This window comes from Ictalurus furcatus, chromosome 24, assembly GCF_023375685.1.
Source record: "Ictalurus furcatus strain D&B chromosome 24, Billie_1.0, whole genome shotgun sequence".
Lineage (NCBI taxonomy): Eukaryota > Metazoa > Chordata > Actinopteri > Siluriformes > Ictaluridae > Ictalurus > Ictalurus furcatus.
In genome coordinates this window covers 14,787,305-14,906,660 of record NC_071278.1, presented here as the reverse complement: position 1 = coordinate 14,906,660, position 119,356 = coordinate 14,787,305, and the positions used below count along the sequence as shown (strand labels likewise).

Genomic DNA, 119,356 nt, shown 5'->3' with positions numbered 1-119,356 from the left:
TTTACATAAACTCATGTGCCTGGCTAAGCTGCAACAGCGCTACAGAAGCCATGCTGGTATCTGTTTAGAAAACTGGAGTTGCTGAACTATGACAAGTTTATAAAAAATATATATATGCTTATCTGCTACAGTATTTTCTCAGGTACTCAGCCTGCTCCGCTGAAATACTTTGCTGGGTCTGGCGGTTGATGACACCTGTAGTACAGTTTTTCCCAGATTTTACACTGGAATCAGATCTGTATAGTTAAGTGATTGAGACTGACATGCAACGTGTTGTTTTATGTATCACAGTGAAATGACATTTCTTCAGTTATTTATCTTGTCCAGTGTCAGGTATTTGTCAACACCAGTCCTTTCCAGTACACTCCATCTGGCCTGCAGAGTTTGAAGTATTTCCCAACATAACTATGAATCAAGGGGAGTTTTACAGTGTGACATGCCATCTCAACCACCCACCAACCCCCTCTTCATCCCCATCCCTAACCCCCCACCACCCCCACCACCAAGGCAAATATTTTATGACAGTTCCAAGTGTTCCTGAGTTTGCTGAGTTTGTGGGTGGTTAATGTAACACGCAGCTGACTATATACAGTCCATGTCTAGCAGTATTGCCGCTGATCAGGATAGAGCAGCTACTGGAGATGAATGAATGTTTGTTTTTAAGCCATACAAAAACACAGAATTAAAAGCTAAGTTCCTGGTTCCTTCATGCAACTTGTATCTCAATTGATTTTTTTTTTACACCAACTATAGCAGAGCCAGCACGTTTCACAATGCTAAGATGAATTTCGACTACAATCCCCCTTTGTATTGGAAAATGAGGAACTCGGATATGGTGCTAGTTGTCTGTATGACAATAGACGCATGTGTGTGTGTGTGTGTGTGTGTGTGTGTGTGTTCTTTCACATTATCACAGTTATGCTACTCGAGGTGTTAATTAAGAAGTCTGTCCTCAAAGCTGTGCATCAGTAATGGGAAAAGGAAAACTTGCATGGGCACCTGGAGTGAGGAAGAGACACACACAAAAAAACATCCAGCACAGAGAATCTTGGTATCCTGAAGATGTTTAAAGGGTTGTTTTAAGGAGAAGAGGTCATCCAAAATCCTTCATTATTATTACTGTTATTGTTTTCAAACTAATGTTATAACTGAGTGCTTCCTTTATGCTATCTCTTCTGGTCAATGGACTGAAACAATGTGTGTGTGTGTGTGTGTGTGTGTGTGTGTGTGTGTGTGTGTGTGTGTTTTACTTTTTAAAGTGTGTTTCATTTATAGCCATTTATTATTTAAAAACTGCACATACAAATGAGTCGGTTGTATTACAATTTGTGAAGAACAATCCAATCTAAATGCTAGCGGAAATCTTTCTACTTCTTTACCACAACCCAGAACTTAGCTTTAACTTTAACTGTAACAGTCTGCGTAGTTATAAAATGTAAGTAAGGAATGTCAAAATTTGTGTGTGTGTGTGTGTGTGTGTGATCACACACAACCCTACATAACAAATTGGCATATTAAAAAGAAAGTATTTTGACTCTGGTTGTGATGAATCTGTTATTCTATCTTCACTGTAGTGTGTATATTCAAGGATCACTCACTGCCTTTAGCTCGAGGCTCAAAAGGATACGTTGACAAAGTGCACTGAATGCCATCTGGTGCCTTCAAGCCCTGAAGATATAGCATAAGAGGTCAAACCAGAGGTAATGTCTCTCTCAACCTCATTACTCCATTTGATCTATGGGCAACAGGAGAAGTTCATATCTTCTTTTCCCTAAACCCCAGATTTAATACAAACTAGCGACAAGTATATTTACTTTAATTATACATTTAATTAATAATTAAGTTAATATTTATATTTAACTCTTATACCCTCCTGTATAGTCATATGTACAATATACATAACCTGTATGTATATGTACATGTATATGTGTATAATGGTTTTCACAAGGCTACAACCAAGGAAGCTGTCCTGGGTCCAGGCTGGGTGAGGGGCCCAGGAGGGTTTAGTAGTCCTCTGCATTGACATGCAGAATGAACCCATCTGAAATATGCCTGTGCATTGTTTGCACCTCATTAGATAAGTTAATATTTCTCCTGTTTTGTGAAATGATTTACTCTGGTGCACTTTTACAGTCAGAGCTTCCATGTCCACCGAACTTTTTATGACTATTTACAGTGTGTAACTAGCTATTAGTTACTATCTTTCGTGCAAGTGTGCTAAGATGTTGCGTAAGACAGATGCACCAAAAAAGAAAATAAGAAGAAGGACTGGTAAACTCAAGGGACTGCATGGCAAAGTTCTTAAAGTAAAATTGATTATCACATTAAAATGAGTTATATTTTTATTATGCATTACAGCCATTTACATTTCAAAGATTGTGTATGCATGTTTCCTTGGGGGCAGTTTTTAAATGGTTTTTCCTAGACCCAGGCAATATGTATTGTGTATCTTTTTCAGTGACAACAAATACAACCATACGATAAGTACACCAAACCAGCATACCAAAATCTGATGATCCAGCTCTTTTACTTTTTAAAAGATCTATAAGCATTTGCACATGCATGTCGAGTGAAGTTATTACAAACACATTTACCCAATGAACCCAGTGTCAGCTGATCTGCTGTCAGCTGTCATCAGAACACACTCTATCCCTGCTTTTGCAACTCAGTTTCCTCACAGACCCATGGATCCACCCAAAAAAGCCTGCAACAACAGTCATCCTCTTAACTTACTTCTCCTTCTCCTGCACTACAGGACTGAACAGATGGGTGGGGTGGGGTGGGGTGGGGGGTTGCTGATTTCCAAAAGCTGGATATTTACAACTCTTTTATCACTATCCAAAGTATGTTTGTACCATGCGTTTTTGTTGCTAATCCTATGTAAAAGAACTGTGTGCTTATGTCTTCTATGACCTGAAATGACCGGAATATCTACCTAGACATGCCACAAGATCCCAACATCCTCACTCTGTCTTCATTCAACCAAAAGTATCTTTGCACCTCAGCAACATCAATGTTAATTATAGCACTCCTGCATGCAACCTAATCGTCATGCATCTATTTCAAAGGAAGTGTAAATCTACCACCAAGAAATGTAAATCACGGTTAGAACTAAACTAAAAACTTACACTTACCTTACAAATTAAGATGAATGCATGTTCTGCCATTTGCTAGCATCTAAATGTGTTTTAAATAGCAAATATAACCTGACACAAAAGTTCATTAACTTGCATATTGGTTCATTTTTAATTTTGTAAATGTTTTCATTGACAAGGAATTTTATTTATTGATTGATATTGTTTGTTCATTACAAATGCAATTAGTAATCACTATTATTAGTGACTACCATTAAGTATGCACACAAAATGGTCCCATACTCATTCAGTCCTTTGGGGAAGCTTCTCCATGAGTCAGCTGGGCAGGGTAATAAGATATTTGTTACCACACCAAAGAACAAAGCAGAACCTATCATTCAGGATCTTGGAATTATTTGTGATTATTTTGTCTGGGGAAAAAATGCTTTAAATTAAAAATTGTTACTTTACTGAGCATATTAGTCAATAAGAACAAACCATGTACTTCAGCATTAATATTCCACACTAACACTTGTATTAATTATTTGCAATAATGAACATTTACATAATCCAATATTCAGACAAACGATGAATAAAATTAAACCCACAATGGCTGATATGAACCAACACCTTAATACTAAAAATTGAAACTGAATAGAAAGTTCCAGTATTTATACCTCGAGTTCAATAAGTTCTAAACTTTTACGAACATATAATTCTTTGCTAATTTATTTGGATTTATTTTTAGACATGGATTCAATAAATATTAGTCATTAATAACCATTAATCACATCTTTACTATGTAAACAAATGTCAGTTAATACAGTGTGTTGACTTTGTTATTTTGTTAATATTATTATTAACAAACAAATTATCCATCCATCCATCCATCTTCTACCGCTTACTCCTTTTCAGGGTCACGGGGAACCAGGAGCCTATCCCAGGAAGCATCGGGCACAAGGCAGGGTACACCCTGGACAGGGTGCCAGTCAAACAAATTATTATTATTATTATTATTATTATTATTATTATTATTATTATTATTCATGCTAATAATACATTTGCAGCAAATAATGTTAGTTAAGTGAATCTTAATATAAAGCATTACAACTTATCCTTGTAAACATGTCAGATTCAAGATGACCCCCATGCTTTGGAGAACGGAGAGATCAGGCACAGTGTATTTACAGTGTACAGGCAGGTGGAAATGTTATGTAACCTTGTCATATTACTCAAATGAAAGTCGAATCTTAATTATCAACAATCCTCCATGCCTAATTCTGCACCACTCTTACTACCCCCACTGTATCCAAAACATTCAAAGATTACAATGACTAAAATGCAAAACGTTATCCAATAGGGGAAACAATGCAGTGAGTGGATTACAGACACTTTGAAACAATTCCTTCTAACATGTAAACATAAAACCAAAGCATTAATCATAACATTAGGAACCTTTTGATAACCTTGTACATGAAGTACATGAATATCATCAAAAATTCACAGCCCATTAAAGTTGATGAGATGCAGAGAGTAGTTTGAGCAAACCCCTTTCGTGGCCCCTACCAGACACACACATGCGCGCACGCACACACACACGCACACACACACACACACACACACACACACACACACACAGAGAGAGAGAGAGAGAGAGAGAGAGAGATAAGCCTCCTCCTGAGTTGGGTGTGAATAGGGAGCATTGGGGGTCCTTCAGCTCCTCCTCCTCAGGAGGTCATTGCTGTTTCTGATTGGTTGACTTTTAAAAGATGCACAGCTAATGGAGACCCCCTTATCCCTTCCAATGTCCAAATGCAAATCAATAGTAATCCTGAGTGTATGGCCTTCTCTGCAGGAACAATGGCATCTTCTATATTCTCTCTCTCTCTCTCTCTCTGTGTAAAACACAACAACTGGAACAACTGGAACAGATGTGGAAGGTGAATTCCAAAGTGGTCCCAGTGGTATTAGGAGCATTAGTGGCTGTGACCCCAAAACTGTGAGAGTGGCTCCAGCAGATTCCAGGTACATCTGAGGTCTCTGTCCAGAAGGGTGCAGTCCTAGGAACAGATAGAGGACCCAAGCTTGATGAAGACACACACACCCCAAAAAGAGAGGGAAACCACCCATAATATATACACTACCAGTCAAAAGTTTAGACATACTCATTCTTTATTTTTATCCCCCCCCCTTTCTAGGCAAAAAGTAGACGCCTTTTTTGCCTAGAAATTCCAGAAATGCATTCTTGGCATTTTCTCAACCGATTTCTTGAGGAATTCCCCTGAAATGCTTTTTAAACAGTAATAAAGGAGTTCCCGCCTACACTGCACCCTTATTGGCTGCTTTTCGGAATTTTTTACTCCAAGTCATCTGCTTAAAAAACTATTTTTTTGTAAATAAAATGTTGGTTTTGAAACTAACATGAAAGAAATGAATATGTTATACTGTATATATATAAGTCAGTACACTTATAAAGATGGGTATATTACTGCATTAGTAGCAAATGCGTAAGAAAGTATTTTTAGCAACCTCTGTGACTATTCCAGATTCCAGAGTAGTGTAGCTGGCTGGTCAGCCTTTTTTCGGTAAATGAATAGATGTTGCTGGCTTTCCCTTTGCATGTGTTTCTGTATGTGAGATTTGGAGAGACAGATTGAGAGAGAGAGAGAGAGAGAGAGAGAGAGAGATAGGGCAGGGGGGTTTGGGGGAGGGGGCTGCATAGTTGTGCTGATCCGTCACTTCAGAGGTAATGCAGAGCTCACAGCTGATGCCTGATCTGATAAGACACTCACCAGGCCCAGTGTCTGATTATTGTGGCAACACCAAACAGCAACCTCACAAGGCAAGCTTCTCATCATACACATGTAGTTCTCCCCTCATAGCATCCTGAATGTCTACACAACAGCTTATCAGATCAGTGCATGAGATTTACACAAGGTGTGAAGCATCACTGATACACACCCTTCCTGTGTGATAAAAAAAAAATGTCTGCAAATTGCACAGTTTCACTTTTCCTCCACATACAAAATAAAAACAGTGAAAATGGAATCTTTTTCTCTTTCAGATTTATCACAACGTGTGTTTTTTCAATCTGAGGGTGTGGTCTTTGTGTTTCATCTCCTCTGAGTATACAATTTACAGGATGCCTCAGAGGATTCTCTGTGAACTGGAACAGCGGTGCTTGGTAGTGCAGTATTGAATCGATATTACTGCTTATGAGCCATATTTAGGACAGGATTTTTTGCAAAGTGACTGATGTCATCTAGGGGTGGAGAGCATGGACTATTGACCATCACAGAGGAATGTGAGTGGGTTAGTCAAGTGGCCTGTTTGATTGATAGATCATCATTAATCCTTAAAGCTGCAAGGTCTGTACTGCATTCTTGGCTGAATCAACCCTGAGAAAGAGAGAAAGAGAGAGAGGGGGTGGGAGAGAGAGAGATAGAGAGAGAGATAGAGAGAGAGAGAGAGAGAGAGAGAGAGAAAGAGGAGGGTGAGCTCAGCTCTATGTACAGCTTGTTCTTGTTGCAAACTGTGCCTTGGCAGTGACAGGGTGAGAAAGGGTGTGTAAGAGAAGAGAGAGAGAGAGAGAGAGAGAGAGAGAGAGAGAGCGAGAGAGAGAGAGGGAGCAGATACAGATACAGATTGACTGAGAGTTGGAAGGGAGGTGGAGAAGGAGGTGGTGTATTTCACAGCAACAGACTCTGTTAAAAGATTTCATAATCATTTTCTGGTGATGAAAAATTTTTTTGTGAAGACAGAACATGCAGTGTTGTCATGTCATTATGTTAAACATGCCAACTGTACAATTACTTCTTATGCTGGCAGCATATGCATTTGTACTTATGGCTGAGAAAATGTAAATGCTTTATGATATCCACTAATGACAGATTTTCACATGGATAACATTAACAGCAATGGAAATGCTGGCCACCTGCTTTTCTATTTTACCAACACATCACCACAACTATACTACAGCTGCTGTGTCCTGTGGCCAGTGCTCAGTGAAATGAGCATATGAATTTAAAATTATTCTTTCGAATAAAAACTGTGAGACAATAACGGCAAAATTTCAAAAAGACAAGTAACAAAATAAAATAAAATAAAAATCTTCTAACCAGCTGTGATGGTAAACAACAAAAGTCCACTGCCTCAAATGCTAGATATAAACGACAAACAACCAACTGCCCTCTAAAAACAGGAAACATGGATTAGCATGAAATTTAATACCAGTCACAAAAAAAAAATATCAATGTCGTGGATGTATTATGTGAACGCAGACTATATGCTGTGTATCCAGTACATGGTTTGTGAAATCTAAATTGCATTGATAATGTATTCAGTAAGGAAACCTGCAATACATATTTGTGTATATAAATTTACATACATTACATTACAAATTACATACAAAAAACATTTTGCAGAGTGTAATTGGAGAACATGTGCAGTCAGTGTTTCCTGCTAAAGTAGCACATTATAATGGAGCCTAGATACACTTCTCCTTTCAATCAAATACTAAGACAGAAGTTCAGCTTTGTGAGCTTCTGAAGTGGGAGGAAAAAGAGAGGGAGGCTGCATTGAGAGTGTACTGAAGATGAAGAAGCCGTTATTTGTCACATACAGTGTACATTTCAGCGACATTCTTTTCTTTGCATATCCCAGGTTGTTAGGAAGCTGGGGTCAGAGTGCAGGGCACAGGCCATAATTCAGTGCTCCTGGAGCAGAAAGGGTTAAACGTCTTGCTCAAGGGCCCAACAGCTGCAGCTTGGCAGGGCTGGGGCTTTAACCCCCACCCATCTGATCAGTAATCCAGAGCCTTAACCATTGAGCCACCACTGCCTACAGGAATAGTACTTTCATCATCCCCCACCCTGTCTTTCATGCTGAGTACTGCTTTAATACACACCTTTCCTTATTTTATCCTGTGGACTAGGCCAAGTGAGCCAACATCTGCCACTATCCCTCACACTCTTCCCTGTTTCTCTTCTTGCCCTGATTCTTTCCTCATCTTCTTACTTCTAACCTACTGGTCATTCATGTTCCTTCATCCCATAACTTCAAATTTCAGGACTATGCCATATTTACTACCAAACGTAGACGAGGACTCCTTCATCCAGATTTATTATCTCCTGCAAAATTACACAGAGGCTGATGTTACTGTTCTCATCTTCACCTTTGGAAAGTGTATACTTGAGCCTTTTTGTGTACTTGCTCAGATTTCATTCTCCTCACTGGCAAAAGTTGTCAACATGTCATGTGAGAGAAACTATCTCTGTATAAATGAGAGAGACGAGCGTGTCTTCGTGATGTATACATGGTCATGAATCAGAACATTCCCTGAATAGTATATACAGATCATAGTAATACAAATGGATTGTTTTGACCTTTATAATACAGTAAGCCGCATTGTAGGGCTTGTGGCTGTGCTTGATTATTAGTAGGTTGTTTGTGTATAAGCTATACCCTTAGGAAAATTAACCATGGTTTTTGCAGTTGTAGTGAAATCATGGTTACCATAGATTTTGATGCTTTACCATGGTTACTACACAATTATTTTCAGCTGCTTTATCCTCCTCAGGGTTATGGTGGATCCAGAGCCAATCCCTGGAATACTGGGTGCTAGGCGGGAATGGGACGCTAGACCTTCACAGGACACCATATACACACATTCACACCTAGGGGCAATTAAGCACAGCCACTCCCATTTCCAGCATCTTTTTGGAAGGTGGGAAGAAACTGGAGATCTGAAAGAAACCTGTGCAGACACAGGAAGAATGTGTGAAACTCCACACAGACAGTTAATCTGAGTTGAACTAGGGATCCTGGAGTTGTGAGACTACAACACTACCTTCTGCACCACCACAGAACTCCATGGAGCACTGTTTTACTAACGGGGGTATGAAATGCGAAAAGAGTAAATACTAAGTGTGAGAGATTACTGCATTTACTGAAGATTATTGAATGAGTCAAGCTGTGGTGAAGTTACACTTACGAAACATGACAATAGAAATCCCTGAAAGCCTCATTCTTCAATTGGAAGCCATGTTGTAAAACATAAATATCAATGTACAGCCTTGACAGCAAGTCTTAACCAGCACCAATAGCCTGATGCACATCTAAATACAGTGCCACTATGCTGATTGAATCCTCAGCATTGACTAGGACACTTTTTCTTATTATTTTTAGAACAGGCATGTATGGAAGCCGATTGAGGGACTGTTGCTGCTAAATCTCTTGAAGATCATTTTGCTTTCTTTTCTTCACAGGCAGATGCTAGTTAACTGTCACACTATGGGAGTCGTATTTTGACACAATCCCATTTTTTTCTGACAATCACTTAGCGCCAAGGAACAGTGAATGAACAATATTGGAGCAGGTGTGTTAAGGCTGTTTAATACAAGGTGATTTAAAAATTTTAACACATATGTGTAACATCAGTGTAACACTGTAATGGTCACAGTGGCAAACTGAAAGACTTAATCTATTCCGCAACCTTTCTTCAACAGTACTGTTAAGAAGGGAAAAGTAAAATGTGAAGGAAGAAAAAGTGATTTGATCAAGGTTTGGAGCAGGGACACCCAGTGGCGGAGGAATACAAATACATCCTGCATACTTACATTCATATAGTAATTCAAATCAATCTAATTTGCTCATGTTTACCTGATCCACTAATGTAGGCTGATGTTATTTTGAAGTTCATCTTTTTTGTTGTCCAAAAATTCAAAAGAGCAAATAGTTTTGGCAGCACTCAGAAGACTGTACATTCAGTCTCTTTGAGTCACAAAGCAGAAGCCTACTACATTCACCAAAGAACATTTACATTTCAATACCCAGCTGAGCTAGCAATGAGAGGCAGACTCTCTTCCCACTCACTCTAATAGAATGTCCTTGTCATTTTGTGGGTTTTCTTTTTCTTGAGAGTCTGTGATCATGGTTTAACCTGTATAACTTATGTGTGTTTAGACAGAATTGTACAGTCGGAAATGAACTCAAAGCCCCATGCACTGTAGGATCAGTGTCTTGGCCTTGCTTCAAGGCCCCCTTTTATTCACACCCACTCATCTGTAAACTTCTGCTGCCTCTGCAATCATTGTTCAATCAGTCTACCGCACCGCTACACACACACACACACACACACACACACACACACACACACACACACACAAACAGAAAGAGCTCATCATACCAATGCAATACATGTGTAGTTTATTACACATTTATGCACCTCTTTTAAGCCCACTTTATGCACAGTTTTTTCAAGCACTTATAAGAACATTTTAAGCATATCATGTGTTTACTAGGGTTACTAAATAATAATAATGCTGAAATGTGACAATAATAGAGCGCACGGTGGCTTAGTGGTTAGCACGTTTGCCTCACAGGTCCAGGGTTCGAGTCCCGCTGGGGCCATGTGTGTTCTTGTGTTCCATGTGTTGCATGTTCTTCCCGTGCTGCGGTTTCCTCCTTCCAAAGACATGCATGGTAGGCTGATTGGTGTGTCTAAAGTGTCCGTAGTGTATGAATGGGTGTGTATGTGATTGTGCCATGCGATGGACTGGCACCCTGTCCAGGGTATACACTGCCTTGTGCCCAATGCTCCCTGGGATAGGCTCCAGGTTCCCCATGACCCTGAAAAGGAGTAAGCAGCAGTAGAAGATGGATGGATGTGACAATAATTATTATTACTATTTATTCATACTAAGACACGGTGATACGGAGACATGATGATGTACCTGCAGCCAAATGAAACTATCAAACGTTTTATATTCTTATACAGAAAAGTGTAGTTGGCTGGGAAAACCTTTCACATTGTCAAAATCTTGACATCTTCTACTATGTATAGCTGAAAACTACAGGGTTTCCTGAAATATCTTCTCTTTTACACATATCTCATTCAAAAGTAAATAATTTTAATGTCTGGTTACCTCCAAAAGTGTAAAAGGAGAAAATGTATTTAAACATTCCGTTCGGACTGTGTCACCAGATCATTGTGGACATTTTGACAGACGGTATCTGAGTACAAACTGAACTGATTAGGCTGATCTGATCTGATTAGGGTTGTCTCCATTTTGCTATCACCTATAGCCATCGAACAACTTGATCAAAGCCTGACATTCACTGTGTGAGGAAATCACACTTGGCTAGGCAGGTTTTAGACATCTTCAGGCAGACTGATGATATTATCATGTTTGTTCAACTGGCCCAACATAATCTTTGCAGGAACATAGCCTAGGCAAGATTATAAAGTAAATAAAACACGTTCACGTTTTCATGAAATATGTTTAAGGTGAGTTGGTAACGTATGTTAAAGTCCTAACATCTTCAGACTTTTGCATCACAGTTTTCTTGGCAAACTGAGTCACAGTTTTCTTGGCAAACTGCTGTTTATCAGGTGAATGAGTGAACTATCCATGTCCTTTGCACTCCGTCAAGCTTTTCAGCAATGGCCTGATGGAATGTGATGCTCGTTGACAGAGGAGGTGTACATTGTGGTCTGTTATCTGGTCAAGATCAAGATTAGCAGGCCAGCACAAAGGGCCATGTTGAGTCAGGAGGTCCAGGTGACCCACCGTGACCTGCTGCCACAGACGTGTTCCCTACTTCAAAGGGCTGAACTCTCAAAACTCAACACCGCAGAAGAGGAAGGAATGTGAGTGGAACTTGTGAGGAACGAGGTATCAGTGTGCATAACAGAAACCGGATTATTTAAATTTGTACAATATCAGATAGTATCAAGTGCTACAGATAGTGCTACTCAGAGACATTTGACTTTTTTTTTTTATCCCTGTCAAAACTACTCATACTTGAATGCAACGCCATGCTCTTCTAAATTACAAATCAAACTAAAAAACTGACAAGCCACTCAATGCTGTTCATTTTCCAATTTTTTTTTTGCTTCAGAAGGGTCAAGCTGTTTGTTTGTACCAGCTTGTACTCTATTTCTCAAATTATATTAAAAAAAAAACCCAACAACCTAGTAGCCTCATTTAACCACTGCATCCCTGTCCAGGACGTTACTAAAGATGAATGAAAACACGGTCTTTGTTTGTTTGTCCCACAAGCTTTTAAAGCTTCTACTCACGTGGCTTTTTTGTAGTGGCCCTGTCTTAGTTAGCGTAACTAGCTGTTGTCATTGTTAATGTGATCAGTAACATCTGAGAATTGTTTAGAGGGGTACTGTGGCTTTTTCATAGTGAATTTTGACCCTAGGTCAAAATGAATCGATGACCACTGCTGTATCCTATTGACTAATACAACTATTTCTCTCTGTTTCTTTCTTTGTTTGTTTTTTTAACCTACACACAGGTCCTGAAACTGCATTCATACAAACTCTAAATGTTTACTTCCACAGCTTGAGGATTAGAGAAAACAAGAATCAGCAGTCTTTTATTGATTATTTTTTTTGTGAGTATAGCCTGAGTATGTGGAGCTCTGGTGTGACATGAATGGTAATGTCTCCTTGTTGCCTCTTTCCTTTGATTAAGTAAGACTCCACCTTTGTCATGCACAGTAGAGACCCAGCTGTGCCTAAGAAAACAGCTGTAGTTTTGTGACTGGTGCTAAAAGTCTATTGCTTCCTCTGTGTATACTGCTCCAAACAGCCTAGTTGCCTCCTACTTCTCTGTGGGACGGTGTGTGTCTGTTTGTGTATATGTGGGTGTGTAACTCAGAAAAAAAAAGAGATCAAAAGAATCAACGTTAAACTACGATTATTGGTATTTGTTGTTACTTGTAACAAACAAGACATTCTTAGGTTTTAAGACTATACAGCGTACATCAAAGATTTGCTGGGAAAGCGTGCACATTCAGTATGTTCCTGTTTATCCCCTAGTTAAGTAATTTAACAAAAGAAAGGTACAAGGGAATCTGTCATCAATAAAAGCTGCTCAGACTTATTTAGAGGAATAGTCTTGCATTTTTTCAACCTATCTGCATCTGTAGCATATGTGCAGTTACCAAAGGCAGTAATTTTGACACATTTCCCTATATTGAGAAAAAAACCCTGCTTACCAGAATTCCAAAAAACACTTATAGTAGAGATGTAACTGAATGCATTATTCAGAATTAACAGATAAATTGCTCTGAATGGATACACATACAGAGACAAATAGGCAGCAAACAATAAGAAAAAAAAAACTTATTTATGGTGTACTGAGTGCCACAACAAACAGCATTCACCCTAATTTCCAGAGATTGTGAGTTCGAATCCCAACTTTGTCACAGACATCTGTGGCCGTGAGTCTAAGAGCACAAAACTGACTGTGATCTCAGAGTGGGAGGGATGGCATACACTCTCTCCCCTGTCAATCTCAGTGAAACGAGCCAATCATGGACATTTGTGAGCTCATGCATGCAGAACGGGGTGGATAGCACTTTCCTCCAAGTGTGTTGTGCCGCTCCATTATGCAGTTTGAAAAGATGTAGTTGGAAGCATGTGTTAGCCTTCTCCCTCCTGAGTTGGTAGCGGTCGTATTATAAGGGAGAGCTGGCTGGTGGGTGGGAATTGGCCAAGACTACTTTTAGGGAGAAAAATCATGGAAAAGCTCCTTAAAAAGATAGTTTATTTGCTTAGCTTGCTTGAAAGGTCCATAGGGCATCTAGGGCATCACACTAAGGGTGTGTATCATGACTGGGATTCTGCAGAATTCAACAAAAAGTTTTGCTAGTGGGAAGTTTTTGGTTTCATGTGAATGCAAGCTAGCTTTAAAAAACTTCCCATAAATTCAAATCCAGAGACATATATGAATATTTGAGGCACTAAATAGATACAGATACAGATAGTGGCATTGCATTACACCCTTAACTTTTATTGGACGTCTAAGGGCAGTTATTGTGATGAATGTTAAATTATCTTTCAGACTACTTTTTAGGTGGGAAGAGCTTGTGGTTAGTAATTACCAGTGTGGTGATGAGGGTTTGACTGCACATGGATACCACAAATGCTTAAGTTAAGCATCAGAAACCAGAATAACATTTTACTGTGTTGTTCCAGAGTTCAAATATTGGATGAAACTACATGTCATTTCTCATCCTCCCATGTCCCATGTCTCATCTTAAGACCTAGCAAGTAATGACCTAGGTCTAGATGATCAAGACCTATCCAATTAGAGTGTAATGTCTTTAGTTTTACGTTTTGAGTTTGTGTTGCATGGCTTTATTTTAAATGATTATTGAGATAATTCAACAATTGCTCTTAGGCTTTCATTACAAGTAAATATGAGTTTTCTGTTCATTCTTGGCACAAGAAAAGGTGTCGAAATCTTTTGTCTATAGCAATAGCACATATGATACAGAAGTAATGGACAGACGTTAGGCAGAAGTTAGGCAGTCCTTTAGGTTGAATTGGTCCTTTAACCTCCTCTTTGTTAACAAATTATGTCTGTGTTTTGGATTCCAAATTACCAAAGATTCAAAGTGTCAAAATAACAAATCTATTAGCATAATAGCGTGTAAATAAACCAGCCATTCCTTTGCTCCTAAACTATTGTTGTGTTTTCATTGTTAATGTCATCTTAACATTCATGTGAGTTTTTTTTAAGTTGGCCATTCTCAGGGGAAGAAGAATAAACCTCATGAATACCACTCTGCCTTTGTTGTAGCTTTGCTAGTCAAGTCCTTTACATCGTGGCTGCATTTGTCTTTAATACCTATTGTCTTATGAGACAATTTCACTGTTTTGGGGCCACCCCACAAGCTGTTGCTCTTATGAGGTATTCAGCAGTGGCTAAGAGAAAAGCAGACCCTATGGCATCTTGTCCACCCACACCAGCCATTCATCCTCTGCCAACTGTAGCTCAGAGCTCCGATCATTGTGTTCCGCCATTCACACTTCAGCCACAACAATGCTCAGGACAATTCTTGTTTTCACCCTGAAGAGCTCTACAGGTTAACTGAAGCTGAAGATAACTCAACTCATCCTCCTCACGCTGCATCCCTTCACACCCTTACACCCTGTCTCCTTTGTGTCTGAAGCATATGTTGCAGAAACAGTGAGGGCCAGAGGGCATTGCTACCATTAGGGAGAAGTCAAGCAGGGCACATTAGCACATTAGCAGCCAGTCACCCCAGAGAGATGGACCACTACTGAGTCTGCATGCGGTTGGGAGTGAGGGGGACTGGAGACGCACCACAGGAATTCAGATCATTCAGAGAATTCTTCTCATTGATCCATTGATCCCACCCCTACATTATTCACTCATGACAGCCCCCCACTACCAAAATTCAGCTTTTTTGACCCCCAATCACCTCTTATATGCCTCTACACTAAAGATGCAATCTAGAACAGATTGAAGAGAGAGAAAACTCTTATTACTGACAGGGAAGCACACTGTCTTCCTTTTAATGTATGCAGCTGACAGAATGTCTGTTGAAGGTTTGAGTTAAGGGGTCTACCGAGTCAGTGCCTTCTCTGGCCGTTCTGGTGGGAAGAACGAGAGAGATATAGAGGAGATAGAAAAGGAAAAAGAGAGAAAGGGGTGAAATAAGAATGCCAGACATCGTTTTCAAGAACATGTGTAGTGCCATCACTTGCTCCTGTTGTCTTGGAACACAGAAAGGCCATGAGGGAGGCCATAAGGCATATCCATGAGGCAAAGAGATGGACGTGGTTTGTCTTGGAGAACACTCATCAGTCACTCAGCTCTTCATGCGTGTGGAGAAAGAAGGAGTAGAATACATCTGTTTCTTACATAACACATGAAACGGAAGCCTAGCAACAGTCCATTTACCATAATTGTAATACTACACATAGTCTGTGTTATGATACATTAGATACATTAGAATTAGGAGGGCAGCATGGTGGCACACCGAGTAGCGTTGCCGCCTCGCTTCCAGGGACCTGGGTTCGAGCCTGAGTTCAGGAGTTCATGTGAATGATCTCTCTGTGTCTGTGTGGGTTTGCTTTGGGTTTTTGGGTTTTACCCCACTTCTCAAAAACATGCTAGTAAGTGGATGGACTAAGATAAATTGCCCTCTAGGTGTAAATGTGTGTGCATTGTTCACTGCAAAGGACTGGCGTCCCATCCAGGGTGTTTTCCTGCCTCATGCCCTGTTCCCTGGGATAAGCTCTGGAACATCCACAGCCCTGATCAGGATAAAGTGTTTATTGAAAGTGATTGAGTGATCCTTCCACAAATACAGCAGATTGAGCAGTCCATTTGGTCCATTCTGGTTGAATCGCTAGCCCAGGTGCCTGGGACATGCAGATTTCATGACCAGGCTATTGAACACTACTCCTTCCAAATCCCACCGCCTGCTGCACTACATTGGCTACATCTTTCTGACAGTAGAACGGTTTTTACTATGCATAATAATTAGTGTGCATGAATGACAGACAAACCTTTCATAATATGTGGAGACACTGACAAAATGTGAGTCCAGTGCAAAGCCATCATTTAGACCTATATTCAGTCTTGGATTTAACTATTTATCAAGAGAAAATAAAGAAGCTAGCCAGACTAGATCTTTCATGTGCAATGAGAGCAAAGAAAACTAAAATGTATTGCCAAAATAGTGGTCAACAACTTACACAAACACAAGGTGCTACATCAATATTCTACATGATCATACAATTTCCCTTAGTCTGTATTAATGCACTTAACTAGCTAATAAGCTTATAAAACATTATTACATTATGTTAGCTACTTATTTTTCCCATGTCAGTTCATGAATAATTGATCATGATTGAATAATGAATAATTCACACAAATGTAAATGAGTTTGTATGTCTCTGTATAAAAAAAATTGTTAGATACTTTTGTGCGATTATGTATGAGTCAGGAACAACTGGATACTAAATGCCTTAAATAGTCCAAGAATAAAATATATGCTCTGAGCTGTAATAGGCATTTATTGAATGCTGATTATTATTGCCGCTGTGACTGCTGAGTTTGGCCAAAGATGAAATCTTCACTGTGTGTTCACTCGATTTGAGTCAATTAGCTGTAATGAGTATGGATGAGTCACAATCCATCACAGTCCAGCTTTTCATCTTGGCCATGGCTTAATAGGCCATCAATCAGGAGTCTTTAACGAGAATCTATGCACTGTAGCCTTGTGTGGTGATAAAGAATTATACTATTGTGTAGATGTTTCCAAAAGGCGCTGGCCATTGTTTAACATTTATGACATTTCCTCATCATAATAAATAAGTTACATTTCATCACTGTTCGCTGTGCTTTCATGATATTGTATGAAACGCAACAAAAGAATTAATACATGTCTCACTGAGCATCATCACTTCTAGTGTGCTGTTCTACTGTCACATCAACCTCTATTCTTTTCATGTTAGGTGTTTATAAGTAATTTTTTTTTTAAACAGTTTATGATTGGAGAGTTAACTAGCTTGCTGCAGTAGATTTTACAGCTCCAGTAGGACTTGTAGCAGATTGTGATAGCAGGTAACATATGTAGATTGAATGTAACAAACTCCTACTGAGTTTCGGTTTTCTGAGTCTTGTCTTTGTTCCCATTCGTAGGTTTCTCTGGTTTTGACTCATGTCGGCCTGTTTTTTGTTGTTTTGTATTTAATGGTCTGACTGATTTAGCCAACCCGTGTTTTGGTGAACCAAGACAAGTACTTGGATAATCCAAATAAACAGCCTTTGAGTACACTCTTGAGTACAAGCTTCAAATTGCTTCCTCACCCCCACATTAGTTTCACTGCTGGCTAGTTGATCAGATGAGCTTTTAAAAATGAGAGTTATTCCTAAATTGAAAAACCTTTTAAGTACTTTACAATGGCTGAGTTGAGAATATTGTACCTGCTGCATGTGTATCATATATAAGGAGTAAAACACAATGGGGTGTGCTGTTATAGCAAAATAATCAATGACAGGGTGGTGTGTAACAGCCTGTGTACCACATCAATACTAACACTAAGCTTTTTTAAAAATTAATTAAAGAATGACACGTTGCAAGTTTTATTAGTTTATAGTTACGTTTATGATTGTGGAACATCTGAGAAAGTTAGTTCCTGCTATCACTTACGTTTATAACAGCTATAAACGGTCATTTCCTCACCAGACTCTCTTTTTCCCTCTCTCTTGAAGTTAATAAAGGGAGAAAAGTGAAAAAACCTAAGGTTACAGGTTTACCTCTGACCGTTATAAAGGGCTGATACTGGAGACTCCTTTGAAAAATGCTAATTAAATGTCTCCTCTTTTTCTAGACACCAATAATCTCATGGTGTGTGGTGTTTTGTGTTGTGTGGATAGTAGTGTGTGTTTTGCATCTAGAGTGCTAGTAAATCGGATTGTATCTGATAGGAGTGTGCGCATTTCTCCTGCTCTGACAGTTCCTTCAATATTACGGCGTCAAAAGAGGAGGAAGGAAAAGGAATGGGAAAGAAGTGGTTACAAGTGTTGAGTCAGCAGGATGCTAAACACACACCATCAGCTTCTTCTTCCTGACCACAGTGATCGAGTGGAGCATGAGCTCTCTGGGGAGATCTGGCCCTTCTGCTCATCCTGAGCCCCATCTTGAAAACTAACACACATTTGGGTTCTGTTTCTTGTTTTTCTTTTTGTTTGTTTTTTGTTTTCAAATGCGCACACACAGTGTGTGTAAAACTGCTCATCCTTTACTATCTACATGACCTAAGCATTATTCACTGTGAACAGGAAAAGGGGGGTGGAGGTAAGGTGGGGAAGAGACGCCTTCTGTTCTTTTAGAAAGCTGTAAAATGCTGTCGTAATTGCACTGCGACACCTCCTACAGTGAGACACTTGTGAATAATCAATCGCTTGAGCCAATGCAGTCAGTTGCAGATTCAACAACACTGGTCAGATGAGCTGAAAAACTGAAGAAGAGTTTTACATATCATTAAGATGGTGAGATGAGAGGGAGATAAAATCCTTGAAAGATAGGCTCTTATTATGTGCTTCAGATTATTTTGATAGAAAAAAAAGGGAGCCCATAAGTTTTAAAATGTATTGATATAAAGACACCAGAGCTTCTTTGCATCCATTAAGATTATATAAGCTCTTGTGGGATCTTGCACAGAATGTATTTAGAGCTAGCTGTACTAAAACATACTTTGCATATGGGTCGTTCCATCTCAAGTGGTCCAACAATTGCAAAGTTGTTTGCGCGACCGTTTTTTCATTTTCTTAATTGTTTTGAGTGATTACAGTGATGTATTGTCATTGCAAAATCACCCGTTTTTAATTTTTATTTTACTTGGTTTAACTATGACGGATATCTTTGTGTCATGGCACACAACAAATTTTGGTTATGCAGCTGTTTACAGAAACCTCAATATCTCAGATCAGGATGCTCCTAGCTCCTTGACCCAAAATAGATCTAAAATAGATCTTGACCCAAAATAGATCAAAATAGACACAAATAAATATATATATATATATATATATATATATATATATATATATATATATATATATATATATATATATATATATATATGTGCACGCAGAACATTTCAGGTTTGTGACTTCTTTTATTTTTTTTTTTGGGGTGAGAAAATGCAATTGCTTTTTTACAACCCCAATTCAGAAAAAGTTGGGACAGTATGGAAAATGCAAAATAACAAACAAAAAGAGTCATTTGAAAATTCATTTCACCCTGTACTTTATTGAAAACACATTATTAACACATTATTTGATGTTTTACTTTGTAAATTTCATTTATTTTTGAAAATATACACTCATTTCAAATCTGATGACTGCAACACACTTCAAAAAAGTTGGGAGAGTCGACTGTTTATTACTGTGCAACATCAGCTTTTCTTTTAATAACTCTTATTTAGCGTTTGGGTGCTGAATGAAGACAGCAGGTGGTTAAGTTTAGCAAGCGGAATTTTCCCCCATTCATCCATTATTCATTTCTTCAGCTGTGCAACTGTACAGGGCCTTCATTGCCTTATTTTGCACTTCATAATGCACCACACATTCTCAATGGGAGACAGGTCAGGACTGCAGACAGGCCATGCTCGCACCCGCACTCTCTGCTTAGGCAACCATGCGCTTGTAATCTGGGCAGAATGTGGTTTGGTGTTGTCCTGTTCTGCATGGCAGCATATGTTGCTCCAAAATGTGTACATATCTTTCTGCATTAATGGTGCCCTCACAGATGTGCAAGTTACCCATGCCATGGGCACTCACACACCCCCATACCATGACAGACACTGGATTTTGGACCTAACGCTGATAACAGCTCGGATGGTCCTTTCCTCTTTGGCCCGGAGAACATGACGGCTGTTTTGTCCAAAAACTATTTGAAATGTTGACTCGTCAGACCACAAAACGTGATTCCACTGTGCTACTGTCCATCTCAGATGAGACCGAGCCCAGAAAAATCAGCGGCCCTTCTGGACAGTGTTGATGTATGGCTTCTGTTTTACATAGTAAAGTCTTAACTTGCATCTGTGGATGCAGCGGCGAATGGTGTTTTCTGACAAAGGTTTACCAAAGTATTCCTGAGCCCATGTCAGGATATCCATTACAGACTCACGATGGTGTTTAAGACAGTGACGTCTGAGGGATCGGAGATCACGCGCATTCAGAAGTGGTTTTCGGTCTTGCCCTTTACTCAGAGATTTGACCGGATTCCTTGAATATTTTAATTATACTGTGCACTGTAGAAGGAGAAATGTACAAAATCCTACTGATTTGTCTTTGGGGAATGTTGTTCTCGAAGTGTTGGATTGTTTACTGATGCATCTGTAGGCAGATTGGCGACTTTTTTGGAGACTCCTTATATTCTCTGATTAGACGATTGTCTCACCTGTTTCACATCACCTTCTTATTTCAACTCATCACATCATTATTAGTCCTAAATTGCCCAGGTCCCAACTTTTCAGGAACGTGTAGCATGCATCAATTTCAAAATAAACGTTTATCTTCAAAAAACTATGCAGTTGATTAGGTAAAACATCAAATACCTTGTCTTTATATGTTTTTTGTTTAAAACATTTACAAATCACTCCTCTTTGTTTTTATTAACATTTTCCATACTGTCCCAACTTTTTCAGAATTGGAGTTGTAATATCTCTGGTGGGAGACCAGACACAAACCTGAAATTTTCACAGAAATAAGTCCTCTATAGTAGCATTCTGCTGTAAAAATTGTGAGTTTGAGATTGGAGGTAAACTCCACAGTGGACCTCGACGGGCAGATGTGAAGAACCAGCCTGATTTACCATGTTGGTACTGTATGCGTGAATAGATTTTATCCAAATATGGATGTACAGTGTTCATTTGGGTGTTTTACAAATGAACAGTGTCATGAACAGAGCTGTGGTGTTATTTCTCCTGTGATAAAAGCAGTAAGTAACTTCTGAGCTGTAGTCACTTACTGCGTTTATTACAGGAGAAACAACTCCACAGCTCTGTGCTAGTTTAAAAAAAATATTCCACTTAGAATTTTAATCTACTTTGGACCTTAGGCTCCTCCAGGAAAACAATCTAAAGAAGTGTATGTGTGATGGTCTGGGAATACCCTTCAATTTTAGACTTTTTCTGCTATATATATAATGATGAAAACTAAAATGAAAGAAAAAAATCTTTCGGCTGACTGACTGTTAAAAAAACGAATTATTTACTTTTTTTTTTTTTTTTTTTTTACCACAGTCTTTGTTACATTGGCTCTTTTATGAAGATAAAAACATGTCCAGCTTATTTTGGTGAAATATATTTGTGGTTTTTAAAAGTTGATGTGGCAAAATATGTTATAGCCAAAACATGATTCTTCATCTTTGAATTTTTTTTCATTGTCTGTTTACTCAAAATAAGCCACAGATCCAAAACCCAACATGTGATAGGTTTTAACAGAATGGCAGAATGTGTAGAGTCTCTTCACCTGAGGAAAAATATAATTTTTAAGTGATTTGTAATTGTTTCATGTGTGACCAAGCTACTACTATTATTATTATTATTATTGTTGTTGTTGTTGTTGTTATTATTATTATAGTTAAATGTGTACATCTGGTTATCATATATATATATATATATATATATATATATATATATATATATATATATATATATATAGTGCTGTGAATAAGTATTTCTTCTGTTTTTTGTATATCTCATACTAAAGGCAATGCGAGTAAACACAAAATACGGTTTTTAGATGATAATTTTATTTACTGAAGCAAAAAAGTTATCCAATACCAACTGGGCCTGTGCGAAAATATATTTGCCCCTGTAGTTACGAATTCCCCAAATCTATGAAACTACATTTATAATTCATAATCAGCTGGTCTAGACTCATCCAGACCTGATTACTGCAAACCGTGCTCAATCAAATCAACACTTTAATGGAACTTTTCAACAGTATGAAGTTGGTTAAAAGGTCTTACCCAGTAACACACTATGCCAAAGTTGAAAGAAATTCCAGAAATGATGAGGAAGAAGGTTATTGAAATACATCAGTCTGGGAAGGGTTACAAAACTATTTCAAAGGCTCTGGGACTCCAAAGTAACATTTCCACCGAAATTACCCAGAACAATTAGTCCCAGGAACTTTTTTCAAGAGACCATTTGGTTCGTCTAGACCTTTCTTGTCTACATTTCCATCATGGTCTAAAGTACCGTGAAGATTAGGCAGATTAGTCTTGTGACGTATGATTGCGCGTGACAAGCCCTTGGTGAGGATATGAAGCCTCGAAGTAACTGATTATTGACACAAAGTAAGCTGATTTTAATGATGTAATAATGTCAAATGTTTGCTCAGCTCATAAAAACACATAACAGGCTCTGATTGGAACACAAACCTTTGAACAGTAACAGAAGAATTTGCTGCCATCAAACTGGTGGTCTAGTGGTTAGGATTCGGCGCTCTCACTGCTGCAGCCTGGGTTTCATTCCCAGTCATCGGATGAAATTATTATTTTTTATCTTTGGATAAAGGTTCATGGACAGTCTATTTTCTGAAATCTGATAATGACACTGCAACAAGAAGCATGGAGGAGATTCAAGCTGTGCTGCTGCTGTATGTGATGTATTGTTTTGCTAAAAAGGTCATTGAGAAAACGCTGGAAAAGACACGAGCAGTGGTAGTAAAGCGAATTCAGAATGCTCCTAATGCTAGACTTAAAGTAAGCAAACGGATTTTATCAGCTATTTCTGAGATGACTGAGACGAACGTGTGCACGAGGTTCTCTCTGCACTGTTTTCCTGTGTGAACAATGCCCAGCTCGCTTAACCCACTTGATATGTTTAAGTATACTTTTTCATTGCAGGTCGCCGTTTCCAGTTCCCGCTGTATTTCGTCCTTGGCATAAATACTTAATAAGGCTGTGGTTGAAAAAAAATAAAAAATGCTGTGTGCACTCAAACAATCAGTATGTTCAGTGCCCAAGTCCCACCCCCAAAAGATCCCCCCAAGTAGGGACTTTCTGAGGGGAAAATATTTTACCCGGACCCTGGTACCGAGTGCCTCCAAAAGTCCCTAGTTCCTGGTGAAAATTCCTGCAGTTTTATATATATATATATATATATATATATATATATATATATATATATATATATATATATAAATATATCTTCTCTTCTCTTCAGCCATTCTCAGCCCACTGCAGGGCGTAGGCCTCTGTTGAATGCCGCCACCAACTACGATCCTGTGCCCTTTGTTGCCAATTGATTCCAGCGAACTTTCTGATGTCATCAGCCCACCTGGCCTTAGGTCTTCTTCTTGGGCGTTTGGCTTCCAGTGGAGTCCAATTTAGGACTGCAGACGTCCATTTTTGGTCTTTCATTCTTGCTACGTGTCCTGCCCACTTCCACTATAATGTTTTCACCCTTTTGATTATGTCCATTACTTTGGTTTGACTTCGCACCCACACACTAGTCTTGTGGTCTAATAGCGATATGTTTAGCATGCGGCGTTCCATGCTTCGTTGAGTGACCCTTAATTTTTGAATTATTTTAGTATTTGAGGTCCAGGTTTCACATCCATAGGTACAGAGCAGGGAGAACGCAATGATCAAACACTTTTCTTTTGAGACATAGAGGAAAGTTGTGTTTGAAGATGAAATTGAGGCGGCCAAAAGTTTGCCATCCTGATCTTGCCCTCCTGTTGACTTTGTCAAGGCCATTCAGTTCCACTGATATGTTTTGTCCTAGATATATGTAACTGTTTACTTGATCCAATAGTTTTCCCTGTATTTTAATTGGTATTGGTTGAACCCTATTGTTGAACATAACTTGGGTTTTTTGTAGGTTAATTTTTAGCCCTGATGATAAATGTTCAAAAAGAAATCGATATATATATATATATATATATATATATATATATATATATATATATATATATATACACACTTTTTATATATATATATAAATATATATATATATATATATTTTTTTATATATACATACACACACACACACACACACAAACACACACTGCCAGTTGTCTCAGCATTTTTGGTTTTTGGATTTATTTAAACACAGAATGTACATATATATTACATGTAATATATAATGCTCTGAAAATGTATACTCTGAGAATGAAGAAAACTACAGAAAAATAAAAAAACTTTTTTTCTAATGCCAAGGAGAACACTCTTACTGTACGGTCTCTTTTAAGAAGCCCTCAATGACCTCAGTAACACAAAAAGTAGCTCAGTGTCTTGATCTGAGGCTTCCACATGGATATAGTTTAGGAGCAGGGAGATGAATGGATCATTGTGTGAACAGCGAGGTGACAGAGCTTGGAGACTGACAGCAGTGTAGTGTGAAGCTAATGGAAGCAGGCCAGTTGCCAAAAGGCTGGTGTAACACTACCGGAACATATGTCCAAACTACCCAACACACACGGCATACTTATGCTTTGGGCAGCTGGAGTGGCGAAGTGCTTCAAAAAACATCGAGCAACTGGACCTGGGTCCAAACAAAGAGGCTTTCAGAGGAGAGGATAGAAGAGGATAGAATCAGCTGTTGCCTTTCAGTGTGTGTAGAGGATGTGTGTTGGTTATTTGAATTCATCTACACATTAAAAACATTTATTCCAGTAGTGTTTGCAGCTCTCTGGGTGTGTATACGATCCAAAATCTGTGCAACCTTCTAAAGTTTCACATTTTGTTAGTGTAACAATCAAAACCAAGACAAATCATACCAGACTTCAATTTGATCATGGAAGCTTTTCTTTCAGTTTGTTCATGGTGATTGCCGAGGATCATGCAAGTTTAACCAAGAAACCTGCAATGAAAGTCTACAAGGATAACAGATTTTTCAGGGCTAATAACAATCAATTAAAATGAGCAATTTTACCTTTTACGCAATTTGCCCTTTGAGTGCTTTTATCTCAGCACAGATACAATATGACGCAATAAAGGCTATAGACTCTTATGCAACCAAGTCCTTGAAGACTTCTTGTAATTTTTAGAGCTTGCAAAAGCAATATGTTTCATTTTAATGCATATGATGCAGTTTTATTAAGAGCATTGGCCTTGACATGAACAAACTCTAATGTTTTCATAAGTAGATGTCCATCTGTAGACTTTTGATATCCACAGTATGTGAATTTAGGCACTGCAGTGTGTCCATGCATGTGCATGTGTGAGTTTAATATGAACATATTCTGTATCATATGCTAAAGGAACCATGCTCTATGCTCCTTTTGTTCCTGTCTCCTGAGGGAGACTTTGAGGCTTCTGTAAGCTGATTCCATGACGTTGTGGACAGTTGGCCTGGCTCATCTGTCCATCAGCTCAGTTCAAAGAGCCGCTGAGTCTGCATTTACCCCAGAGGAATTGCCACGGCCAGCCTTACAATTTCAATGTACGGGGGGTCCAAGCCACTTTATTGATCACACACTGCAAGTGAGCGGGAGTTACAACGGGAGTTCAGGTTTAATGACTGGATGGATTTAAAAATGACCATAGTATCAAGAAGGAGCATTGATGTGAATGAGCTACTGCATACTGTACAGTTTACTGTAAATTACTGTAAATACTGTACATTTGTAAAACCTCCACACTTATTAGTATAAGTATATAACTGTCAAAAATATTGTGTAATAATAATAATAATAATAATAATAATAACAACACCACCACTACCAACAACAATACTACTACTACTACTACTACTACTACTACTACTACTAATAATAATAATAATAATAATAAATAGTAATTCCACAGTTTTTTAAGCTTTGTTAAGGTCAGGCACCACAGCTACAGTATTTTCTTTTTTCCTTAACTCACAGCAGACCTTCGAAATATACAAATGAAGGTTTAATTGTGCACGCACGTTTTTCAACAAAAGGTTTTAACTTTGTTTGTCTGTTTGTTGTCAATGATCATATTAACTACAAACAAAGTATCAGTATTACTTCATGATACATATGATATTATATAAACTATGCCTAAAATCTGGCTTTAAGGCCTTTATGAAACAATCTGTGAGATTGTAGTATGTATGTGTGGCTTCTTTGAAATTTGAGAAAAATTAATTGGCACATTGAAAAGACAACATTTTGAGGAAAAAAAGCAGATAAATATAATGCTTAATGCTAAGAGTTGTCTATTCCTTTTTACCTATTGTAGAATTGTGTAAGTTATTGATATAAAATAAAATAACTAAAATAAACTGTTGCCTGTGGTGCAGCAGTAACTACTATGTTTAAGAGTGAATTATTTCTATTTATTATTTACAATTAGATTAACTTTTTAAATTGTTCCAAAAGTAAGTACACCTTTATAAAACTTGTGTGAAATGATCTTTCTACCACCACTTGTTCCTTGGACTCTTTTGTGTGAGCTTGTAGCTTGTGTAAGGTCCATCTGTGCTGTTTCACAGTCAACAGAGTTGCACCAAGATGCGTGAAGGGTCTGAAGAGGATAGTGTGGGATATGTGTGTGTGTGTGTGTGTGTGTGTGTGTGTGTGTGTGTGTGTGTGTGTGTGTGTGTGTGTGTGTGTATGTGTGTATGTTTGTTGTGTGAGTATGTAGGTGTGTTCATGGGGACATGGGACGAGTGTCAGTGTTTGACCTGCACCTCAGTACCCAATAAAATCCCAGTTAAATGTGAAGGAATGTAAGGCCTTGTCAGCACTAAAGTCGATGGTATCAGTTTGTCTGTGCCACACTGAGCTCCTCAACATGATGAAGTTGTGAGACATTACACCATTTAGGCCATATGAGCTTCCTTTTCTCATGCCAGTGGGAACGTGCTGCTTGTACTGAGGCATTGGGGAACAAACATCAATTCTAGCCCAATGTCTACATCTTCAGGCCAAACCACAAATTACAGCACACATTTTCATTTCACTTGGAAAGCTTTCCTGTAGATCAGTGGTTCTCAAAGTTTTTCAGCATGAGATCCCCCTTGTGTAGCGTGTATCCCTTAGATATACATATACATGATATACATGTTGCAGCATATAAATATACATGTGGCCCCCTAGAGTCGTCAAATTTTCGCAATTGCATTTTTTTATTCACGCTAGGCTCTTCAGTGTCCATTTTAAATAGTCTTATGTTTTTATCAGCGTGTGGCTGGCAGTACTGTACACTAGTATATCAACGTACATCTCTGTTTGGTGTGTGTCTTAATGTGCTGTGTATAATTGATTTAATTGATTAATATTTTTAATTTGTATGTACAACATAGTTCAAAGGTTGACAATCCTGACTTACATACAGGTAAAATTTTATTTTTTTTAAAAAGTGGCCCCCGGTTTGAGAAGCACTGCTATAGATAACCGGTGGGAAAAGTACCAAGAAATCATACTTAAGTGAAAGAACAGATCATGTGTCAAAATGTTACTCACTCAAAAGTGAAAGTATCCAGCCAAAGGTGTACTCAAAAGTGTATAAGTAAATAAGTTGCAGCCTTTAAATTTATTTATTACATTTAAATGTATTAATTTACTTATTAAAACGTCCTCAGGAAAATAAATAGGTGTATTTTTATGTGAACTTTTATTACTTATCTAAACTGTTATAAGCAACTGTACTGTTTTGGCTGAAAATACCAATCCATCTCTGTATGTTTGCTGGTCATATGCATGAACAATGGTACATAATGTGCTACTTATAAATAAAATACCCTGTAAATAACCAACATTTACCATTAGCTAGAATTTGACTTGCTTTCTAGCCAATTAAATTAGCTACTGGAATCAAGTTAGCTACTGGAATCTAACCTGGCATTAGCAAAGAAAACAGATTAACCTAGTTAAATATAGCCAGTCAATGTTAGCAAATTAATGCAACTTACAGTACCTAAATATGTGTTTTCAAATGAGATGAAAATTAAATGAGTCTTTACTTACTCCAGCATACTGAACCATTTACTGAAGTAGGGCTGGACACACTCATCCTCAAGCCACTCTGCAGTCCATTGGCTTTATCCGTCTTCAAAATGCTGACTACACTATGCAGCCTAAGACAGTCACAGCAGATGATGAATTGGCATGATGGTTGTAATTGGATTCTTTAAACTGACATATTGCATATAGTCGTTGGATAGATGAAAGAAGAGACCTTCACGTTTTATAAAGACTACACTGAAGGCCTAAATCAGGGGTGCAAAACATGCGGCCTGCCTGATGATTCCATGCGGCCCGTAGGCCAAGTAACGGAAATGTAATGCTGTAACGTAATGGAGATGTAAAGATTTATCCACACACAGATGCAGTTACTTATATATCTACTAGAGGACATCTTGTCGACGTCCTTAGGCTATATGTGGCATTCCTGAAGTGGTGGTCCTCAAATAATTTAATATTCGATCGCATTACGATACAAAGCATGTGAACAAGTACAGCCAGTATACTGGCCAGGCACGGACAGACAATGTAAATGCACTTAAAAAGCAACAGTTAGTTTTTACTCATAGTCGGGAGCTTAAAGATGCTGCTGTGAAAGCCAGTTATGTGTGATGTGGTGAAATGATAGGTCTGGTCTTGTATCAGATTTATTCTTCATGTTGTGTGTTAGCCTAATCCTGCCTATTATGGCTGTTATATGAAAATTTACCTCATTTAACATTTTGGGTGATAAATAAGTGTCCAGTTCAATTTTAACTGTTCTGATTGTTCTCGGCCCACCTAAGGTGATATTTTAGCCAATGTGGCCTTCTACTCCAAATGGATTCCCCACCCCTGGACTAAATAAAAATAAGGACTAAAAAAAATATTTAATTTTTTTTTAAATATATGCTCGTTTTGTTTTTTTGTTAAATGTAAGTAAGTAAGAGTACAAGTATTCAATTTCAATAACAGCAAGTAAAGTAGCTGTTAAGAAAACCCCAAAATAATACAATATAAAGCTTTTACACTTTCTGGTTATTCAAGTCAATTCCCTAAACTGTCATAATTGTAGAAAAAAAAAAGTTTAGGGTGACTTTAAACAATACTGCTGTTGCAGTTAGAAAATTCCAATCTTTTTATATTGGCCCAGAAAGCTGTGATAAATTAAAGGGAAAAAAATGAATAATAATGTGTTGGACCACCACCGCAAGCCACCAGAAGAGCTTAAACGTGCCTTGACTTACATTCGACAAGTTTGTGAAACTGTACTGGAGGGATGAATACCATTCTTCCAAAAGATATTCCCACAATTGGTGTCCAAACTCTCCATAGGTTTTCAGTTAGGTTGAGATCTGGTGACTGTGGAAGTCATAGTATGTAATTTACATAATGTTCATAATGTTCCCCATCAAACCATTCGGTAGTCCCTGTGCCCTGTGGACGGGGACACAGTCATCCTGAAAGAAATCACTTCTAAAAGGATAGAAATGTTTTAACATAGGATGGGTGTAAGTGAACCCAAGTCATGCCAGAAACATGCTTCCCACAGTATAACAGAGCAACTGTAATTGTCACAATATGTCTATTCAACAGGGGCATGGTGGTTTAGTGGTTAGCATGTTTGCTTCACACCTCCAGCTGCCACAGGAACTCTGCAGAGGTTATGTTTTCCCCATGCTTTGGGGGTTTCCTCCAGTTACTTCAGTTTCCTCCCCTAGTACTAAGACATGCCTTGTAGACTGACTGGCATCTCTAAGTTGTCTGAAGCGTGTGTGCAATTGTGCCCTGTGATGGATAGGCTCCAGTCTCCCTGTAAGCGTGTGTAGGATAAGCAGTTCAGAAAATGGATGGATGTCTACTCAGCACACATATACATTAGAAGGTGTATTACTTTCCTTTCTTGTTGGCTTTATTCCTATTTGTTCAACTAATTTTTGTTGTTCTGGGATTTCTAGATGAGTTGGCTGAGTGCATAATGATTAATCACACCTTCTTTATTTATCATGGCCACGTTCCCGAAGACTAAATTGCTAAGAACAGTTTACAATCAATCACTGAACACTTGACAACATCAGTTATCAAGTTAAAACTCGAATGGTGCTCGTATTCAAGTTCCTTTTATAGTATACAGTTATAGAAGATAAATGATTTATAATCACACGATCCGGTGTCATGATGAGAATGGGTCCCCTTTTGAGTCTGGTTCCTTGCCAGGTTTCTTCCTCTTGTCACCGCAGGGTGTTTTTCCTTGCCACCATCACCTCTGGCTTGCTCATTAGAATTAAATAAAATAAAAAATTTATATCTGGATTTCTGTAAAGTGGCTCTGTGATAATGTCCATTGTTAAAAGCGCTATGTAATTAAAATTTTACTGAATTGAATTATAGTCTAGCTCCATATTTACATTGTTATATGATCGATTTATATAGTTATAATGTTTCTGATACCTGAACTATCATCACTGGTGGATTGAATGCTGGTTAATCATGCAAGCAGTAAACACAGTGCACTTAAATATTGTATTTTTCAGAAATTTTCAGTATTACAGCTTCATTGTGTTTATGTGCATCAGTTATTAGCCTAAAAAGAAATATTGCACAGGTCTCCTGAAGCATCCTACAACTGTGGTATAGCATGGTGAGTGGAAATGCATTCTGGAATAATATGCAGTCTTTAGCTATAACAACAATAAGTGGCAAAAGAAGCATTAGCCAGCACCATCTACAGGAAGTCATCGTAGTCTGCCAGGTGTAAATATAGGTATTTGTGTACATCACAGTTCTAAAACAGCTTGCACAGCTTGTCCATTTGTGTGTGTGTGTGTGTGTGTGTGTGTGTGTGTGTGTGTGTGTGTGTGTGTGTGTGATGTAGCTACACTTTCTTTGGCATTTTGTGTAATTGAATATAGCAGATGTTGCCTTTTAGTTACCTTCAGAACCTATGCATGGCTATACTGTAACTATTATGAGGGCACAGAGATCCAGACCTCTGTAGTTTTGGAAAGTTTTATTTATTTATTTAATTTAAAAAAAATAATTAATTTTTATTATTTTTTCCCGCATGTAGAGAGTTGAAATGCTTCCTTTCCAGGACTACCCATTCAGCAGTCCAGCCTGCTGTTCAAATGACCTCAGAGCATTTTACATTTTAGGTTTGCCCATAAACCTCAACTTCTTGCTAAGAGGTGTGCAATGCACAATGCTGCTTGAAAGTTTGTGAACCCTTTAGAATTTTCTGCATATCTTTATAAATATGACCTAAAACATCATCAGATTTTCACAGAAGTCTTAAAATTAGACAAAGAGAGCCCAATTAAACAAACGTGACAAAAATATTAAACTTGGTCATTTATTTTTTAAGGAAAATGGTACAATATTACATATCTGTGAGTGGCAAAAGTATTTGAACCTTTGCTTTCAGTATCTGGTGTATCCGCAGCAATAACTGCAACTAAACATTTCTGGTCATCGGTGATCAGTCCTGCGCATCAACTCGGAGGAATTTTAGCCCATTCCTCAATACAGATAATTCTCCACAAGGGGGAGATCCAACATGAGCTTTGGTCATTGAAATCTTTTCAGAGCAGAAAGAATCACAAGTGCTTGAGTCAGTCTCTGCTTTGAGGAAATATTTCAACAACTAAAGCTCCTTTTGTGTGTCTCATTGCCGAACAGGTGAAACTGGCATGAAGTTGTACCAGCCGGTTCTAAGCAATGCAAGGCTGTTTGCCCTCATCATGGAATGCATAAAACGTAATGCTCCCTCCTTAAGATTAACTAGCTACTCATGTGTAGGATAGTTTCGCACACTGTAGACACATCTGTCTTTCTTCGAGATGTCTTTCTTAGACATTTAACAGCTTCCTTTATTTTATCAGTGTAACTTTCATTACAGTATTCCTCCTCCATGCTTGACTGATAAGCTTGTATGCTTTGGATCATGATTAGATCCTTTCTTTCACTACACGTTGGCCTTTCCATCACTTTGGTAGAGGTTAATCTTGGTTCAAGAACTTTTGTGGCTTATCTCTGAATTTCTTTGTGAATTCCAATCTGGCTCTCTGATTCTTACTGCTAATGAATGGTATGTATCTGGTGGTATTGCCTCTATATTTCTGATATTGAAGTCTTCCCCAAATGGTGGATTGTGGTATCTTTACCCCTGTCCTTTGAAGGTTGTTGGTGATGTCACTAACTGTTGTTTTGGGGGTTTTCTTCACAGCTCTCACAGTGTTTCTGTCATCTTCTGCTGCTGTTTTCCATGGACCCATTCCTTGTCTGGTTGTTAGTACACCAGTGGTTTCTTTCTTTATTCAGCACACTTCAAAATGTTGTATTGGCTATGCCCGTTGCTGTTGCAATGGCTCTGATAGATTTTCCCTTTTCTAAGCTTCAAAATGGCTTGCGTTTTTCCAATAGGCAGCACTCTGGCCTTCATGTTGGTTTATCCTTTTTAACAACAAATTCAGACTTCACAGCAGAAACCTAGGTCACGAACCAAGTATAGACATTCAGAGCTAATTAATTCTTTATACAATCAATTTAACAAAGCAGTATGAAATGTCTTTGAGTCACATGCTCAAATATTTTTTTTTAAAAATGGGTTGGTCCATACAAAAGGTGGAATGTTCTAAGTTGTTTAACACATCTAGATGTAAATATAAGAAAATGAAAGGTGAAATTATGATCTATCATCTCATATTCATCTTTTCATCTCAAACCAAATTGTCTTCACTGTATAGTGAAAAAATAGAGTTGGCCTTGTGTTTCAATAGTTTCAGAAGCTTTGTGACTTCTATGACTTGTCTAAACTTGAACATGCTTCACAGTATTTCTATCTGTCGTTTTTCAAGCCACCTATCAGTACCAATACCTTACATAGCATGCCATAGCACTGACATAGCTCAGTGGTTAAGGCATTGGACTTGGCACCAGCAAGCTGCCTCTACATTACTTTCAGAGGTGAATGTAGTCTGTCACAAATGTTTGTGAATGTAGCTACTCCCAAATCAGATTCCGATGACTGTGCGACTTCTATGACTTGACATGCTACTACACCCTCAACTGCTCAGTTGTATAATTGAGATAAATGTAAGTAAAATGCTGTACAAGTTGATATATTCACATAAAGGCATATAAAATGTTCAAATGGATGAACTTGTAAGATATCCCATGTAACTTATCTGAAGTCAAAATTAATGCCTCTGCCTCATTGGTCATACAGAGAGAGATACTTCTGTTGGCAAAGGGTGTGTGACATGGCAGATTTTGATCCAAGAAATCAAAGGGCACACACTGGAGCAAACAAACATCCTGGTACGTGCAAAATTCATTAATCTTCAGTAACTTTATCCGTATCAGTAAAAGTAGGTGATCTAGTCGATCTCAACACTGCACAGATAATGTATAAAGAATAAAATCATTTACTCCCTAAATGTATTCAGTTCAATTCAATTCAATTCAGTTTTATTTGTAAAGCGCTTTTAACAAGGGACATTGTAATAAAGCAGCTTTACAGAAATATATAAATTTCAGATCTAAATTTTAAACACATGAATTTATCTCTAATGAGCAAGCCAGATGCGACGGTGGCAAGGAAAAATTCCCTGAGATGATATGAGGAAGAAACCTTGAGAGGAGCCAGACTCCAAGGGGAACCCATGCTCATGTGGGTGACACTGGATAGTGCGATTATAAATAATTCCTTTCTATAACTGTGTGCTACATGATAAAAACAAAAAGTGCAACTGTGCAATCAGGAAATTCACCACAGTCTCAACATGAAGTCTATTCCATTGAAGTCATGAACTGTCCATCGATGGAGACCCGAGCACAAAGTCTGTTTGTGCAATTGTTTTTGACAATTGCAGTCCTAAAACCGTCACCACAAACGCAGTCCAGACACCACACCAAAAATGCCCACATCAATTGCAGTCCAATGTCATCTCCATGGCTTCCAAGTGTGTCCCCAGGCTGTCCATATGGGACCATCCTCAGCAACAGGAAGTGGCCTCCAAGCAACGAGAATTCCAGAAGCAGGGCACCAGGACGGTGCAGGCCGATCCAGAGAGCAGAACGGGTCAGGCCCACTGCTACCCCAGGAGCAACATGTGCTTGTGATTGTGAAGATTAGACGGTGGTATCATCCAAAGTCTTTGCAGGTGCTGGAATCTTCGTAGAGGCTGTTTGAAATGAGAGAGAGTCAGTATAAACTTAGGGGAATGTGCATGTTTAACAGAATAAGGGCGAGGACAAATATATATAAAATATCTATAAAAAATAGATGTACATCTTTCAAAGGGGTTAACTTATGGAATAATTGTGACAAGGAATTAAGAATATGTAGTTCAATTATTCGTAAACATGGAATTAGCTTCCACTGTCATGCTGATGATACACAGCTGTATGTTTCAGCGAAGCTAGACGACAGACAACATCTTAATAAAGTTCAGGAATGTGTAAAGGACATTAGACGTTGGATGCTTATTAACTTCCTCTTACTTAATTCTGATAAGACAGAAGTACTTGTACTAGGACCACGTGTAGCTAGAAGTAAGCTTTTTGATCTCATAGTTACTCTGGATGGACTTTCTGTTTCATCATGTACAGCAGTAAAAGACCTTGGAGTGATTATTGACTCCAGTCTTTCATTTGATGATCATGTAGATAATATTAATAGGATAGCCTTCTTTCATCTCAGAAATATTTCTAATATAAGAAATATAATGTCACTACATGATGCAGAAATATTAGTTCATGCTTTCGTCACCTCTAGACTAGATTACTGTAATGCTTTACTGTCTGGATGTTCCAGTAGGAGCATAAACAAGCTCCAGTTAGTCCAGAATGCAGCTGCTAGAGTCCTAACTAGAACCAGAAGATACGCCCATATCTCCCCGATCTTATCAACACTGCATTGGCTCCCAGTGAAATCACGCATTAACGATGAAATACTATTATTGACCTATAAAGCACTAAACGGTCTCGCACCACAGTATCTAAACGACCTCTTGGTTTTCTATGATCCGCCACGCCTACTTAGATCAAATGGGGCAGGTTATTTGTCGGTACCTCGAATAGTGAAGGCTACAGCAGGGGGAAGAGCCTTCGCTTATAGAGCCCCACAGTTATGGAACAGTCTTCCTATTAGTGTTCAGGACTCAGACACAGTCTCAGGGTGGGTTGCACCAATAAGGATTAAATTAAGCACAGTTCAGAGCTAATCTAGGATTTGTTGATCCAGGCTTTATTTTAAGTTGTGTTGCACCACTTAATTTTAAACACAGATTAACAAATTAGAATTCTAGCCTGATTAGAATTCTAACCTGCGATTAAAACCTCCATTTACAATTAATTTTCTCCATCATGAAGGATTTGCCATTACAGTATTGCAGCAATGCATGCGGATTTCATAAACATGGAAATATACGAATTCTCCAGTGTAACCAAACAACAACAAATGTAAGAGATCGTGAACTTTAAACTTTGGATTTAAAAAAACATTGGCTCATTGGTTAAAGGCTCTGGGATACTGATCAGAAGGTTAGAAGTTCAAGCCCCAAGACTGTTGGGCCCTTGAGCAAGGCCCTTAACCCTCAGTTGCTCAGTTGTATAAATGAGACAAACGTAAGTCGCTCTGGATAAGGGTCTCTTCCAAATGTCATAAATGTTAAATGTTAAATATGGGAGAAAACCAGCGAACCCGGAGGAAACAGGAGAACATGCACATCACACCAAAATGAGCTCAGGACTGAACTGGGGAGCCTGGAGCTGCATCATGCAGCCAAATGCCAAAATGATGCAGAATACAAAATTAAGCAAACACCACCACAAACTCCAATATAACCAAGCAAGGAAACACAAGACCTTGTTGCCTAGTACCAGATAAAGAAACCTAATTTAAAATAAACAAAAGCAGAAAACGGTCACTTTAGGATGCATTTCTACTATTATAAATTTTATAATGTTATTTACACCTGAAAGTACACTGTCTTGTAATCTGATGTTTTTTTTGAGGGTCAAGTTTTATTGTTTAGTAAATATGGACTTTTCACTTTAAGCCTTATATGCCTTTCCATCACTAAAGTGTACAATTTCATGCATGCCTCAGGTTTATTGCCCTGAAGAGTTTCTGCATTATCTTAGTGTGCTTTAAATTAAAGTATTCCTTATTTTATACTTAAATTGTTTACATTCTGTATAAATGTGTCAAATATTTTTTTTAAAAAATGGTCAAACAAAGCTTTTTGGGGGGAATTATGTCATAAGCAGTATTCCTCAAGCTATCTCACATCTTAGTTTGGTCAATTGCCACAAGCTACTAGAAGATGATGCTAAGCTAGTGTTTAAGTTGCTAATAACTCAACAGTTCTGCAGTAACCTTTCACTATATTGCTGCATTTGGCAAAAAAAACACCTGTCAATTTATAATAAACACCGTCAAAAGTTTCTGAATGTTTGAGAACCCCTGTTCTAGAGAATGCACTCTTTATATTTATAGAAATCCTGAGAATTTAGAGGATCTATCTCAGTTATACAGAATAAGTATGCTTGAGCTTATGTTAATTTACATTATGCAATTGCAGCACATTCCCCATCTAATATTCAGCAAATCCTTAACCCTTAGGATTCAGTAGTTTATATACGGTTCAAGAATGAGTAACCTAAGTTACTAAACTAGAATGATTGCTATAATCTTTGGTAGAAGTGATCCAGCATGAAATGATGAAACCATGAAAGCTCTTATCTGCAGAGACATGTTATTGCACTAACAAACAGGGTGACATCATTGACTCTCTGTGGTCAGACTGAACATTTTATGGGTTAGGCTGCATCGGTTTGGCTCACTGGGTGTGTGTTTGACCTGCAGCCACATAGACATGCTGTCATACTTTGATCCCATCACCTGAGATGGGCAAGGTATAAAAAAAAGTGTGCGTATATCATCTGACTATTCACTGTCAAATATACAATGAGGTGGCAGTATATTAGATGCACCTATATTTAACCTACAACAATTTGTCATTGAATGAGGTATGTTTATTATATTATTGCATTATGTAGGTATACAATTACTGATGCTGACTATGTAAGTGTAGGCGTCAGCCATGTCTACTCCATCCATCAAAGGATATTGTAAACCCTTCTATTAGACTCTTCTACCTTATTTGTCCACCCTGTAGGTGTACAGTTAAAGACTACAGCCCAGTTTGTCATGCACGACGTATTTAAGCCAGTAGTGCCTGATACATTTGTACACTAACTGGTCACTTGACCCTCACACCCATATGTGCTTGTTGAACATCCTATTCCACATGGGCATTAATATGTAATTGATCTCCTCTTTGCTGCTATAACAGCCTTCACTCTTCTGGGAAGGCTTTCCACTAGATTTTGAAATGTGGCTGTGGGGATTTGTACTTATTTAGACACAAAATAATTTGTGAGATCAGCTGAGAAGGCCTGACACACAGTCTGCAATCCAAATTTATCCCAATAGTGTTGTGGTGTTGAGGCTCTATGTAGGCCACTTGAGTTCTTCCACACCGACCTTGGCAAAACATGTCTTCATGGACGTCACACTGTCGTGCTGGAACACAATTGGGCCCCTTAATTCCAGTGAAGGAAGATTTGAATGCTACAGCATACAAAGACATTCTAGACAATTGTGTTCTTCCAAATTTTTTTGGCAACAGTTTGGGGAAGAACCACGTATGGGTGTGATGGTCAGGTGTTCACATACTTCTAGCCATATTGTGTTATTTATATTGTTATGCTTTGACTTATTTTCCTTTGTTACATGTTAGGCAGTGGAACAGGTGCCCTCAATTGCTTTTCTGGATAAAAGAGTTAGGTTTTCTCTTTTCAGCGGCAGCTACACCTTGAGCTTGGTGTGCGGAATATTATTATCTCTATAAAGAAAAAGTCTAAAAACTATTTAAAATAAACCAATAAAAAAAATACCACTTTAAAAAAAAACAGTTAAATGAACAATATTTTTTCAATTGCCAAATGAAAAGCAATATGTACATACGGTTCCACATAGTATCAAAGGCAGGCAGTGCTTTCCATGTGGTCATGCTGGGACGCAGTGCACATATCCTGCACACAGAAACACAAACCTATCCATGTGAGTTTCCATAACACCTGTGTCTATGTATAGTCTATGTTTGACCCTTGACTCTCTGACACACACACACACACACACACACACACACACACACACCTCCTCACTGCTATGCTTTGCCCCTTCGCTGTGTGTAGGTATACAGTGTGCTTGTGAGTAAAAGCAATATAAGGCACTGTGTGATAAAAGAAGATTACTGTTATAGTCATAAGTCACAGTGACTGGCACAGTATTTCATGAGTATAATTCATGAAAATATTAATGAATGAAAATATGAACGAATTTACGAATGAATGAATGAATGAATGAATGAATTCAACCAATCATTCGTTCATATTCAGTAACGGCTTTTTCATGGTCACGGTCACTATCAATAAAACAAATACAATTTATATAAATATAATTCAATTGGTGTATTTTGTAAGAGGAACTCTTTTATGGTACAAGAGATTTGTACCATAAAACTCCTTGACTCCTGAACAGTCCTATTTCAACCACTGTCTTTTGCAGAAATGTTAAACGCAACCATAAACCATATAAAGATTAGTGGATTATAACTGTCTTGAGTATATTGACTTTCTCTTATTGTTTTATCTTTCATGGGTTTAATTAATGTGTGGATTGCTATTAATGTTCTCCTTTTTACTGATTGTATGTCTTTTATGGCTTCAATTGTTTGTATTTTCAGGTCTGCCTCAAAAATCCCCTGTAGGAGTAATTTAGCTTAATCACATAAACTCTCAGGACCTGTCTAGACTTAAAATGTGTAGGAATTTAAGTCCAGACTTAAATCGCTCACGCTTGTAAATACATACACTAAAGGCAAAAGTTTGCATACCCTTAGGACAAAATGGAAAAAGGTCTAACAAAAAAAATCACCTAAAATTATACGAGTTCAAAAATGTGTGTAATATAAATATTTTCTAATAATTGATATGCCCACATTTGGGGAATTTTGCTGCCTCCTTCTTTTATTTTCCTCTCAGTTGTAATCCACCTCTTCGTTTTGACATATCTGTTATAATTCTGCCATGTATCAAGCCAAATCAAATTTCAAGTCAGGTTTGCTGGTCGAGAGGATCATTTAAATGCCTTCTCATCATTTATTTCAAATGATCTTTCTCTTAATTGTGCCATATCCTGTATTTTGAAATGTTTTCTTGGTGGATGAGCAATGCAAACATTTGCACTTTACTGTACCTTTCCTAGCTTTATTGGCACAATGTTATTACAAAAGAAGCACTTGGATGTGAAAGTGTGAAAATGTTTTTCATGGTCAGGCCTAATGGGAATTCTTTTTTCTTTTGCATGTTCTGTATTCATATCCAAAAGACGAAAAATAGTTGCATTTCAGGGGAATTTGCATGCTTGGCCTCATGGGGAGAACATAGTAACAATTCATGGTTTATTACATTAAAGGTCAATAATCTTTAACTTGTGAATTACACAATGCAATGGGCAAATATAAAAAGAGTAAACCTGTTTTTGGCATTTACAGCTTTAGTTCCAAGCAGACTGGTTTTGCCTGTAACTGTGTTGCTTTAATATTTTCCAGCACAACACAAACACATACCATGTGCAGTGCATTCTGTCTTATATATTTTAACTGCATGCCTCAAGATTTACTATAGGACCATGACCAAACTGCTGTTGTAAAATTCCTAATGGCTTCAGTTCCCTGTTGGCTTCAGATAAGTGCACATAGCGCTGTTTCATTAAGCTCTACTTACTACACTGGAGTCAAGTGATGCTGCTTTAAGTGCTACTGCAGTTTACTGTAACTTGGACCAAAACCTCATGGAATCTGCCAAGTCAATTAAAGCCTGAGTGGTAATTATTAAAAGTTTTTATTGCTGTCTTTCCTTAAGCAGTCTGAATTAATAAACAAATACCCAAAGACAGTGAGGCAATATTATGACCAAACATTACCATTATCAACACTAACAGACACTCTCAATAAACTTATCTTATCTTCTGTTGACACACATTGATTAGTTTGGTCTGCATGAACTTGACTTATGATCCTAAATCTTGAGCGACATCAGATAGTAACTCTGAGATAGGAAATACTGCCACCTCCACGTGGACATCTAGGCTTTGCCTAACACTGGCGCCCATTCAAAGCTCATTCGAGGTTATGTACATAACTAAAATGGGAACACGTAAACATTGTGGCTAAGGCTAATTAAATAAGATTTGTTTTTAGTATGATTTTGTATATACATTTATAAAAGGTTTAGTAACTAATTTAAGTAGATATTAAAATTAATTTCTGAGAATGTCATCTCAAATATACTTCAATATCAGTTATTGTGCCTGTTTGTTCTTTCTTTTTCTTTTTAAAAAGATCAGTTACTGACCACTATCATACATCTAAGGTCACTTAGTGTGTAAACGTAATGTATGGATGGAATTAAAATGATGATTTAATGTGAATATCTTTATCAGCAAATAACATTGACTTCTTCTGGTGATTGCTATGGACTTTGCTCCATGAACATTAATGTTCATTGTCAATGTAAGTCATCATTCAATTGAATGGTCCTGTTATTTTTTGTTGTTGTTGTAATAATAATAATAATAATAATAATAATAACATGAAGTATTAGTAATAGCATCTGACGTTCACATTAGAAATGTAATTATGGATATTGATGGATCTGTGGAAAACAAAAAACACAATACTCGTAGCAAAAGTAAGCCAATATGCCATCTGTGAATGTTGTTCCAAAAAATGAAAACAAAAATTCACATTATTCATATTTGCTTTCATATTATTTGCTTTGAAGGCAATATTTATAATTGTAGTTTAATTGCTGTTGTTGTTGTTTTTTTTTGTTTGTTTTTTGTTTTTTGCATAGCTTTAGCACACTTTTAACGTCCTTTAGTTTTTTGTGAACTCTAATAATCCTGCCTTTTGAGAATGGCCTTGCAGTCAGTGTCATGCCAGGTAATGTAACTCAATGTCAAATGAAGTAATACAGTTTAAATGTGGTTATGGATAAATGTATTTGGAGTCGGTAGACAAGGCTTGGACCCTGGCATGTGCAGATGCTGGTCTAAAAAAGTAAAACAAACAAACAAACAAACAAACAAACAAACATACAAATAAATAAACATATAAATAAACAAACACATGCACACACACACACACACACACACACACACACACACACACACACATATATATATATATATATATATATATATATATATATATATATATATATATCTTGCCCGACACATGACCCTCCTAGTGTACAATGCCTGGGTCAGGGCATGGCCAAATTTTAGTCAAAAATGCAAACAAACAAACGAACAAACAAAGAATCAATAAATGAATACTGCCTCAAACATGCTAGTGTAAGGATTGTTCAGGGCAATTGTTCAGTACATAAATAAACAAATAAAACAATTGTTCATTAAATAGGCAAAATAAATAAATAAATAGATAAATTAAGGAACAAACAAACAAACAAATAAATGCTGACAAGGACACCATCTTGCTACTGTATGAGGCTCAGGCACAAACAAACAAATAAACAAATAAATAAATACTACCACGAACACCCCCCTGGTAGTGTATGAGTCTCAGGTCAGGACACACCCGGATTTCACTCAAAATATTGAATAAGACTAATAACAAACAAATAAACAAATAAATAAATACTGTCACGAACACCCCCCTGGTAGTATGAGTCTCGGGTCAGGACACACCTGGATGGTAATATATTATATCATACATATATACATACAGTGCCCCAAATATGACTCTGCTAGAGTGCTGTTATGGGCAATAGGGGGTTTTGGACCTGACCCCATGCTGAATTTCGTCTCATCACATCTGAGTTAAAATCCTTCCGCAGTCTCGCGCCTCTAAGATTCATTACGTTGCATGGCGCGATGTGTGAGTGGGCGGAGCTACAGCTACAGGCATGAATGGAGTGGAGTGACTGACTCCAGTGTGTTTCAATTGGCCGGCTCTCAGGCGTGTGGTTTAACGTATAGTCGGTTACAAACGGCGTTCACGGCACAGTTACACTTCAAATAAACACCCAAGACGGTAGAGTTTTATCTGTTGGTTAGCTGTGTTTACCACATTGTTTTAGAACACTAGTAGTTTTTTGGAGAGCGTCGCGACATGGCCAGAGGTGAAGGAGCTGAGCAGTACTCCAACGCCAGCATGCTGAAGAAAACCGAGCCTAATGAAGTCAGAACCGGTCATAAGGTAATTTCATAAACAAAAATCTTCATGAAGATTGATTCATAGCGTTATTCTGAGTGAAAGTACATGGGTTTAATCCGGGGTTTGTATCTAACAGGATAGCAGGGAGACTCCAGAGGTTGATCTAGCTCTGTACTGACGGGCGTGGGTTTAGTCTAGTGACTGTACAGTATTTACTCTGGACTTCAGAGGCAGGAACAATAAATCATCTTAATACAGGTCCGATTAGTCAGATTTTAAAATAAGGTTCATTTATTTATTTACTTGTTTGTTTGTTTGTTTGTTTGTTTTTTATGATTATTATATGATCACTGGAGGTTTGAACTTCAAAAGTGCCGCGCTTTCTTGATCTCTATCAATGAACCGAAATGCTTTTATTTATTATTAAAATAACTATCTTTCCTATCTTGCGTGTAACTCGTCTTATCTAAAACTATAAATATGTGTGTGTGTGTATATATATATAAAGCGAACCACGTCATGCTCTGTGTCCATACACTGGGCGCACATGATGTGCTACGTGTCATTTGCCGGTGTGGCTCGTGCTTACGTCACCACATCATTCTATCTCCCAATCTGTCTCCCCATTTCTGTCTCCCCATTTCTGTCCCCAGTTTCTGTCTCCCCATTTCTGTCTCCCCATTTCTGTCCCCAGTTTCTGTCTCCCCATTTCTGTCCCCAGTTTCTGTCTCCCAGTTTCTGTCTCCCAGTTTCTGTCTCCCCATTTCTGTCCCCAGTTTCTGTCTCCCCATTTCTGTCCCCAGTCAGCCAGGAAAGCCAATGACTTGAATGGGCTTCAAGCCCATTCAAGTCAAGAATGACTTGAATGGACTTTTAATAATCGGATCTACTTCTTGCACCACCTTGTGCATTTTTTTTAATCAGTGGAAAGTAATCGCAAGGACGTTTATCAAGTTTAAATGAAGTGTGTACTTTTTTTAATCATGGAACTCGATAGTGATGTGAAGGTGTGACTGCACATGATCAAACCTTTCCACGTAACATGAAGTGTGTACTTTTTTAAATCATGGAACTCGATAGTGATGTGAAGGTGTGACTGCACATGATCAAACCTTTCCACGTAACTGAAGCTTTTCATGTTAATATTCCAGTCCAAGTTTATCAGTATAGGTTTCATGTGTTGTTGTTTTTTAATGTGTGTGTGGTTTTGTCCCCATTTTGGTGACAGTTGTGTGTTGGATGTGTTGTTGGTGGTGTAAATATCAGTTTGAGTGAAAGTTTAGGTTGAGTTGTACATCACTGAGATCATTGTAGACGTGCTACATAATGTACAGTCGCACCCCATTGCAGATTAATTAGTCAGAGTGGAAATCATTTCATGTTTTTTATTTATTTATTTATTTATTTTTATGATGAATGATGCTACATGTTGTTGTTGTTGTTTATGTATTGGTTAATATTTTTTTCCATTACCATTCGGTGTTTTCTTGCTGCCAGTAAATTATGACAATTCGATTATCTAGTTTGGACATTTTGCAGAAGTGAGGAATTTCCAGTGTGAAAACGCAACCAATGACACAGAAGGATGAGAGTTGTCCATTGTAAAGCACTGTGTTGAAACTTTAGATCAGTGGTCACCAACCCTCTCTTCCTTGAGATCGACCTTCCTGCATGTTTCATCTCCAACCAAAATCTAACACACTGGTTTTAGTTGATCAAGAACTTCTTAAGGCAATGATTAGATGGTCAGGTGGGCACCATTATAGCTGGAGTTAAAGTCTTTAGGAAGGTAGATCTCCAGGAAAAGGGTTGGTGACCAATGCTTTAGGTTAAGAACACGAGAGAATTCACTGGTTTCCTTTCTGCCTTTCGAATTTTAGGTCCAGTTCAGTGCACCTTAAAGATAGACTTTAGTGATATATTTTTAAAGCATTATGTTAGTTTTTATCCGTGCTGATATGTTCTGCATTATGTTGGATCACGTCCACCTATTTTGTCAGCCTGCTCTTGATTTTCGAACTTGATTGGCTGTGCCCCCAAGGGTGTATGTTTGTGTACTACGTGACAGAACGTGTGTGTGGTCTTTGCCAATCAATATGAGGTCAGTAAACGGTCAGGTGTATGCACACAGGTTCTAGTCAGTACAAAATACAGACACACCCATAAGCTTGTACATGTTCACCCCTTTGACTAACACTTACAGCATTATAATTCTGATTGAATAGCATGATTATAACTTCATTTGGCTTTTTTACAAAAGTATTTTGCCTTTCCACTTGTCAGTTATTTCTGACAGTTATCCTGTCAGATCCACAAAAAAAATGATGTGTTTCTAATAGCGAACCAAGCACTTGGCCATCGTTAATCATTAATACATTAATACAGTATTATATATAATTCTTTCCCACAAAGAAAGAATTATATATAATAATTAAATAATTACAAATAAGTCTTATTTGTACTTTTTTTTTTCTTCTTTTTTCATGCAGACTTGAAATTTATTTGAAATGTGATGTCTCTTTTTTTTTTTTTTTTTTTTTTTTCCAGAGTGAAGCGAATCGTCACTTGTCGGTGTGCAATAAGCTGTGTTATGCTGTAGGAGGAGCGCCTTATCAGATCACAGGATGTGCCTTGGGTTTTTTCCTCCAGATCTATCTCCTAGATGTTGCTCTGGTGAGTTTAATGATCCTTTAAAGCTTTGCCATTAGTTACTCCAGAGAGAATGGATGCATCTCCATTCGTTACTTTATGTGGATATGGACATGCTGAGAAGAAGCATTAAGATTGACCACCTTGAAGCACCCTATCCTATCCTAACACTTCACATTGAATAATGACATGATTCTCATGTGAAGTTTTCCACATTTTCCTCACATTATTAATTTTGTACATGTTCATATTTCACATTTGGGGTGTGTGGCTTTTCAAACAGGATCACTTATTGTTAAGAACTTCTGACCAGGTGTGAAATGTGTATGTTTCCAGAATTAGACTCAATCAGCTAAGCATTTAGGCCAATGTTGACTCCTGAGGTCAGGCTAAGATTTACATTTGCAATGTGTTAGTTGGTGCATGTGCTAATACTAAAACCATAAAGTTACACGTTTATGATACAAAAGCCAAAATACAATAGATTGCACGCAATACACCTCATTAGCTCTTCATGGACTTCTGGACTTCCCAATGGCACTCATACTCCAGTTTATGAGCTTGTATTTTAACTTCAGGAGCCAGTGAGTTTGTGCAAATAACACCCCACTCACAACAAGGTGACAGCCACTACACACACAAACGCAACAGAGGCATTGTCTTGGACTGTAATAGAGTTTGACATTTATTATGTTTCTAAGGGCGAACAAGCAAAGCCCTCCTACAGTGTGAGTTACGATTGTCCATTCAGGATTTTGAGAAACTGCTAATTACGCCGTACCGACTGATAAAATGTTTAACCTTAGTCAATCCTGTCAGTTTGGCACTCTAGACTGGGAAAATACAATGCTCACAGAACTCAGTTGGTGAACAGTTTTCAAGGCCACTTTGGTGCTTTGGGTACTTTCTGACTTGTACAAAAGGTCACTACAGTTCATTTATAGTTCAGCCTTGTACATCTGTGCCACAACATTCAACCAATCAGAGCTGTGCACTGCGACAGTATAGTTTCACGTGCTAGGAGAAATTAATGAATAAAGCATACAAGATAGATCAGTCATACCCATGTGAAAGCACTTGGTGTGCGAATGTGACTCCGTGTGTGGTGTTCCATTCAAATTAGTCCTTGTGCTCATGGTAGTTATACTTTATTAAAATCTTCATCATTTTGTCTTTAAATTTCACTTGGATTGGCACTTTAGAAGTGCTTTTATGGGCCATATATCTCTCAATACAGCTCAGGTTATTCGTGTCACTCCTTTTACATACAGGAACTCAAATTTCAAAATATGACAAACCTTTTGTTTTCTTAAATGATAGTTCTATGATTGAGGGAACTAACTTCATTTCTTAATTAGTTGCACTGGATCTGATATCCAATTTCAGAATATAAAACTTAAGGTTGTTTCCTGTATAATTAGCAGATAGTTATTTGCAGCACACCTAATCATTTTCAGTTGGTAACAGGCGCCACACCTTTCATGCATGGGAATTTCAACTGGAAATGACACTTGATCTTTTTAAAGCATTTCTCCAGAAAAATCTGATGAATCCTTGAACAAAGCCATGCTGTTCAATTGGAGTTTTTCTTGTTGCAGTAAATGCTAATAACTGTTAAATTCTGGTCAGGGCTACAGTTGGATATTGTATGCGATGCTGTGCCTGCTTCTGTTATGCACAATTGGACATTCCTTAAAAAATTCCTCCTAAATTAGCATGTTAATGTGCTCTGGATTATGACCAGTGTGCTGTCTGTTTTGATTATATTTATTGATGCTGAAATGCTCTGTTTGTGTAAGGCCTTGATCATTCCCCTCTCTACTCTTCAGCTGGATCCATTCTATGCCTCCGTTATCTTGTTTGTGGGACGAGCCTGGGATGCCATCACCGACCCCACTGTGGGATTCCTGGTCAGCCGGACTCCGTGGACCAGATTTGGGAGGATGATGCCATGGTATATAATCTTTTTTTTTTAAAAAAACTTCTTTTCCTGATGTTATTTTCGTTACCACACTATTTGCAAATAGGCCATACATTATAAATGAATTATATCGGTTTTATTGAAATATCTTGGGTTTTTCTAACCCTCATATTGGTGTTTGAATAAGATAAAAATTTCCCTCCCTTCCTGATTCAAATTGGTGTCTGTAGAAGGATTCCCATGTGTAAAGCCAACTAAGTAGGACTTTTTCTGGGATGAGCCCATGCTGAGGCTCCTGTTTTGAAAGATTGGTTTACTAAGTTTAACACCATCCCCCAATAGCCTGGGGTGAGTAATAACGGAACTCACCCCATGAGGCTATTTTAGTTGAAGAGGGAATGAGTTGTACCTAGTTGGCATTGCAGGATCTCTCACATGATTCTGTCCAACTAGACATTTGTTCCAGTGGGTTTGAAATGTCATGGGAGATTGTTAGCTCGGTTGCCAAGTCAGCTTGGCGGCCTTGATTGTGTGAAAAAGACTAAAAGCTCATTAGAGGCTGATTTACAGACTTTGGAAGGTTGAGAGGACTGGGGATGGGAAAGGGATTTTTAATAGTGATTAAATTCCATTCAGGTAAACAAAAGTTTTTCCATGTCAGTGGGTCTTGCCAGAACGTTTGGAGCTAAAGTAAATAGCTGCACCTGATACTTGCGTGAGAAGATTTAGTGATTGGATACAGCCCTTTCGTTATGGGTGTATTTGTCTACTATAACTGGGAATGTGGCAGTTAAACAAACCTTGTTAATTTCTAATCCTGCGGTCATAAAATGGGTGGAAAGTCATGTGTCAGTGTGGCATCTGGAACCCTGAAATGCTCCTGGTACATTTGAAAGGACTGTCTTGGCTTTGTAAGTTGGATAAGGACAGAGCTGTTCGCTTGGGTTGATGCTGCTTCCACATTACTGCTTCCAATTTTGTGGCGAGGTCACTGCCCTTGGAAGTGCCCATCCCCCTTTCTTTGGTTCATTCTAGCCACAGAAACACGTCGGTTTCATTAGCAGACTCCTGGTATATATAGCTGGCTGTTGGCGTGCTAATTGTCTCTGAGGAATGGACGGGCATAATATCACATGTCCATTCATTGTTCCATAGGTAGGACAAGGCGATTTTAAAACACACATGGGATTTTCTTTCCTGTTTTATCTAGTCACATTTATGGTTGTAGGCATGACCGTTTGAAATTAATGCAGTTTAAATAAGGGTGAAAAATTCTCTTTAGATAATTTGTAATATTAAAGTATTTAATATACAGAGAGAGCGTGAGAGAGAGTGAGAGGGAGACGCGAGAGAGGAGAAGGCGGCATTTGGAGGGGGGATGAGGTCTATGACGACATTCAAATTCCAGAGCCATGAGTGGTCCAGCCTACAACACGCCACTCTTTCTCCTCCAATCAGAGGCAGCCAAAGGGTTACTTTAGTTCAAATAGAATAAGACACTCAAATGTTAGTCATCAAACAGCTAGTAGCTGTAGCAACAATTAATTATGGTTCTGTGCCTTTCTTTAGGGTAGGATCTATTAAATACTAGGTATTTGTTTAATGGTTAATGAATTAATATTGGAAAAGAAAACTAAAAATGCACCATTGTGCTCCAACCTACTTGCTGCAATGGAATTTGAGGAGAGAGGAGCACAAAACAGTGGATGTGTGTGGGGTTGGATATGCAGATATAATGCTTCAATTTTTACACAGAATGTCAGGACAATATCTGAAACTACAGGGGCTGTAATAACACAGTGCATTCAATAAAGCAATAATCAGCTTAACACATGCTTGGTATTTTAAGTGAGACTGAGGATAACCGCATAGTTGTGCTAGACAGTACTGTCATTGTGGTTTATCGTGTCTGTGTGTATTAGCACACACGCAGCTAGAGAATATAGTTTGATCCTTTTTTTAGCAGTTGAGTCACATGCTTGTACATTATTTTCTGTCCCTGACCTAATACATCCATGTGAATATAAATAACATTACCCTCCCAAACCTGTTCGCAAAACCAGTTTCTTATACACATACATTGTATAAGATTATACATTCTAAATTTTTGTTCCTCATAGTGAAACTAGTCCAACCTTCCCTTTAATTTTACATCCTGTACATGTGAGATGAGTATTGTGCCATCGGAAATTTGTAGCAATTGCAGGATGTGACCCAAAACATTTCTTGTAATGAAATGGTCAGCTACCGTTCGTGGTTACGTTACAGTCTGAGTAGACGTACTGTAGGATATGTCAAAATGGAGAGAATTGTGCATTGGTTTCATGTGGTCTGGAGGACATTTTCTCAATTTTGGATATGCTGTATATGAACTTCCAGAATTTGTCTAACGGCACTAAAGCGAACTAAGGTGTATTTATTACGTCTGCAGATGAAATCTGACCATTAAACCCTTATAAGTCCTACTTTCCTCACTTGTAAGTCGCTTTGGATAAAAGCGTCTGCTAAATGAATAAATGTAAATATGTCTGAAGACTGAATGGTCTTCATGTTTTGCATCGCAGTGCTCATACAGCTTGTGTTGTAATTTTCTCGTATCCATTTCTTTGCAGGATCATTATATCCACTCCTTTTGCAGTCATATCCTACTTTCTCATCTGGTACGTGCCTCCTGTTGATCAGGCCAAAGTCGTCTGGTACCTCATCTTCTACTGCCTCTTCCAGAGTCTGCAAACGGTGTGCATCATCTAGTTCTTCTGTATGCAAACTACCTGTAGTTTATGCGTGAGTGAAAACTAACTTTCATCTCTTCATTTCATTTCTGTTTCTGCATTGCAGTGCTTCCATGTGCCATACTCGGCCCTCACCATGTTCATCAGTGCAGAACAGAAGGAGAGGGATTCAGCCACCGCCTATCGTAAGTACTTCAAGGTACCAGCAAGAGTAATGGCATGAGTCATGCTTAAATACAAGTTTGATTCAGAGAACCACCCTTTCAAAGTATATTTTAATTCATCATAAAACTCTAGGCTGAAAGAGAGCAGTCAGAACACATTTTATGTATTTCAGAGCAACACACCCACATTCACATGTTTAAGGTTCCATATTATGCTGCATTATGCTGTGCTCCCTACATTGGGTGTATTTGTAGTGAATAGGACACCATTAAGAATTTAGCCTAACTATGTGAAGACTTCATTAATTAAAATTAAAATTGTTGTCATAGGATTGCTAACAATGAAGTGCTATTAGAATAAGCATATTTAATATAAACTAGCTGGCGATACTGTCAGAGCTGATGTTACGGAAAAGTAAACAACACCTTCTGACCAATCACGCTTGAGAATGTGATGTACGCTGTACTGTGATAATGCATTAGCTTTCTGCTCCATACATACCCTCATCATTGCCATTTCCCATCCAGGTATGACTGTGGAGGTTTTGGGAACGGTCATTGGCACTGGAATCCAAGGCCAGATCGTGGGGATGGCCAATACACCCTGCATACCAGTTGGAAATGATCTCAACTCCACTTTCTTGAATTCTGGATCTGAGGTCAACATCAGCCAACCAGATCTTTCCCTGGACAAAATAGTAAGTCCCAGGGCTCGGAGGCATTGTCATGATGTCTTAAGAATGAACTGGATTAAAGATATGTATTATCCTTGCTTGGAAATGTTTAACACATTACCCCACCCATATTCTTTTTGCAGAGAAATGCTTACATGATTGCCTCAGGGGTTATTTGTGCCATTTATGTCCTCTGTGCCATCATACTCTTCTGTGGTGTGAAGGAACGCAGAGGTAAGACAGAATTTGTGTCAGTTTTCACAGTATTATTTCAGCTTCCACACCCTGATATTCTTTGGATATTAACAAAGATGGTTTCCGTAGAGAGTTAATTATACCCACAGGTTTTAAATAGAGATAAGTTTGGTTTAATTTAGATCACATTTTCTGTTTTGTGGACACAAGCTTTTCCACAGGTCTCGGGTTACTCTGAGTCAGTGGCTGGCACTCGGGCGGTTTTTGGGGGCCTGGGAATGGCACTGGGTAAACCGAGAGGAGTTCTTTTACCAAAGACACAGAAAAAAGGGATCCACTGTAAAAGATAGTGCTGCAGTTTGTTAGTTTATTTCAGGACAATTTGGGGAAAAACTTTTTAACAAAGTAGTCTTTGTAGAGCAAGATCAGCCCAGGGCAGAGGAAAGCACAGAACGGGAACTGTATACCTTCAGTCAAGAGTGTTTACTGCTGAACAATTCACATGCTGTTGAACGGATCCAACATACACACTGTGTTAGTATTTATGGTATACACAGGGTTTGTGTGAGCTTGAGATGGATGAAGCGTTCACGGTAGCTCCATGACTCAAGTACATTTGACACAAATTACATTTAACGTAACCACAGCTTCAGCCTCTAAAATGTCCCGTCTTGTTTTGGCAGAAACCTCAAAGGTCCAATCAGAGCACATGTCCTTCTTCCGGGGCATCCGTCTAGTAATGGGCCATGGTCCATATGCCAAGCTGGTGATGGGCTTCCTTTTCACCTCTCTGGCGTTTATGGTGAGTGTTTGGCCTGCTTTACAGGAGGTGTTTGTTTTTGTGGGATTTGGTTCAGCCACTTTTTTGGCCTCCTTTCTGGGGCAGAAGCCTCAGACCACCATGGCTACCCTTAGCTATCTTTGGCTGGTGTTTTATTTTATTAGGATTTGCAAGTAGGTTTTTATAAGTCTTAATGTTTCTTTGTGCAGCTCCTGGAGGGCAACTTTGCTCTGTTCTGTTCCTACACCCTGGGCTTCAGAGATGACTTTCAGAACGTCCTACTGGTCGTCATGGTAAGAGCTGTTCATAGCACAACAGCCAGCATTTGAAAAAAAATTAAGACGTCTTGCTTTGTGACCATTTTGTGCATGTGTATAGGAAGCTTTTTAAATCAAAGAGTAAACAAATAGGGTGCCTTTGAACTCAGAAATATGACTTTTTTTTGTTGGTTAACTGCTCTTGGGTGGTTATAGATGAGTGTTTGGATCAAACGTCTGAACAGAATACAAAAGTCACATTTTGTATATTATTTAACTGCCTCAAGGTTTACTTTAAATTATAGACTCTTTGACACATATATTTATAAAACAGTCTAATAAGTGGCGCATCAGGGTAGGCGAGTTGCTGCAAGTAACTTCCTGCTTAAAGACTGTTTCTCATTTAATGCCATTCAACAGCTAATGTAGTGTTTTAACATGGGATTTGGACTTATTGACCACTTTTAACGACAGAATCCTTTCTACCTGCGTGCTGCATGTTGAATTGGCACGCACACTTCCGATAAAACAGGTTATACTCAAAAGGAATGCATAGACTGATGTGTAAGCTTAGTTTCGCTATCAATGAGGGACCAGTTTTACTCCATCAACTTTACCAAGCTCACCATATAATTAACGTCTTCCTCCCGGTGGCTTTACTAGTATGAAAAGCCAGTTCTAAAGCTCTTAAGAGTTAATTAATGATTCGGGAAAAGTCTTAGCCTTGCCTTGTTCTAATCTTTTCTAATCCATTTTGTCTCCAGCTCTCCGCCACTCTCACCATCCCATTCTGGCAATGGTTCCTTACTCGATTTGGAAAGAAAACCGCCGTCTATGTTGGGACTACAGTAAGTACTGCAGGACCATTTAAGAGGTGTAACTTGTGGCAGTGTTTAAAAATAGTGAGCACAGTTTTGGATGTGATTTATTTATAATGCAGTTGGCCAAGACTAATTATCTCTGAGCACTAACTGGTGGTCATTATACCCAATTAAAGTAATGTTTCTCATCTTTGTGATGTTTGCAGATCGTGATTCCATTCTTGATCACAGTGGTCCTGTTGAAAAGTAATCTCATCGTGACCTACGTTATTGCCATTGCTTCTGGAGTCAGCATTGCTGCTGCCTTCCTCCTCCCCTGGTGAGTGGCAGTCATAAAGGGAACCTATGATGCTGACCAAGACTGCTTTTGTAAACTAATCTGTATGTGTGTGTATGCAGGTCCATGCTTCCTGATGTGGTTGATGACTTCAAAGTTCTGAATCCTGAATCCCAGGGACATGAAGCCATCTTCTACTCCTTCTATGTGTTCTTCACAAAGTTTGCCTCTGGAGTTTCTTTGGGAATTTCAACTCTAAGCCTTGAGTGAGTCAATCTGAACAATCACACATCCTGACCAATTCTTCTTAATATTCTCTGCCTGCATGAGCCTTTGAAATGAGATTTAATGGGAGGATTAAGTAGATGAAAAGCCTTTTATGGCACATTCACTCTGACAAGCTGTGTGATTCAACTTTTGGCTCGATGTATACTTGCATTAACACGCAATGTCTTTCTGGATAATGAAAGATCGCCTCTTGCATTTAGACCTTGTATTAATATACATATCAGATCTCAGTGCCTTAGCATCATTTGCAAAAACACTAGCGAGGTTACGTCTGAGATTAGATGTCAATTAGATGTCAAAAATAGAATTGGCATAGACCAGGATTCCTCAGTTCCAGACATGAGCGCAAGAGTCCGACTTAGTTTGGTCATTTCACTGCTTAAACTGGAGTTTAATCAGAATTCTTTGAGCAGAAAATCACAAAAGTCTGCTGGATTGGATTAATTAACGGAACCAATTAATAACAATACACAAAGTTCTATATATATACAGTTCTGTGCAAAAGTCTTAAGAGCCTTTCACACAGAGCGTGATTAAGCAACGCAAATGTACGACACGATGACGCTCTTGAATCGGAACAATAAATCCCTTTGAAGCTATTCATACCGGGCGCGATCAGTCGCGGCGTAACATAGCAAGTTGGGGTTTTTTTGGTCCCCCACCCCCGAAGAGTGTATCGAGTTTTTTTTCTCCACGTCGCTCCCCCAATGAAACGGGCCATCCAGTTAGATTTGAGCTTTAGATCGCGTGCCTAGAGCTGCTGCTGTTGCACGAAAGGGCGAGATAGGTAACTCCATAACACAAAAAGCTGTTTTGAAAACCAGTGTAAACACAGAAGAAAAGTATTCCGGAATAGAGAAGAGAATGTGCGTTGAGTTTTTATCATTGCTGCCTGAGAACAGAAAACCTTTTGATAACAATCACAGCGACTACAAAAACACAGACAGTTTTCTGTGTTTTTTTTTTTTTTTTTTAGATATAGTGTATGATTGTAATCCCCTTTATTCTTATCATTCTTCTTCTTCTTTCATCTATATATACATATTTTATATTTGATACTTTTAGATATTAACTTTTTTTTATTTTTGTTTTGTTTATTTATCTTGCACAAATAAATGGGTTTTGTCCCACTATTATGTTTCATTCATACTAAAACAGCTTGATGGTGCTGTTCAAAAAACACAAAAACTTTCTGCCTCCCTTTCTGGGCAGAATACACATAAAATAATTAAAGTTAGTGTAACAAGCCTAGAGGCATTATTATTATTATTATTATTATTATTATTATTATTATTATTATTATTATGTTTTTTTTGTATAAACTTGTTATAGATTTTTATTTTATGATTTAGACATTATCGAGTCGGTACAAAAACCTTTTAGATTTCCAAACATTCGTTTTCCAGCACAAAATTAAACGTTACAGAAAAATGTTTGTATGTCAGTAAAGAAGGCAGCTTATTACAGAGGCACTTTTCAGACAAAATACACAATGAAGGCTGCTGGGTTTTGCTGCAAAAATAAGAAGCAACGGTCAAAGTCTCCAGAAGAACTATGACTTGATGTGCAAGATGCTCATTAAAAATTACAGCTCATTTCCTGAGACACTCTTTTTTTTTTTTTTTTTTTTTTTTTTTTTTTTTTTTAAGGGTCGTCAAACTAAATATTGACTTTGTTTCATTTATTTGATTGTTTATTACTGCACTCTTTTTAATGTAGAAACATTTAATTTCTGTATTTTTTGAAGGCGTCTTTGCTGTACAGACTTTTGCACAGTACTGTGTGCGTGCATATTTATAAATACATACATCACATCACACACAAATGTCTTTGAGTGATTTAATGTGCTCAGTCGCTGTTAGATTTTTTTTTCAGATGTGGTCAATTGCTGCCAGATCATTGCTGAAAATGCATATTGATGCAGTTAATCCCATCTAGTTTCTTAGTAGTCCTGCAGAGTTTCATGCAAAAGCATTAACATGGAAGTTGGTCTTTCTGATGTGGCTCATCACAGTCTGATCTCACTGTTAAATCTGTATGTGTTTGTGTCTGTATAATTATTTTTTTTATGTGGTTGGATTTTTTTCTGGTCTCAATCTGATGATTTAAAAATGCAAGATTATATCTCATAATCAGTACAATGGATCTCAGTGAAGACATTTTCCCAAGAACCTCACAGTTGTTTATGACTTGCCATCAGATTAGCTTAAACAGGCTGAGCGTTAACATTTCCTTTAAAATCATTCATTTTTCTTTCCGAACAGTTTTGCCGGATATGTAACGAGAGGTTGCACACAACCAAAAGCAGTGGATGTTACACTGAAGGTTCTGGTCTCCGCTGCTCCAGTTGCACTAATCATCATAGGACTGCTCATCTTCACCTCTTATCCAATCAACGAAGAGAGGAGGCAGGGAAACCGCAAACTGCTCAACGAGCAAAGGTAAATTCCGCTGACGCACACGAAATGCGGTCACTTTTAAAAAGTGACGCCGATAAGGGTTTTTGGTCACGGTAGATTGTTTCCCATGTTAAAAAGTTTTAAGAAAAGTGCTGCATGACATCAAGCTTTTTTTTTTTTTGTTAAATACTTCCTGATCAGGTTGCAGTTTAGGGTCCATGTGAGAACAAGCATAGAGGACAAAGTGTTGATGAACAATGAGTTTTGTTATTGTGTAAATTTAAAGACAATTTCAACATGTTGTATCAAATATTTCATTGGCAATGATGCAATATAATAAAAAATCAGTCGCCTGTTTTTGGGATTTTCACCGGTACGCAAAGTGATGCCCTACTTTAAGTGAGGCTGCACCTCCTCATTGCCAGAGTGAAACCTATTTTAGTTCCTCTTTACTAATGATATGATATTTAAAAATCTAATGTAGATGTCGAGCTAGGCTAGTTAGTTTGCCACTACTTGCTGGGACTGATAAGATACCTGGTGTCCCAAAAGTCTCCGTACATGTAGTGCTGGCAAACACAGTCCCGTGTCAGTTGTGCCTTCGTCGGTGGATGTTCGTGGACATCCACTTCTCAGTTGAGCCACAGCACGTCCAGTCTTTTTGAATTTATTAATAAGTTAATAAGTGTGTGATGTGCTTGCCAAGTTTCGTATTAAAATCCATCTGAACCTTGACAGCTTCTTGGTGTTCATAAAGGCTATCTAGAAAAAATATAAAGTGTAAAAAAATTTGGAAGATATTTTGCTACATAAGTGTTAATTTCCCCTGTGTATGGAGACTTTTGGAACACCCTATAGTTATGATTACAGTGTGCATGTCACATTTTATTCATATCAGCTGTGGCCAGCTTTTTTTGTCTGGAAACAAACAAACAAAAAAAAGCCAAGTGTGAAACCATCCTTAGAGAGGTTAGAAATATTAATGTTACGGCCGAGCTGTATCAGTTGTAGTACCATTTAAAAAGTTACTACATTTTGCAAATTTTGAATATTATGAACATTATCTGACTCTTTTTCTTGCCTTAGGGAGATGGAGTTGGCAGCAGACTCGTCAGAAACCGAGCTGGTCAATATATTGTAACATCACACAACTCTAAAGAGGGCATTCATTGGACGACCAAATAATGGACCCTCAGAGACAAATTGCCCACAGAGGCATTCAAGCCAATCGTTTTTACCCAACTGTGTTCACGTGACTTCTACTTCCTTAAGAACCTCAAGCGGAGGATCTGAAACATCCAGGTTACATTGCTTTTTAGTGTCTGAAAGCTGCTCAACCACATGCAAGGCCAAAAGACTCAAAAGCTTGAAATGTGTTATGAACGTATGCATGTTTTGTTTGTGCTGCCTACAGTAGTGCTACACGTCACAGTGGAATTAAAAAGTGTACTGTACTTGAAAAGCATAATGCTCTCACACTACACTAAGGTTCTCCACCGGGCAGATGATTGGGAGAAACTTCACGTTATGGTTCTTTTTGAAATTCAAGTATGTTTCATTAAATCCAGGGTACCTCTTTTTAATACCTGAAGCAAGTTTATACATTACAAGGAATAATTAGCACGTCTGTAGTGCTAATACAGCAGTATACTACACTAGATTATAACACTGTACAGAATAAAGCCGTGTGCATGCGCGTACATCTGTGCAAATTTAATTAAAATCCACAATCTTTTATTTTTGTATAGAAACTGTATACGGTCGGTCTAGTTTAGACTCCAAAGCAACATTTGATCTCTGTGCAAATAGCAACTGTGGGATATAAACAAAAGACAAGTTTAAACAGCACCCTGTTGTGGCAAAATTCCAGTATTTGCACAAGAACAGTGCACGATGTTGAATCTTGGTGTTTTGACTTGGACAGTGTTGGTCCTTCATAGTCGATTGCCTCAAAGATGAGGAGAATGAAGCTCTTTAATAATTTAATATTTTTAATTTTATGTTTGTTTGGTCATGTCAACAACTATGTAATGCCGCTTGAAGGGGAAGAGAAAAATGCTCCTGGACCTAATTGATGTCTGTACATTTAAGATTCTTTTGGTGTCGCATCGCTGTTGTTTTTGTGTGTGTGTGTGTTTGTGTGTCCTTCATTTGCATGTGAATTTTTTGGCCCTCCAGAAGTTCCCAGATGGCATAAGGCATGCACTAGTGTTTTATTTAAGTGTTATAACAATGCATTATAATATTCTAATATTAAATATATAATGTAAAATTTGAAAGTGATTTTGTAAATATGGACCGATAAGGAAAGCTTCTGTTGTGACATTTAAAAAGCCAACTATGAATCTGATTTTAAATTGCAGATTGTATTTATTTATTTATTTTTATTTTTTTTATTTTTTTTTTGCATTTCATCTCTTTATTCAGGCCTGAGATGATTTCTGAATATACATTTGTGTATGTTGCCATATGTCATACATATATTAATGTATCTACATTTGATGCAGAATCTCTTGGAGATCACTGAGGACTTTTGTACATATTTATGTGTAAATATGTATATAATGTTTGTACGACGTTTAAATACTTTAGGTGTTAATGACTGTAAAAAGAGACAACCTGTTTGTGGAGTTATTTAAAGTTTTTGCCAGTTGAATCTGAAACGGTTAATAAATGATAATTAACTCTTTATACTTTTGCATTCTGTGAACTTTTGTAATGTTTTTCCATGTATAGTACATGGAAGTGCCAAAGTTTACACACCCTCAGGAAAAATTTACACGAAATATTTCATAGCAACACGACATTTCGTGTGTGAGGGTTCACACATGCCCCATCAATATCACAAGTAGAGAAAATATGAACATTTTAAACAAAATAATATAATTTTAAAAGCATTTCCCACTCTGAATTCTACTTTCCTTAAAACTCTGCTTGCAGTCACACCCTCCTTTCTTTGAATCACGTCTGGAGACTTTGAGTGTTATTCAACGTCTAACCCTTATTTTTAACTAGCTGTTTTTCATTCTTTCTTATTTTTATTTGTTTTGGGGGGCATATGGTATAGCATAAGATAATTTTCATATGGGTCACATTCTAAGTAATCTGACTTTAGTCGATTTTGAACATACTCTAATTTTTAATATTTAAATCAGCACTCTCGGGTTTGAATAATATTTTAGTAAATTATTCCACAGCTTCAGAAAAAGAAACAAAAAATCTAAAGAATTTGACTGGGTCTAGGAAACCTGGGATGAGCAAAGTACGGCCTTTATGTCTTTACAGCTGCAGTTCTTAAGTACGAATCTACAGTATGAGATTATCCACTGAAGTAAGGGTGACAACTGAGCATGAACTGTTATTAGGGAACACATTTTTTTTCATCACATGTATCCATGAATGATTATTCAGTCACAAGTTCAAGTCAAGTTCAGAAATCTCCCAGCAGAAGTACAGCCTCAGCAGACAGCTATACTGTACATTCAGACTGTAGTAAAAAGTCTTCATATTTTAACATTTCCAGGCTAATACAGTATTGGCAATTTTTTTTTTCTTTTTTATAATCAAAAGGAAATTGTGTAAATATTAAGACAGACAAGCGTAAAATATGGCAAGTTGTTTTGTTAGTAATGCTAATCATTATCAATTAATTTACAAACTGATTTATTCAAGTGATTGAATCCATTTATTATTATTTGCATTTGGGGAGCACGGTGGCAGCGCACGGTCGCCTTACACCTTCAGGGGGTTCGCTTCCCGCCTCTGCCCTGTGTGTGCGCAGTGTGCATGTTCTTCCCGTGCTGCGGGGGTTTCCACCGGGTACTCTGGTTTCCTCCCCAGTCCAAAGACATGCATGGTAGGCTGATTGGTATGTCCAAAGTGTCCGTAGTGTATGAGTGGGTGTGTGAATGTGTATGTGATTGTGCCCTGCGATGGATTGGCACCCTGTCCAGGGTGTACCCCGCCTTGTGCCTGATGCTCCCTGGGATAGGCTCCAGGTTCTCCACGACCCAGTAGGATAAGTGGTATAAGAAATGGATGGATGGATGGATCGTTGCATTTGGGCTCCATCTAGTGGCTGGAGCAGAGCAGCTGCTATTCGATTAGTCAGCCTGGGTAGGTGACGCGACAATGGATTCTACAGCGCTGATGCAACACTTCAAACACATTTCAAACCTACCGTCACAAAATAAATATCAACTCATCTAGCTATAAAATGTAGAGTTATTAGATTTGTAAACTGTCATATAAACTGTCATATACAATATCAACAAGTATTGATATTTTCCACAACATCTCTATGGATATTTAATTATCATGTATCAATGAGAGACTTTTATTTCGAAAGTGATGACGTAACACCCCGGAAGCGTGTGTAACCGGCTTAAGCTACACGTTTTCATACACCACAGAGGCTCGGGTACGATATATTATTCACTTATCTGTATATTATATATCAGTTTTCATAAAAAATATTTTTTACTGAATTTGTCATTGAATATAGACATTCGTTTGGGATGCTAAACAGCGTAGAGGCGAACTCTTAGCTTTATAGCCAGCTAGCATATGCTAACTGAACGAAGGTTCAGCAGGTTTAAACCTGACTTTTTATATTTAAAAAAAATTACAGTTAAACTTACTGTAAAATAAATGCAATGGAGAAGATGTAATACTTCAGAAATGCGAAAGAAAACGAAGAAAATGTGCAGCAGGGCTTGTATGAATGAGACGTCATCATAGTTTGAATTCCAAATCTGTATGTCATGTAGTTCACAATACAGGGATTTAACCCGTCATGTAGTTCACTACACAGGGGTTTAACCCGTCATGTAGTTCACTACACAGGGGTTTAACCCGTCATGTCATGTAGTTCACTACACAGGGGTTTATCCCATCATGTCATGTAGTTCACTACACAGGGGTTTATCCCATCATGTCATGTAGTTCACTACACAGGGGTTTAACCCGTCATGTCATGTAGTTCACTACACAGGGGTTTATCCCATCATGTCATGTAGTTCACTACACAGGGGTTTAACCCGTCATGTCATGTAGTTCACTACACAGAGGTTTAACCCATCATGTCATGTAGTTCACTACACAGGGGTTTAACCCGTCATGCAGTTCACTACACAGGGGTTTAACCCGTCATGTAGTTCACTACACAGGGGTTTAACCTGTCATGTAGTTCACTACACAGAGGTTTAACCCGTCATGTCATGTAGTTCACTACACAGGGGTTTAACCCGTCATGTAGTTCACTACACAGGGGTTTAACCCGTCATGTAGTTCACTACACAGAGGTTTAACCCGTCATGTCATGTAGTTCACTACACAGGGGTTTAACCCTTCATGTCATGTAGGGAGTTGGGAGGCGTTTGAGATTTAGCCATATTATTTCATGTTTTTGAAAGAGTAAAATGTTTAGCACCGTGTCTAAGCTGAAAGCCGTCTCAGTGCTTAGTAAAGTCAGATTAACATTGAAGTGAAGATTAAAACATGACGGGGTAATTATTTTCCTATAACAGCACACGGCCAAGTGTTTTGTTCCTCTTATATCACAGCTTAAACACTAAACTGTACAGTGAAGTTGGGTTCAGAAAATCCACACTTATTCTGAACCCTGGAAAACCATTTGAGTTGCGCAGAAAGCATACATTATGTTTGATTTTCTCATTAAGTAATGATATTTGCTTTTCTGCTTTTTCTGCATATTACAGTGAGTAGAGGCAGACAGGGCACCATGGCAGAAGAAATGAGTCCTGACAAGAAGTTTCACCTCATCACTCGGAACCTTCAGGTGAGCGCACCTAAAGTGAATTATACTATGGTTTAAGTAATAATCAATGGTGTTTCTACATACTCTTTATGTAAGTAAGTTAGTACATTTTATTTATATAGCACATTTAAACACAGCAAAGCTGACCAAAGTGCTGAACAGAGTAAGAAAAAGTTCAATAGAAAAAAGAATAAAACCAAATTGAGAGCGACGATAAACAATAGTAAAAATTAAAACACCTAGGAGAAGAGATACGCTTTCAGCCTCTTTTTATAAACGATAATAGAAGGTCCAAGACGGATATCCAGTGGCAATTGATTCCATAAACGAGGGGCAGCGACTGAAAAAACTCTATCCTCCTTAGTTTTTAAACGGGATGGAGGGACATACAAAAGAAAGATCTTAAAAAGTCTGCTAGATGAATGTGAAGTATGGCGCTTGATCATTAAGAGATTTAAAGACAAACAACAGAATCTTAAACTGGATCCTACAATGGACCGGGAGCCAATGGAGCTATGCTAAAATTGGGGTGACATGATCATATTTCTTTGCCCTGGTCAACAGCCTTGCAGCTGCATTTTGAACCATCTTTATGTCCTAATATATTCACACCTACAACATAAATTATATGCTTGGAGATTATAATTTATACTGCTGCATCTATATGCCGCATGAGAACTTAACTTATGGGCCACTTTATTTTCAGGAGGTTCTGGGGGAGGAGAAGCTGGAGCTGATTCTGAAGGAAAGAGAACTAAAGGTGTATTGGGGCACAGCAACTACAGGCAAGCCTCACGTAGCCTACTTTGTCCCTATGTCTAAGATTGCAGACTTCTTGAAGGCTGGCTGTGAGGTGGGTTATGTGGTGATGTGTTCTTTGACTTTATAAATTTATTAAAAATTGTAGTAGTCACATCGATAATTCAGACTGATAACGATGCATTTATTGTCAGACTGTTCTATTTCTATATAAATAAAACAGAGTGATTGAGTGCTGTAGATATTGTAACATTCAGTTGCTGCTATATCTGTAACACTTTATTAATTAAAGAAAACATACCAGGACTTTCAGCGTCAGTGATCCAGTCACTCGTGGCTGTGGTTCAGCAGACATTTTTAATCGTAATGGATTTGAATTAAAATGATCTACAAATAAATCTTTAAGGCTAATTCAGCAGGCTCTAATCTCTCTTTCTACTTCCACCGTCATCGGCATGTGTTAACATAAGATTTTTTAAAAATGTTCTTATATCGGTAATGAAAGTATTATTAATTAATAACATCGTCAGATCATGCATTATTAACGTGGACACACTTTATCACTCATTTGTGATTGGTAGGTGACCATCCTCTTTGCTGACCTCCATGCCTTCTTGGACAACATGAAGGCGCCTTGGGAGCTGCTCGAGCTCCGGGTTAAATACTATGAGCAGGTCATTAAGGCCATGTTGGAGAGTATTGGCGTCCCTCTGGATAAACTAAAGTTTGTCAAAGGCACCGACTACCAGCTGAGCAGGTGAGAGATTGCTGACTTGTGCTCAAGATACACTACACGCACCTTAGAAAATTACATTAATTGTGATAATATAATAAGAGTTAATTTTATATATAAATATATTGCCGTGATTTCCGGTTTTCATTCCATCCAAATAGGGCTTGCACATAATAGTTTCTAGAAGACAAAGCTTGAGGTGGAATCACTTGCAGCTTCTATTTGGTTGAATTGAAAGCTCCTATTTGCATGGATAAGATTAGTGAACCTTGCACTTGACTAAGTATCACAAGATGGGGTTATATGACAGAAAAAAAAATCCTCAAAATCCCAACATGCATATGGTAAGGTACTCAGTGTCTGCATATCATTGAAATAAATATTCATTCATTCTTTCATGTTTAGTAAGCATTTGACCCTAGTCAGGGATGTGGTGCATTCAGTGCCAATCACAGGAACACTGGGCACAAGCTGGAATAAACACTGGATTGGATTGGATGCTCTTTTACATATAGGGGCAATTAAGCACTGACAATATTCCTCCCTATGTTTTTTGGGAAGTGGAAGAAAAGTGGAGAAATGCATATGGATACGGAGAGAACATAACCTGAGCTCAGGATCGAATCCAGAAACGCTGCACACCGCACCATGCTGCCGCCCCTGAAGTACATATTTTCATTCTGTCTCACCTCCTGCACTGTTATTTTCACTGTTATGCAGGGAGTACACACTAGATGTGTACCGGCTCTCGTCCATGGTGACCGAGCATGATGCAAAGAAGGCTGGTGCTGAAGTAGTGAAGCAGGTGGAGCATCCTCTCCTGAGCGGCCTTCTCTACCCCGGATTACAGGTACGTCACTTAACTTCACTTAGCTGGAACTGATACTCTATATGTAAAGCTTGTTTAAATAGACTTGAAGTAAAAATCATGAGATCGTAGCTTTATATTTGTATTTAGGCACTGGATGAGGAGTACTTAAAGGTGGATGCTCAGTTTGGTGGAGTGGACCAGAGGAAGATCTTCACTTTGGCTGAAAAGGTATGAATTTGTAGGCACTATATTATCCTGCCAAGCAGGGTTTTTTTTGACACAATTGTCCTTCACAACAAATTCTCTCTGTGGATGCAATATGTACAGTTAAGTTACATTGGTTTAGAGTTTTCCTCTTTTCCTGCAGTACCTGCCCTCTCTAGGTTACGCTAAGCGGATCCACATGATGAACCCCATGGTGCCCGGCCTAACTGGAAGCAAGATGAGCTCTTCTGAAGAGGTGAGGTACTGATCTGTATAACTAAATCCATACCTGGATCTTTGAGAAACGTTTACTGTTGCTCTTCCATGACCTTTGGAAGTATTTCATTTGAAAACTTTTGCTTTGACAATCTAAGGAATCCAAGATAGACTTGCTTGACAAGAAAGAGGATATAAAGAAGAAACTGAAAAAGGCCTTCTGTGAACCTGGCAACATCCAAAACAATGGAGTCCTATCTTTTGTCAAGCATGTCCTCTTCCCGCTGCATTCTGGTGAGCAAAGTCACAACGTTAGAAATATTCAATCTGCTGTAAAGTGGTGTGTTAATGAGCTACTCTTTTCTCTTCACTAGAATTTGTGATTAAAAGAGATCTTAAATATGGCGGAGACAAAGTTTACACACTGTACGAAGAACTAGAGAAAGACTTTGCTGTGGAGGTAGGTGGAGTTGCCACGTGTGGTTTTGTATGTTTATGTTCATTTGTATTTATATTCTATATGTAGGTGTGATATATATATATATATATATATATATATATATATATATATATATATATATATATATATATCTCAAACAAAACACAGGATTATAAAAAAAAAAATCTTTGTTAAATATAGGTGTTAAACACTTGGGTGTATATATATATACACACACAGTACCCAAGTACTGGAATAAAGTCAGTAAATAGTCTCAGGTGCAATTAGTGGAGTTTTATAAGGAAATGATCTGTAAGTTTTATTGAGCATTTTGCAGAACCAGCCACGGGTCTTCTGGAGACTTTGACTGTCGCACTTGCTTCTTATTTGTTTGCAGAAAAGTGTCTCTTGCGTAATATGCTGCTTTCTTTACTGACATACAAACATTTTTCTGTAATGTTTAATTTTGTGCTGGAAAACTCATGTTTGGTTTTTTCGATAATGTAGAAGTCATAATATAAAAATCTATAATAAAGTTTATAAAACTTTTTATTTAAAAAAAAATGTAGGTGCCAATGACTTTTGCACAGTATTGTGTGTGTGCTGTTGCCCAAAAACCTAAATGGCCAGGGTAAAATGTGGTAGCTAAAGTAATATAATAACTGGCCAGGGGAACAACTGAGTGTCCATAGCTCGTAATCTCTCCTGATAAACATTTTTCATGTAGTACACATGAAAAGTTACCAGATCATTGGCGGACATTTGTGAGCTCTGATGCTTTCTACTCTCAAGTGAAAATGTAATTTCTGTCCAGTTAGCATTTTTATTTTCTCTTGTTATGTTTCACTGCAATATGACTGCATAATGGGCTTGGTGTCTCTTCTGTAGTAACACTCTTTGAACATTTGATCCATAGCAAGTCCATCCTGGTGATTTAAAGGCGTCAGTAGAGGTGGCCCTGAACAAACTTCTGGATCCCATCAGGAAAAAGTTTGAGACACCAGAGTTGAAGAAACTGACCAGTTTAGCTTATCCCTCAAAAAACAGTAAGTACAGTACAACACAAAGGTATAGTATACATACACTCACAGTATCTGTGGGTAATGTTCATTCCAAGCAAGGTACTTTCATTTAGCCTGATGAAGAGTTTGTAACTGTTTTATAGAGAATGCAGTAAAAGTGAACCCCAAAAAGGCAGAAGAGGAGGATGAAATCATCCCATCCAGACTGGATCTTCGAGTGGGCAGAATTGTTGGTGTAGAGAAGGTATGTCCATTTTATCCAGTACTTTTTGTTTGATTTGAGACTGTTAATCACTGTAAGTGTACCAGAGTTAACCAATCAATTGTTCACGTTTTTTCAAATTCAACTCTACAGCACCCAGCTGCAGACACCCTTTATTTAGAGAAGATTGACATTGGAGAAGAGCAGCCTCGGACTGTCGTGAGTGGACTGGTGGCCTACGTTTCCCAGGAGGAGCTACAGGACCGACTTGTGGTAGTACTGTGCAATTTGAAGCCTCAGAAGATGCGGGGGATCGAGTCTCAAGCTATGCTGCTCTGTGCGTCAGTGTGAGTATTCCCAATATCCAGGTTAAAACAAACTGACGCTGTTCAACATTTTAGAAAAAGCTCTTGATTTAATAAGGCCAATTACAATTTCGTAGACATTTCTTAACCATTTAAGTGTATGATGTACTGTATGTTATTTGTTTACGTTGTATATAACAGTGATGGTAAACCCAAAAGAGTAGAGCCTTTGGATCCACCTGAGGGATCAGCACCAGGGGAACGTGTCTTTGTAGATGGATATACATCAGGGACCCCCGATGATGAACTCAAGCCAAAGAAGAAGGTGTTTGAGAAGATTCAGGTATGTGAAAGTGAAATTTGAAGCAAACTCTGACCTTGTATTGAGGGCGGTGTGCAGGATACTGAGTTTTACATGTCTGTCTGTATCTCTACAGGTGGACATGAAGATCTCAGATGAGTGTATAGCTCAGTGGAACAAGAAAGATTTGATGACCGAGTTAGGAAAAATCACCTGTAAAACATTGAAGGGTGGAAGCATTTACTAAATATTCCTTCCCTTTTCTTCAGAACGACTAATCTTCAGAACTTCATTTCCATAATAATGCACATCATGTTCATCCACACATAATGTTCATGCTGAAACTCTGTGCCACACATTGCTTGTACTGATGTCCATTAATGGAGCATGTTTGGCTTAGGTAATATGCGTAATCTCTTGCCTTTCTTGACAGATTTTCTTATAGTGACATTATATCAGAAGTCACCTCAATTTACATTAATGAGTAAATGAAGGTATGAGGATGTTAAAGTACAGGAAAACAGAAGCATTTTCATACCGAATTCAATATATGAAATCATAATTTAACCAAACGCATACAAAATAAATATGTTCAATTGAGAAATGCTGTATATCTCATTTTTGTTCAAAAGGATTAATAACTGCTGCAAGGAAGATGGTTGGTGAGATGATTGAACTGTTTAAATCTGTGTACAAATATCTGAAAGTTTTACCTTTCTATGTTGATTACTAAGAGGTACAAATGCATCCAAACCCTCGTGGTTCTAAACCAAATTATGCTACTTCTGAAATATGTTGTTGTTATACAGTGGTACATCTGCCCACTACTCAAGCATCTTTGGTAATATGTAGTAAACCACACTGAGTGTATGTAGATTGTAGCTCATGTTTGAATTCATACCTGAAAGAGTATATGAATAAAGGTGGGTAAAGTTTTTTTTTTTTTTTTTTTCTTAAATGTTTTATCCAATATATGACATGGTTTGCAATAACTAAAGAACTGACTAGATCAAATAATACACAGAAGTGCTATGCTTGGGGCCTAGTTACAGTTAATCACAGTGGATACATATGTTTGGCCAAGTTTTAATGCATAGTTACTTTTCTTTGTATTTTGTGAGAGATTTATAGATCCTAAACCATAAATGTGTGTGTATACTAATATAATAACTTTATTGTTTTTTTTTTATTTTTTATTTAACCCTTCACCTAAAATTGCACTCAGTAATTCAAAATTTCCAATCAGAGAATATGACATATTGCGTGGTATTCTTTTTCTATTCATTTTCATGAAGGGCGCTTAAAAATGTAATATTACATTGTCTCCTTGTAACAGTGGTAATGTTAAGGCTAAATTATTACTCTAAATTATAAATAACTAATTGTTTACTTGTGATTTGTACAGGGCAATTGCACAAAAGCAGGGGAAAAAAATATTTGAAGCACCTCCAGTGACATTTTCAATTGGAATAATACGGCAAGTGCTTAAATTATAGGAATTAAATTAGAACTGAAAAATTTGGGGTTTTTTTTATCTAAAAAATGAAGAATACATTACAAAATAAATAGAGAATACCTTCTCTTTTTTTTTTTTTTTTTTTTTTTTACATTTTCATTTAAGGTTACGCATCCTTTGCAAAGGTTTACCAAATGGACCTTCTGTCCAATTATACATCATGATAATTGGCACTAGGTGTACTGCTTCTAGCATCTCATGAGGGCTTACATAGACTGTTGTGTAAAGACAGTACAATATTCCTGCACAATGCATCCAGCATCCGTAGAGCCCATGATGCACAGATTATTTTATACAATTCTGAACGCCAACGGAGGTACGAACACAACTTTGGTGTGCATAATAAACTCTCAGTACTATTTAAAAACTCTTTGCACCTACTCTTAGCTTCCTAGAGATACTAAATATTAAGACATTATGGAATCTTGTATTTTTACCTCTCAAAGAATAAAAAAGCAACCATAACTTCAGCCATTCACTATGTTACAGTATGAGTTTGTTATACACACAAATTTATTACAATTGTAATTTTTTGGGACAGATTTACAACCTTAGAATGAAAGTTGGCAAAACGTTGTCATTCATCTTACCTTGCTTTTGGTCTGGAGAACTTGATCTCCCACATGACCTTACATCTATGATGTCTACTAAAAACTTATGCCAATAATGTTGACTTGCTTTTATTAGAGTATATAAGAGAAATAAACAAATAATAAATAAAAAGTAAAAGAAAAAAAAAACCCAAACAAAACAGTTGTTTCCATTTTGATTCAATCCTGTTTGGCTGTTTCCCATTCAAATGACTTTGCACACTTTATTACCTTGTTATTCACTGACAGTTTTGAGAATTTTTGTTACTTGTACTTACAGTGTAAATGACAACGATCAGTTTAGCAAGATATAAACAAAAAATGTCAAAAGATACATTCAGACCAAAATGTTTTATAGAACATGAAATGATATTTTTACTTGAATAGAGAAAATACATTGCATATAATTGAGAATACTGGAAAATACTTGGTGGTGTTGAAAATAACTGGTATAATTTACTAAAATGATTGTAAAATAGGCTCCACAATGCCAGAACTAATTCATGATTTAACTTGTAAAACCAAAATAGCCAAATACTTTTAACAGCCAAATATTGTAATGCAACATTGTTCTCCAAAGTGTCAATTCTATTTGTGCTGTGACATTAATAAAGTAGCAGCTATTTTTTTTTTATATCAATTTTACAGGGAACATACAGAAATTTTACTGCCTTGGTCATTTCATTAGAAATAGTTCTGCATTTGTAGCTTGGAAAGTGCTTTTTCTAGAAATAATTATAATAAAAGGTCATTTTAATATAATAAACATTAATCCCATCTCTCAAGCACATTCAATATATACTGTGATGTTTTTTTAAGCATGTGTATCATATTATACAGATGCAGGAGGCCAATTCTGTAAGTTTCAAATAAAATTGATTAATATGTAAATATATACATTCTCAAAATGTATTAGCATAGCATTAGCCACTCCACATATACACTATATGGCCAAACGTATGTTGACACCTGACCATCACACCCATATGAGGTTCTTCCCCAAAATGTTGCCATAAATTTGGAAGCAAACAAATGTATAGAATGTCTCTGTAGGTTGTAGCATTAAAATTTCCTTCACTCTAAGAGGCCCAAACCTGTTCCAGCATGGCAATGCCCCTGTGCATAAAGTGAAGACAGTGAAGACATGGTTTGTCAAGGTTGGAGTGGAAGAACTCGAGTGTCCTGCCCAGAGCACTGACCTTAACCTCATTGAACACCTTTGAGGTGAACTGGAATGCTGGCCTTCTTGCCCAAAATCAGTGCCTGACATCACCAATGCTCTTGTGGCTGAATTGGCAAATGTTTCAAAGTCTAGTGGAAAGCCTTCCCAGAATAGTGGCCATTATTATAACAGCAAAGGGGGAATCGAATGTTCAAAATGTACATATGGGTGTGATGGTCAGGTGTCTACAAACCTTTGGCCACATAGTGTAAATGGAGGGTAAATTATGTACTTGTGAGCATAAAAATGTGTATTTGTGTTGGGAAAAAGCTCTTTGATCAGCAGTGACTACTACCCATTATAACCACTAGATGATAGATTAACATTGTAGTCAAAGAATAAACTGAGGAATTTACAAAATCTAACTGCAGCAGCCACCCGTAATACCATAAGGTGGCTTAAAACTTACTACAAGAGACAAAAATTGTATTGTGTAGAAAAATATGCCAAAGCTACGGTAAAGCTATTGTATCAAAAGAACTGGAACCAACTCCAATTTTTTTTTTTTTTTTGCATAAATATGAAGGCCATATTCAGGCTAAGGCATTTACAATAGAACAGTGACATTGTCCATGATTGCTACACATTGTCTTTGCTAACATTGTTTTCCTTGTGTTGGACAGTTCTCCCAAAGCATTATTCAAGACACCGTGTAGTCTTTTCTTTTGTACCTGAAAAGAGATATTTAAATGTAGTCCAAAACTTCATAAGTATCAAATAACAAATTCATAAAACAAAGTTAATGAGTATTTTTTTTTTTATATTGAAACATTCAATAAGTAATATATATTAATATATATTTATTACCTGTGGTGGAGGGCACTCACTGGCCAGCAGGTTGCTCTCAGTCAGTCTGTTGATTATTTGCTACTCCATTGTTTTGCTTACTTGAAGAGCCCAGTATTGTAAGCTTTGTGACAGTTCCAACTTTTTCTGATGGACTTGTTACATGTACTGGTTTCTTTGCAACAGGTGGTGGCACCTTGTGATGCTTCTTTGTTCCATTTGTAACCATTGATTTATGCTGATCAGAAATTTGCATGAGCTCTGCTGCAAGGCTCTGCTTGAGACTGGCCTGGGCCTCTGGTGATGTGGCTGTTTCAATGACTACTTTCTTTGTGCTCTTGGAGAAAATGAAGCTGGCTGTAGAGGCAGGGGACTTACAATCATCAGGTGTTTTAGGGGACAGTGCAGGCATGTCGTTGCTGTTTGCAGTTGGGGTTGGCAAACGTAGACTGGGCCTTGCTGGGAAGCCACTGGAAGACATTGCAGCTGTCTTCATACGTATAGCCTCTTGGAGGCGCATGGAAGGACCCGAGGATGCAGAGGATGACTTCACAGGAGACTGCATGGATTTGCGAACAGGTTTTTGTGGAATTACTTGAATAGACACAGACAGATCTTGGTCTGGGGTGGTCTCAGTACCAGCTGTATCTTCTTGTGATAGAAGGTTAACTTGGTCTTCAACATTTACAGTCCGCAGACGCACCATCTGAAGTAGGGAAGGTGTGACAAGAGGAATGTTTGCATCCTCTTTTGGAATAGGTGCACATTTCTGCGATGATGAAAGTCCTTTGCATCTGCTATCTTTACTTATTAGACTTGGTTGTCTTTTGAAATTAACTGTGGACTGATCTTCCATTGGAAGGGGAGGTGTAATTTTCAAATCAGTAGAGAGTGCAGGAGCATGAGACGTGTGTTGTGATAAATCTCTAGGTAATGTGGCTGGTGGATTCAGAGGATCATGTTGAGGTGAAAGAAGGGTTTCTTGAGGCAGAGTTTGTAAAGGTATATTATGTGATTTGGAAGATTTCAAAGAAATTTCCGAAGGTACAGGAGTTTCTGAACCAAGTAGGTCAATGCAAACTTGGGAAACATTCTCAAACGATTGTGGTTTGTCATGTGTTTGATCCAACAATTTGTCATCTGACATATTTGGAATGCTATCAACTGGTAGAGATTCATTTATTGTTTTCTCCACTAATGTTGTGCTCTGAATAATTTGTGGCTCTTGATTTTGCTCAGTGTGACTGGATATATCTGATAAATCAGGTGGCTTCTCTGGAGCCACGCTGTCTCTCTGTCCTGATGATTCTACCTTGTAGTGCTCTGATATGACTATAAATGAGTCTTGCATGCCTGGTGGTGGAGGTGGAGGGAAGTCTATCTCATCTTGTCCTTCAAATACCAAGTCAGATGACTCGTCCAAAGGAGGAGGTGGTGGAGGCCAGGAATGCTCCAGAGTGAGAAGTCCTTGTTCCATCTCAGGCTGTACTTCTTCCTCCTGTAATAGTACAGACACTGAGCATACTGAAAACGTTTTAGAGGGTGGTGGAGGAGGAGAATGTTCAGGAGGTGGAGAGGGAGATGGAAGGATACCAATGACTCTAGGACCTTCTACACTTAGATTACGTGCGAGTTTATGTTTGGGAATCTCTTTATCAGTGGTTTGTTTGACAAAACATTGGTCTTCTGTGTCAGTTCTCTCTGTCTCTGGGGTTGAAAGGTCATTCTCTGGCAAACCGCCAATGCTAACATGACATGACTTGCTGACACATTGCTCTTTTAACAGCAATATTTGATTAACCTTGTCTGCTGTTTGCAATTTCTTGGAATTTACTGGACTTTCCTCCTCACTTTTGAGCTCTTCTGAATTTACATGCTCTCTTTTGTTTATAACATGACTCACTTGTTCCCTTTCATCCAGAGGAACTTGTTCTTGCACTAGCATATGCTCATCCTTTCTATCAGACATTGCAGCTTTATTCTCTGAATGGGTTCCATTCATTTCAGTTTCTACTGATATCTGTCTTTGTCCAGAAGTTAGGTTAGTGGTATCTGCTGTGGTCTGATTTTTCATCAATAAAATGTCTGTTTGATAATGTTTTTGGAGCCCAAATATCCTGCGGGCACTTGGATTTGGACCACATAAAAGTTCGGTTGTGCGTTCATTGTGAGCCCAGGTTTCAGGGGGTGGGGGACAAGGCGCTTTTACCTTAGGTGGAGGAGGAATGTTAAACAATTCCCTGAGGTTTGCCGTAGGTAGTGGAGTCACTTTGTTTTTTATTGTTGTTGTAGCAGGGGAGATCTTTGGTGGCTGTGATTGGGTGGTGTGAGTTTGTTTAAGCTGATTGGCTGGATCTGATACATTTGATGACAGGGAAACCAAGGATGATGAGACTGACACTGCAGGAGAAATTCGTGTCACTGTCCTCTCTGGCTTTGGCGGCTTCAACTTCTGTTTTCCAGGAGAGGTAGGACAGATGTCTTTAGAAGAATGGGTAGGTGTTCCACTTTGACTTGAGTATCCACTTGAAGGTGATAGTGTTCTTTCAAATATATCCTGTGGGGATGAGTTAATTGATTCAGATTGAGCTTCAATAGAGTCTTGAACAGGTCTGAGTGGACTGGCAGTCACAGATAATTTAGATTCATCAAATAATGGAGACTGGGTAGAGATATTTTCAGTGTAGGATAATGTAGAATCTTCTTTCATATTAAGATCTGCATCCAGTTGCCTGCCATTGGATCCTAGGTATTTTAAATCTTTTTTGCCTCCCAGTTCCCTTGGCCTTTGCTTAAGGTTTTCAAGGTGTAAAGAGTATGTTCTCCTTGGTGGTGCTGGTGGTAGTTTAGCCTTCATTACTGACAGATTACGAGAGAACAATCGACTGTTTTGGGCAGTCTCTGCAGCATCACTTAGTTCCCCTTGTTCCAGTCTCTGACTGCCTGCTTTACTGGTGGAACTTGAGCAACTGACTAAGCTCTTAAAACTCATCTGTTCCTCATTTAAATCTGTGACTTCCTTCATGCTGTCTGTTACATGTGAAGATGGTATGCTTCCTTTGAAGGAGATGGTGGAGGTGTGGGAGACAATAGTCTCAGAAGATTGTGAATGGCTCCATTTAGAGCTGGTGGAATTTGGTTCATCATGAGTACCACCTCCTGAGCGTGAAGAAGCTGGACTTGCAGGTGCTAAGCTGCTCTTGCTAACTGTACGTACACTCCGCCGGTTGCAGCTTCTATCAATTTCTATCACATCTATTGCAGAAGGTAGAATTGCATTAGGAATAACTGTGGATAAATAGGTAGCCTGTGGTGAGATAGACATCACGGGACCTTGTGGTTCTTGCAAGAGGGCAGAGGAAGTTGTTATTCCAGGTACAGCAAGAGACCTGGGTCTCTGGGAAATTTGTGGTCCAGATTTGGTATTTAGAAGGAAGTCGTCTCTGTACACAGCATGTATGTGGTGCCTGAGAAGTTGATCATCTCTGGAAATCTGAAGGGCTTCAATATCCTGTAGGTGTACACGTGCCCCTTCATGATTTGTTATAGGCACCTCTCCATCAATTGTTGGGATTATGATTCTACCAGATGAATCATCATCTTCATCAGTTGGGAGTTGTAGTAAAGCTCCCCTCCCCATAGCTATGTCGAAAGTTGATTAACAAAAAACATGAATGTTTTTAAAATTGATATAATTTTTCATATATTGTGTCAACATAGAGTAGTAATTAAGTCAGTAGTTAAATGACATACATAGTTCTCTCTGAACCTGTTGTGGTATGCCCATAATTGTTGTTCTTCTACTCCTTTTTCTTGGGTTGTCCAGCCTCTTCACAGTGTTCAAAGGCTTAAATGTCGAACCTAAGAAGTATGTAGAATATATACATTACATTTACAAATGCAATATCATTTAAATGGGCAGAAATAATCTGTTATTACAATTTTTACGACTGTTAAATTTTCAATTCTGATTGGTCAGAATTCACTGGTTAATTTTCTATAACTGGATGGCAATGACACAAAATCATCAACTTTGGGTTGGTAACATTCTGCTTTGCCTCAGACTGAACACCCACTGTTGATTTTATATATATATATATATATATATATATATATATATATATATATATATATATATATATATATATATATACACACACACACACACACAGCCCTAATTCCAAAAAATGTAAATAAATGTAAATAAAAACTGAATGCCATGATCTGCAAATCTCTGAGTAAATGTACAATTTTAAGAAAAACTAATAGGTCATTTTAAATTTGATGGCTGCAATACATCTCAAAAAAGTTGGGACGGGGCAACAAAAGGCTGGAAAAGTAACTGTTACTAAAAACTGGAGGTTAATTGGCAACAGGTCAGTAACATGATTGGGTATAAAAAAAGAGTGTCTTAGAGAGGCAGAGTGTTTCTGAATTAAAGATGGGCAGAGGTTCACCAATCTGTGAAAATCTGCGTCCACAATTTGTGGATGTTCCTCAACCTAAAATTGCGAAGACTATGAATATCTCATCATCTACAGTACATAATATCATTAAAAGATTCTGAGAATCTGGAGAAATCTCTGTGCGTAAGGGACAAGGATGAAAATCAATATTGCATGCCCGTGATCTTCGGGTCCTCAGGCGGCACTGCATTAAAAACAGGTATGATTCTGTAATGGAAATAACTGCATGGGCTCAGAAACACCTCCAGAACTCATTGTGTGTGAACACAGTTCGCCATACCATCCACAAATGCTGATTAAAGTTCTATAAAATGATACAGAAATTCCGCCATCTTCTCTGGTGTGGGGGTGCATTCGTACCTATGGAATGGGCAGCTTGAACATCTGGAAAGGTATCATCAGTGCTGAAAGGTATATACAGGTTTTAGAGCAACATATGCTTCCATCCAGATTCCATCCCATCTTTATTTCTGAGACTCTGCCTCTCTAAGATCTTTTTTTATACCCAATCATGTTACTGACCTGTTGCCAATTAACCTAATTAGTTGCAAAATGTTCCTCCAGCCGTTTCTTTTCACTTTTGTTGCCCCCGTCCCAACATTTTGAGATGTGTTGCGGCCATCAAATTCAAAATTACCTACTTTTTTCCTTAAAATGGTACATTTCCTCAGTTTAAACATTTCCAAATCATTGCATTCTGTTTTTATTTACATTTATTTACATTTTACACAGTGTCCCAACTTTTTTTTTGGAATTGAGGTTGTATATAACCACATGTCTCTTTGTGTTTTATTTCTTACTTAGGGCAGTGCATGTACTATACCTTGTCGTGTTAGCACAGGTCTTGAGGACACTGCAGATACAGTAGACACTGATGTAATGGAGTGGTCAGCAGTGCTGTCAAAGCTCAGATGTCCATCTCTTTCTTCACAGTTGACATAATTTTCTTGTTGTGCCATTACTGTGGACTGCACAGGAACCAAACCAGTAAAGCTATGTGAAGTCTCTTTAATTTAATAAAAGTTGTACTCTGTCTTGATGAAAACAAAACTTACAACAGGCTGATCCTCCTCAAGATCCCTTGCAATGTTATGCTCTGTATTTGAAATTGGGAAAACATGCATATCAGCCCAGCCATATCACTGATATGGCTAGTATATAATAAATTAAGAATTTTAATTATTAATGTTGTATAACATGCTCACCCTCCTGTTGTAGTATTTTAAGTCCTTCTTGGGCTTCAGTGTGCAGATCTTCCAGATACTTTGGCCTGCTACCTTCAATGAACACATTCTCTTGGTAGTGTTGGGAGGCTGTATAATGCACTGTCAGTTTCATATGCTCATCTTTCTTTTGTCCAGCTGGAGAAAGCGATAGAATATCTTGTGTGATTTTTCAATTTATTCAAATATACACAAGTGTGTATGTGTATAAATTGCCCATAAGTGTGTTTGAATGATGCCTTGAAGTTGACTGTAGTGCAATCCAGGGTTGAATTCCGAATGATAAATGAATGAATGTTACATGAGGATATATTTTTGTTTGCATGAAGTTTCGCTAGCAAACCAGTGATGCATGGGCAGTTGTCTAGATCTTCAATGTGTTATAAGCCCTGACACTTGCATAATGTAATGTCTCTAGATCCCCCTGACCTTTAATGATTCAGCAGCAGGTTTAATCACTGACACTGCATTTATGGTTCTGCTTAAACTAATTTGAAATAAGACTGCAATTATAGATGGATACTAGAAGAGTAAATCGACATCCTCATTCTTAATCAGTGTAGCAGTCTGGCCCTTGCTGGTCACTATGCCATGCTTCCTGACTGTTAGTTGACTGTTAGTTGGACAATAGTGAGAAACCTGAAACTTCAAGTTGACCTTTGGACACTGTCTAAGAAACAGTAAGAAGCTTCATTCTGGTCCCCCTATCAGCTTTCTAATGTCCCCCTGAGTACCTTAAACTCTTGTTGTGAAGAGAAATTCAGCTCTTGTCCTTGTGAAGGCATTGGGATGCAAAACTGATGAAAGGTTTTTGCCTAAAAAGGGAGGTTTTCCTAAAAGAAATCCCCTTGGCTTTTTATTACACTCTCTAGCCGCCTACCAGGCATCGACGTTTAAAAATCTGGATTAGCAGCTACCCCATGGGGGTGTCAGGTAACTTAACTGTGAAGACAGTGACTCTGATACCATGCAGAGCTTAAAATAAAACCTAATATTGGCAGGTTTACTACATAAAGCAAACTAAGGGAAACAAGAATATCACAAAATTATCATGACTATGTAGTATATTAAAACTTCCAAAAGACTTCCTTTAGACTTCTTAAAGTAGCAAATCAATCCGCATTGAATGATCTTTAGAAGGGAGTAGAATGTTTGAAGAGCCAAAGAGTCAGTAAAGTGAAACTAACAAAGAACATACAAGTACAAACCTCTATATCCTGCTCCCAAAACATTTTGCCTCAGCTTTGTGATAAATGACTGAAGTTGACAGATGATTAGAGATTATTAGAAATGATTAGAGATATGCACTTTCACAATCCTCTCATCTGATCAAAATATACCTGCAGTGTACACAGTGGTGCCAAGGATACAAATACTAACATATACCCCCCCGCGAATTTTGATAAAATATAATGAAATTCTGAAATATGTAGACACTACCCCCTTATTAAAAAACACACAAATAAAGACTCACTTGAAAGAATAGAATGATATAAAACCCTCATTTTGCAGTATTATATTCAGTAACTAAAAGTTTCTGGGACTACATCTAAGTTACACTAAGGTTTTTTTTGGGGGGCCTTTTTTGTTCAGGTAAAACCATGAGTATCCCAATTGTTCTCTACTCACCCTTTTTCTTGAAGACTGACAGTAGCGATCGAAATTTTTTACCCAGAAAAACCACCATCCTTTCCTTGAGACAAAAATCTACAAATTGATCACTGTACTAAATGCCAAAAATGAGTTCAGCAAATGTCCACGTAAAGCTAATTGCTGCTTTCAGCATCATGACAAAGTGCAAACTGCAGATGCCACAGAAAAGATGTTGTGAGGTAGTTGATCAGCAGACTGATGAAGGATAAGCCTAGTGAAAACAATATGAGCTGCTGCTTGGTTTCAATCTCAGCTCCCTCCCTGCCCTCCCTCCTTCCTCTAAACAACTCCCCCCTCCTTTTGTCACACATAACCACCCCTGAACCACTGAGGGGTTTGGCCACTTTTGCTTCTTTGATCAGTCTAACTGAACTTGGGATCTGATTTCCCAATGAAGAACCAATTTCTTTTTATCTTTCTTTTTTCCCCTTTCTTTTTTAACTCCATAGGTGTAGATTCTTGGTCAATCCACAGCTTTTAACATCCGCTAAATATTTAATTCAATGCTTTGGGTCAGAGTGCATTTATCAATGAAACAATTACTTCTATATACAGTATAATCCTACTGAACTGTGTGTGTTCACATTTTAAAGAGGTTTGGAAAACCCATTTAGAATGTTAAAAACTATTAGTAATATAGTATACCATAATAACTATAGTATACAAGGAAAAATATAGAAAAAAATGGTTATAATATAGCATGGTTGTTTTTGCGCCAAACACATTTTCGTTAGTGTTAGCCTTGATACATTAGTCCATATTGACAATTCAATACTGTTTTGCCAGTGAGGAATAATAAATGAATGATTTCATTGGTAGTATCAGAGCTTTATTAGCCATTACTCAATATAATTTTCCCTATGATGCATCTCTACAGGTGGTACAGCTGTGGAATACTTTAGCCTGACAGGAGGGACACACTTTTGAACCATTTATCCACCCTCCCAATGCCTCCTTCGCTGCACAGACACTGGTTTTGGCACTGGGTTGGGACTCAAATGGATTTGGCACAGAAAAGGGGCACCATTTCAAAAGGACATACAAAAGGAGTTATTTGGGTTGGTGTGTTGCCAACTCTTGGTTTATCCAAGGGGTTAATCCTTTTGGCCTATGTGTTGTTTTCACTGCCTCACCTCCCATTTCAATCTCACACTTCTCAATTCTCAGTCCTCCCTTCACCTAATACCCTCTTAGCCATCAGTGTGCTCAGTGTTGTCTGATTTTAGCTCCCTGTTTCTATCCTTCTCAGACAGACTGAGCATCAGAAGTTGTTGCCCTTCTGTCTGGAGCTGTGACTCAGATTCTACCACCACCTGTATACAGCAAGACACACTGCTGAGACAAACCTCACTCCTTATACTAAGATACTGAGTTGCTCAATTTTGATATACAGTATATACAGTGCCCTCCACTAATATTGGCACCCTTGGTAAATATGAGCAAAGAAGGCTGTGAAAAATTGTGTTTATTGTTTAACCTTTTGATCTTTTGTTAAAATAATTCACAAAAATACTCAGCTCTCATGGATATCAAACAATTGCAAACACAACACAGGTTTATCAAAAAAAAAAATTCTTTGTTAAATATAGGTGTGCAACAATTATTGGCACCGTTTTAGTCAATACTTTGTGCTAGCTCCCTTTGCCAAGATAACAGCTCTGAGTCTTCTCCTATAATGCCTGATGAGGTTGGAGAATACATGGAAAGGGATCTGAGACCATTCCTCGATGCATAATCTCTCCAGATCCTTCAAATTTCGAGGTCCACGCTGGTGGACTCTTCAGTTCACCCCACAGGTTTTCTATGCATTTCAAGTCAGGGGACTGGGATGGCCATGACAGGACCTTGATTTTGTGGTCAGTAAACCATTTTTGTGTTGATTTTGATGTATATTTTGGATCATTGTCCTGCTGGAAGATCCAACTACGGCCCATTTTAAGCTTTCTGACAGAGGCAGTCAGGTTTTCATTTAATATCTGTCCAGGTCCTCTGGTAGAAAAACAGCACCAAAACCATCTATGGTGTTTATTGCCATATTGGTATTTCATCTGACCATAGAACCCAATCCCATTTGAGATTCCAGTAGTGTCTGGCAAACTAAAAACGCTTGAGTTTGTTTTTGGATGAGGGTAGAGGCTTTTTTCTTGAAACCCTTCCAAACAACTTGTGGTGATGTATGTGACGGATTGTAGTTTTGGTAACTTTCTGACCCCAAGATGCAACTAACTTCTGCAATTCTCCAGCTGTGATCCTTCACGATTTTTTTTGGCTCAAACCATCCTCTTCACAGTGTGTTGAGACAATATAGACATGTGTTAAATTACAGGTTAATTCATAAAATTTCTAGTTGACTGGAACTTCTTAATTATTGTCCTGATGGTGGAAATGGGCATTTTCAATGCTTGTGCTATTTTCTTATAGCCACGCCCCATTTTGTGAAGCTCAACAACCTTTTTCCACAAATCACAGCTATATTCCTTGGTCTTGCCCATTGTTATGAATGACTAAGGGAACTTGGCCTATGTGTTACTTCATATTTATATCCCTGTGAAACAGGAAGTCATGGTTGAACAATTTCCTGTTCCTAGTCACCCAGGTGTGCTAAATAAATGAGAATTTACTTAATCAATGGGAATTTGCTTAACATTTTTATATTTTTCTCATATGACTTCATAGGAGTGCCAATAATTGTCGCACACCTATATGAACCTGTGTTTTGTTTGCAATTGTTTGATATCCATGAGAGCAGTGTATTTTTGTGAATTCTTTGAACAAAAGATCAAAAGGTTAAACATTAAAAAGAATTTTCACAGCATTCTTTGCTCATATTTACCAAGAGTGCCAATATTAGTGGAGGCACTGTATGTATGTATATAACACCTGTGGTCTAGAGTAGGGGTATGCATTATTGATAAAGACTTGGGCATACACTGTTGGTGTTATTTTTTGAAAACTGAAGGCGAGACACACCAAATGCAAATTGTGTGCCTCCTGTTGCTGTTGTCCCTTCATGCAAGCCCAATTAATATTTATCAGGAGATCCTAAAGCCACCATCTGGCACATGATAAAGGGTGTGGGGTATGCTTATGAGCCTAGCAAAGAGACCCCAAGTTTCTACACACAGCCAAGTCAGCACAGCAGTCTTTGCAAATGACCCATGGGGCTATTTTATGCTAAATTACTTGGCTGTGGCTCACACAGAATTCTATTTTAAATAAAACAAAGAACGCTAAAGGACTTAAAAAACAAAAACAAAAAAAATATTATACTGGATAAACTGTTCAGGAATTAGAGGCCTGTTCTGAGGACCATAAATACTTAAACTGATATAAATTAAATTGTCACACTTAGTTCTTGATTGTGCATACACTGCCTAAAATCTGTGACGCAAAGATATCAACAGACCCAGTATATGTTTCCCTTTGTAGTGCAGCTGTTTTCTTTATTTTTAATGTTACCTTTAGTTGGTGAAATACAATTCTTAGTGGGGTCAGATCATTTACTTGGCTGGTCAAAAAACCATTACAATTGTGGCATGGAAAATACCATGTATTATTAACTGTATCACGTCCTGCTGCAGCAGTACCTGTTGTTGGGTTTTCTGGCATTTTGTTGAATTTGAGGAATTGATGATTCTGGGGACTTCAGAATTCATTTTGCTTCTATGGTCAATAAAGAGACACAAACTTATTCCGCTGGCAGCGATACAGCTGTTTCACACATGCTGTGGTATGGTTGGAATCCTAAGCAGTCCCTTTTTTTCCCCCTCCTAATTTTCCTTATTCTCTCACATTTGTAAAGGTTATTCTTTGCCTAATCTCTCTAATAGACTTAGCTTCAGACTTTTAACCAGTGATTATGACCGTAACATTGGTCTGCTATTCTGTTTACGGTGCTGGTGCAATATTTAATCATCTTTAAAATTCCAGGACTACTCACAAGTACTATATTGCATTTTGCTGTGTTTAAGTATGCCATGCAGTAATCAGTAACCACAACTTACATGAATATACTGAAGTTAAAATCAAAATTCAAAAGGGACTTCCATCAAGGTTGTACAGGATGATCCAATTTAAGCACTAAGCTTTCAAAATCATACAAGTTAAAATGCCTTTGTAAGAGTTAGTCTGGAGTCTAGACTGAGGTCTTCTTCAGTCTAGACAAATTTAAAGAGACCACACCTCTTTACCCAAAAGTGCAATGTTCTTGACTGTTCCAGGTGTGTGTGTGGTTTTGATCTCATTTGCCTCATTAAAAAGTCTGCTGCTAACACAACTACCAGAACATGTCCACCAGGTGGTACTACTGTTCATGCTTTCAAGGGTTCACAAGTAGATCTGTCCAACCATCTCTCTCTTTGTGTTTATGAGAATATGATGGAATTTGAGTGGGCTACTTTGATTGGGCAGGCCAGGCCTCCTTCTTGACAAAAGCTGTCAAACCACTTGTGTGCTCTTAAATAAATGAGTTTGCTTGAGAAGACTGATGTCAAACCCACACATACCAGTTTGTGTAGCTCATAATGCTCATAGATTTATATCATGAGCGGGATTGGGAGGCAGACGGCATTGAAACATGTTCCACTAATACAGCATTTAACCTACTTCTCTGATGCATATAACACATATAATCTTGAATCCTCAGCCTCAATATGTTCTATTATAAAATCCATTAGTGTCCATATGAGTAGCAACATCTACCAGAAAAAAATATCTTATCTAGTGGAGAGCGAGAGGTCTGGTGAGGTCTTCATGTTCCCATGAGGCAGTGTTGCTGAGACTGAGGCAGTGGGATAGAGAAACATCTGCTGGTGATGAAAAGGAGCCAGATGAGCTCTGACTCTGAGCTCATCATAAAGCAGATCTCCACCCTCTCACGACCCTGACTGGAAAAATCCCAATACATGAGCACATTGTGTTAGTGCATTGTTCTAGGAACTTCACATTCCAGTGTGTTTTACATTTACAGAAAGCTGAGGACATGCCCTACACCCTACACTGGAGTAACACAGGAGGACTGGGGTGGATATCGATAGAAAGTTAATGTACCAATGAGAAACACACAACACCTTCTGTTTTGTACATCATGTATTACAAAAGAGCATTATATCTATGCCAGGTAAAGATCTGAAAAAAATATTTTACACTTCTTCAGGGTGTTCCTTTTATTATTATTTGTTTAATTGCACTGCACTTTGATACAAAATGGCTTTCTTAAGTTATACTAAACAAATATTATTCCCAGATATTAACTTCTGGATTTCATTCTTCTCCTAAATGCATTCCTTGTGACTACTTAAATGATGTCTTTCACAAACTGAAGAAGACAATAATGTTTAAAGCAACTCCCAGGCCCATAGGAGGAGACATATTGCGTATATCAGGGCAACTTTCCAATACCTAGGGGACGGAAGAAGCATCTCTGACCCACTCCTTCCTCTGTAGTGTCTCTATAGTAATAATGTTCAGTCATCAGGCTTGTTTTAGTTCAGCCTGCTCCATAGCAGCACATCCAGTTATTAACAGCAGGAAATTAAACTGTGTCGTTTATTCTCACTGCGACTTGGCTGCAATCCTAAACTATATTATGGATGTCACAAAAAAAAGCCATAATCCTAATTCTGTTCCTTCTACACAAACACATTCAAGGCTAAAAGCTTAATCGCTAGTGTACTATTAGTAACTGGTATTGTGACATTGACTGGTACCGATACCTTCTGTACATCTCTGAGTGACATTTGAGCATGGCTTCCATCCAGACTGAAAATCAATCAGTGATGCCCTTTCTAGCCTTGAAGTGTTCCATATGGTATTATGGGGTTATTGTTTTTTTTTTCCTAATCACAAAATATCTCACGCTAAAAACTCAACTAATGTGTCTTCTGGTGTACTGCAAATAAAACCCAGATTTGACCCATAAGCATAAGGTTTGGATCTGAAAACAGTCTCATTGCTGTTCTCATTTTTCAAAAATATCTATCAAGTCCTTCATTTAGTGAGTCACCCTGGAAAGTGGATGGTGAATGGCTTTACTGTAATGCCTTTTAAACACATGATCTGAAGGAATGCCCCAGTGTTATTTTAACCTAATCTCTATCTACCACTTCTGTAGCCTCTGGGAGATTACCACAGCCAAGAATTTCAATATTTTCCCTGTATGCGGAAAACCGTCACTTATGTAATGGAAGGACATTTGTTGGAGCAAACAAGAAACTTTTATGCATAATATATTCATAGAATACCTTTATAATTTTTTCAGTTAAAGAAATCTAAGTAAGGAATAAAATATGACTGGGGGGGGGGGGGGGCGGGGAAGAACAACAGAGTGGCGTGATACATTCTGACACAAAGTTCATTATTTGCCAATAGCAGCACATTCTGAAGTGTTTTATTTCTTCTATACCACAGTTTATCAATGCGAACATTAAAAAAAAAAAACCTATTAAAGAATGACATGTAATGTGAAACAAGTTAGTTCATGGTATCACTTATAACTGATTAAGACAAAAAAAATAAATAAATAAATTCAGCTTATCATGTTACCAAAAAAACCTTCATCCTAAATATTTGTCCACGTCAGAAACTTGTTGCAACTTTACCTTTAATGGAGAAAATGGATATGTATGCTAAATAAGATCTCCTTACAGGAACATTCACCATTTTTTATAATTCAGGTTTATACGCAGCATCTACCACACAGGTCCATGTGTATTGGAAAGTGTGCTGTCAGGAATTTCATAGAGGAGACGGATGCAAGTGCAGATTTCATTTTTAATAAGAAATGAACGGTACAGATGGCATCAATTTATACACCAAAACAAGAACTATCATTTCAAGGCAAAAAAGACATACAAGGTCTATCAAGCACAACCTGACAGCAGACGACAAACGACAAAAGCCAGTCAATAAGTGAGGTGCAAGCCGTGACTTAAACACTTGTGCTCATTAACCAAAACCTGACACAGGTGTAAACAATCATGTGACATGATCCAGTGAGGTGCAATGGCTGATGGGAAACGTAGTCAAGTGCTGAGTTCAGGGTAACCATGACAAGTGCATTAATATAATGCTTTGATTTGCCTTACAGTCGTCACTACAGTCAGAGCTGTAAAATGAATGAACACCTTCTAACTAATCTGAATTGAGATTTCAATAGCAATATGGTATAAATCTGTATAATCCATCCTTAATGATATAAGACTACTTTATACAGAGAGAATGACTGTGTTTACGCATACTGTGTCGGTCCGATGGCAACTAAAATGACATTTTACTGTGTGTCTCCAGTGCAGTTCTAAGTTGGATTGAACTACAAAAAGAACAGATTTGGTAAGCTTTATCTCACACTGGCCTCATCATAAGACTTTTATTATTTAGTGCCATAGCTACAAATTTAGATTTGAAATATATGGTAATGTATTTGAAATTTCTTCCATTAGACTTCCATTATAAGTTTGTTTCCATTATAAGTAAACAAGATTTTTGGTCTCAGTACAGAGAAATGTCAAAATTCTTGTAAACACCCATATGCTCGAGATGAAGTATATGTAGAGATTAGGTTTACAACATGCTGGCATATTCCTTTAATACTGCTTTTGGTTGATTTATTAGTGTCCATCTGAAGGGCATCTAATCACTTAAAATGCTGGCAATGTTCTGTAAATATATGCTGAGCAGATTGCTAAAACACTATAAAAGCCTCCTTGTGCATCTTTGAGATAACAGAGCATTGCATAAATCAACCATGCTATAAATGGCAGGCATGCAGGAGAAAGCCACATCACATTTTCTGCCATTTTTAATTATATACTTTAGTTGTGGAAGGCTAGACTTCATAATCAGGATTGAGCCACTGACTGTGCTTTCTCCTTTGGGGTGGTAGTGCTAATTTGAGCACTGAAAGAAAAAAAAAAAAAAAACACATTTATTCAGGGGACAAGAGTGTAACTGGGGAGGAAAAACTAGCTATTTTATGATTGCATTATGTCATTATGCCAGCATAAACAAATCTCTGATTGCATGTCAGGGAGGATATTGTGTGATGTTCCAAGACTAAGAGAAGAATAGAAATACAAAAACAAAATCAACTGGACTAACTCACTAGATATATTTAGCCTATAATTTGCACCGCTTTCAAGTCTGGCACCAAAGCCTCAATATAGAACCCACTAATCCTGCAGCATCCTTTATCGCTCTCATTGTGTCTGCCACTTCTTCTTCATGCACCACAGTACATGTTTAACATTTTAAGGGTTTTTTTTTAATCCACAGATTGAACAGCACTACTGTTGTCTGATGAGTGTTTTGCTTCTAGTCTTATCTCTGTTCATCGCTCGTTTGTGTCAACATCTCCATAACCACTAAACACCAAAGTGCTGATATAATCGATAAAGATTTTCCATTTGTCTCTCAGTGATTTTGAGTCTGTATATTCTTAGCAGGTTATTCATAGCAGGGGAGGATAAATCATAAGCTCAGGCTACAGATTTATTCATCAGTTTTTCATTTAAAGTTCCACAGTAGACCAACAGGTTCAGTAGGCTGTTAATACTGTATAACATCAGCACCATTGTTTGCTTCACTCTTCCAAAGAGGTGAATCCCACCTCTTGCTGAACTATGTACACAAATTGAGGATGTGGTCTGGCTGTTGGTTAAGAACTATTTTTACTAGGCATATTAATTAGCTTGGATGGATGCCAGAATCAGGAATATGCAGGGATGTGAAGACTGAGGAAACTGAGAAAAATACAGTACAGTGTAGGGCTGTGCCATATTGTATTGCCCAAGATATATCGGTACAATTCCTATGTAATTGTTGACTTGTTTATGCACCGCAACGTGGGAATCTCACATGTAGAACAAGAACAAGCATGACAGAAGGTGGCGTTCCAACCCTAGAGGAGGAAGAATTAATCTCCAAAAAAGGAGCTTCCTCTGTAATATGGAAATGGTTCAGATACAGAAAATCAGATATGGTAAATGGTCTGCACTTATATAGCGCTTTTATCCAAAGCACTTTCACTGGTTCTCATTCACCCATTCACACACACACACGCACGCACCAATGGTAGCAGAGCTGCCATGCAAGGCGCTAACTTGCCATTGGGAGCAGCTTGGGGTTCAGCGTCTTGTCCAAGGACACTTCGGCATTTGGAGTCATGTGGGCCGGGAATCGAACCGCCAACCCTACGATTAGTGGACAACCCACTCTACCACCTGAGCCTTAGCCGCCCCCAGTGTGAATCAAACGTCAGTGATTCACCCTAATTTAAATTTGTGAATAAAATTCATATTCTATTTTTTAGCCTACTTAATTGGTAGAGAGAGTATTTGATGATGGTTAGGATTAAGTTTGACTTTTTTGGATCAATCTTTGTGTTTGCACAGCTTTCAAGACTCTATACTGATGTGACTTGTGGCCTAAAAGATAGGGTTGGATGGTATTACTTTCACATTTATATCATTACTGCAAAAAATACAACCCATGAAATATCATGATATCATTTCGATATACCGTGCACTAGAAAACGGATATATTACTCAAATGCTAGCACAACATGCAGTCACCCCGCATTTAAACATGTCATCAAGCAAAATGAAAACACTAGCCTCTCTCACATAATATCATTACTTGTAACAAGAGAGCAGCACAGTTCATACCTGAAATGTTAGCCAAAGACTGTCTGCCTTTGTGCCAAGGCCACAAACAGAATATACTTCATCAGCAGAGACATTATCAGGAAAAGATAAAGCCTATGGATATATAAAGCCAACCCTCCTAGGAATTCAAGTATTTTCTTATTTTTTATATTCTGTATGAACATAATACATTTACTCACATAAGTTTGAGTTAAATTGTGTTAGTTTGGCCATTTTTAGCCAAGGCAAGCACAACATGGGACTGAGCAAGTACACTGGAGCTTTCACTTGGCCAGTCGGGTTAGCCAATAAAGCTCTGAGCTTTGTCCACCCCTGCATAGATAGAAAGTGTATGTTGTAGATAAACCGAAGCATCCTAACATGCTGCTTTTATACTTCTTTTAGATCAATTTCTTAGTCCTGTCATACTATAGGAGTCCGCATTCTCTGTAGTCTATGTCATCGTGTGATACTGGATATTCAACATGATTTGTTAAATCATGCAGGCTTTCACAAACAAAATCATAAATCTACTTGCGTGGTATTTAAAAGTCTGCCACTTTGGCGATGCACATGGCAATACTGTCCAGACACAATAAAATTGAAAGAGAGAGAAAGTGATTGTAAAGCTTTAAATGGTATAAGAAATTCCTTCCGTGGTGGTTGAATGTTTGTCCCATGCAGATTTAGACATGTAGCAGTCTAAGAAAGACTTTAATTCAGGGATAAGTATAGCCACATAAAGACCAAAGCAAGCTATTGTGGACAGGCTATGGTTCTTTTAGTGTGTGACTTTGCTTTTGCACACTAGCAGGTTGCATTTCCTTGATTTTATGTCTATGCTTTTTTGTTTATATCATATTTTACTTAGGGTCTTTTTAATATTTAGAGAGGACTTGTACTCAACCCCAAAGACACAAACAATGCATTCTACTATCAATCAGTAACTAACTGTTACAATTATGAAACCATTACAGTTGAGCCTTATAGCATTGTAGGCATAAAATTAATACACATACACACAGGAACACACACACACACACACACCCACACACACACATTCATTACATGACAGGCCAATGCTTCCTCTTTTATAAGTGAAGTGTTTTACTAATGACCAATGATGGTGACTAGAGGTCAACCGATTAGTCGGTTCTGCCGATTAATTGGCACTGATAACTGATTGCTGGAACTATCGGTTATTGGCAAAAAATCAACACCGATTGCGTCTTTTTCCTGTCGGCTAAGAAGAGTCCGCTGTCACTGTAAAGTATGAGAGCGGCCTCTAGAGGCGAAATAAAAACTATTTACTTTAATAGCCTATTTATTAATAGTTAATATATAATAATATTGATATATTTATTATTTACATTATGTTTATTAAAATCATACAGCACACTTTATGGTACAGTCAGAACTATTTATTTTTGTAATAAACTTCAGCAGTATTTTACGTTGAGTGTAACGTTTTCATTCAGTATGAATTTCAAGAACTATCAGTTGATTAATCAGTTATCGCTAGGAACTGCCCGACTTAGTTATCAGTATCGGTAAAATCCACTATCGGTCGACCTCTAATGGTGACATCATTCTTGGTTCCACAAAAATAAAAATAAAAAAGCCATTTGTTAACAACAAATAAGGTGATCTGGATGCCAAACATGAGCTTTATTTTTTATGTCTTTTTCCTGGACATAGAGGGAGGGCTTAGCCCTGTTAGCCCATATATACCAACCGGCCCTGCGGTACCAAAGGAACAGTGGTATGGAAAACAAGACTATTTTAATCCTACAAAAATGAAGACTGTTAGTCTTTCCCCAGGGCCCTTTAAGTCCTTTTTAAACTTTCACCCTACTCAGACAAGACATTAAGCTTGTCATTTCTTCGAGACATCTGGGTAGTTAGTCTGAGACTTACAATTAAATACCAAGCTCAGAGCTATGCAGCCATTAAGACCCTGTAATTGTGAGGTGACCTGCTCTGTGGAACAAAGTTAAATCTGGATTCAACAAATCATAGCTTTATGGTTCTTCTGACACTAGTTAATGGTGTGCTTCAGCTTCCGAAGCTGAATTAGAAGCTTTAGTCAGAGTAATGGGTGTGAACCTCTCACAGTACAATAAAACACACAAGGAGAGTAAGTGAAGAAGCTCAACTCTTGGCATGATACCATACCCTGTCTACTGCCATATCAATCTGCAAACAAATGAAAGTCTGTTGTTCAAAACGGCATTAAACCCGAGTAATTAAAATTACAACAAATATTACAATTACTTTTAGAGCTTGCCAGCTAATAATTTTTAGAGCTTAACAACATCCCATATATATCACCAGCAATTTGGAAACACAGTAATAATGCTTCTGATGTAATGCTTTTACTTACCAGTTCATACCTTGGGTTTACTATGCTGAATATTTCCTCCTGTATGACAGAATTAGGTAAAAATGAAAACGACAAAAGCAGCATCAGCTGTCTGATAATAATATAAATAAAACAAACTCAAATGCTTACAGATATGCTTTATTTGTGAATTGCAGATCTGACTAACTGGATAAAGCTAGAATATTAATGATTAATTACGTTTTATGTTTACAAAAACTTCCAGGCAATCAGGCAGTTATACCAAGTCAACCAAGTCTGGAATAAAAGTAGTTTGGACATAAAAATAAATAAATAAATACATACATACATAAAAAATGTAAAATGCTGCATGTGCTATAAAATTCTCTCCATTTCTGTATCTCTGAGAGTAAAAAAATATCTCTCATGTGCCCCATGAGCTCTTGGCAAAATATTTTGAAGCAGAGGAAAATTAAATTCACCCATTTATGCTAATGAGAAACAGAACCACTGTCTCCAGCTTGTGTGTGAGTATGTGTTGGTGTATGATCTTCCCTTGCTAACATCGATGCTAGATATCTTCATGGCAAACTCATCATTACCCCTTTAAATGAACTGGTTTGCCTTTTTTTTTTTTTTTATCTGTAACACAATAACATCTTGAGTCTGTTCACTAAAACGTGAGCAAAACAGATTTTTAAATAAAATAAAAGATCTCATTTCACCCCCAACTTGTACAGATTGTTCTAATGGGGGAAATTATCATATCAAATTATCATCATGCGAATGGTCTTGATGACTGGCAGTACTGGGTGTCCCTGGTTGATATGTAGTCCACTCAATGTAGGTTGCTTGACACAGAGAGCACTGACTGTGCTGAATAATATTTTACCGAACTACATTTGCACTTCACTCTGTAGCAGGGCACAAAAATAAACCTGACTGAATGCATCGGATTTATCAGTGCTTTAGATCACATAGCATGACATACAACCTTGTTTCAGGGTCAGGTTCAATCCTAGGCCTTTGGCGTCTGCAAAGTTTTCTTCCTCCCTCTCAAAAAAACCATGACTGTAAATGAATTGGCTACTCAACATTTGATGACTTCGATTTAGCATCTCCTGACCACAGGCACAATTTTCTGTTCACTTTTGGTGCAAATCTCAACGGTAGATATAGTGTTTTATTTACACAATAGCTGAGTAGTTTATCAAAAAAAAAACCTAGGATGGATTCAATTAAACTATTATTAGATGTTGGTGTGTGTGTGTGTGTGTGTGTGTGTGTGTGTTCCAGGACTATTCCTGCTTTACATCTAATGTTTCCCAGAATAAAGCCTTTACTAAAGATAAAATGACTGAATCAATCTAATTTGCTGCTAAAACGTCCCTCACTCCTTTATTAAGCTACTGATTGTTTAAAGTTGGGAACTGAAGCTTTTCTACATTTTCCTTGTTGAGGCTTTTAGATCCTGAACTCATCATTTTGACATTCACAGGTAAGCAGGGTGAGTTCGTGATGCTGAGAAACTTGCAACATGCAGGTTCTGCTTTAAGGAGTCAGCAAAGCTAATGACATGAGACGTGTGAAAATGTGAAAAGCAAATGACCCTTAACATCTGAATTTCCCTTAGTCACCTCTCACCCATTTATACAGCACTAAATCAAGAGGTTTACAGTAATGCTGTGCTTTGCTCGAGCTACAGAGGGCAAGGGGTCTCGTGTTGGATTACATTTCATAAATGAAATATATATTTTATATTTTCATGGTGGGGACGTTTAAAAAAGGAACTCTGCTTTGTCAGGGTGAGGGGATGATTCAAATGGGTATAAATGCACAAATGATCATGAATTGGTGCTCGTCTTGTCTCCTGGAGTCTAATATCTTAACTCAATTTGTGCCTAATGGAGGAAAGGAAGCGGCTGCTCTGGGCGCCATTACAGCCAGGCACAGAGGGCTTTGTATTAGAAACCTTCTGCTCTAGCTAAGCACTCATTCTCTTTGCTTCATCCAAAAAGATCCAGCTGATATTTCTAAATATCATTTCAAAAACAGGTGGTTTCCATTAGGTTAATATACGTGTATTTATAGTTTTTACCTAGCATTACTGTTGAATCCTTGAATTTGATTGGTCAGGAGGTAGGAATTAATTTTCTATAACCGCAGTTCTGAGAGCAGTGCCAGCTGTAATTCAAATCACAAGTTTACATTAATGTGGTCATTCTAATACGTTATCGTTTCTATAGGAACAAATAATTCACTGGGACTTGTATGGTGGACGCTCAACATACTCTAAGCCTAATAATAAACGGTAAAAACATGTGCTGTCTCCAGTGTCAGCTATATTTTTTAATAAATAAGAAATTGTTACTGTTACTGTTGTAAAGCAGGAATAAAACACACACATGACTGCATCACTGATTATTTTCCTATAACAGCATACCCTGTCGTGTTTTATTCTTTAATATTAGTCGCTGCTTAGTGTGATAACTCACCCTTCTCTGTTAAACTGGAACATTATAGAAATAAACCCAACCCCAAGGCCACTGATAATGCTCTGTAAGGCTTATGAATGCTACAGCACTGGAAATCACAACCCATCATTAAGTTTTATTTATTATTGAGTTCTTATAGTTATTAGCTTATTAGACTGGTCACTTGAGTTAAATAGGTTTAATCCAAGCTTTAATAACTGACAAACAAGTAGGCCTTTAAAAATAATGTCAACAGAAAGGCTGAATGAATAGATTTTTATGGGGAATATTATTATACATATTTGAATAATGAGACTAATATTAAAATAGCTTGTACCATAAATCAGAGGAGTGCAGAGGGGGTCCACGGGTCATTTTAGAATATACAGTATAGAAGAAGTTATAGAAGAAGTTATATAGAAGGATGTGGAGGATGTGGTCTGAAAGTTATATAGAAAATGTAAAATCTCTATCTCGTGTAGTTTCTTCAGTTTACACAAAAAGCTCAAAATGAATAAATCATTCAAAGTAACTCAATGTATCTACTGTACATCACACTAGAGATTCATTTGACTAACTTAATGTACATGGCTGTCAATGCAGAAAATACATATAGAACAATACAATATTGTAACTAATAGGCTACTTCACAATATGAAGTAACAGATGGGAACTAATAAATTTGACATAGTATTTTTGCACAAGTATGGGGTTTGGGATGCAGTAAGCACAGATAAACTCAACTACCTTATGAGTGAAAAGGGCCTGGAGCAGTAAATAAATCTGTGCATATTTTTTTCCTCAAACAATTTTGTGTGGAATATGAATTTTTCACCAGTCCTCCGACTGCAATCCTTATACTCCTCATATGAGTTTTTATACTCAGGAAAAGCTTCTTTTTTTTCAGGACAGCGTTGCTAAACCAGTTCAGTATGATTGCACATTTTTTCATGACTTTAGATTTATAAAATTGGCTAATGTATCTGTGTAATATACTGCAATACTGGAGGTCTATGAATATTAATGACTAGTGAGTAGTCTCAATTAAAATACATAGAGTTCTGAAAATACTGTGAAATCAAGAAGCAGAAAAAAGCATGACAGTTTATTAAAAATATATTGGCATTTTCAGAGTAAAATCACTTTCAGTGTGTTTTTATGGACATTTAGGAATAATTCAATTCAATAATTCACAGGAATAACACCCCCCCCCCCCCCCCCCTTTTCTGTAATAAATGTTTTGTATTCAGTGGTCAGTTTGGCACTTGTTTAAAATGAAGGCAATTATTATGTATTGTTTTTCTTTTTCAATAACCAACCATGGATGAGCTCCTAAACTGCTTTTACAGAACATAACCTGACTTTTTTAATAGTGGATAATAAATATCTGTCCCAGCACTGGCCTGAACCTTCTCCCTCCTCTATGCTCAATTCTTAATCTTCTATATTTGCACTGACTAACCAGAGTATTAAAGTATCTCACACACTGCAAACTCTGTCTTTATTCAAGTTAATACATAAGGACACAAGGGAGAGATTAAAAATGTTATCATTAACAGCCATGAACCTTATCTGGAAAAATGTTAACAAAAACATGCTATTATATTGAATAGGTCCAGGTCAAGGCCAGTCTCGTTACCAAGCAGCACAAGAAATGGACAGGGTGTGAAAAGGAACAAATGTTTGTCGCTCCTAAACGCAAAGTTACCAGACAAAAATGAGTCATGTTTTCTCTACACCCCATAATGATCATTGTTTATCTTACAACTTTGCAGCATGTCTGCACTTTGTGAACACATCCAGTAGAAAGCGAGGACACTTGTTCACCCTGAGCCATCCACTGTCCTCAGGCATCCAGGAAGTTAACTCACAAAATGAAAGAGGTTGTAAGAAGTGAAGAGGTGAAAACATGTGAAGAGGGCTGTCTGAAAATCAAATGCTAATTATAAACAAGTTTTCTTGCTATCTTTTAGAGCTGCAGTAAGTTGGGCATGTTTTCCTTTTTTTGTATTGTAGAATAAAGTTCATTAAGATGCTTGAGTGAATAAGCCTCTTTGACTCCTTTGTTATATATTAGCCTTCTTTATTTGGATCATTAGTCATATCCTGTTAAAACCTAACTTCAGTGACTTATTGTGAGGATCCTAGAGTTTTCTAAGGGTGGGTTTATCACAGGTGGGAAAATACCAAATGTGTTTTCATCGGTGTGGGGAAGTGGTGATCTTAAACATTCATTAAAAGGGATCGTCAATTGTAAAACACATTAACTAGCAGGCTTTCTGTGTCTTGAGTGCATTTCCATGGCTAAGTGTAGGCTTCCATCCAGCTGGTTGCTCAGTGAGCATTTCTCACAGTCAGTGTCTGACTGGCCGTTTTGTGTCAGACATTTAACAGTATTAAACATGTTTAATAAGACATTTTGAAGAATAAGTCCATGAAAGAGTGAGATTAAGACCTCAGTAGAGCATTGCATCGTGTTTTGACATTTGTTGTTCTAGTCATATGCTTTTAGACTGGAAAGAAATAAGGTCAGAATAATTACAAACAGCAGGTTCTCAGTTGGAGTCACACTAAATCTTATGACTGCGCACTTGGAGAGAAGATGTCGTTATAGGGGTTTTAATACTCAGTGAAATATTAAACACTGAATATTATAGCGCTAACCAGAGAGATTTTCAGGAGGATTTTCAGCAAGTGAAATTCCTGAATTTGGATTGTGAGGAATGCCATAAAGTGGACCACACACATGCACGCTGACCCTGGTATTTAATCAGATTGGTCTCTAATCAGAAAGTCTCTCTCTCGCTCTCTCGCTCTCTCTCTCTCTCAGTTTGTCAAGCGCTGTAACTCTGGCAGTATTTTGGGTATACTGAATACTGCATTTGTAATGAAATAAAATCAATGAAAGAAAGTGCCTTTACTTAAGATTGGCTTTTAAAACATGCCATAGCTTAACGTACTTTAAGTGCTTGGAAACATCCCTTGTGGTGTCCCACTATGGTAATGCATATGGGTGCCCATATCACCTATAAAACCTTGCAATAAGGACTTGCTTTTATAAGCAATAGCACTTAAGGACTGAGCAATAAGAACTAGTTTCTTGCCTTAATGGTTTACTCAGAACTGTTTTAGATGTGCATGTGCCACATACACTGTTCAGTAAAGACTTAAATTGTTTTCCTTGGCATGTTCAAGCAAATGTAGAGATGTGTTACACATAAGTCAGTTTTTAATTAGAAGTCATTTGTATAAGATAATATTTAATCTCAATGATGATCTTTTATAATGGCTTATTTCAGCGCTGGCACATCATCTTTATCCTAGCCAAAAAAAAAAAAAAAAAAAAGACAAATAAATCCATCTGCTTTGTGTCCTCATATTTCAGTCAGGCTTCCTGGTAAAAGGCAGTATAATCCTCCCCCATATGCATTCAAGGTCTCCTCTCTCTGCATACTGAGTATAAGGATGAGTCAAAGATAATAGGAAAGGGTTTACATTAAGTCTTTAGTTAAACTAATAAATCAGCATTAATACACTATAAGTGTTAACAAGGTATTTAAGACATGTTTTATTTTTGTTTAATTAGTAACTAAATAAATACATCATAATCATCTAATGTTTATTTCATCCATGGCTAAGGACATATTAATGTCTGGTCTGTGAAATACAGAAAAGCAGTCAATGAATTAATTATAAGTCAGATAATTAATGCATTATGGTAAAATGCTGTATGGTAAAATAAATATTAGTTATTTCAGATGATCGAACATGAATAAATACTAGCGTTATTTTTGCTATAATTACTTATTGTTAGTTAATTTCTTAATTTCATGATGCATTAATGTTAAATAAATCCATAAATAATGATAAAATGTCAGCAGACCAGTCATGACCTTGAAAAAGGTTAACACTTATTCAACCTCTGATAAAGGCCAATCATTCGCTTAACCATGTAGAATGTGATGTCATTACAAGCAATTGAACCATTTTACATGTTCTGTTTTCTGAAGCATGGACAGCAAGAACCCGAGGATGTACATACTGACATGACCTTCTGCTGTGTGATGTGTCCAGCCATGTGTGAGGTGTCAGACCTCTCTCTGATTGAGGATCAACTATGCAGAGCTCAAAGACACACAGGGGACACATCTATACCCTACAGCCCCTGGCATTAAATAGAGCTTATTATTATTGCAAGCCTAATAAATAGTGTTTTGTTGAGTGTAGTTGAAAGGTCAGACTTTTCCCTTAAATAAGCAGTACATAGGGTGGAAACTGAATGGTGCAAACACAGGAAACACCCCACGAGTTTCCACACACGGCTCTTTACACACAATTATCTCTAAGCATTGAAACAGACCTTAATGCATTACTACTTGTTTTCTCATAATGAGATATTTAGTACAAAACATCATTGTTGTGACATGTTCTGTAAAAACAGTGAGTTCTTTTAGAAAGTAAAGTATATGAAAGAATAAAGCTACAACCCCAATTCCAAAAAAGTTGGGACGCTGTGTTAAATGTCAATAAAAACAGAATGCAATGATTTGCAGATCTCATAAACCCATATGTTATTTCCAACAGAACACAGAAAACATATCAAATGTTTAAACTGAGGAAATGTACCATATTAAGAAAGAAATAAGGTAATTTTGAATTTGATGGCCGCCACACGTATCAAAAAAGTTGGTACGGGGCAACAAAAGGCTGGAAAAGTAAGTATTACTAAAAAGAAACAGCTGGAGTAACATTTTGCAACTAATTAGGTTAATTAGCAATAGGTCAGTAACATGATTGGGTATATAAAGAGTATCTTAGAGGCAGAGACGTTTTGAGACGTGTTGAGGCCATCAAATTCAAAATGACCTCATTTTTTTCTATAAAATGGTAGAATTACTCAGTTTAAACATTTGATATGTTTTCTATGTTCTATTGTGAATACCATATGGGTTTATGAGGTTTTCAAATCATTGCATTCTGTTTTTATTTACATTTTCAACAGCGTCCCAACTTTTTTGGAATTGTGGTTGTAACAAGTTACAGCTGAGGCTTGGAATATTCTCACACATGCTTCAAAGCATTCTTAAAAACAAAACATAATAAAAAGACAGTAATAAAAAGTGTTTTTGTATGTATAAACTGGAGTGCTGGTCATGTGATTTTGCTATTGCTATTTTTTTTAAATTTGATTTCCTGTTTAGAGGAGGCTCTCAGCTCTCAGCTCTCGAGATTCAAAATAGTAGACCTACTGTCTTACACACAAACCACCTTGTAAATAAGCCTAATTAAGTGACATAGCTAAAGAGAACAAGCAGGGCCTTTGATAGCAACACAATAGTGTGAGTAGCCTGAAAGTTCTGCTAAGCATGAACCTGTTTATTGGCTTATATTGAGCTATAGGAGAGATAGTCTAAGCAATGGACACTGGGCGGGTTTAAAGAAAAACACACCCACACGTGTCCCAGACTTACTCGCATAGGAATAATAACAGAATTCATGATTAGACTATCGAGTAGTTTAATCTCATGCATCGTGATGCCTTAGAATACCTTTGTGGTACTGCTGATGTTGTCTTACCTTTGTAGAGCTGACTAAGAATGTGTAAGCAAATGAAAAACAGCATACGTTGCAGATAGTGCGCACAAAAGTCTAGGAGCCTCTGCATATTGTATAGTAACAGTAAAACCTGACTACTTTAGGTTTCTAAAGCATTAACAACAGTCATGACTTGTTTTAGACTAATTTAAGGTCAGATTGGCATTGGGTGAGCCCCCCCCCGCGCTTTCATGGATGCCAACACTGTGGTGAAAGTGACATTCAGTTATTATTATTGTTATAAGGAGTAATAGTAGTTTGATCATTTGATGTACCGTCATGTGATGAGACTTTTAGTTTTTCAATATTCCTTGAATTCCATTAAGTTTCATTTCTGGATGTATTTGTTATGTTTTAAAATAATTTGGTAATGAATTAAAAGGGGGTCCCTGTGTGGAGTTTAAGATTGGGATCAGACTTCATTTTGGACAAAACTGGTAGCCTTACATTACGTTACCTTATCTTATCTTATCTTATCTTAACCAAAAATACATGTTATCTCTATGATAACAGAAGATAAGAAGTCAATAATATGCCCCAAAACAAACACTTTCCAGTTTGTTCCTACCTGGTTTTAACTTGTCCACATGTCCAATATTCCAGAAAGCCTTAACTTTACTTGGGTGGTGGTTGGTGATAAAATTGGCCTTTGCCTTCTTTTTGCTGATGGGGTTCCCCATGACAGTACTGAAGTCTCCCAAGAGTACTAGATTCCCAAAGTGTACAGAACATCAGCCACATCTGGAGCCTCCTACTCCTTTAGTTCCTCATTTCTGTTCCTGATGACTCTCTACTCCAGCTGCAGATGCAGGACAGTGCGGTCACACTATGTGCAGTGCCAGCAATCCAGGCTGCTTGTGTGCATGGTGTGTGTGAACACCACCCTCTCTTCCTTGTTTAGAATGCACTCCTTTCAGTGGTGATCAGTTACGGATCGCTCTAGTGAGGAAGGAGGGATTGTATCCAGCCCTTTCTGGCCCTACCCACCCCTGATAACACACACACACAAACACACACACACACACAGCACTCTTCTTTCAGTCTAGCTTAACCAGAATTTAGAGAAAGACCAGAGTAATCACATGTGTTCAAGGATGATCCTCTGTCCTATCATTTTGTTATGACTAAGCTTATCTGTGCCTGATCTTATCTGTTATAACTCCAGCATGTTCCTGTCCCTCTCAGCTTATATCCATTTATTCTCTGTTCACTAGAACATTGTTGTTGTTGTTTTTTTTTTTTTGGATCTTGTATTTCCTTAATCTATCTTTATTACCATTCTTTTGTATGGCTAACCCCCCCCTCTCTCTCTCTCTCCATCCATCTCTCTCTCTCTCTCTCTCTCTCTCTCTCTCTCTCTCTCTCTCCATATCCGTTTCTGTGGTCAGGTAATCTAATATGCTTTTCAGCATATTGTTAGCCAATGCTTTTGTGTGGTGCTGTTTCACATGAACATCCCAGATCTGTCAGCTAGGGGTGCTCTTTTTTTTTATCAGTAGTGCACGGCCACCAGTTGTAATAAAATGTTACCTGAGGAAATAGTCCTTTAACAAATAAACATGTCCACGTGCACCTCTTCTCAACACATTCCACCTGAATGGAAAAACTATACCGATCCAAATGGTGCATACAGTATTTTAAATAAAGAGCAGTTAACGTTGCAGTAATGTGGGCATAATGATATTATCCTTGACAGTAAATTGATATGTGATTTAATATTACTAATCCTATTGTGCCTACTAATCCAATATATACACAGCATGGTTAAGACCTTGTACCATATTTGAGACTGAAGCAGCCATACGATGTTTTGAACTTTTCCAAATTGTGTAATGTTATGGAATGGAAATGCACTTATTTGGGATTCTATGATTCATGAATAAGCACGAAACAGCCCATGATATTGAAGTAAGGACAAATCTATATATTTGCAAAATTATTTACAAATAAATATAAAGTTTGTTTTGCATAAATAAGTAATCGGTTGCTGTGAAACCCCTAAATTATTTTTTGTTCAAAACCATTTGCCATTTGATGTAAAATAATTGAAAGAATTCGACCTACTAGTGATTAAAGTGTCACATGTCTCAATATACATACGTCTCTTCCTGGAAGGCCCCAGAGTTTGTTCGAGAACATCAAAATTCAGTGACTGGGTAAGGAGGACATTAGTCAGAGAAGCAACCTAGTTCTGGGTTGTTACACTACAAAATGTGGGAAAGTTCGGTGGTGAACACTTATGCATGGCACCGTGTACATAATTTCAACAAGGAGGATGAATTTGGCTGGAAAAGTCAGTGTGACATTCTGAACATCAGTAATATCAATTCATTTAGCACAGGATATTACTTCTGCACTTTATTGGTACACGTAATATTTCTCACTAACACTCTGATCAAATACACTTCTGTCCTTCCAATTCTTTATCAAGCACGCAATTTATTGTTACACTTGAACCTCAGATATCAGTACAAATATAGCTTAAATAACATTTACGATAGGGTGACTTTCTTAAATAGACATTAGATAAATAAATATGTGGAAATGAGTTGTATTAGCACACATGTACTCTGACAGCAAGTTACTGAATATATAGCTTTTAGATGTCGGCCATTGTAAGCTAATGTCTTATTTAAATCCAGGTAAAATTCTTCCACGTTCTAACTAATGCTTAACACCAACACACACGGTGAACGCTACTGAAATACTGCCTCTTACAGCTAAGTGCAATTACACTGTATATCCTAAACTAGCTGTAATTCTGCAAATCTCTGTACTGATGTGACCTGCATAATATTTACACCTGATTGTCCTGTACATGTGGTGCAATTGTATATACTGATCTTTATTTGCACTTTTCCTAGCTTTTTATTTCTTGTATTTCATGTTTATTGTTTTAGTTTCAGTCAGCATTAATGGATCAAATGCCAAATTCATTGTCAAGTCAAATTCCTTGAAAATAAATTTTCAAAAATTTTACTTTACCAATAAACTTTTTCTAGATTCTGATGTTTATATTCCACGATTAAAGCCATGGCTATGTGACCTTATTCAATAGGATCAGATTGTGTTTTTTTGTTGGTTTGTTTCTTTTTTTTAACAATTTATGGCACCTGCACATACAGTATGACTTCTGGATACTCTTCCACACACAAAAAGAAAAAACCCCTCACCACCACACTCACAAGATGTTCCAGTAATACCAAATAAGCTCTTAGTCTTTCCAAAGTGAACAATCTTAGAAAAGGCTTGTGCTGATGATTAGTTGATTTTATCACTACTGCAGTGATGGAGTGTCTCACGCTGATGCATGGACGTGCACGTGACATTATTGATTAAGAAACTGAAAGCCTGTGGGTCATTTCAGGGCAGGGGTTTATTTGCAGTAAAGACAGATATTGGTCTTAAAAACACAGAACATTTGGATCTGAGAAGGAAAATGAGAAAGAAGCAATCAGGCTTGTAACATAAATGCAACCTAAATGCTGCCCATTTCTGAGTTTACAATACATTATATCCAGAAGGCCAGCCTTCTTCAGTCCTATCATTGCTCCACTGCGGGCCTGCTTCATTAAATTCTCTCCCCACTATTGATTTCTTTCCTGCCTGGAAAATGCACGTTGGTATTTTAGTTGGCTTGTGATCTGAAGAAGTGGATATTGCATGACAAAGATATAATGCCCTGAGGGGTGCATGGTGCTTTACTTAGAATACCTTCTGGATCTACGTTATGAAGGCTAACTGCTGGCTTTAAAATGCAGCCAGATATCTAAATTTCACCCAGGAGTGTATGCTGTGTGTGTTTTATGGGGACTTTTTTATTACACCTCTAAAGACTATGCATAATTGTTGAGGGAGCTGATGAGAAATTGAAAATGAAAATTTAAAAGGGATCCATCCATCCATCCATCCATTTTCTATACCACTTATCCTTCAGGGTCACTGGGAACCTGGAGACTATCTCAGGGAGCATCGGGCACAAGGAGGGGTATACCAAGGCAGGGTGCCAATACAGCGGAGGGCACAGTCACATACACATACACAGACACTTTGGACATGCCGATCAGCCTTCCATGCATGTCTTTGGACTGGGGGAGGAAACCAGAGTACCCGGAGGAAACTCTGCATACACAGGGCTGCGGCAGGAATCGAACCCCCAACCCTGGAGGTGTGAGGTGTAAATCATTGCTTTATACAATTACAGAGTTTAGACACTCGCAGAAACAGCAGTCTGAGGTGGAATGGAGCAGTCACAGTTATCATTCTTTTGTAAATGCATAAAAAGCAGCACTTCTGTTGGTTATGACAGATAATGAATCTATTATTTAACCAGACTAGCTAATTATCCTGTCGCAATGATATAAGTGGACGAATGACTTTTCGAACAAATAGCAAAATTTTCACCCATATCTACGCTAACCCTAGCTCACTACTCTACTACTTTAATCCTGTTATCCAGAAGGCTATTAAAATACCTGAACACAGCCTGAGCCAGTGTAAGTTTAATGCCAGGAAGAGATGGTCCATGGAGAGCAAGTGAGGAAAATAAGCTGTGAACAAGTAGTTTCTGTCTTCCTGGCATAGTTGGACTTGACTGATGAAGTGCTTTGGTTCACACTGCCCTCTTCTGGTTGAGACACACACACAGCTTGGCAGAGATATCTAAAATCACAGAATGCTTTCTGCTTTCTGGAGCATCAAACTAGGCAGAAATCTTCATACAACATTTAAGTAAATTAGATGTTTTCTCGCCCTCAGATCCGCTACTGTGTTAAATGGGCTGGAAATCTGCCGTGCTGGAATGTGGGTCGAAACGCAGCTGGAACCGAAACGAAATTCCATCCAGCTGCATTCCAGCAGGTTCAGAGACTGGCAGGCTCTCAGAGCACTCACCTGGTGCCAGCATGCACCTCTCCATGCCTTCCTTCAGAGGTTCTGAGATAATGGTTTGTTTTTCAGCTAGTTTTATTGCTCCTCGCTGTGTTATTCATGACCAGTGACATTTGTGACTAGCTAAAAGAAGCAGGAACTGATAAGTAACATTCCTGAATGCAAGTTTGCATTCTTCTGGCTTGATGCCAGTAGCATGATTATTATTTTTTTAATCCTTTGTGTCCATTTTGTCCTGTCTCCATTCCTGGCATGACTAGGTCTACGCTATGAGCAGCACAGGTAGGGGAGTCTCAAGGTTAATGTGATATGATACGTCATGAGCCATTAATGGCAAGGCATTCAGCATTCAGTATGATTTAATCACACAGCTGGTCAGGTGGAATGACAGGAGAAAGTGAATATAAAGTGAGTGAAAAGAATGTACTGTTTGTGAATGTAAAAAAAATTGCAAACATTATTTGATATGACCAACACCTGCCTTTCAAAAAGTCATCTATTCTGTTAAGTACAGTTTTGCCCAGTTTTTATGAGGAAATCAGTTTATAGGTCCTTCCAAGCAGCTTGGGTATGCTTTCTTTACCAGCATGTTAAAAAGTTCTGTGTATCATTGGTTTATTTAAAAAATAAATGTTTGGAAATCAAATAACCTGTATTTTTTTCCCCACTGAAGCATTATTAGCTCATGGTAGTAGACTTGCTACAGACATTTGTCTGTTCTGCTTCTGTTAGATGCTTAACCAGCACACTACGGTACAGACCATTCTGTTGTTAAATTTCATTACTTTGTCTATAAGTTGGTATGTTGGAATCACCATCGAATGTCACTTTTTATATGCAAGTTATAAAAGTTTGTCTACAATTCTGTTGCTATGGCCCTAAATGAAACATTGAATAAATAGTTCATTGCACATTTTTCAAGGCCATGACAATGCTGCTCTGTCTTATCCACAGACCTCTGGCCCTGTGCCCATTTTATTAACAGCCACTGTGTTTCAGATGACTGAGATAGCAGAGTAGCAGGACGAGACTAAAATAAATGGGAGAGAAAAAAAAAGTAAGTGTGTGATGGAGGGTGGTTTTGAGGTAACACACTGGCTGCTATGACAACAGGAAGGGAGTTTATTGTCTCTGTGGTGATCTCTGTTATTGTTGGTCACAAGGGTCTGGTCTGGTGGCCTGGTCTAAAAGTATGTGTGTGTGTGTGTGTGTGTGTCATATAATTATGGGTGTATCCAGCATGACCCTGTCTGAGGTCACTGAGCCTGTGACCTTGTCAGCTTGGTGTAATACATGTTCCACATCACTGTGATTATCCCCTGCAATGCTGAACTATTCCAGTCTGTTCACACTGTTACCTCCTCTGTCTCACCGGACTAACATCACAGCTTACAGTCGCTGTACCTCAAACACCAGGCCAGCATTCAGCTGATAGATTAAAGCCACATAAAATCTGACTACAAAAGGATTACCCACTCAGTTTTTCCCACTGTTGACATTAAAAGAGGTGTGCACGAGCCCTGACTCCTAGTTTCCACTAGAGGTTTATAGTAAAAAGAAGACTTAATGGCTTCCTGAGTAATTGTGGAGTGAGTCATAGCACTTACAGACAACAGTCAAGTTGATTTGCCAGGCAAGTGGCAGAAAGAAGCAAACTAAGAGAGGTCAGGTGAAGTAAATAGTAAGAGTGGATGTGTCATCAGGTGTATTAATTACTGACAGTTACGTAACAAAAGCCCCACACACAGAGTGAGACACATGAGATGATCATGATGTGCTGGAGTTGCACTCCAAAGCTTACACAGCAAACATACATGTTTATCACTCCAACTTTCAAATAAGTCTGTGTTATTGTAAAACTCCAAGAAAGACAGAAAGAAAGCAAACAGGGTACACTTTTTATACTTAAAAGGAACAATTATTTTCTCTCTATCTTTCAGCCTCATTGGGTTATTTTTTGTAGCTTGTTTTCCTATTTTTCTCACATTGCTCCTTCTTGTAACTATATGCCTTTCCTATTAGTTTCGCTGTAGTTACTGAAAATGTATTTAGTAGGTACTGAGTAATAGGCTTTAAGATAAATGACTGAATGATAAGTCAGAAGTGGTGGTCCACCAGCAGTCCTGGGATTTGATTGCACCTAGCTCGAAACCGTAAGCCTTTAATGCATAGTGTCCACACTTATAGACAGTCCATTTAGGCTGATATTTAGGCAAGAATAAGATGTAAATCACTTGAGACCATTACTGTAATTTAGTATAAATCATTATTATCTCGGTTGCTCTCAAGAGTATATACTATTCTCGGACTGTCTACACAAAATCCAAAATTAAATACAAAATAACTATCAACATGAAATATTTTAGACCTGAATGACATCAATCTTTTTATAAACACACTAAAGGTATAAAGTTGAATCCTTTTTTACTCATGATATTCCTATACATTACTATACATTCGTAGACAATCCATTTACTTTTTAATATAAGTGATAGTTTTAAATAACATCTTGGGGAGTTTTTCCTCGCCACCGTCGCCACCGGCTTGCTCAATTGAGATAAATTCACACATTTAAAATCTGGATTCCATGTTTATATGTTTCTGTAAAGCTGCTTAGAGATAATGTCCACTGTAAAAAGTTGATTGTAAAAATTGTCCATTGTAAAAATTGAATTGAATTTTAATTAAAATAGTTTTTGCATGGAACAGTTAAGCACTAAGCCAAAACATCCGCTTACAGACTTTGGGGCAATGATAAAATGATTGTTCCATATATTTAACCTGTGTAATATATTATTCTACACATAAAGTACATTCAAAACCAGTTTTTCAGTGCTTAAACACTAGGCCTGAAAAGCTTCATAAATAAATGTTAACACTTTCCACACACTTTCTACAACAATTTTAACATTGTATCCATCAGCAACACATTATGTTCTTTGCAGAGTTCTTTCTCTGAGTTCTCCGAGTCTTTCATCTCCTGCACGCACTTACATATTTGTTTTCAGTGACGTATTGTGAGCATCTATATCACTGTCACTAGACATCATTAAACATTCAGCTGTGTGTTTTTCCAGAGTAATTATCAAGCGGTCACATTTCACCCCTCCTCCCCCTCGATTTGAGCACGGATCTCCTCCCTATAGTGATGTTCCCATAACTGATAACAAACAGACATTACATTTGCTTGTAACAAAAGCCATTAACACCTTTCCGCTTGGCTCCATTTGACACTTTCAATACACAGATGACGCATGAAGCTTATCATCAATCCTACTTGGATGAAAAAAAAAGGCTTCATTACATTCCACATCTCGAGCTACAGTCCCTACAACAACCAATATGGATATCCAAAGGACCTGTGGGGATGGGTGTGGGTGTATGTGTGTGTAACATGTCCTAACCTGGACAGAGACTGAGGGAATCCTGCACACAGTGATCTCACCCCTTAAAAAGCCTCTGGACTGGATATAGCCCCTTGAGGCAAGGGAAGGGGTGGACAGAGACCAAGCACAATGAAACAAGGCTGACGCAATGGTTTAGTGCTGCACTATCAAGCACACAGCCCATAGATGTGTTTGCATTTGCCTGAATCAGGACAGCACTGTGGGTTCTCAGGATCGAGAGAGGTCCAACAAAGCATGTCTGCTTACGCTGTGAGAAAAATAAATACCATACTGGACAACAGAAAGTCCATATTATTTAGAATTAGTTGACAGTCTGGCTGTTACCAGTCTATAGATGGTTCGTTGATTGGTTGTAGAGTGTCTACACTGGATGATTCACATTTATGGCATTTGGCAGACACCCGTATCCAGAGCGACTTACATTTCTCTAATTTATACAACTGAACATTAGAGGGTTAAGGGCCTTGCTCAAGGACCCATCAGTGGCAGCTTGGCAGTGCTGGGATTTGAACTCACGACCATCTGATCAGTCGTCCGACCTCTTACCCACTGAGCTACCACTGACCCCTAAAAACAAAGTTTTACCAACTTTACTGCTGTGGCTTTTATTGAGCACTTTCCTTTCCTTATCTTGAAAGTGCAAGCTTGTCAACTGTATTAGCAACCTAAACCATATTAGACCTCACACCAAAGTTCAAAGAACATAGTAATGTGCAGTGGGGTAAACAATATAGCATAATAAGCAGTAATGAATAGCTGAATTGGCTAACTGTATGCATGTGTAATTCTACCTCCCTGTAATTCTGCAGTTCAGGAGTTATACTGTCTGTGAGAACAGAGAGGAAGAAAAGAAAGAGACAGAAAAAGAAAGAGAGGGTGTGCTCTTTTTTTAAAAAAAAAAAGGCATTTAATAAGGAATTCATTCTCTCATCTCTTTAGATCAATACAGCACTGTGTCTTTAATCTCCCTCCTCTCTCGCATGGCCCTGTCGACATTCTGGCTCACACTGCCTGCTCTCTATTGCATGCCGGAATCAAATTTTTCATCCTGAATAGAAGATAGGAATCCAATATAAGTAGTTAAACTCAAAAACCTAATGCATCCAATATGATCTTATACTCATGGAGAGCATCCAGGTAAACCTTCAAGCATTCTTTGTCCATTCCATGGACAATGTTTCATTATATTCGAATAGCACAGTAATTTTATAATGTATTTATTTTTTCAAACAGCTATACAGTATATTTCACCCAAAAGAAAAAAAACAAAAAAAAAAACAGTTTGCCACTGATCTGGTTAGTCCACCAACTCACCAAGCAGGTTTTTAAGATAGACTATAGAAGATGAACTCTGAGGTCTCACACATTGTGTCACCACTGGCTGAAATACGGACTTTGCACACTTCAAATCAACAATGTTCTTTAAACTGACATAACAACGCTCTGAAATAAGACTGAGCCAAGTGAGCAACCAGACCACAAACAAACCACATATCTTCATATGCGTATAATATTTTTCTCAAAATTAAAAAGCAAAATGCCTTCGGCATTGCCATACCATACCAGGGCCTGAGAAGATATATATGAAGTGGATAAATGAAACCACTATGAAGTTTAAACATCAGAAACATCTGAAATGTGACTTACCTTTGGAAACGTCATGATCGTCAGCATCCTGTCTGGTGGTAGTACACTCTCCAGTCCAATCTCCCAACCTCCCTGACCGACTTTGACCATTACTGACAAGCCTCTTTGGTTTACTGCCTTTAAACCAGCTGAAAGTCCGACTCAGAGATGAGCCACGCTTCTTCCTGCTCTTTGTTATTTTATTCTGCAGGGCCAGCATCTCCATGATGTCCTTGGGCACCAGATCCCCTGTGGAGCTGCTCCTGGACATCCTCACCTGTCACTTACTCCAATCCCGTCACCTATTATAGCAGTCGCATTGGTGGAAAAAAAGGAAAATGATCCTTGATTTTTAATCATCTGTAATCATCTGTAAGGGTGTAGTCAGTGATTTTGACAGAAGGTATCTGTTCAAAACACAACCCTCCCGTCACATGCACATGCTACACCTGCTGCCTAGGCTAAAATGCCTGAATGCAAGGATTTTTCTACATCTTTATGGTTAACAGATTAACAGGACAGTCAAGACAAACACGAGGAAGGAGTGGTAAGGGACCAAAAATTCAGGAATGTGGTCAATCCTGACTTGTGGCTAGCTTGCTCAAGCAATAATATCAAATCCAAAGTTAGTGCTCTGTGTCGTGTCTGTGTTTCGACACGGAAGGAGGAACGTGTGAAAGAGACTGAGGGACAAGCATTTTGTCCATGGCTCACATGCAGTTCAGTTTAGCCAGTATTTCCAGTATGTGCAAAATGTAGCCTCAGCAACATTGTCATCCTTAGGGGGAAAATGCCTTCTCACTAATCCTCTTAATCTTATTCATGTCATGAAAACTGGGGGGGGGACACAAAATGGGAGAAAGTAAGGGACAAAAAATGCAGGAAAAAAACCTTCATTTCCCCCTCCCTGTCAGAGGTATGTAGTAGAAAACTCCTAGCTTTGCCACAAGCACGTTATTTTTTGCAGGAGTGTGCCTGTGGCAAAAATCTCTCAGAGCTGAAGGATGCAGCTTTTAGAGTCTTTGCAATATGCAATTGTGTGCATCACAGAAGCAGAAGATGAGAGCTGCTCAAATGAGAAACACACTCCTGAATACACCCACCAGTACAAAACAATCATCCCGAAACCCACCTTTAAACACGCAAACTTGTGTTCACAAGCTTAAATACAGTCAGAATGATATACTACAGACTCTATATGTTTTAAACTAAGGACCTTTTCTACTCTAGCACAAATAGTTCACACTTACATGCTGGTTGACATGAATACATACATATTACCTACATACAAGAACACTTCCGAGGGGATCTTCCCTTCTTTTCTTGTCTGCCTTGTTCTCTCCGTCTCGTCGGAGCTGTGCTGTGCTGTTATTCAGCTCTTTTGGGGTGACTGAAGCTCCATGCTGGTCAGTCCTCCCCCTTCTGACTGCTCCAGCTCCAGGACTGCACTGGCCTCTATTCAAGTTCGCAAAGAGGAACTGCAAACTCACATGTGTATTCCAGCCAGTGCTGTTTCACAATGACAGACTGCCTCCCTGTCTCACACGCTCCCTCCTCTCTCTCTCTCTCTGTCTTTCTCTCATACCCACGCACACCCCTCTCTGCCTTTCTCACTGCTCTCAGACAGAGCTTTTCTGTTGTTCCCCCTTGTTTTCTGGTAGTCTCATGTCTTGTATTTCTTCACTCTTCCTTTCTAGGGCTTGCTCAGGTTTCTCAGGTAGTTGCCTGTTGTACCATCAGCTGACGTCTGGTTAGCATCTGTTTATAATTAACTTTATGTAGCATTTCTGTTTTAGCAACAGACATCTGGATAAAGGAATGATGGAAAAACCAAGAGGATCATACATCCCTCCTTCAGCAGGAAAAATACGTACTTCAATCTTCATTTCTGTGAATGACAGTCAGACTTCAACAGGTGAAATATGAGCTGCCACTTTTCACTTCACGTGACAAACCATGATCTAACAATCTACTTATCTCACAGTCACACACAAACTCAAGGAGTGGTCAAAAACAGAAAGTGTCTCCTTGTCTTATAAAGACACATGTGTTTATATTTATTAACTTAATTAAAAAAGCACTTCATGTGTGTTTGATTTGGACGTTAATTCTTTCATTTTTAATTACAAAAATACCTCAAAGGAATATTTCCTAGAACTTCCTGACTGCAACATTGCATGAATTGGCTATTTTCTGCTGTTTCACAGTGGAGTGAAGCTATAAAGCAGAAACTAAGAATAACGCAGGCGAATGATGGCACACCACATTGGAGTCAGTGATGGGGAAATGGAGCAGGGCTCATCTGGTTTCAATAGGGTTATGATGGTGTAGAGCTGAGCTTGCCACTACAATCTGAGAGGGCCATAAGCTCAATGCTCGCTCTCACATTGTGTACCTGCTCATATTATAAATGGTGTGGGGTTTATGTACAGAGCAGTACAGTTTGTAAACCCATGTCCACAAGAACTTTTTGTATTTGTCAAAAGCACATTCTTATGTGTTGCTGGTGTGCACAGGCAGCTGGTATAGATGGACTAGCAGGGCTTTTAAAGACAGAAATACAGCAATGTAGGTAAGCATTAATTTTATAGTATCCATATCAGATTATTTGCTTTTAACAAATGTCTCAATAATGACCCAAGGCTGGGGCTGATTTCTTTTTCTATATAGTAGATTAATTTGTGTCAGGTGATTACACCTGATTATCAATCCCCCCAATAAAAAAAGAATAATTAATGGGCGACAGATTGCATCATCATCATCATCATCATTGCCGTGCACTGGTGTGCGCTGTCTATCAACACACCGTTCTCATTTAAACGTATTACAGTGGTGCGTTTTTGGATAGCAAAATATAGGACAGGAGATTTTGGATTTAAAATAACTGTGCGGTTACAGTTCTAGGGTCCTGGGTTCAAACCTGAGTTTGGGCAAGTGTCTGTGCATGATCTCCTTGTGTCCATGTGGGTTTTCTCCAGGTTCTCCAGTTTCCTCTCTCCTCCCAAAGACATGCTAGTAGGTGGCTTGCCCCAAGATGTGAATGTGTTCGCATGTGCCATGCAATGGCCTGGTGTGCCATCCAGGTTGTATTCCTGCCTCACACCCAGTGTTCTTGGGATAGGCTCTGGATTAATCATGACCCTGATCAGGATGTGAGTGGGAGTGAGTGAGTGAAGTGGTTAAAGGTGGGATATGTGGAGAAAAGAAGAGAAACTCTGGTCTCTGAAGCACCTTAGGCTCTAAACGGGAGAAAAAGCAAATCATGTGGGCCATCAACATCCAACCAATCACCGAAGGTATCTCTCTTCCCTGTCAATTCCCAAACATCCCCCTCTTGCACTAGTTTTCAGGCATTTTACCCTAGGATGGTTAGTTGGGGGAGTGGCTTCGGAGGGGACACTGAAGGGAGGGACTTCGTTTGTTTCGATTTTTAAGACTCTAAACAGCTAGCTTCAGCTAACTTCTTCCAAAATTGTTTATTACACCTTTAAACTGTGACATATCAACAGAGTTTGTGTCTTAGAAGGCAATGTGTTGATACTTACAAAAATATCTACGAGGAAATGATTTGAGATGTGTTTTGATGACATACAGTATGCTGCCTTCGAAACGGATGAGTGTTAATGGTTGCTAGCCCCAGAAGATAGATGAAATACCACGGGGAAACAATCGAATAAATATTCTGTGACCACACCTACTATTTATCAACAGAAATAAAACCTTATGTCACAAACACCTTATTTATATGACCACAAACTGCTTCCGTTCTGTGTATTTTGCTACCATTTTTGGTTGCTGCACTCAAGTTGACACACAGGATTATGGGATATTATATTGCTGCATATAAAACTGGTCATGAGAAGGCATCTCAGAAGGTAGCATTCTATGCAAACATTCAATTCAGACATTAACCCAATCCTTTCTTTATTCTGTCTACCAGCATTTCTTTTTTGTTTTGTGTTCTACTTTTTCCTACGCTGTGTTTTGGATACAACCTCAAGCTGTTTCTTGGGCTTGGGTAGCTCATTACTTCATGGATATAAGAGTTAAGAAAACGTCTATGGTTGTCTTTAAATGTGGCATTGCATCTGGTATGTTACTTTTCTCCGTCTTCAGAATGAAGACTAAATATAACGATGGAATAAGGATGAAAACATTTTGTTAACCAGAATGCAAGACTCCATTCATGCTGATATTGAAAATGAGTCCATTAATGAATCCTTCCATACTGTTTTGTAATTTTCACCAAAATATAGATGCTCACTGCTCAAATCATGCAAGCATCACTTCCATCATTCTAGAAAATAGAACCAAACATTGCAACACAATTTAAGCTTTATATTAAAATCGCAAGGTTCCACCATTATATTAAAGGGGAAAGTTTGGAAAATGGATCCATCAGTTCCAAAATGGCAGCAAAAAAACAACAACAAAAAAAACCCCCCCAAACAAACAAACAAAAAAACCTTTGCATAGTGCTTGATTTGTTTTGGTGGATTCTTCAGATATATTCAGATGTATTAGGTTCAAATATTTGCTCTCATCCTAAGCACTAGTAATTAATCTTACAGTGATTTAACTGTCCTCTGTACATTCTTTCTGCACGTATAGCAGCTATAATTTTAGACATTACAGCTGAATTACTGCAACCCTCTAATGCTGGGTGCTGACCTGGTATTTCTTCACTGAACATAACCATGTTGGAGGTATTGGTTAATGTATTTTCTCTCATGTGAGTCAGTGAAAATTTAACTAGATTTAAAGCTAAACACAGATAAGGGAGTGATGTGGACTGGGATATGTATCTAAGAAGATGCAATGTAAACAGTGGAGGAGGTTTTTTTCATGGTGCTTGTTTGACTTTTCCAAGCACAGATGGAGCTCTTCTGCTCCTGGCCTCTGCCTGTACTGGACTGGACCAGACTGGATTGAGTAAATCAGTGCTATCTGGGGATCACTATCTCAATCTTTTTTATCATGCTCCAATCCAGAGAGACATTTTCAGGAATTTTGCTTGAAGTGTTGTTTGGACACTTTAGTATTTTAGTGTTGAGACTGACAACAAGGGTATGGGCAGAATAAAGAGAGAGGCAACGGGAGAAGGAGAACCCCAGTACATAAGTATATAGGGTGGGGCTGGAGTGAGTCAAACTCAAGTTTAGTCACTCCAAACAGATTGAAATGTTTAAATGCTGCTATAGCAACTATGAAGAAAACAGTCATCTGCTATTTCATGCAAAAAGTATTTTTTTTTTTCTGGTAAAACTATGGGGTACTAACAGCAGAGTTCATTTCTGTGCAGCTGTGCATGAACATTAACCACCGGCATATCCTGAACTTTGTGTGCAGTCTTTGATCTGACAAAACCAACTTTTTCCAAGTGCAATGAAATGAAACAAAACGGGCTTAACAATCAACCAGGAAAATGCACATTCTGTGTCATAAACTAATACGCACGTGTTTCCGACATACTCACTAACTAACTAGCTTCTATTGTCTCCCTAGAGTGCACCCTTCTCATATGGAGGACCAAAGTATAGAAAAAATACATAAAAGTCCATCTTTAATATGGAGTCTTCAATAAATGAATACTGATAATATTATTATTGTTAAAACACTTCTTATCCTGGTCAGGTCAGGATTGTGGTGAATCCAGAGCTTATCCCAGGAACACTGGGCGGGAGGTGGGAACACACCCGCCTACTGGCATGTTTTTGGAAGTTGGGAGGAAACCAGAGAACCTGGAGGAAACCCACAGAGACAAGGGGAGAACGTCTAGGTTGGATAAAGACTAGGCGATGTTTTTCCATGCTTCAACTGTACAGTGTGGATGAGCCTGTACCCAATATAGTCTCAGATTCCTGCTATTTACTAATAGGAGTGGAACCCAATGTGGTCTTCTGCTGTTGTAGCTCATCTGCCTCAAGATTTGATGTGCTGTGTGTTCTGAGATGCTTTTCTGCTCACCACAGTTGTAAAGAGTGGTTATTTGAGTTACTGTAGACTTCCTGTCAGCTCGAATCAGTCTGGCCATTCTCCTCTGACCTCCCTTATCAACAAGGCATTTCCACCCACAGAACTGATACTCACCGGATGTGTTTATGTTTCCACCACTGAGTGATGGAGGCATTATCCTTTCAGGTTATCTGTCTGTCTGTCAGTGTGTCTGTCTGAGATGCCTGTTAATGCAATATCTCGAGAATGACTGCTCGAAAGTTTGTAGGATTTATTCAGAATTATGATAATAACCAGCAGATGGTTACACTTTACAATAAGGGTACACAAATATGTATTAATTGATCATCATTTAAGCATTAGTTCACTCATTAATATATGCTTATTTGTGTACCCTTATTGTAAAGTGTTACCCAGCAGATGTACTGAATAGATTTTTTTTTCTTCAATAGTTTCCTTCCAGTTTGTCATACAAATAAGTTATTTACATGTTCATGTTTAGGAACTCAAGGCTCACTTTTTGGCACTATTTGGTAAGATTTTTGCCCTTGGTCTGTCTGGGTGTCCATCTGTCAGTCTGTTTGTCCAGGATTTGAGGTTCTTCCTAGCACAATATCTCAAGAACGAGTGATTGAATGTTTGTAGGATTTTTATGGACTTATCATTGTAACCAGCGGATGAACTGAATAGATTTTGGAATTGACCAAATAAGGCCAATGTCACAGCAAGGTCAAATGTCCAAAATAGTTTTCCTTCAGTAGCTTCCTTCCTGTTTGAATTATGTTTGAAGGTTATTTCTGGCATAGAAATTAGTAACAAGAACGGCTAGACTTGAGGAGGAGGCTTTCTTGTCGATGTCATTGGTGTTGATTTCTACATTTGTTTTTCACATCATTCTGTGTAAACTCTAGAGACTGTTGTGTATTAAACTACACAAGCAATTTCTGAAATACTCAAACCAGCAACCATTCCACAGTCAAAGTCACTGAGATAACATCTTCCCCATTATGATGTTTGATATATGGCTTTATGCATTGCACTGCTGCCACACCATTGGCTGATTCAATAATTGCAGGAATGTGCAAGTGTACAGGTGTTCCTAATAAAGTGGACAGTGAGTGAAACCTACAGACTATAATTTCAGACTACAACTCCACTGCTCACACACCCAAGAGAGACAGTGATGAGTGCTGAGGCAACAAGCAGGAAATCCCGTGTGCCAGCAGGACTAAGCCCCCCTTTTCCACTCCTCATTATCCCACTACTCCTCTCTTTGTCCTCTGCATACTGGATTTCCTTCTGCACCATCGGGTTGCTCTGCTGATAACACACACACACACACACACAGAGAGAGAGAGAGAATTGTACCACATACACGTAATTAGCAAACACACACTTCTATTAGATAAAAGAATAGCTAGCAAAGCTGTCTATCTTTGGTGCACATCACACAGACATGAGCTCACATTTGTGCATCTCTCACACCCACTTTAAACAACTGTGTCTCAGTGTTTGATGCAGCCATAGTCTCACTGCAACATCAATACACTGTCCGTACTAAGTAAGTAAGTCATATCAGCCATATTCAATTTTTCAGTTAATTTCTTTCTTGCACACTTCCAGGGTTAAAAGTAGGAATACTATTAGCTTTTGGTCCATTATGAGACATATCATTTATACATTTTTGCACTTCATGCCCTTCAAAAAGCCAGAGGTGAAGGCACAAATAAGATTAAGTCCTATTATTTCATTAGCTTCCTGACCATTTCTATTTAATTAATTCCTATTAATTCATTAGCTTCCTACCCAATTCTGAACCATCAGTAACATCAGAGTAAATTTCACAATTCACAATTTCACATTCTGTTAAAAACGATCATTTCTACTTGTTTAATGCTTCTCAAGTGTCCATCAACTAAAACCCATAGCTCTGATTTAAAGTCTGCCACAGGGGACAGGATGTTTCCCCAAAAAATCTACAGACCTGTTTCTACACTGTCAGATTACTTGGACAGGTTTGATTTGAAGGATTTCACCTTTCCTTTTAGAGGTAAATAAAATCCCTCTGTTGTCAGTGCGGCCTTAGAGATACACGCACGCACACACACACACACACACACACACACACACACACACACACACACACACACACACATGCTTGCCATAATATGCTTGGATAAAAAATGGATGCAAATTCTGTATTTCTGTGAGAGCAAGTACAGTTGAAGATCACCATAACCAAAAGTGGTGTTTTAATAAATGCAACATACAAGTGAATAAATAGAAAATCATCTGTGGACAAATAACTAGTTTAGGTAGGTTTCTTATACAAGCATATGCATCTGGGATAATCATTTTAATTATTGATTTTAATCATAATTGCTGATGTACTGGTCTTTGGTCTGTTGGTTATTTATTCCTGTCTTATTCAGAGAGAAAAAACTGCTTCGTATTAGCGTATACTGCTAAACAAAATCTCTCATTTGATAGGCCATTTAGAAGGCCTACTGTTATATATTTTCTTTAATACTTAACCAGATGATTAGCTCATTATAAATTAATTATAGGTCAGTTTTGTTACCTTCAATTATTTAGTCGGTTAACATTGTGTGCTAGGTAGCTAACATAACATTAAGATAATTTCCTCGCTAGCATGCAAGTCCTCACGCTTAGATACTGTATAGCTTCAAGATCAAATCTGACATTTTGGTTAATGTCATGTCTTCTACGTTTGAGCGTGATATTAAAAATAAACATGGGAGTATTCACTTACCCAATGGATTTGTGATTTCTCCACACCTGATAATAATTTTTCCACACTTTATATAATGAATAGACAACAAAAATGTCATTCAGAGAGGAATCACAATATTATTGAAGGATTATTAATGATAAATACTAAACAGACAAATTTAATTGGGGGCATAAATTCATGAGGTATATGAGGAGAAGGAGATGTTGTAATAATATATAAAACATATCCTTGAAAGTTTTTCTGGAAAAAGCAGCAATAAGCAAGTGGAAAAAGGTTAAATGAATCACAGTCTCTCTCTCTCTCTCTCTCTCTCACTCACACACACACACACACACACACATTTGTTTTTGTTTCTTTTACTGTGAGCAGACTTTTGAGAGATCAGACATGCAGTCTGCTTCATTATTCCTTCATTCAGTTCTCTGTTTAGAGGAATAGGCACATGTCCAGGCCTGGTGATGACCTTCTATCTCTCTCTCTCTCTCTCTCTCTCTCTCTCTCTCTCTCTCTCTCTCTCAGGCCTCGCCATCCTCGGGGCACACTGAGAGGCTGAATGTCCTGGAATTCCTCCACCTTGCTCCATTTGCACCACACAAAGGACCGGTCAAAATGTTTGTGTCCGTTTTTCTTCCACATCCCTGAAACTGTGGAGCTGAACCAGTGGGGGTTTTGTTTTAAGTTAGAGACATGTTTGCACTGCTTCCTTTTCTAGACAGTTTAATTATTGCCTGCACTAAGAGAGCCTGAACACATTTACTCATTGTAGTCCGATATATACAGTATGTTTTACTGGTGCTGTACAGTATGTGCAATCCTCATGCCGAACTGAGTGTCTAAAAGTATTCAGGCGCCATTGGGTGATGTGGTTATTCAGGACATTAATGCTCATGTGGACATTGTTTTGTTTTTGTCTTTTTCCATGTACACCTTTATTTCTGGATCTCTGCTCAGGAACGCTGCTGGCCTAAACCTGTACTGACCCTGCTCACTGGAAAAATGGTCTGGTCTTTCCTTTGTCTGTAACATGTCACAATATATCAATTTATAATGGAATATTTGTAGAATGGAAATAATTTACAATAGGCAGAGACACAGAAGAGCAAACATTTAATCTTTTTTTAACTCATCCCTATTGGTTTATATATATTGCAAGACTTAAAATTTTGAGGATTTGTAGGTCCGTGATGGGTCAGGTCTAACTAGTACAGTCAGGCAAAAATAAATAGTTCTACTCTATGTTGAATGGTGTTTCACATCTCTTTCTGTTACTGTTCTGTGGTTATGACATCACAGTAAATGGTAGGAATGTGTATTTGAACCATTGTTGCATTTTTCCCCATGACAGTGCTAATGAATAATAGACTAGCCAGTCAATTTTTCTGCGGTATTGTGAAAAACAAGGGGAATCTCTTTGCTTTCAGTCAGTGAAAGTTTGTGAACCCTAATAAATATGACCCAAAACACATCATCAGATTTTCACACAAGTCCTAAACGTAGACAAAGAGAACTCCATTAAACAAATGAGACAAAAATATTATACTTGGTCATTTATTTGTTGAGGAAAATGTTCAAATATTACATCTCTTGTATGTAAGTGTGACAAAAGTATGTGAACCTCTAGTATTAGCAGTTAATTTGAAGGTGAAATTAGAGTCAGGTGTTTTCAATCAATGGGATGACAATCATGTGTGAGTGAGCGCCCTGTTTTATTTAAAGAACAGTTCTGGAAGCCAGATTCTCAGATGTTAATAGAAATTTCACAGTTGTATGTGGATCAGATGAAAGTGGATCAGATGAAAGTGGTAGCTTGGAACAGCACTGTGTTGTCACGCATTTGTTGTCTGGGTTGTGTAATGTTGATGATCTGTTTACTGAAGGCACCAAGGTACTTGTATGTTTGTTTGCAGTAAGATGGACTGTAAATAAGGATCATGGACTTTGTTGTTGCAAATTTTTTCCAAAAGTTAAACACTAATAAGTTTCAAAGTCAAGTACTTACATCAGATCAGCTTGTGGATGAAGAAAAACACAAAGACCCATGAGTGAGAAAAGGAAGGGTACAATTTATTGTCCACCACACGAGATCCACACAGTGAGACGTCCCAAACTGATCTGAAAAAAAAAAACTCCAGTTACGGGGCTCCCTTGTATACATTGGAAACACCCCTGGTTTGCGTAAATACCAATACATTTGATTTCTGGGTGATTTCCATACCATTAAGTCTGAATTTTAGGTTTTTTCCAAAACTATTATGTTTGATTTTCTGAAACTTTCAACAACCATTGTTTCTGATATTCTGATACTTCTGAAAACTATTATAGTTGATTTTCTGGAATTTTCGAAAACGATTGTTTGAGATTTAAGGTAATTTTTTTCCTTACTTTTTAAGTTCGCCCTTTTTCTAGTTCCTCTTTTTTTAAAAACCCCTTCTGCTTATTATGGCATTTTGATCTGACCGTCATTGATTGAGGACCTTAGCTGTCTTTGTACTCTTCTTCTCCATCATGGGTAAGTGTATGTTTTTCTTTATTTGTCAATAGTATATGTTTAGTATGATTCTTAAACTGTAAATGACTGTTAGCCATTTGTTTCGTTATTCACTGTAGTTTATTCTATATGTTCTCTGTCTGAGTGTGTGTGTATGTGTGTGCTTCCCTTTTCTGTCGAGGCTATGTAATGT

At 38.0% G+C, this 119,356-nt stretch overlaps 3 protein-coding genes across 6 annotated transcripts; 2 read left to right on the top strand and 1 right to left on the bottom strand.

Annotated features, from left to right (window-relative positions):
- The first annotated feature begins 42,322 nt into the window (after positions 1–42,322).
- mfsd2ab (MFSD2 lysolipid transporter A, lysophospholipid b) lies at positions 42,323–58,453 on the top strand. Its single transcript, XM_053613170.1, has 14 exons — positions 42,323–42,648; positions 45,154–45,279; positions 47,085–47,209; positions 49,789–49,912; positions 50,015–50,093; positions 50,601–50,770; positions 50,890–50,980; positions 51,625–51,743; positions 51,932–52,015; positions 52,744–52,827; positions 53,007–53,119; positions 53,200–53,343; positions 55,630–55,806; positions 56,851–58,453. Exons 1-14 carry the CDS (start codon positions 42,562–42,564, stop codon positions 56,903–56,905), a joined length of 1,578 nt encoding a protein of 525 aa, XP_053469145.1. The 5' UTR covers positions 42,323–42,561; the 3' UTR covers positions 56,906–58,453.
- Positions 58,454–60,102: 1,649 nt separating this feature from the next.
- Positions 60,103–67,139, top strand: yars1 (tyrosyl-tRNA synthetase 1). Its single transcript, XM_053612572.1, has 14 exons — positions 60,103–60,184; positions 61,485–61,564; positions 62,250–62,396; positions 62,884–63,059; positions 63,756–63,885; positions 63,994–64,074; positions 64,214–64,306; positions 64,425–64,560; positions 64,641–64,726; positions 65,622–65,751; positions 65,871–65,971; positions 66,083–66,276; positions 66,436–66,577; positions 66,672–67,139. Exons 2-14 carry the CDS (start codon positions 61,508–61,510, stop codon positions 66,780–66,782), a joined length of 1,584 nt encoding a protein of 527 aa, XP_053468547.1. The 5' UTR covers positions 60,103–60,184; positions 61,485–61,507; the 3' UTR covers positions 66,783–67,139.
- Positions 67,140–68,715: 1,576 nt separating this feature from the next.
- kiaa1522 (KIAA1522 ortholog) lies at positions 68,716–109,804 on the bottom strand. Of its 4 annotated transcripts, none has more exons than XM_053612569.1 (8): positions 109,240–109,804; positions 107,987–108,267; positions 76,321–76,476; positions 76,171–76,211; positions 75,939–76,083; positions 74,403–74,510; positions 70,671–74,291; positions 68,716–70,534 (listed from the first exon to the last, which is right to left on the bottom strand). In XM_053612569.1, exons 2-7 carry the CDS (start codon positions 108,234–108,236, stop codon positions 70,708–70,710), a joined length of 4,284 nt encoding a protein of 1,427 aa, XP_053468544.1. In that variant the 5' UTR covers positions 108,237–108,267; positions 109,240–109,804; the 3' UTR covers positions 68,716–70,534; positions 70,671–70,707. The 4 variants fall into 4 exon arrangements, with proteins under 4 accessions (XP_053468544.1, XP_053468545.1, XP_053468542.1 ...); XM_053612570.1 differs by having other exon boundaries at positions 109,247–109,804; XM_053612567.1 differs by having other exon boundaries at positions 109,251–109,804.
- Positions 109,805–119,356: the final 9,552 nt, after the last annotated feature.

Excerpts from the sequence above, each read along its gene's own strand:
- mfsd2ab (XM_053613170.1), top strand. The coding sequence starts at position 42,562 with ATGGCCAGAGGTGAAGGAGCTGAGCAGTACTCCAACGCCAGCATGCTG. Across the intron at positions 47,210-49,788 it reads TTTGGGAGGATGATGCCATG|GATCATTATATCCACTCCTT; the intron begins GTATATAATCTT and ends ATTTCTTTGCAG. Across the intron at positions 50,981-51,624 it reads TGGTGTGAAGGAACGCAGAG|AAACCTCAAAGGTCCAATCA; the intron begins GTAAGACAGAAT and ends TTGTTTTGGCAG.
- yars1 (XM_053612572.1), top strand. The coding sequence starts at position 61,508 with ATGGCAGAAGAAATGAGTCCTGACAAGAAGTTTCACCTCATCACTCGG. Across the intron at positions 63,886-63,993 it reads TTCTCTACCCCGGATTACAG|GCACTGGATGAGGAGTACTT; the intron begins GTACGTCACTTA and ends ATTTGTATTTAG. Across the intron at positions 65,972-66,082 it reads GAATTGTTGGTGTAGAGAAG|CACCCAGCTGCAGACACCCT; the intron begins GTATGTCCATTT and ends TCAACTCTACAG.
- kiaa1522 (XM_053612569.1), bottom strand. The coding sequence starts at position 108,236 with ATGTCCAGGAGCAGCTCCACAGGGGATCTGGTGCCCAAGGACATCATG. Across the intron at positions 76,084-76,170 it reads TTGAGGAGGATCAGCCTGTT|TCCACAGTAATGGCACAACA; the intron begins GTAAGTTTTGTT and ends GTTCCTGTGCAG. Across the intron at positions 74,511-75,938 it reads ACCTGTGCTAACACGACAAG|GTTCGACATTTAAGCCTTTG; the intron begins GTATAGTACATG and ends CATACTTCTTAG.